This window comes from Rutidosis leptorrhynchoides, chromosome 10, assembly GCF_046630445.1.
Source record: "Rutidosis leptorrhynchoides isolate AG116_Rl617_1_P2 chromosome 10, CSIRO_AGI_Rlap_v1, whole genome shotgun sequence".
NCBI classification, from domain to species: Eukaryota; Viridiplantae; Streptophyta; class Magnoliopsida; order Asterales; family Asteraceae; genus Rutidosis; species Rutidosis leptorrhynchoides.
In genome coordinates this window covers 348346243-348490421 of record NC_092342.1, presented here as the reverse complement: position 1 = coordinate 348490421, position 144179 = coordinate 348346243, and positions in this window count along the sequence as shown.

Sequence of the window (144179 nt, the reverse complement as noted above, 5' to 3'; positions counted from 1 at the left end):
GTGTCGACTAAAAGTTTATTATTTTCATCTTTTATTAACTTGTCAATTTTTGTACAAAGTTAATTAATATGTTTTCTAACTCTTAACACTTAACAATTGTTGATTAATGATAACGTGTTATAATTCAGTAGGCTTATAACTACCTTTAGTGGTTATGTTATAATTCGGTAGGCTTATAACTACCTTTAGTGGTTTGATTCTTGATGTTATAATTCAGTAGGCTTATAACTACCTTTAGTGGTTTGATTCTTGATGTTATAATTCAGTAGGCTTATAACTACCTTTAGTGATTTGATTCTTGATTTAGAATACTAATAATGAAGTGTAAGAACAAAGATGATAATGGAGAGAAAGAAAGAAACACTTTGTAAGTGTGAGAAATGGTGCAAGTTTAATGCTTGCATTCATGAGTATTTATAGCCTAAAATCTCAATATAAAAATACATACTTTGTGTACCAAAATTGACTATATGTATACACCAAAATTGACTATCCATATCTATATTATTATTATTATTATAACACTCCCCCTTGGATAGCAATTTTATTTTGTTGAAGATCAACTATAAATTACTGCCTCGTTAAAAACCTTGCTAAAGAAAACCCAGTGGGAAAAAACTTTAGCTAAGGGAAAAAGAGTGCAGCATGGAGTTGACTCCCCCTCAAGTAGACATCGCTTCAGCTGTTACATCTTTTGAACATGTCTCATGCCAATGTTATGAACGTGTGTTCTGAAAATAGCAGTTGGAAGTGCTTTCGTGAAAAGATCAGCAGAGTTTTTGCTAGATTGCACATATCTCATTTCAATCTGGTTGTCCTTAATGAGATTTTGAGTGTATGAGAAGAATCTAGGTGGTATGTGTTTTGTTCGGTCACTTTTGATATACCCTTCTTTCATCTGTGCTATGCAAGCTGCATTATCTTCATAGATAGTTGTTGGACTTTTATCGCGTTCTAGTCCACAAGAATCAGTAATGAGTTGTGTCATTGATCTCAACCAAAAACATTCTCGAGTAGCTTCATGTAATGCAATCACTTCGGCATGATTTGACGATGTAGCAACAAGTGTTTGTTTTTGAGAACGCCATGATATTGCAGTACCTCCATTTAGGAATACATATCCAGTTTGAGATTTAGCTTTATGTGGATCAGATAAATAACCTGCATCTGCATAACCAACCAAATCTTGTTTTGATTCGTTAGAATAAAATAATCCTAAATCAGTAGTTCCTCGAAGGTATCGAAATATGTGTTTGATCCCATTCCAGTGTCTTTTGGTAGGAGCAGAGCTGAACCTTGCCAACAAATTAACTGCAAAAGAAATGTCAGGTCTTGTACAATTTGTAAGATACATAAGAGCTCCAATTGCACTAAGATATGGTACTTCTGGTCCAAGAATGTCTTCTTGATCTTCACATGGACGAAATGGATCAGCTTCAACATTGAGTGATCTAACAACCATAGGAGTACTTAATGGTTTTGCCTTGTCCATATTGAAACGTTTCAAAATCTTTTCAGTATATGTTGTTTGATGTACAAGTAAACCATTAGGCATATGCTCAATTTGTAAACCAAGGCAATACTTGGTTTTTCCGAGATCTTTCATTTCAAATTCTTTCTTTAGAAGTTGAATGGCTTCATGGATCTCTTTATTTGTACCTATGATGTTAAGATCATCAACATAAACAGCTATGATCACATATCCGGAAAATGTCGCCTTCCACGAACCAGGAGTTACAGATTAGTAAAAATTACTTTTGAGCTCATTTAATCTGTACCTCATCACCCTGAAGTTACAGATTAAATGTTTGGTGTTTGAGCTCATTTATTACTTCTGATACCAATCTGTAACGTCCTCCCAATAGGGTCTGGAAGAAACGTTACTAATATCAAATAAACCAACATATTATAATACGAGAACAATACTAAATGAGAAAATTTAACTTTATTGAGTACGCAGCGGAAAATGAAATGTCGTTACAATAATGGAAATAACGATAAAGTAATTGTTCATATGCAGAAGTAATAAATGCGATATCTCTTGATCCTAAGTCCAAGTAGCATCACATAAGTAGTAGATAAGAAAGCTTGAATCAAACAGCACCTGAGACAAAACATGCTAAAGTGTCAACCAAAAAGGTTGAGTGAAGTTCATAGGTTTAACAAAAGTAGTTATCGTTGTTTTTAGACCACAAGATTTAGTTGTAAAGTTGATCTCCCGCAGGATCAAAAAGTAGATCTCGCAGATCCAAAAGTTATGCCAGTGCGTGATATTTAGACTAAACGTTCAAGTTTGCCCCATGACAAGTTGTGTCTGTCCTTGTCGGTTTAAATTTCATTATCAAGTAATACAAAGACTGAGTCAAATGTATCGGGGACGTTACTCCCGATAGGCCTACCCCCAATAATTAAGCATGCTGCAGCAATTAAAAATATCACTGTAGGGACTTAGTCGGACATAGCCGGGTATAGCATAGTTTTAACAGTTGGTACTGATATTTAGACTAGACTTTCAAGTTTACCCCGTGTCAAGTTATCGTTTATACTTGTCGGTTGGGGGCTTGCTGGTCATAGCCCAACATATCACAGTTTAATAGTTAATACGTGTAAAATAGTTATAAAAGTTGTGCATGTATTCTCACCCCAAAAGTTATAAAACAGTTATGAAACAGTAAAAAGTGGGGCTATGAATTCACCTTAGTAAGTAGAGAGAGTTATTCCTCGGAATAGAGAGTTGAACGAGTGAGCAGGAAAGTCAACCTATTGACATTTAAGAGTAGTTAAGTGTTTTGCCCATGTTTAAGTTTAAGTATGTGTTTAAGTATAGTTTGTTTTACTAAGTTTCTATTCCTAGTAAGTTACTATTTTTATAAAGTTTCTATTTTTAGAAAGTTTCTCATTTTACTAAGTTTCTATGACTAGAGAGTTTCTACTTTTATGAGTGTTTCCATTTTAGGATACTTGCCGTATTAGATAAGCTTCCAATCACCCCTTTCCCTTCGAATGGCTAATTTAGATCTAGGGGCTTGAGCCATAGGACCCTTTAAATCGGAAATCCAAACCCTCTGCCTAGAATCTCGTAGAAACCATTCGTCAAGAAAGTTCGAAGATCTATACATCTCTAATACATATCCCAAAATGTTTTTGTGCTACAATATAATTAGTAGGTTATAGGTGCTAGTAATAGTAATAGTGTATACATGTTAAGTACTAGTATAAGTAGTATTAGGGTTTCATTAATTAGGGTTAGTTAATTAAAGTAGTAATTAATAACTAGGGTTTAGTAATTAATGTCCTAGGGTTTCATAAATGTTTAGAGTTTAATTAATTAGGGTTTAAGAATTATAGTTTAGGTGTAATTAGGGTTTAAGGTTTTAATATGTATATGTATATATAATTCGTATATATATGTATATATATATATATATATAAATATTTTTTTTTACATGTATATATGTATATATAAATCTAGGTGTGTTTATGTATATACTTATGAATAACAAGTTTATAATATGAATATGAATTATCAAAGATCAAAGTTTATGTAAATAGTTTAGGGTTTATGTTATACCTTTGAAGATTCAAGATAATTAACAAAGAAAAGATGAACACGATGAAGATGGAAGATCAAAGCCTTGAAAATCTTGAAGAACTCCTTGAAGATTCTTGAAGAACACGAAGAACAAGCTTGAAGATCCGAATACCACAAGAGAGGGAGAGGGAGAGATTGTTTTTGAGAGAGGATTTTGGTGTGATTTGTGAATGAGAAACTAGGTGTTTATATAGTGCAAGTATTAGAGTGTTAGTCAACATAAGGATGTTCTAATTAATGATATTAAATCGTTTGTAGGGACTTAGTCGGACATAGCCGGGTATAGCATAGTTTTAATAGTTGGTACTGATATTTAGACTAGACTTTCAAGTTTACCCCGTGTCAAGTTATCGTTTATACTTGTCGGTTGGGGGCTTGCTGGTCATAGCCCAACATATCACAGTTTAATAGTAGATACGTGTAAGTACTGATATTTAGACTAGACTTTCAAGTTTACCCCGTAACAAGTTATCGTTTATACTTATCGGTTGGGGGCTAGCTGGTCATAGCCCAACATATCACAGTTTAATAGTTAATACGTGTAAAACAGTTATAAAAGTTGTGCATGTATTCTCACCCCAAAAGTTATAAAACAGTTATGAAACAGTAAAAAAATGTTGATGATGTTGGTGTTTTGGTGGTCATAGCATAACCAGATTGGTTATGTGATCATAGGGTACAAAATAGTAAAAAGTTACAGCACTCAAATGATACCAATCTGTAACGTCCTCCCAATAGGGTCTGGAAGAAACGTTACTAATATCAAATAAACCAACATATTATAATACGAGAACAATACTAAATGAGAAAATTTAACTTTATTGAGTACGCAGCGGAAAATGAAATGTCGTTACAATAATGGAAATAACGATAAAGTAATTGTTCATATGCAGAAGTAATAAATGCGATATCTCTTGATCCTAAATCCAAGTAGCATCACATAAGTAGTAGATAAGAAAGCTTGAATCAAACAGCACCTGAGACAAAACATGCTAAAGTGTCAACCAAAATGGTTGAGTGAAGTTCATAGGTTTAACAAAAGTAGTTATCGTTGTTTTTAGACCACAAGATTTAGTTGTAAAGTTGATCTCCCGCAGGATCAAAAAGTAGATCTCGCAGATCCAAAAGTTATGCCAGTGCGTGATATTTAGACTAAACGTTCAAGTTTGCCCCATGACAAGTTAGTTCTACTTGTCGGTTTAATTTCATTATCAAGCAATACAAAGATAACATCAAATGTATCGGGGACGTTACTCCCGATAGGGTCGACACTGTCACCTACTTATCATTTATGTTATATTAAATTTATGTTTAATGTTTATATACTTGTTATAATTCAGTAGGCTTATAACTACCTTTAGTGGTTTGATTCTTGATGTTATAATTCAGTAGGCTTATAACTACCTTTAGTGGTTTGATTCTTGATGTTATAATTCAGTAGGCTTATAACTACCTTTAGTGATTTGATTCTTGATTTAGAATACTAATAATGAAGTGTAAGAACAAAGATGATAATGGAGAGAAAGAAAGAAACACTTTGTAAGTGTGAGAAATGGTGCAAGTTTAATGATTGCATTCATGAGTATTTATAGCCTAAAATCTCAATATAAAAATACATACTTTGTGTACCAAAATTGACTATATGTATACACCAAAATTGACTATCCATATCTATATTATTATTATTATTATAACACTCCCCCTTGGATAGCAATTTTATTTTGTTGAAGATCAACTATAAATTACTGCCTCGTTAAAAACCTTGCTAAAGAAAACCCAGTGGGAAAAAACTTTAGCTAAGGGAAAAAGAGTGCAGCATGGAGTTGACTCCCCCTCAAGTAGACATCGCTTCAGCTGTTACATCTTTTGAACATGTCTCATGCCAATGTTATGAACGTGTGTTCTGAAAATAGCAGTTGGAAGTGCTTTCGTGAAAAGATCAGCAGAGTTTTTGCTAGATTGCACATATCTCATTTCAATCTGGTTGTCCTTAATGAGATTTTGAGTGTATGAGAAGAATCTAGGTGGTATGTGTTTTGTTCGGTCACTTTTGATATACCCTTCTTTCATCTGTGCTATGCAAGCTGCATTATCTTCATAGATAGTTGTTGGACTTTTATCGCGTTCTAGTCCACAAGAATCAGTAATGAGTTGTGTCATTGATCTCAACCAAAAACATTCTCGAGTAGCTTCATGTAATGCAATCACTTCAGCATGATTTGACGATGTAGCAACAAGTGTTTGTTTTTGAGAACGCCATGATATTGCAGTACCTCCATTTAGGAATACATATCCAGTTTGAGATTTAGCTTTATGTGGATCAGATAAATAACCTGCATCTGCATAACCAACCAAATCTTGTTTTGATTCGTTAGAATAAAATAATTCTAAATCAGTAGTTCCTCGAAGGTATCGAAATATGTGTTTGATCCCATTCCAGTGTCTTTTGGTAGGAGCAGAGCTGAACCTTGCCAACAAATTAACTGCAAAAGAAATGTCAGGTCTTGTACAATTTGTAAGATACATAAGAGCTCCAATTGCACTAAGATATGGTACTTCTGGTCCAAGAATGTCTTCTTGATCTTCACATGGACGAAATGGATCAGCTTCAACATTGAGTGATCTAACAACCATAGGAGTACTTAATTGTTTTGCCTTGTCCATATTGAAACGTTTCAAAATCTTTTCAGTATATGTTGTTTGATGTACAAGTAAACCATTAGGCATATGCTCAATTTGTAAACCAAGGCAATACTTGGTTTTTCCGAGATCTTTCATTTCAAATTCTTTCTTTAGAAGTTGAATGGCTTCATGGATCTCTTTATTTGTACCTATGATGTTAAGATCATCAACATAAACAGCTATGATCACATATCCGGATGTTGTTTTCTTAATGAAAACACAAGGGCAAGTAAGATTATTTGTATACCCTTTGCTTATCAAGTAATCACTTAATCGGTTATACCACATACGTCCCGATTGTTTTAACCCATATAAAGATCTTTGTAATTTAATCGAATACATTTCTTTGGGTTTTGCATTTGATGCTTCTGGTACCTTAAATCCTTCAGGTATCTTCATATATATATCACTATCAAGTGATCCATATAGATAAGCAGTCACAACATCCATGAGATGCATTTCTAAATTTTTAGAAACTGCCAGACTGATTAAGTACCTAAAAGTAATTGCATCCATAACAGGAGAATAAGTTTCTTCATAATCAATTCCCGGTCTTTGAGAAAAACCTTGAGCTACAAGTCTAGCTTTATACCTTGTAACTTCATTTTTCTCATTTCTTTTTCGGACAAAAATCCATCTGTATCCTACAGGTTTCACATCTTTAGGAGTGAGAATGATGGATCCGAAAACTTTTCTTTTATTGAGTGATTCTAATTCAGCTCGTATTGCTTCTTTCCATTGAGCCCAATCATGTCTATTTTGACATTCAACCATAGATGTTGGTTCTGGATCATCATCATTATTCATGATGTCATATGCAACATTAAATGAAAATTTCTCATCAAGATTTTTCATTTCATTTCGGTTCCATAATATTTTTGAATATGCATAATTGATTGCAATTTCTGTATTGACATCATCAATCTCCTCTGCAGTAGGAGTACTGATTTTTGGTTCTTCTTGAACACTTTCTTTTACTTCATTATCAGCTGATTTTCTTTTTCGAGGATTTTTATCCTTTGAACCGATTGGTCTTCCACGTTTCTGACGTGGCAAAGATTCATGAGTGACGTTATTGCCAGCTTTTGGAATTTCAATTCGAGCTGGAGTATTTACTGCTGGTATATATGATTTTGTCACCGTTTTTGTATCTGTAAATGCATCAGGCAATTGATTTGCAAGTTCTTGTATATGCATTATCTTTTGAACTTCTGTCTCGCATTCTTTTGTGCGAGGATCAAGATACTTTAATTGAGGTTCACACCATGAAACATCATTTTCTTTATTTTTCATTTCTCCCCCTAATCTAGGGAACAATGTTTCATTAAAATGACAATCAGCAAAACGTGCTGTAAAAACGTCACCTGTCATAGGTTCAATATACCTTAATATTGAAGATGTTTCATATCCAACATATATTCCCAACCTCCTTTGAGGACCCATTTTTGTACGTTGTGGTGTCGCAATTGGAACATACACTGCACAACCAAATGTTCTAAGATGGGAAATATTTGGCTCTTGACCAAAAGCAAGTTGTAGGGGGGAATATTTATGACTTGCACTTGGTCTGATGCGAATCAATGCAGCAGCATGTAAAATTGCATGACCCCATATAGATACAGGGAGTTTTGTTCTCATTATCAATGGTCTAGCGATTAACTGTAAACGTTTAATCAATGACTCGGCTAAACCATTTTGTGTATGCACATGAGCAACAGAATGTTCAACAACAATTCCTATAGACATGCAATATTCATTAAATGCTTGAGATGTAAATTCACCAGCATTATCAAGTCTCACCCTTTTAATGGTGTAATCAGGAAAATGAGCTCTCAATTTAATAATTTGGGCAAGAAATTTTGCAAATGCCACATTACGGCTTGATAACAGACAAACATGAGACCATCTGCTAGATGCGTCTATTAGAACCATGAAATATCTAAATGGTCCACATGGTGGATGAATTGGTCCACATATATCACCTTGAATTCTTTCAAGAAACATTGGTGATTCTTTCTCAACCTTAAGTGGTGAGGGTCTAGTTATCAATTTTCCAAGAGAGCAAGATGTACATGGAACCATTGTATCATGATGGATTTTTCTATCCTTTAGTGGATGTCCATGAGTACATTCAATAATCCTTTTCATCATTGTTGATCCTGGATGGCCTAATCTGTTATGCCATAAATTTAATACACCAGGATCAATATATTTTTCGTTAACTACCATATGTATTTCTGGTACATTTATATGTGTATAATGTAATCCAGAACTAAGTCTTGGCAGTTTTTCAACCACATGACTCTTGTCAGTGATACTTAAATATTTCTCATTTTCTGTTGTCACTGACTGATAATCATACCCGTTAAGGTATATGTCGGAGAAACTCAATAAATTTCTGCTTGACTTGGGAGAAAATAAGGCATCATTTATTAAAAATTTTGTACCATTTGGTAGTATGAAATTTGCCTTTCCTATCCCTTTTATCAAGTTAGCAGGTCCTGATATTGTATGTATAGTTCCTTCCATTGGTTTTAGATCAATAAAATATTTCTCGGATTTAAGTATAGTGTGTGTAGTTCCACTGTCTGCTATACAGAGATCTCCACCACTTGATTGATGTTGTATTCCAGCAAAATTCATATTGAACTTCATATATAAGAAATAAATAGTGAGTACATTAATATTACACAATATTTTAAACGCAAATAGATAGTACTGAAACATTTAGCAAACATAATGACAAAGACAGACGATATTAAATCGTTTATTTTTCAAAAGACACACAACTTAAACATTCAAGAAATCTTCATATAAATCAGATGGTTTCTCAGTGACTGTTGGATCAATATTATCCACAAAATTTACTTCCTTTTCTTTACCTTTCAGCGAATCCTGATACATCTTAACAAGATGTTTAGATGTTCGGCAAGTATTAGCCCAGTGGCCCATTCTACCACATCTGTAGCAAGATTCTTCAGAATTTTTAGAAGAATTTTCTTCAACATCTTGTTTAATGGGCTTGTTTTGTGGTTGATATTTATATTTTCGTGGATTACTATTTCTTTGACCACCACGGCCACGACCACGACCACGTCCACGCCCATTACCATTACCATAAGGATGGTTTCTACCATAGTTATGGCTTTTGGCATGATGATGGTGATGGTTATTATAACCACGACCTTGCCCGCGTCCTTGTCCCTGTTTATAATTATTTGCAGTATTTGCTTCAGGGATTGCAAGTGTACCAGTAGGACGGGATTGCTGATTTTTCATTAATAGCTCATCATTTTGCTCTGCAACTAAGAGATATGAATTAAGTTCAGGATATGTTTTGAACTTTAGCATTCTCAAATTTCTTTGCACTGTGATGTTTGCAGCATTCATTGTGGAGAAAGTTTTCTCCATCATGTCTGCATCACTAATTTCATGTCCACAGAATTTAAGTTGTGAACATGTATTATACAGAGCTGAGCTGTATTCATTTACTTTCTTAAAGTCTTGGAACCTTAATGTTCTCCATTGTTCCATTGCAGCTGGAAGTAAAATTTCTCTTTGATTATTGAATCTGCTTTTGAGACCTTCCCATAAAACATGGGGATCTTCTACAGTCACATAATTATTTTGTAAGCATTCATCAATATGTTGATGAATAAAGCAACATGCCGTAGCTTGTTCTTTTTCAGAACAAGTGTTGTTTTCATTTATGGTTTCAAGAATGCCCATTGATTTAAGATGCATTTTTACTTTTATAACCCATGGCATGTAGTTGTTTCCAGTTGATTCTAAAGGAGTAAATTTAAGCTTTTCCAGATTCGACATTTTCTATTATCAAAAATTAAAACAAACATCATGATAAATTAGAGTCAATTTATATTCATAAGTATATAAACATTAAACATAAATTTAATATAACATAAATGATAAGTAGGTGACAGTGTCGACCATGTGTAAGCAATCATAAATAAATGTTATATAACAAAAATATAAATATTAGTAAACATAAATGAAAATTTGGCGACAGTGTCGACCATATATTTTTTCAGGTGGTATAACCGACCTATATCATTCTGGTGGTATAACCGACCATATATCATTTTGGTGGTATAACCGACCATATATCATTTTGGTGGTATAACCGACCATATATCATTTTGGTGGCAGAGCCAACCATATTTAGTATTAAGATTATCGTGCTGATAACGTGTTATAATTCAGTAGGCTTATAACTACCTTTAGTGGTTTGATTCTTGATGTTATAATTCAGTAGGCTTATAACTACCTTTAGTGGTTTGATTCTTGATGTTATAATTCAGTAGGCTTATAACTACCTTTAGTGATTTGATTCTTGATTTAGAATACTAATAATGAAGTGTAAGAACAAAGATGATAATGGAGAGAAAGAAAGAAACACTTTGTAAGTGTGAGAAATGGTGCAAGTTTAATGCTTGCATTCATGAGTATTTATAGCCTAAAATCTCAATATAAAAATACATACTTTGTGTACCAAAATTGACTATATGTATACACCAAAATTGACTATCCATATCTATATTATTATTATTATTATAACATTGATTACTTTAAAATCAAACCCATAAATCTAAACATGCCATGACTATTTCTTCCAGTTATGCAATCACTCGCCTTAACTTTTGACGTAGTCACGATTGATTTCCTGAATTCAAGGAATTAAAAGAAATCTTCGTAATCTATAAGATTTGATTATCCGGTAATTAAGGAATTTGAGATTTTCTTTGATTAAATGCGGTGGATTGTCTCGATTGTTGTGTTTGGAATTTTTCTATAAATTAGCTTCTTCCGTTTCATTATCTTCACCACTTCTATACTTTCTTCCTCATTTCAAACTTCCAAAAGATTAAGAAAATGCTTAATCCAGTTCTGATCCTGGTTATTATATTGACCATATTTGCAGTCATTCTTCTTTTTCTTTTACCGCCAGAGGAATCTGTTTAATTCTACTATGCTCTTGGGGTTATAGTGTTTTTAATTATCCCGTGTCTTTATATTGCTATACGTATTGATATACACGGTTTGTAATTTCGGAGTCGTTATCGGGCTTTATATTTTCCCTTATATGTCGGAGCTTTATGCTTTTGTTTCTTCTTCCCGACTTCAAGTCAAGCGAGTAATGGTCCAGAATTCATAGGTATGAAGTTTCGAATGATCATAATATATAAAGTAGAAAGGAAAGGTAATAGCATGATTTGATTTGTCATATTACCAGAATATCCGGAAAAGACCGAATCATCAAGAAAAATATTTTCTTGATATGTTTAGAGGTTAAACAGAATGTAAGAGTCGTGTAACATGGCAAATGATGATTATAAAATCTATGAATCATCATCTTCCATTAAAAACTTAGCATGACTTACTGTAATATAATCACGTTGGCCTGACGTCATTATATTATACTAACTCATGCTTCAATTGCCAACACTTCTTCAAAGCATTTATAATTTAAACTCGAATTTTACAGAATATAGAAACTAAAACAGTTTCCTTTATAAAGATATCGCAAAGAGATACTTAATTGCGGACATGAATCATTATGAAGATATCTTCCGAAATATAGAGGATATTTATGATGATATTTTGGAATTTCTAAGTTCGAAAGTTGATGAAGAAAATTTTTCCGCAAGCTTTTAACATGACTTTGGAGCAAGATATTCTCTAAAGATTTCACCGGATCCAGAATTACCTGGATTCTTTGAATATAGGGTTTGGCCCTTGTGTTTGTCCTTGGTCTCCTCCATGGTTAGCTCAATCCGTTTTTCAGTTCCAAATTTTCTTTTGAGCTTTTCCAACGTACCATTCTTTATTATCAAACTGTTGGCCCTTAAGACCATCTACAATTTTTCTGTTTCCTCTGCATTTAATGCAGCCATATTTGAATCATCGGTTATCAATCCGGGATGGTTTCAAGAAATTTCTTTTTTAGATGATTAAACGCTGATTGCGATTGTCAAGATTCAAAGGATGTTTTCAAGAATTTTGAATTTGAAGTGTTTAAGCGTAAGATGCATCCATCAATGGATCTAACGGTTGAAGAAGAAATGTTGTGATTTTCAAAAGTAAGGAATGGTAAGTTCGGTGGTTTGATATGATAATTCATCATAGAATACGAATGAATATAATTCATGAATGTAGTGATCTTTAGGAAGATAACACTTGCTAAAGCTTTACTTAAGTTCCGATATGTCAAAATCAGAGTATGTAACTGAATTTGTATGAAAATGGTTGTTCTTTGGTGAACATATACATATATCATGTGAATGTAAGTAGTGTAGTTAACAACTGCTGAATCAGAATGGAAGAATGTACAATGTAACATATTTATATGAGATATGAATATCTCTCGGGTTTTACCTACCCATTAAAATATTTTTTTACAATTAACAGTTTGTACAAAAAAAAAAGATATACGTTCATATATGTATTCTTCAGATGTAATCATGGTTTTAATGAGTTAATATAATATTAAACTCATTTGATTTGATGTTGAAACGAGAATATATAATCTCTAAAACCTTAGAGATTTCATAATTATCGTGAAATATTTCGCTAATGAAGTTATGAATCAATACTTCATCGTTCATTGTTATTGATATACTTCGGTATATGATGTTGGTGCTCGTGGAATTCTTGTGAAATTCATAAGGCACTAATGATGTTTTCTAGAAAGTTTCGAGTACATCGAAAATTAAAGTATACAATCAATCATGTATTTGAGTAATACACTTGGTTTATTACGAAATGGAGTTTATTGTGTTGAAGCAATGATTAACGATTGTTAAGTTATTAACAAAAGATGTACATCATAGCATATTGTGATATGAATTAACCATGTAGTACATACTAGTTAAGATTCACACGTAATAGCTTAGTACGAAAAGATTTATTATTGTTCCAATCCATATATATAAAGTATACATATGTAATTCTTCAGGAAGAATGAGTCAATACATCTTAACTCATTTTTACTAATATTCCTTGGTATCTATGGGGCGTATGATGTTGATGTTTGAGGTACTGAGTGTGATGTTGAGGCGTGGAATGTGGATGTTGTCGTTGGTGAAGCTGGTGATGTTGGTGGTGATGCCGATGGTACTGGTGGCACTGGTTATGCTGCTGGTGCTGCTGCTGGTGTTCGTAGGTTTCGCACCATATTCTCCAGAGCCACTACTCGAGCGCGAAGCTCGTTGACTTCTTCTATTATTCCGGGATGATTGGCGGTTCGGACAAGTGGATGAATAAGATCTAAAATTTTAGATATTATATATTCGTGACTGGATATCCTGGAAATGAGGGTGAAAATAGTGTTCCGAACGGGTTCGCCAGTAAGTGCTTCAGGTTCTTCACCAAGAGGTGAATTCGGTTGGTGGAAGGGATCACCTTCTTCTTGTCTCCATTGATTAAGTTTACTACGAACCCATCCCCAATTCATCTAAAATAGATGATGGCTGATTGGTTGGTTCATTCCGGTTACGTTGCCATTGGAGCTCGAAGAGTTCGAGGAATCCATATTATGTGTTTGGAATTAGGTTTTTTGATATGAGATTAGTGTTGAATACTGGATGATATATTCGTCTCCTCGAATACGTGTATATAGCAAAAAGATTTCCGTAATTTACGGAGGGAATTTAGGAAAAGTGTTTAGACAAAATCTATTGGGATAGATACGATAAGATATAATAAGATATGATGTGTCTATACTTTAATAATGGCAGTAGGACGTGTCGAGATCATAAAGTGATAAGTATGTAATCTAATAATCTTTTGATTAAAGACTTTCAATTCGTATACTGTGATAACCCAGTGAAATTTTTTGATTCGCAAACCGATGCATAAAGGCATAAGGCATATAGGTACGTGATATAACAGAAAGTTATATACGTTTGAATGTGAGTAGTAACAATTATAAGAGTTTCAAAATCATGGATAATATTTCATGTAATACATATGTAATACACATAACCATGATAGATGACTTATGAATGTCAAGAATTTCTGAAATCATTGTGTCGCATTTAGATGCGGTGGTGTAATTGGATAGTACTCAGGAAAGTGAGCAGAGTTCTTAGAATAGCTCGGCATTCTAAGATAAGTAAAGTTTCTAAAGTATAGTGTAGCATTTAACAGTTAAAGGCAACAATTAAAGGCACTATGGTCAAGGAAATTTGTAGTCCTACATTAGGAAAGAGACTTTGATTAGAATCTTTAAGTCAAGTTTGGTAAAGCATGATTGTTAAGATTATAAGGCAATCCTAAGTGCTTTAAGTCTAAGGAAAGGTTATAGTTTCCTAGATTGCTAAGGCACCCTAGCTTGCAAGTAAGGCACACATAAAAATGCAATCCTGGTTCTCTATAACAGCCTGGTTATGCTCTGATACCAATCTGTAACGTCCTCCCAATAGGGTAACTTGACAGATTGGTATCAGAGCATAACCAGGCTGTTATAGAGAACCAGGATTGCAATTTTATGTGTGCCTTACTTGCTAGCTAGGGTGCCTTAGCAATCTAGGAAACTATAACCTTTCCTGCCTTACACTTAAAGCACTTAGGATTGCCTTATAATCTTAACAATCATGCTTTACCAAACTTGACTTAAAGATTCTAATCAAAGTCTCTTTCCTAATGTAGGACTACAACTTTTCTTGCCCATAGTGCCTTTAATTGTTGCCTTTAACTGTTAAATGCTACACTATACTTTATAAACTTTACTTATCTTAGAATGACGAGCTAATCTAAGAACTCTGCTCACTTTCCTGAGTACTATCCAATTACACCACCGCATCTAAATGCGACACAATGATTTCAGAAATTCTTGACATTCATAAGTCATCTATCATGGTTATGTGTATTACATATGTATTACATGAAATATTATCCATGATTTTGAAACTCTTATAATTGTTACTACTCACACACAAACGTATATAACTCCCTGTTATATCACGTACCTATATGCCTTATGCCTTTATGCATCGGTTTATGAATCGAAAAATGTCATTGGGTTATCACAGTATACGAATTGAAAGTCTTTAATCAAAAGATTATTAGATTACATACTTATCACTTTATGATCTCGACACGTCATACTGCCATTATTAAAGTATAGACACATCATATCTTATTATATCTTATCGTATCTATCCCAATAGATTTTGTCTAACACTTTTCCTAAATTCCCTCCGTAAATTACGGAAATCTTTTTGCTATATACACGTATTCGAGGAGACGAATATATCATCCAGTATTCAACACTAATATCATATCAAAAACCCTAATTCCAAACACATAATATGGATTCCTCGAACTCTTCGAGCTCCAATGGCAGCGTAACCGGAATGAACCAACCAATCAGCCATCATCTATTTTGGATGAATTGGGGATGGGTTCGTAGTAAACTTAATCAATGGAGACAAGAAGAAGGTGATCCCTTCCACCAACCGAATTCACCTCTTGGTGAAGAACCTGAAGCACTTACTGGCGAACCCGTTCGGAACACTATTTTCACCCTCATTTCCAGGATATCCAGTCACGAATATATAATATCTAAAATTTTAGATCTTATTCATCCACTTGTCCGAACCGCCAATCATCCCGGAATAATAGAAGAAGTCAACGAGCTTCGCGCTCGAGTAGTGGCTCTGGAGAATATGGTGCGAAACCTACGAACACCAGCAGCAGCACCAGCAGCATAACCAGTACCACCAGTACCATCAGCATCACCACCAACATCACCACCAACATCACCAGCTTCACCAACGACAACATCCGCATTCCACGCCTCAACATCGCACTCAGTACCTCAAACATCAACATCATACGCCCCATAGATACCAAGGAATATTATTAATAATTAGTTAAGATGTATTGACTCATTCTTCCTGAAGAATTACATATGTATACTTTATATATATGGATTGGAACAATAATAAATCTTTTCGTACTAAGCTATTACGTGTGAATCTTAACTAGTATGTCCTACATGGTTAATTCATATCACAATATGCTATGATGTACATCTTTTGTTAATAACTTAACAATCGTTAATCATTACTTCAATACAATAAACTCCATTTCGTAATAAACCAAGTGTATTACTCAAATATATGATTGATTGTATACTTTAATTTTCGATGTACTCGAAACTTTCTAGAAAATATCATTAGTGCCTTACGAATTTCACAAGAATTCCAAGAGCACCAACATCATATACCAAAGTATATCAATAACAATGAACGATGAAGTATTAATTCATAACTTCATTAGCGAAATATTTCACGACAATTATGAAATCTCTAAGGTTTTGGAGATTATTTATTCTCGTTTCAACAGCAAATCAAATGAGTTTAATATTATATTAGCTCATTAAAACCATGATTACATCTGAAGAATACATATATGAACGTATATCTTCTCTTTTGTACAAACTGTTAATTGTAAAAAATATTTTAACGGGTAGGTAAAACCCGAGAGATATTCATATCTCATATAAATATGTTACATTGTACATTCTTCCATTCTGATTCAGCAGTTGTTAACTATACTACTTACATTCACATGATATATGTATATGTTCACCAAAGAAAAACCATTTTCATACAAATTCAGTTACATACTCTGATTTTGACATATCGAAACTTAAGTAAAGCTTTAGCAAGTGTTATCTTCCTAAAGATCACTACATTCATGAATTATATTCATTCGTATTCTATGATGAATTATCAAATCAAACCACCGAACTTACCATTCCTTACTTTTGAAAATCACAACATTTCTTCGTCAACCGTTAGATCCATTGATGGATGCATCTTACGCTTAAACACTTCAAATTTAAAATTCTTGAAAACATCCTTTGAATCTTGACGATCGCAATCAGCGTTTAATCATCTAAAAATGAAATTTCTTGAAACCATTTCAGATTGATAACCGATGATTCAAATATGGCTGCATTAAATGCAGAGGAAACAGAAAAATTGTAGATGGTCTTAAGGGCCAACAGTTTGATAATAAAGAATGGTACGTTGGAAAAGCTCAAAAGAAAATTTGGAACTGAAAAACGGATTGAGCTAACCATGGAGGAGACCAAGGACAAACACAAGGGTCAAACCCTATATTCAAAGAATCCAGGTAATTTTGGATCCGGTGAAATCTTTAGAGAATATCTTGCTCCGAAGTCATGTTAAAAGCTTGCGGAAAATTTTTCTTCATCAACTTTCGAACTTAGAAATTCCAAAATATCATCATAAATATCCTCTATATTTCGAAAGATATCTTCATAACGATTCATGTCCGCAATTAAGTATCTCTTTGCGATATCTTTATAAAGGAAACTGTTTTAGTTTCTATATTCTGTAAAATTCGAGTTTAAATTATAAATGCTTTGAAGAAGTGTTGGGAATTGAAGCATGAGTTAGTATAATATAATGACGTCAGGCCAACGTGATTATATTACAGTAAGTCATGCTAAGTTTTTAATGGAAGATGATGATTCATAGATTTTATAATCATCATTTTCCATATTACACGACTCTTACATTCTATTTAACCTCTAAACATATCAAGAAAATATTTTTCTTGATGATTCGGTCTTTTCCGGATATTCTGGTAATATGACAAATCAAATCGTGCTATTACCTTTCCTTTCTACTTTATATATTATGATCATTCGAAACTTCATACCTATGAATTCTGGACCATTACTCGCTTGACTTGAAGTCGGGAAGAAGAAACAAAAGCATAAAGCTCCGACATATAAGGGAAAATATAAAGCCCGATAACGACTCCGAAATTACAAACCGTGTATATCAATGCGTATAGCAATATAAAGACACGGGATAATTAAAAACACTATAACCCCAAGAGCATAGTAGAAGTAAACAGATTCCTCTGGCGGTAAAAGAAAAAGAAGAATGACTGCATAGATGGTCAATATAATAACCAGGATCAGAACTGGATTAAGCATTTTCTTAATCTTTTGAAAGTTTGAATTGAGAAAGAAAGTATAGAAGTGGTGAAGATAATGAAACGAAAGAAGCTAATTTATAGCAAAATTCCAAACACATCAATCGAGGCAAATCACCGCATTTAATCAAACAAATCTCAAAATTTCGTAAATACCGGAGAATCAAATCTTATAGATTACGAAGATTTCCTTTAATTCCTTGAATTCCGGAAATCAATCGTGACTACGTCAAAAGTTAAGGCGAACATTTAATTTTCTCATTTCACTCTTTTATGATAGCTTCATTTATACTCTTCCTATAAACGAATCGTTTTATCCATATTATTCAATAGTGATAAAACTTTATTTTTCAACTTATATTCATCATTAAAATATTCTTGTTGTAAACAATGAAGATCTCTATCAAATTTCATGACTGTGATTTTCACGAACTCCTCTTTGTTTGTCTGCCCTAATATTGTGGCATAAAATGCTCAAGGTTTTAAATGAGCTCAGTAATTTATCACGTAGTCATGGTGAATTTGATATCAGTAATTTCTTGATGACTATCCATAAAACTTGCGAGTGATTGCATAACTATTAAAACGACAACATCCGCATTCCACGCCTCAACATCGCACTCAGTACCTCAAACATCAACATCATACGCCCCATAGATACCAAGGAATATTATTAATAATGAGTTAAGATGTATTGACTCATTCTTCCTGAAGAATTACATATGTATACTTTATATATATGGATTGGAACAATAATAAATCTTTTCGTACTAAGCTATTACGTGTGAATCTTAACTAGTATGTACTACATGGTTAATTCATATCACAATATGCTATGATGTACATCTTTTGTTAATAACTTAACAATCGTTAATCATTGCTTCAATACAATAAACTCCATTTCGTAATAAACCAAGTGTATTACTCAAATATATGATTGATTGTATACTTTAATTTTCGATGTACTCGAAACTTTCTAGAAAATATCATTAGTGCCTTATGAATTTCACAAGAATTCCAAGAGCACCAACATCATATACCGAAGTATATCAATAACAATGAACGATGAAGTATTAATTCATAACTTCATTAGCGAAATATTTCACGACAATTATGAAATCTCTAAGGTTTTGGAGATTATTTATTCTCGTTTCAACAGCAAATCAAATGAGTTTAATATTATATTAGCTCATTAAAACCATGATTACATCTGAAGAATACATATATGAACGTATATCTTCTCTTTTGTACAAACTGTTAATTGTAAAAAATATTTTAACGGGTAGGTAAAACCCGAGAGATATTCATATCTCATATAAATATGTTACATTGTACATTCTTCCATTCTGATTCAGCAGTTGTTAACTATACTACTTACATTCACATGATATATGTATATGTTCACCAAAGAAAAACCATTTTCATACAAATTCAGTTACATACTCTGATTTTGACATATCGAAACTTAAGTAAAGCTTTAGCAAGTGTTATCTTCCTAAAGATCACTACATTCATGAATTATATTCATTCGTATTCTATGATGAATTATCAAATCAAACCACCGAACTTACCATTCCTTACTTTTGAAAATCACAACATTTCTTCGTCAACCGTTAGATCCATTGATGGATGCATCTTACGCTTAAACACTTCAAATTTAAAATTCTTGAAAACATCCTTTGAATCTTGACGATCGCAATCAGCGTTTAATCATCTAAAAATGAAATTTCTTGAAACCATTTCGGATTGATAACCGATGATTCAAATATGGCTGCATTAAATGCAGAGGAAACAGAAAAATTGTAGATGGTCTTAAGGGCCAACAGTTTGATAATAAAGAATGGTACGTTGGAAAAGTCAAAAGAAAATTTAGAACTGAAAAACGGATTGAGCTAACCATGGAGGAGACCAAGGACAAACACAAGGGTCAAACCCTATATTCAAAGAATCCAGGTAATTTTGGATCCGGTGAAATCTTTAGAGAATATATTGCTCCGAAGTCATGTTAAAAGCTTGCGGAAAATTTTTCTTCATCAACTTTCGAACTTAGAAATTCCAAAATATCATCATAAATATCCTCTATATTTCGAAAGATATCTTCATAACGATTCATGTCCGCAATTAAGTATCTCTTTGCGATATCTTTATAAAGGAAACTGTTTTAGTTTCTATATTCTGTAAAATTCGAGTTTAAATTATAAATGCTTTGAAGAAGTGTTGGGAATTGAAGCATGAGTTAGTATAATATAATGACGTCAGGCCAACGTGATTATATTACAGTAAGTCATGCTAAGTTTTTAATGGAAGATGATGATTCATAGATTTTATAATCATCATTTTCCATGTTACACGACTCTTACATTCTATTTAACCTCTAAATATATCAAGAACATATTTTTCTTGATGATTCGGTCTTTTCCGGATATTCTGGTAATATGACAAATCAAATCGTGCTATTACATTTCCTTTCTACTTTATATATTATGATCATTCGAAACTTCATACCTATGAATTCTGGATCATTACTCGCTTGACTTGAAGTCGGGAAGAAGAAACAAAAGCATAAAGCTCCGACATATAAGGGAAAATATAAAGCCCGATAACGACTCCGAAATTACAAACCGTGTATATCAATGCGTATAGCAATATAAAGACACGGGATAATTAAAAACACTATAACCCCAAGAGCATAGTAGAAGTAAACAGATTCCTCTGGCGGTAAAAGAAAAAGAAGAATGACTGCATAGATGGTCAATATAATAACCAGGATCAGAACTGGATTAAGCATTTTCTTAATCTTTTGAAAGTTTGAATTGAGAAAGAAAGTATAGAAGTGGTGAAGATAATGAAACGAAAGAAGCTAATTTATAGCAAAATTCCAAACACATCAATCGAGGCAAATCACCGCATTTAATCAAACAAATCTCAAAATTTCGTAAATACCGGAGAATCAAATCTTATAGATTACGAAGATTTCCTTTAATTCCTTGAATTTCGGAAATCAATCGTGACTACGTCAAAAGTTAAGGCGAACATTTAATTTTCTCATTTCACTCTTTTATGATAGCTTCATTTATACTCTTCCTATAAACGAATCGTTTTATCCATATTATTCAATAGTGATAAAACTTTATTTTTCAACTTATATTCATCATTAAAATATTCTTGTTGTAAACAATGAAGATCTCTATCAAATTTCATGACTGTGATTTTCACGAACTCCTCTTTGTTTGTCTGCCCTAATATTGTGACATAAAATGCTCAAGGTTTTAAATGAGCTCAGTACTATTCATAACACATTTCATGTATCCAATTTACTGAAATGACTTGTATAACATCATCATTTTGAATGATATTCGCATTAATGATAAAATGCACTTCGTTGAATAACCTATAGAAATCATGGAAGGAGAGGTCAAACAAACGCGTAAAAGCAATATACCTATCGTTAAAGTCCGTTGGAATTCGCGTAGAGGCCCCGAATATACCTGGGAACGCAAAGACCATATGAAACGGAAATATCCCCATCTCTTCTCAACTGCTGATGCAAACGAGGAAACTACCTAAAAACTTCGGGACGAAGTTTTCAATAACGGGGAGGTACTATAACGACCCTCATTTTTTCCATTCTATATTTTTCCAATATTAAAAGCCCAAACAATATAATTAAAACTTAATGATTAAACTTTAATCAACAATTGTTAAGTGTTAAGAGTTAGAAAACATATTAATTAACTTTGTACAAAAATTGACAAGTTAATAAAAGATGAAAATAATAAACTGTTAGTCGACACTCACTGTTAGTCGACACTCACTGCTAATTAAAATTTATGCATTTATGTAATATTATAACTAATAACCTATAAGTAATAAATAAAAAGTGACATTTATATAAATAATAAAACAATTGGGAACTAAATATATACAAGTCATGAATTAGTAAAAAGAAAATAATACTTATCATGTAGTAAATGTAAAAATAATAATAATAATAATAATAGTAATAATAATGAGACTAAAAAAATCTTACATCCTTATGTTGACTAAAAATAAAGTGTAAACTAGTACATCCTTATGTTGACTAATTATAAACTAGTACCACCTATTGTTGACTAAAAATTATAAAACAAAATAAAATCATTAATTAGAACATCCTTATGTTGACTAACACTCTAATACTTGCACTATATAAACACCTAGTTTCTCATTCACAAATCACACCAAAATCCTCTCTCAAAAACAATCTCTCCCTCTCCCTCTCTTGTGGTATTCGGATCTTCAAGCTTGTTCTTCGTGTTCTTCAAGAATCTTCAAGGAGTTCTTCAATATTTTCAAGGCTTTGATCTTCCATCTTCATCGTGTTCATCTTTTCTTTGTTAATTATCTTGAATCTTCAAAGGTATAACATAAACCCTAAACTATTTACATAAACTTTGATCTTTGATAATTCATATTCATATTATAAACTTGTTATTCATAAGTATATACATAAACACACCTAGATTTATATATACATATATACATGTAAAAAAAATATTTATATATATATATATATATATATATATATATATACATATATATACGAATTATATATACATATACATATTAAAACCTTAAACCCTAATTACACCTAAACTATAATTCTTAAACCCTAATTAATTAAACTCTAAACATTTATGAAACCCTAGGACATTAATTACTAAACCCTAGTTATTAATTACTACTTTAATTAACTAACCCTAATTAATGAAACCCTAATACTACTTATACTAGTACTTAACATGTATACACTATTACTATTACTAGCACCTATAACCTACTAATTATATTGTAGCACAAAAACATTTTGGGATATGTATTAGAGATGTATAGATCTTCGAACTTTCTTGACGAATGGTTTCTACGAGATTCTAGGCAGAGGGTTTGGATTTCCGATTTAAAGGGTCCTATGGCTCAAGCCCCTAGATCTAAATTAGCCATTCGAAGGGAAAGGGGTGATTGGAAGCTTATCTAATACGGCAAGTATCCTAAAATGGAAACACTCATAAAAGTAGAAACTCTCTAGTCATAGAAACTTAGTAAAATAAGAAACTTTCTAAAAATAGAAACTTTATAAAAATAGTAACTTACTAGGAATAGAAACTTAGTAAAACAAACTATACTTAAACACATACTTAAACTTAAACATGGGCAAAACACTTAACTACTCTTAAATGTCAATAGGTTGACTTTCCTGCTCACTCGTTCAACTCTCTATTCCGAGGAATAACTCTCTCTACTTACTAAGGTGAATTCATAGCCCCACTCTTTATTGCTAGCAAACTTATTTAACTTATTTGGGGTGAGACACATGCTGCTTTTACTATTTACAATTTAGACACAAGTACCAACTGCTAAAACTATGCTATACCCGGCTACGTCCGACTAAGTCCCTACAGTGATATTTTTAAGTGCTGCGGCATGCTTATTTATTGGGGGTAGGCCTATCGGGAGTAACGTCCCCGATACATTTGACTCAGTCTTTGTATTACTTGATAATGAAATTTAAACCGACAAGGACAGACACAACTTGTCATGGGGCAAACTTGAACGTTTAGTCTAAATATCACGCACTGGCATAACTTTTGGATCTGCGAGATCTACTTTTTGATCCTGCGGGAGATCAACTTTACAACTAAATCTTGTGGTCTAAAAACAACGATAACTACTTTTGTTAAACCTATGAACTTCACTCAACCTTTTTGGTTGACACTTTAGCATGTTTTGTCTCAGGTGCTGTTTGATTCAAGCTTTCTTATCTACTACTTATGTGATGCTACTTGGACTTAGGATCAAGAGATATCGCATTTATTACTTCTGCATATGAACAATTACTTTATCGTTATTTCCATTATTGTAACGACATTTCATTTTCCGCTGCGTACTCAATAAAGTTAAATTTTCTCATTTAGTATTGTTCTCGTATTATAATATGTTGGTTTATTTGATATTAGTAACGTTTCTTCCAGACCCTATTGGGAGGACGTTACAAATCTGTAACGTCCTCCCAATAGGGTCTGGAAGAAACGTTACTAATATCAAATAAACCAACATATTATAATACGAGAACAATACTAAATGAGAAAATTTAACTTTATTGAGTACGCAGCGGAAAATGAAATGTCGTTACAATAATGGAAATAACGATAAAGTAATTGTTCATATGCAGAAGTAATAAATGCGATATCTCTTGATCCTAAATCCAAGTAGCATCACATAAGTAGTAGATAAGAAAGCTTGAATCAAACAGCACCTGAGACAAAACATGCTAAAGTGTCAACCAAAATGGTTGAGTGAAGTTCATAGGTTTAACAAAAGTAGTTATCGTTGTTTTTAGACCACAAGATTTAGTTGTAAAGTTGATCTCCCGCAGGATCAAAAAGTAGATCTCGCAGATCCAAAAGTTATGCCAGTGCGTGATATTTAGACTAAACGTTCAAGTTTGCCCCATGACAAGTTGTGTCTGTCCTTGTCGGTTTAAATTTCATTATCAAGTAATACAAAGACCGAGTCAAATGTATTGGGGACGTTACTCCCGATAGGCCTACCCCCAATAAATAAGCATGCCGCAGCACTTAAAAATATCACTGTAGGGACTTAGTCGGACATAGCCGGGTATAGCATAGTTTTAATAGTTGGTACTGATATTTAGACTAGACTTTCAAGTTTACCTCGTGTCAAGTTATCGTTTATACTTGTCGGTTGGGGGCTTGCTGGTCATAGCCCAACATATCACAGTTTAATAGTAGATACGTGTAAGTACTGATATTTAGACTAGACTTTCAAGTTTACCCCGTAACAATTTATCGTTTATACTTATCGGTTGGGGGCTAGCTGGTCATAGCCCAACATATCACAGTTTAATAGTTAATACGTGTAAAACAGTTATAAAAGTTGTGCATGTATTCTCACCCCAAAAGTTATAAAACAGTTATGAAACAGTAAAAAATGGGGCTATGAATTCACGTATATAAATATTGTAAAACAGTTATTAAAATATTGCATGTTAAAAATTTAAAAGCAAGCATGTGTCTCACCCCATAGTTTCAAAACAGTAATGAAATAGTAAAAAGTGGGGCTATGAAATTCACGTATATAAATATTGTAAAACAGTTATTAAAATATTGCATGTTAAAAATTTAAAAGCAAGCATGTGTCTCACCCCATAGTTTCAAAACAGTAATGAAATAGTAAAAAGTGGGGCTATGAAATTCACCTTAGTAAGTAGAGAGAGTTATTCCTCAGAATAGAGAGTTGAACGAGTGAGCAGGAAAGTCAACCTATTGACATTTAAGAGTAGTTAAGTGTTTTGCCCATGTTTAAGTTTAAGTATGTGTTTAAGTATAGTTTGTTTTACTAAGTTTCTATTCCTAGTAAGTTACTATTTTTATAAAGTTTCTATTTTTAGAAAGTTTCTTATTTTACTAAGTTTCTATGACTAGAGAGTTTCTACTTTTATGATTGTTTCCATTTTAGGATACTTGCCGTATTAGATAAGCTTCCAATCACCCCTTTCCCTTCGAATGGCTAATTTAGATCTAGGGGCTTGAGCCATAGGATCCTTTAAATCGGAAATCCAAACCCTCTGCCTAGAATCTCGTAGAAACCATTCGTCAAGAAAGTTCGAAGATCTATACATCTCTAATACATATCCCAAAATGTTTTTGTGCTACAATATAATTAGTAGGTTATAGGTGCTAGTAATAGTAATAGTGTATACATGTTAAGTACTAGTATAAGTAGTATTAGGGTTTCATTAATTAGGGTTAGTTAATTAAAGTAGTAATTAATAACTAGGGTTTAGTAATTAATGTCCTAGGGTTTCATAAATGTTTAGAGTTTAATTAATTAGGGTTTAAGAATTATAGTTTAGGTGTAATTAGGGTTTAAGGTTTTAATATGTATATGTATATATAATTCGTATATATATGTGTGTATATATATATATAAATATTTTTTTTTACATGTATATATGTATATATAAATCTAGGTGTGTTTATGTATATACTTATGAATAACAAGTTTATAATATGAATATGAATTATCAAAGATCAAAGTTTATGTAAATAGTTTAGGGTTTATGTTATACCTTTGAAGACTCAAGATAATTAACAAAGAAAAGATGAACACGATGAAGATGGAAGATCAAAGCCTTGAAAATCTTGAAGAACTCCTTGAAGATTCTTGAAGAACACGAAGAACAAGCTTGAAGATCCGAATATCACAAGAGAGGGAGAGGGAGAGATTGTTTTTGAGAGAGGATTTTGGTGTGATTTGTGAATGAGAAACTAGGTGTTTATATAGTGCAAGTATTAGAGTGTTAGTCAACATAAGGATGTTCTAATTAATGATTTTATTTTGTTTTATAATTTTTAGTCAACAATAGGTGGTACTAGTTTATAATTAGTCAACATAAGGATGTACTAGTTTACACTTTATTTTTAGTCAACATAAGGATGTAAGATTTTTTTAGTCTCATTATTATTACTATTATTATTATTATTATTATTATTATTTTTACATTTACTACATGATAAGTATTATTTTCTTTTTACTAATTCATGACTTGTATATATTTAGTTCCCAATTGTTTTATTATTTATATAAATGTCACTTTTTATTTATTACTTATAGGTTATTAGTTATAATATTACATAAATGCATAAATTTTAATTAGCAGTGAGTGTCGACTAAAAGTTTATTATTTTCATCTTTTATTAACTTGTCAATTTTTGTACAAAGTTAATTAATATGTTTTCTAACTCTTAACACTTAACAATTGTTGATTAAAGTTTAATCATTAAGTTTTAATTATATTGTTTGGGCTTTTAATATTGGAAAAATATAGAATGGAAAAATGAGGGTCGTTATAGTACCTCCCCGTTATTGAAAACTTCGTCCCGAAGTTTTTAGGTAGTTTCCTCGTTTGCATCAGCAGTTGAGAAGAGATGGGGATATTTCCGTTTCATATGGTCTTTGCGTTCCCAGGTATATTCGGGGCCTCTACACGAATTCCAATGGACTTTAACGATAGGTATATTGCTTTTACGCGTTTGTTTGACCTCTCCTTCCATGATTTCTATAGGTTATTCAACGAAGTGCATTTTATCATTAATGCGAATATCATTCAAAATGATGATGTTATACAAGTCATTTCAGTAAATTGGATACATGAAATGTGTTATGAATAGTACTGAGCTCATTTAAAACCTTGAGCATTTTATGCCACAATATTAGGGCAGACAAACAAAGAGGAGTTCGTGAAAATCACAGTCATGAAATTTGATAGAGATCTTCATTGTTTACAACAAGAATATTTTAATGATGAATATAAGTTGAAAAATAAAGTTTTATCACTATTGAATAATATGGATAAAACGATTCGTTTATAGGAAGAGTATAAATGAAGCTATCATAAAAGAGTGAAATGAGAAAATTAAATGTTCGCCTTAACTTTTGACGTAGTCACGATTGATTTCCGGAATTCAAGGAATTAAAGGAAATCTTCGTAATCTATAAGATTTGATTCTCCGGTATTTACGAAATTTTGAGATTTGTTTGATTAAATGCGGTGATTTGCCTCGATTGATGTGTTTGGAATTTTGCTATAAATTAGCTTCTTTCGTTTCATTATCTTCACCACTTCTATACTTTCTTTCTCAATTCAAACTTTCAAAAGATTAAGAAAATGCTTAATCCAGTTCTGATCCTGGTTATTATATTGACCATCTATGCAGTCATTCTTCTTTTTCTTTTACCGCCAGAGGAATCTGTTTACTTCTACTATGCTCTTGGGGTTATAGTGTTTTTAATTATCCCGTGTCTTTATATTGCTATACGCATTGATATACACGGTTTGTAATTTCGGAGTCGTTATCGGGCTTTATATTTTCCCTTATATGTCGGAGCTTTATGCTTTTGTTTCTTCTTCCCGACTTCAAGTCAAGCGAGTAATGGTCCAGAATTCATAGGTATGAAGTTTCGAATGATCATAATATATAAAGTAGAAAGGAAAGGTAATAGCACGATTTGATTTGTCATATTACCAGAATATCCGGAAAAGACCGAATCATCAAGAAAAATATTTTCTTGATATGTTTAGAGGTTAAATAGAATGTAAGAGTCGTGTAATATGGAAAATGATGATTATAAAATCTATGAATCATCATCTTCCATTAAAAACTTAGCATGACTTACTGTAATATAATCACGTTGGCCTGACGTCATTATATTATACTAACTCATGCTTCAATTCCCAACACTTCTTCAAAGCATTTATAATTTAAACTCGAATTTTACAGAATATAGAAACTAAAACAGTTTCCTTTATAAAGATATCGCAAAGAGATACTTAATTGCGGACATGAATCGTTATGAAGATATCTTTCGAAATATAGAGGATATTTATGATGATATTTTGGAATTTCTAAGTTCGAAAGTTGATGAAGAAAAATTTTCCGCAAGCTTTTAACATGACAAGTGTTCAAGTCCGACAGTACGCTGTTTCGGACCGGTGTACCCTGGGAACAGACGAAGAATTTGTTTAAGGGAATTGTGTCAAACACAAGCCCGGTTCAACCTTCAATTCGGTTAGATCGTTCTATCCTTTTGTTCTTATTATTACGTTTGTGATAACATGTATAATTGTTTCAGTTTTGTTATAATTTACATACAATCTTAAACAGACCCGTGTTCACGAAATCGATTATATTGTTCCTACGAAACTGAACTATTATAAACAACAGATTATTTGTGGGCCAAAAGGATTTAAAAGATAAACTGACTTGTAATTGAGATTAATTACGTTTATAAATCTGAACTATAATGATCTATCTTATAAATTGGATATAAAGCTTTAATAGATGTTATACGTGTACTGCTTAGATTATGCCCATGTTCTACGTGTAATGCTCAATTAAATTACATAAGAATTAATCAGATCTACGTGTATGACTTCTAAATTAAGAGCACATACATTTATCATTTATCATTTATTTATCTATATAATATAGCTTATGCACCGAATATTGTTACTTTGTATTAATTGACTCATCTTAATAAGTCCAATTAATTTATGGATATTGGTTGTATCCATGGTTGCCAAACTTAAGATTCAGTGCTAGTAATATGCTTTAGCTTATATACACATGGTCCGATGTTATATCTAGTGAGTCATGGTTGAAATTTATTTATCAAGACTTGTTCTTATATGTAACCATGGAACATGAATATGTGTAAATATTATTATTGATATGGATTATTTTATATTAACATATAAAGATAAAGATGATGATAGTGGGGCTATTTATAATTGTGCTAGTGTAGTTGTTGTGCTAGTTTAGTTGTTGAATATAGTTGCTAATTTTATAATTGCAAGTGTAGTTGTTGTGCTAGTGTAAATATTACTAATGGCTATATGCAGACACATGCTATTATTTTGTTAATTCATGTTAATAATTGGATTACCTAATAAGACATATTATTACCTAATAAGTATAATATTTAAGGATAATGACCTAATGGGAGTAGGTCACCTGTAAATTTAAACCATTAGTTGGTTTTATGTCTTATGTATTCAATATGCCTTAAGGATAATATAGTCCACAAAACTGAGTATTCACAACCAAATGGGTTGTTATACGCATGTTCATACACGAGTGAACATACATCGTTTATTTAGTATGAACTGTCCTTGATTAGATGAAAGACAAAATAGTGTGACTATAATAAGAAATCAAAACGACCTATAAAATTGGTATATGCATCATGATTTGTTATGATTGCGGACTTTGACTTTTGGAGCATGGACCATTGTTATGATTTATTTCTAACACACGTATTTAATTACGGAGTATTAATTTGCATGACATGAATTAAATATATTGGGATGTTGCTTATATGAACTAAGTGATACTTGTTAAAATTTGCATTTATTATATTACGTGAATTATAGTTTGTTTCAAATTTTCTATTTAATTCGGTGTTGAATCCAGATGCAGAAAAACTTGAGAAGTTCACTCGTGTGAACTTTAAACGTTGGCAGTAAAAGATATTCTTTTAGCTGACCACGTTGAACCTTGCGATGTTCTTGGTTAAACCGCTCCTAAAGTTAATGAAAGGGAAGATGATGCTCAAATTGTGAGCGCAATTAAAGTTTGGAATCATTTGAATTCCTTGTGCGTAACTATTTCTTGAATACATAAACATCTTATTTAGCTCTACAAATAAGTCCCAACAGAAAAGAAAACGAGAGTGAATTTGTTGAAAAATCTTGATTACATAAACCCTGAGCTACCTTGAGACTTGAATGGTTTGAATTTTCTAAGATGTCTAGCTTGTTATGTATCACTCATAAATAAATGGTTTTAGACGATAACGCATATGTTTATTAAAGTGTTATCTTTTATGTACTTCAGATTGTAACTTGTTTGCAGGTAATATAATTTGATTATCTTGCTGAAATATAACTCATTATTTGCTTATCTTATTTGAATTTTTAGTATGAATCTTGCTGAAATACATCATCAATTAAATGGTAAAGACCTATGCATTGTAGATAGTGGTAACATACACACTATGATCAAATCTAAGAAATATTTCATTGATTTAAATCAAATGAAGGAATTATAAATACTATATCAGGTCCTGCAAACTTGAAGGAACAGAAAAGGCAAAAATTCATATTACCAAATGGTACAAATTTTCTGATAAACAATGCATTGTTTTCTCAAAATCAAAGAGAAATTGATTGAGTTTCTCTGATATATATATCATAATGGATATGATTATCAGTAAATGATAACAGATAATGAGAAATATCTATGTAGCACCGAAAAGCGCATATGATGAAAAGCGCATATGATAAAAAGCGCATATGATGAAAAGCTATGATGAAAAGCGCAGCGCATATGATTAAAAGCGCATATAATGAAAAGTGCATATGATTAAAAGTGCATATGATAAAAAGCGCATATGATGAAAAGCGCATATGATGAAAAGCGCAGCGCATATGATTAAAAGTGCATATGATGAAAATTGCATATGATGAAAAACGCAGCACATATGATTAAAAGCGCATATGGTGAAAAGGATATATGATGAAAAGCGCATATGGTGATTAATAAAAAAGCACATACGGTGATTAATGAAAAGCACATATGGTGATTAATGAAAAAGCACATATGGTGATTAATGAAAAGCACATATGGTGATCAATGAAAAGCACATATGGTGATTAATGAAAAACACATTGAGAAAGAATCACCAATGTTTCTTGAAAGAATTCAAGGTGATATATATGGGGACATGCAAATTTACATGCTGCGATATTATTTCACATTAGATAAAGTGCAACTCATAAATATTCTCCCCTACAACTTGATTTTGGCAGAGAGCCAAATATTTCCCACCATTAGAACATTTGATTGTGCAATATATGTTCTAGTTGCACAACCATAACACACTAAAATGGGTCCTCAAAGGAGGATGGGGATATATATATTAAATATGAAACATCTTCAATTATAAGATATATTGAACCTATAACGGGTGATGTTTTTACAGCACGTTTTGCTGATTATCAATGTTCCCTAGATTAGGGGGAGAAATGAAAAATAAAGAAAAATATGTTTCATGGTGTGAACATAAATTAATGTATCTTGATCATCGCACAAAAGAATGCGAAAAGAAAGTTAAAAAATAATGCATATGCAAGAACTTGCAAATAAATTACTTGATGCATTTACAGATACAAAAAGAAGTGACTAAATCATATATACCAGCAGTAAATGCTTCAGCTAGAATTGAAATTCTAAAAGCTGGAAATGTCACTCATGAGTCTTTGCCACGCCTGAAACGTGGAAGACCAATTGGTTCCAAAGATAAAAATCCTCGAAAAGAAAAATCAGCTGATAATGAGGTAAAAGAAAGTGTTCAAGAAGAACCACAAATCAATATTCCTTCTGCAGAGGATATTGATAAATGTAAATACATAAATTGCAATAAATTATGCAATCATATGGAACCGAAATGGAATGACAAATATTGATGAGATTTTTTCATATAATGACATCATGAATAAAGATATGAGCTGGAACCAAAATCTGTCATTGAATATCAAAACAGACATGATTGAGCTCAATGGAAAGGAGCAATATGAGCTGAATTAGAATCGCTCAATAAAAGAAAAGTTTTCAGATTAATCGTTATCACTTTTAAAGATGTGAAACGTATGGGATGCAAATGAAAGATATCGGAAAAACCTAGTATTGCCTTGGTTTACAGATTGAACATATGCCTAATGGTTTACTTGCACATCAAAAAGCTTTTAAAACATTTTTAAAGACAAAACCATTGGTTGATATATCACTCAATATTGACACCGATCCATTTCATCCCCGTGAAGATCATGAAGATCTTTACGGATCAAAAGTTCCATATCTTAGTGCAATTGGGGTTATTATGTATTTTACAAATTGTACAAGGCCTGACATTTCTTTGCAGTTAATTTGTTGACAACGTTTAACTCAGCCCCTACCAAAAGACATTGGAATGAGATCAAACACATATTTTGATACCTTCAGGGAACTACCGATTTATAATTATTTTATTCTAACAACTCGAAACAAGATTTGTTTGGTTATACAGATGCAGATTATTTATCTGATTCACATAAAGCTAAATCTCAAACTGAATATGTATTCCTAAAATAGAGGCACCGCAATATCATGACGTTCTCAAAAACAAACACTTGTTGCAACATCATCAAATCATGCCAAAGTGATTGCATTACATGAAGCCACTCGGGAATGTTTTTTGGTTGAGATCAATGCCACAACTCATTACTGATTCTTGTGGACTAGAACGCGATAAAAGTCCAACAACTATCTATGAAGATAATGCAGCTTGCATAACACAGATAAAAGAAGGGTATATCAAAAGTGACCGAAGAAAACGCATACCTCCTAGATTCTTCTAATACACTCAAGATCTCATCAAGGACAACCAGTTTGAAATGAGATTTGTTCAATCCAGCAAAACTCTGCCGATCTTTTAACCAAAGCACTTCCAACTGCTGTTTTCAGAACACACGTTCACAATATTGGCATGAGGCATATTCAAAAGATGTGACGACTCAGTAATGTCTACTTGAGGGGGAGTCAACTCTATACTGCACTCTTTTTCCCTTGACTAAAGTTTTTATCCCACTGGGTTTTTCTTTAGCAAGGTTTTTAACGAGGCAGTACTAGTTGCTCTTTAATAAAATTGTCATCTAAGGGGGAGTGTTATAATATAATATAAATGTAAACAAAGTCAAATATAGATGACCAATTTTTAGTATAAATACTACATCAATGAAAGCTTGTAAATATACATTTTCTCAATATATCATTCTTTTCTCTCTCTATTCTTCTTTCTTTCATTCTTATAAGATTAGTATAAGTTAATAATAAGTATATAGACCATTAAAGGTAGTTATAATCTACTATATTTATAACGTGTTATAATTCAGTAGGCTTATAACTACCTTTAGTGGTTTGATTCTTGATGTTATAATTCAGTAGGCTTATAACTACCTTTAGTGGTTTGATTCTTGATGTTATAATTCAGTAGGCTTATAACTACCTTTAGTGATTTGATTCTTGATTTAGAATACTAATAATGAAGTGTAAGAACAAAGATGATAATGGAGAGAAAGAAAGAAACACTTTGTAAGTGTGAGAAATGGTGCAAGTTTAATGCTTGCATTCATGAGTATTTATAGCCTAAAATCTCAATATAAAAATACATACTTTGTGTATCAAAATTGACTATATGTATACACCAAAATTGACTATCCATATCTATATTATTATTATTATTATAACACTCCCCCTTGGATAGCAATTTTATTTTGTTGAAGATCAACTATAAATTACTGCCTCGTTAAAAACCTTGCTAAAGAAAACCCAGTGGGAAAAAACTTTAGCTAAGGGAAAAAGAGTGCAGCATGGAGTTGACTCCCCCTCAAGTAGACATCGCTTCAGCTGTTACATCTTTTGAACATGTCTCATGCCAATGTTATGAACGTGTGTTCTGAAAATAGCAGTTGGAAGTGCTTTCGTGAAAAGATCAGCAGAGTTTTTGCTAGATTGCACATATCTCATTTCAATCTGGTTGTCCTTAATGAGATTTTGAGTGTATGAGAAGAATCTAGGTGGTATGTGTTTTGTTCGGTCACTTTTGATATACCCTTCTTTCATCTGTGCTATGCAAGCTGCATTATCTTCATAGATAGTTGTTGGACTTTTATCGCGTTCTAGTCCACAAGAATCAGTAATGAGTTGTGTCATTGATCTCAACCAAAAACATTCTCGAGTAGCTTCATGTAATGCAATCACTTCGGCATGATTTGACGATGTAGCAACAAGTGTTTGTTTTTGAGAACGCCATGATATTGCAGTACCTCCATTTAGGAATACATATCCAGTTTGAGATTTAGCTTTATGTGGATCAGATAAATAACCTGCATCTGCATAACCAACCAAATCTTGTTTTGATTCGTTAGAATAAAATAATCCTAAATCAGTAGTTCCTCGAAGGTATCGAAATATGTGTTTGATCCCATTCCAGTGTCTTTTGGTAGGAGCAGAGCTGAACCTTGCCAACAAATTAACTGCAAAAGAAATGTCAGGTCTTGTACAATTTGTAAGATACATAAGAGCTCCAATTGCACTAAGATATGGTACTTCTGGTCCAAGAATGTCTTCTTGATCTTCACATGGACGAAATGGATCAGCTTCAACATTGAGTGATCTAACAACCATAGGAGTACTTAATGGTTTTGCCTTGTCCATATTGAAACGTTTCAAAATCTTTTCAGTATATGTTGTTTGATGTACAAGTAAACCATTAGGCATATGCTCAATTTGTAAACCAAGGCAATACTTGGTTTTTCCGAGATCTTTCATTTCAAATTCTTTCTTTAGAAGTTGAATGGCTTCATGGATCTCTTTATTTGTACCTATGATGTTAAGATCATCAACATAAACAGCTATGATCACATATCCGGATGTTGTTTTCTTAATGAAAACACAAGGGCAAGTAAGATTATTTGTATACCCTTTGCTTATCAAGTAATCACTTAATCGGTTATACCACATACGTCCCGATTGTTTTAACCCATATAAAGATCTTTGTAATTTAATCGAATACATTTCTTTGGGTTTTGCATTTGATGCTTCTGGTACCTTAAATCCTTCAGGTATCTTCATATATATATCACTATCAAGTGATCCATATAGATAAGCAGTCACAACATCCATGAGATGCATTTCTAAATTTTTAGAAACTGCCAGACTGATTAAGTACCTAAAAGTAATTGCATCCATAACAGGAGAATAAGTTTCTTCATAATCAATTCCCGGTCTTTGAGAAAAACCTTGAGCTACAAGTCTAGCTTTATACCTTGTAACTTCATTTTTCTCATTTCTTTTTCGGACAAAAATCCATCTGTATCCTACAGATTTCACATCTTTAGGAGTGAGAATGATGGATCCGAAAACTTTTCTTTTATTGAGTGATTCTAATTCAGCTCGTATTGCTTCTTTCCATTGAGCCCAATCATGTCTATTTTGACATTCAACCATAGATGTTGGTTCTGGATCATCATCATTATTCATGATGTCATATGCAACATTAAATGAAAATTTCTCATCAAGATTTTTCATTTCATTTCGGTTCCATAATATTTTTGAATATGCATAATTGATTGCAATTTCTGTATTGACATCATCAATCTCCTCTGCAGTAGGAGTACTGATTTGTGGTTCTTCTTGAACACTTTCTTTTACTTCATTATCAGCTGATTTTCTTTTTCGAGGATTTTTATCCTTTGAACCGATTGGTCTTCCACGTTTCTGACGTGGCAAAGATTCATGAGTGACGTTATTGCCAGCTTTTGGAATTTCAATTCGAGCTGGAGTATTTACTGCTGGTATATATGATTTTGTCACCGTTTTTGTATCTGTAAATGCATCAGGCAATTGATTTGCAAGTTCTTGTATATGCATTATCTTTTGAACTTCTGTCTCGCATTCTTTTGTGCGAGGATCAAGATACTTTAATTGAGGTTCACACCATGAAACATCATTTTCTTTATTTTTCATTTCTCCCCCTAATCTAGGGAACAATGTTTCATTAAAATGACAATCAGCAAAACGTGCTGTAAAAACGTCACCTGTCATAGGTTCAATATACCTTAATATTGAAGATGTTTCATATCCAACATATATTCCCAACCTCCTTTGAGGACCCATTTTTGTACGTTGTGGTGTCGCAATTGGAACATACACTGCACAACCAAATGTTCTAAGATGGGAAATATTTGGCTCTTGACCAAAAGCAAGTTGTAGGGGGGAATATTTATGACTTGCACTTGGTCTGATGCGAATCAATGCAGCAGCATGTAAAATTGCATGACCCCATATAGATACAGGGAGTTTTGTTCTCATTATCAATGGTCTAGCGATTAACTGTAAACGTTTAATCAATGACTCGGCTAAACCATTTTGTGTATGCACATGAGCAACAGAATGTTCAACAACAATTCCTATAGACATGCAATAGTCATTAAATGCTTGAGATGTAAATTCACCAGCATTATCAAGTCTCACCCTTTTAATGGTGTAATCAGGAAAATGAGCTCTCAATTTAATAATTTGGGCAAGAAATTTTGCAAATGCCACATTACGGCTTGATAACAGACAAACATGAGACCATCTGCTAGATGCGTCTATTAGAACCATGAAATATCTAAATGGTCCACATGGTGGATGAATTGGTCCACATATATCACCTTGAATTCTTTCAAGAAACATTGGTGATTCTTTCTCAACCTTAAGTGGTGAGGGTCTAGTTATCAATTTTCCAAGAGAGCAAGATGTACATGGAACCATTGTATCATGATGGATTTTTCTATCCTTTAGTGGATGTCCATGAGTACATTCAATAATCCTTTTCATCATTGTTGATCCTGGATGGCCTAATCTGTTATGCCATAAACTGAATACACCAGGATCAATATATTTTTCGTTAACTACCATATGTATTTCTGGTACATTTATATGTGTATAATGTAATCCAGAACTAAGTCTTGGCAGTTTTTCAACCACATGACTCTTGTCAGTGATACTTAAATATTTCTCATTTTCTGTTGTCACTGACTGATAATCATACCCGTTAAGGTATATGTCGGAGAAACTCAATAAATTTCTGCTTGACTTGGGAGAAAATAAGGCATCATTTATTAAAAATTTTGTACCATTTGGTAGTATGAAATTTGCCTTTCCTATCCCTTTTATCAAGTTAGCAGGTCCTGATATTGTATGTATAGTTCCTTCCGTTGGTTTTAGATCAATAAAATATTTCTCGGATTTAAGTATAGTGTGTGTAGTTCCACTGTCTGCTATACAGAGATCTCCACCACTTGATTGATGTTGTATTCCAGCAAAATTCATATTGAACTTCATATATAAGAAATAAATAGTGAGTACATTAATATTACACAATATTTTAAACGCAAATAGATAGTACTGAAACATTTAGCAAACATAATGACAAAGACAGACGATATTAAATCGTTTATTTTTCAAAAGACACACAACTTAAACATTCAAGAAATCTTCATATAAATCAGATGGTTTCTCAGTGACTGTTGGATCAATATTATCCACAAAATTTACTTCCTGAGTACTATCCAATTACACCACCGCATCTAAATGCGACACAATGATTTCAGAAATTCTTGACATTCATAAGTCATCTATCATGGTTATGTGTATTACATATGTATTACATGAAATATTATCCATGATTTTGAAACTCTTATAATTGTTACTACTCACACACAAACGTATATAACTCCCTGTTATATCACGTACCTATATGCCTTATGCCTTTATGCATCGGTTTATGAATCGAAAAATGTCATTGGGTTATCACAGTATACGAATTGAAAGTCTTTAATCAAAAGATTATTAGATTACATACTTATCACTTTATGATCTCGACACGTCATACTGCCATTATTAAAGTATAGACACATCATATCTTATTATATCTTATCGTATCTATCCCAATAGATTTTGTCTAACACTTTTCCTAAATTCCCTCCGTAAATTACGGAAATCTTTTTGCTATATACACGTATTCGAGGAGACGAATATATCATCCAGTATTCAACACTAATATCATATCAAAAACCCTAATTCCAAACACATAATATGGATTCCTCGAACTCTTCGAGCTCCAATGGCAGCGTAACCGGAATGAACCAACCAATCAGCCATCATCTATTTTGGATGAATTGGGGATGGGTTCGTAGTAAACTTAATCAATGGAGACAAGAAGAAGGTGATCCCTTCCACCAACCGAATTCACCTCTTGGTGAAGAACCTGAAGCACTTACTGGCGAACCCGTTCGGAACACTATTTTCACCCTCATTTCCAGGATATCCAGTCACGAATATATAATATCTAAAATTTTAGATCTTATTCATCCACTTGTCCGAACCGCCAATCATCCCGGAATAATAGAAGAAGTCAACGAGCTTCGCGCTCGAGTAGTGGCTCTGGAGAATATGGTGCGAAACCTACGAACACCAGCAGCATAACCAGTACCACCAGTACCATCAGCATCACCACCAACATCACCACCAACATCACCAGCTTCACCAACGACAACATCCGCATTCCACGCCTCAACATCGCACTCAGTACCTCAAACATCAACATCATACGCCCCATAGATACCAAGGAATATTATTAATAATTAGTTAAGATGTATTGACTCATTCTTCCTGAAGAATTACATATGTATACTTTATATATATGGATTGGAACAATAATAAATCTTTTCGTACTAAGCTATTACGTGTGAATCTTAACTAGTATGTACTACATGGTTAATTCATATCACAATATGCTATGATGTACATCTTTTGTTAATAACTTAACAATCGTTAATCATTACTTCAATACAATAAACTCCATTTCGTAATAAACCAAGTGTATTACTCAAATATATGATTGATTGTATACTTTAATTTTCGATGTACTCGAAACTTTCTAGAAAATTTCATTAGTGCCTTATGAATTTCACAAGAATTCCAAGAGCACCAACATCATATACCAAAGTATATCAATAACAATGAACGATGAAGTATTAATTCATAACTTCATTAGCGAAATATTTCACGACAATTATGAAATCTCTAAGGTTTTGGAGATTATTTATTCTCGTTTCAACAGCAAATCAAATGAGTTTAATATTATATTAGCTCATTAAAACCATGATTACATCTGAAGAATACATATATGAACGTATATCTTCTCTTTTGTACAAACTGTTAATTGTAAAAAATATTTTAACGGGTAGGTAAAACCCGAGAGATATTCATATCTCATATAAATATGTTACATTGTACATTCTTCCATTCTGATTCAGCAGTTGTTAACTATACTACTTACATTCACATGATATATGTATATGTTCACCAAAGAAAAACCATTTTCATACAAATTCAGTTACATACTCTGATTTTGACATATCGAAACTTAAGTAAAGCTTTAGCAAGTGTTATCTTCCTAAAGATCACTACATTCATGAATTATATTCATTCGTATTCTATGATGAATTATCAAATCAAACCACCGAACTTACCATTCCTTACTTTTGAAAATCACAACATTTCTTCGTCAACCGTTAGATCCATTGATGGATGCATCTTACGCTTAAACACTTCAAATTTAAAATTCTTGAAAACATCCTTTGAATCTTGACGATCGCAATCAGCGTTTAATCATCTAAAAATGAAATTTCTTGAAACCATTTCAGATTGATAACCGATGATTCAAATATGGCTGCATTAAATGCAGAGGAAACAGAAAAATTGTAGATGGTCTTAAGGGCCAACAGTTTGATAATAAAGAATGGTACGTTGGAAAAGCTCAAAAGAAAATTTGGAACTGAAAAACGGATTGAGCTAACCATGGAGGAGACCAAGGACAAACACAAGGGTCAAACCCTATATTCAAAGAATCCAGGTAATTTTGGATCCGGTGAAATCTTTAGAGAATATCTTGCTCCGAAGTCATGTTAAAAGCTTGCGGAAAATTTTTCTTCATCAACTTTCGAACTTAGAAATTCCAAAATATCATCATAAATATCCTCTATATTTCGAAAGATATCTTCATAACGATTCATGTCCGCAATTAAGTATCTCTTTGCGATATCTTTATAAAGGAAACTGTTTTAGTTTCTATATTCTGTAAAATTCGAGTTTAAATTATAAATGCTTTGAAGAAGTGTTGGGAATTGAAGCATGAGTTAGTATAATATAATGACGTCAGGCCAACGTGATTATATTACAGTAAGTCATGCTAAGTTTTTAATGGAAGATGATGATTCATAGATTTTATAATCATCATTTTCCATATTACACGACTCTTACATTCTATTTAACCTCTAAACATATCAAGAAAATATTTTTCTTGATGATTCGGTCTTTTCCGGATATTCTGGTAATATGACAAATCAAATCGTGCTATTACCTTTCCTTTCTACTTTATATATTATGATCATTCGAAACTTCATACCTATGAATTCTGGACCATTACTCGCTTGACTTGAAGTCGGGAAGAAGAAACAAAAGCATAAAGCTCCGACATATAAGGGAAAATATAAAGCCCGATAACGACTCCGAAATTACAAACCGTGTATATCAATGCGTATAGCAATATAAAGACACGGGATAATTAAAAACACTATAACCCCAAGAGCATAGTAGAAGTAAACAGATTCCTCTGGCGGTAAAAGAAAAAGAAGAATGACTGCATAGATGGTCAATATAATAACCAGGATCAGAACTGGATTAAGCATTTTCTTAATCTTTTGAAAGTTTGAATTGAGAAAGAAAGTATAGAAGTGGTGAAGATAATGAAACGAAAGAAGCTAATTTATAGCAAAATTCCAAACACATCAATCGAGGCAAATCACCGCATTTAATCAAACAAATCTCAAAATTTCGTAAATACCGGAGAATCAAATCTTATAGATTACGAAGATTTCCTTTAATTCCTTGAATTCCGGAAATCAATCGTGACTACGTCAAAAGTTAAGGCGAACATTTAATTTTCTCATTTCACTCTTTTATGATAGCTTCATTTATACTCTTCCTATAAACGAATCGTTTTATCCATATTATTCAATAGTGATAAAACTTTATTTTTCAACTTATATTCATCATTAAAATATTCTTGTTGTAAACAATGAAGATCTCTATCAAATTTCATGACTGTGATTTTCACGAACTCCTCTTTGTTTGTCTGCCCTAATATTGTGGCATAAAATGCTCAAGGTTTTAAATGAGCTCAGTACTATTCATAACACATTTCATGTATCCAATTTACTGAAATGACTTGTATAACATCATCATTTTGAATGATATTCGCATTAATGATAAAATGCACTTCGTTGAATAACCTATAGAAATCATGGAAGGAGAGGTCAAACAAACGCGTAAAAGCAATATACCTATCGTTAAAGTCCATTGGAATTCGTGTAGAGGCCCCGAATATACCTGGGAACGCAAAGACCATATGAAACGGAAATATCCCCATCTCTTCTCAACTGCTGATGCAAACGAGGAAACTACCTAAAAACTTCGGGACGAAGTTTTCAATAACGGGGAGGTACTATAACGACCCTCATTTTTCCATTCTATATTTTTCCAATATTAAAAGCCCAAACAATATAATTAAAACTTAATGATTAAACTTTAATCAACAATTGTTAAGTGTTAAGAGTTAGAAAACATATTAATTAACTTTGTACAAAAATTGACAAGTTAATAAAAGATGAAAATAATAAACTTTTAGTCGACACTCACTGCTAATTAAAATTTATGCATTTATGTAATATTATAACTAATAACCTATAAGTAATAAATAAAAAGTGACATTTATATAAATAATAAAACAATTGGGAACTAAATATATACAAGTCATGAATTAGTAAAAAGAAAATAATACTTATCATGTAGTAAATGTAAAAATAATAATAATAATAATAATAATAATAGTAATAATAATGAGACTAAAAAAATCTTACATCCTTATGTTGACTAAAAATAAAGTGTAAACTAGTACATCCTTATGTTGACTAATTATAAACTAGTACCACCTATTGTTGACTAAAAATTATAAAACAAAATAAAATCATTAATTAGAACATCCTTATGTTGACTAACACTCTAATACTTGCACTATATAAACACCTAGTTTCTCATTCACAAATCACACCAAAATCCTCTCTCAAAAACAATCTCTCCCTCTCCCTCTCTTGTGATATTCGGATCTTCAAGCTTGTTCTTCGTGTTCTTCAAGAATCTTCAAGGAGTTCTTCAAGATTTTCAAGGCTTTGATCTTCCATCTTCATCGTGTTCATCTTTTCTTTGTTAATTATCTTGAGTCTTCAAAGGTATAACATAAACCCTAAACTATTTACATAAACTTTGATCTTTGATAATTCATATTCATATTATAAACTTGTTATTCATAAGTATATACATAAACACACCTAGATTTATATATACATATATACATGTAAAAAAAAATATTTATATATATATATATACACATATATATACGAATTATATATACATATACATATTAAAACCTTAAACCCTAATTACACCTAAACTATAATTCTTAAACCCTAATTAATTAAACTCTAAACATTTATGAAACCCTAGGACATTAATTACTAAACCCTAGTTATTAATTACTACTTTAATTAACTAACCCTAATTAATGAAACCCTAATACTACTTATACTAGTACTTAACATGTATACACTATTACTATTACTAGCACCTATAACCTACTAATTATATTGTAGCACAAAAACATTTTGAGATATGTATTAGAGATGTATAGATCTTCGAACTTTCTTGACGAATGGTTTCTACGAGATTCTAGGCAGAGGGTTTGGATTTCCGATTTAAAGGATCCTATGGCTCAAGCCCCTAGATCTAAATTAGCCATTCGAAGGGAAAGGGGTGATTGGAAGCTTATCTAATACGGCAAGTATCCTAAAATGGAAACAATCATAAAAGTAGAAACTCTCTAGTCATAGAAACTTAGTAAAATAAGAAACTTTCTAAAAATAGAAACTTTATAAAAATAGTAACTTACTAGGAATAGAAACTTAGTAAAACAAACTATACTTAAACACATACTTAAACTTAAACATGGGCAAAACACTTAACTACTCTTAAATGTCAATAGGTTGACTTTCCTGCTCACTCGTTCAACTCTCTATTCTGAGGAATAACTCTCTCTACTTACTAAGGTGAATTTCATAGCCCCACTTTTTACTATTTCATTACTGTTTTGAAACTATGGGGTGAGACACATGCTTGCTTTTAAATTTTTAACATGCAATATTTTAATAACTGTTTTACAATATTTATATACGTGAATTTCATAGCCCCACTTTTTACTATTTCATTACTGTTTTGAAACTATGGGGTGAGACACATGCTTGCTTTTAAATTTTTAACATGCAATATTTTAATAACTGTTTTACAATATTTATATACGTGAATTCATAGCCCCACTTTTTACTGTTTCATAACTGTTTTATAACTTTTGGGGTGAGAATACATGCACAACTTTTATAACTATTTTACACGTCTTAACTATTAAACTGTGATACATTGGGCTATGACCAGCAAGCCCCCAACCGATAAGTATAAACAATAACTTGTTACGGGGTAAACTTGAAAGTCTAGTCTAAATATCAGTACTTACACGTATCAACTATTAAACTGTGATATGTTGGGCTATGACCAGCAAGCCCCCAACCGACAAGTATAAACGATAACTTGACACGGGGTAAACTTGAAAGTCTAGTCTAAATATCAGTACCAACTGTTAAAACTATGCTATACCCGGCTATGTGCTCTGATACCAATCTGTCACACCCCCAGTTAGGGCCTGGGTGAAATGTGACTTAATATCAAATCAACCAACATATTATAATATACGAGAACAATACTAAATGATAAAACAAACTTTATTGAGCACGCAGCGGAAAATGAAACGTAGTTACAATGATAGGAATAACAATAATGGAAATGTTCACATGCAGAAGTAATAAATGCGATATCTCTTGATCCTATGTCCAAGTAGCATCACATAAGCAGTAAGTATAAGAGCTTGAATCAAACAGCACCTGAGACAAAACATGCTAAAGTGTCAACCAAAAGGTTGAGTGAAGTTCATAGGTTTAACAAATAAGTTTGACCGTTTGTTTTAGACCACAAGATTTAATTTGTAAGGTTGATCTCCCGCAGGATCAAAAAGTTATGCCAGTGCGTGATATTTAGACTAAACGTTCAAGTTTGCCCCATGACAAGTTAGTTCTACTTGTCGGTTTAATTTCATTATCAAGCAATACAACGATAACATCAAATGTATCGGGGACGTTACTCCCGATAGGCCTACCCCCAATAACTAAGCATGCCGCAGCACCTAAAAATATCACTGTAGGGACTTAGTCGGACATAGCCGGGTATAGCATAGTTTTAACAGTTGGTACTGATATTTAGACTAGACTTTCAAGTTTACCCCGTGTCAAGTTATCGTTTATACTTGTCGGTTGGGGGCTTGCTGGTCATAGCCCAACATATCACAGTTTAATAGTTGATACGTGTAAGTACTGATATTTAGACTAGACTTTCAAGTTTACCCCGTAACAAGTTATTGTTTATACTTATCGGTTGGGGGCTTGCTGGTCATAGCCCAATATATCACAGTTTAATAGTTAATACGTGTAAAATAGTTATAAAAGTTGTGCATGTATTCTCACCCCAAAAGTTATAAAACAGTTATGAAACAGTAAAAAGTGGGGCTATGAATTCACGTATATAAATATTGTAAAACAGTTATTAAAATATTGCATGTTAAAAATTTAAAAGCAAGCATGTGTCTCACCCCATAGTTTCAAAACAGTAATGAAATAGTAAAAAGTGGGGCTATGAAATTCACGTATATAAATATTGTAAAACAGTTATTAAAATATTGCATGTTAAAAATTTAAAAGCAAGCATGTGTCTCACCCCATAGTTTCAAAACAGTAATGAAATAGTAAAAAGTGGGGCTATGAAATTCACGTATATAAATATTGTAAAACAGTTATTAAAATATTGCATGTTAAAAATTTAAAAGCAAGCATGTGTCTCACCCCATAGTTTCAAAACAGTAATGAAATAGTAAAAAGTGGGGCTATGAAATTCACCTTAGTAAGTAGAGAGAGAGTTATTCCTCGGAATAGAGAGTTGAACGAGTGAGCAGGAAAGTCAACCTATTGACATTTAAGAGTAGTTAAGTGTTTTGCCCATGTTGTGTTTAAGTATAGTTTGTTTTACTAAGTTTCTATTCCTAGTAAGTTACTATTTTTATAAAGTTTCTATTTTTAGAAAGTTTCTTATTTTACTAAGTTTCTATGACTAGAGAGTTTCTACTTTTATGAGTGTTTCCATTTTAGGATACTTGCTGTATTAGATAAGCTTCCAATCACCCCTTTCCCTTCGAATGGCTAATTTAGATCTAGGGGCTTGAGCCATAGGACCCTTTAAATCGGAAATCCAAACCCTCTGCCTAGAATCTCGTAGAAACCATTCGTCAAGAAAGTTCGAAGATCTATACATCTCTAATACATATCCCAAAATGTTTTTGTGCTACAATATAAGTAGTAGGTTATAGGTGCTAGTAATAGTAATAGTGTATACATGTTAAGTACTAGTATAAGTAGTTTTAAGGTTTTAATATGTATATGTATATATATATATATAATTCGTATATATATGTATATATATATAAAAATATATTTTTTTACATGTATATATGTATATATAAATCTAGGTGTGTTTATGTATATACTTATGAATAACAAGTTTATAATATGAATATGAATTAACAAAGATCAAAGTTTATGTAAATAGTTTAGGGTTTATGTTATACCTTTGAAGATTCAAGATAATTAACAAAAAAAATGAACACTATGAAGATGGAAGATCAAAGCCTTGAAAATCTTGAAGAACTCCTTGAAGATTCTTGAAGAATACGAAGAACAAGCTTGAAGATCCGAATATCACAAGAGAGGGAGAGGGAGAGATTGTTTTTGAGAGAGGATTTTGGTGTGATTTGTGAATGAGAAACTAGGTGTTTATATAGTGCAAGTATTAGAGTGTTAGTCAACATAAGGATGTTCTAATTAATGATTTTATTTTGTTTTATAATTTTTAGTCAACAATAGGTGGTACTAGTTTATAATTAGTCAACATAAGGATGTACTAGTTTACACTTTATTTTTAGTCAACATAAGGATGTAAGATTTTTTTAGTCTCATTATTATTACTATTACTATTATTATTATTTTTACATTTACTACATGATAAGTATTATTTTCTTTTTACTAATTCATGACTTGTATATATTTAGTTCCCAATTGTTTTATTATTTATATAAATGTCACTTTTTATTTATTACTTACAGGTTATTAGTTATAATATTACATAAATGCATAAATTTTAATTAGTAGCGAGTGTCGACTAACAGTTTATTATTTTCATCTTTTATTAACTTGTCAATTATTGCACAAAGTTAATTAATATGTTTTCTAACTCTTAACACTTAACAATTGTTGATTAAAGTTTGATCATTAAGTTTTAATTATATTGTTTGGGCAGTTAATATTGAAAAAATATAGAATGGAAAAATGAGGGTCGTTATAGTACCTCCCCGTTATTGAAAACTTCGTCCCGAAGTTTTTAGGTAGTTTTCTCGTTTGCATCAGCAGTTGAGAAGAGATGGGGATATTTCCGTTTCATATGGTCTTTGCGTTCCCAGGTATATTCGGGGCCTCTACGCGAATTCCACCGGACTTTAACGATAGGTATATTGCTTTTACGCGTTTGTTTGACCTCTCCTTCCATGATTTCTATAGGTTCTTCAACGAAGTGCATTTGCTCATCAATGCGGACATCATCCAGAGGAATAACGAGTGTGTCATCGGCAAGACACCGTTTAAGATTTGAGACATGAAACACATCATGTACTTGACTAAGTTCGGTTGGCAGTTCTAATCGGTATGCCACGGGACCGACTCTTTCAGTGATTGTGAATGGTCCAACATATCGTGGACTGAGTTTACTTCGCTTACCGAAGCGGACAACACCTTTCCAAGGGGATACTTTCAACATGACTTTATCTCCAACTTGGTATTCGATGTCTTTTCGTTTCTTATTGGCATAGCTTTTCTGTCGGCTACGGGCAGTTTCTAAACGTTGCTTGATTTGAACGATCTTTTCGGTAGTTTCGTGAATAATTTCAGGACCAGTTAAATGTCTGTCCTCAAGCTCATCCCAACACAAAGGGGATCTACACTTCCGTCCATATAAAGCTTTAAAAGGTGCAGCCTTAATGCTGGAGTGATAACTGTTATTATAAGAAAATTCAACCAAAGGTAGATGTCTATCCCATCCTTTGCCGAAATCGATTGCACAAGCACGTAGCATATCCTCCATAGTTTGAATGGTTCGTTCACTTTGACCATCGGTTTGCGGATGATAAGCTGTACTCATGTCGAGTTGAGTTCCAAGAGCAGATTGTAAAGTTTTCCAAAATCTAGAAACAAATCGACTATCGCGATCAGAAATGATCGAGATAGGAACACCATGACGTGAGACGATTTCTTTAATATAAAGCTGTGCTAATCTCTCCATCTTGTCGGTTTCCTTGATCGGTATGAAATGTGCAGATTTAGTAAGACGATCAACTACGACCCAAATAGTATCGTTACCGTTCGAAGTCTTAGGTAACTTAGTAACGAAGTCCATAGTGATACCTTCCCACTTCCACTGCGGAATGTCGGGTTGTGTCAACAGACCAGAAGGCTTTTGATGTTCGGCCTTGACTTTCAAACAAGTGAGACACTTACTAACATAAGTAGCAATATCGGCTTTCATGTTAGGCCACCAGTAGAATTCCTTCACATCGTGATACATCTTACTGGAACCGGGATGGATAGAATATCTAGTCTTATGTGCTTCATCCAAGACTAGTTCGCGAAGATTACCAAAACGAGGAACCCAGATTCTATTGCCAAAGTACCGTGTACCATTAGCTTTCACTTGAAGTTGGTTCTCAAAACCAATAGGTCCTTCACCTTCGATAAGTGTCGGTCTAATAGCTTCCAATTGAGCTTCACAGATTCGTGAAATAAGATTCGATTTGATTTTTAGGTTTAAAGCACGAACACGTTTAATATCGTCTTTTCGACTAAGGGCATCGGCAACTACATTCGCCTTGCCAGGATGATATTTCAGCTCACAATAATAATCGTTCAATGTCTCGAGCCATCGACTTTGCCTCATATTCAGCTGTTTTTGATCAAAGATGTGTCGAAGACTTTTATGGTCAGTGTACACCGTAAAGTGATTACCATAGAGATAATGTCTCCATATCTTTAATGCAAATACCACGGCACCTAACTCTAGGTCATGTGTGGTATAGTTTACTTCATGTTTCTTCAACTGTCTAGATGCATAGGCGATAACCTTTTCTCGTTGCATTAAAACACAACCAAAGCCATGCTTTGAGGCATCGCAGTAAACAACAAAGTCGTCGGTACCTTCAGGTAAAGAAAGAATCGGGGCTGTGGTCAACTTCTCCTTCAGAATCTTGAAAGCAGATTCCTGTTCTTCGGACCACTCAAATTTCTTCCCTTTTTGAGTCAGCTTTGTAAGAGGTTTGGCAATGAGAGAAAAATCTTTTATAAACCTTCGATAGTAACCGGCAAGTCCCAAAAATTGACGAATATGCTTTGCAGTCTTTGGTATCTCCCAGTTCTGAATAGCAGTAATCTTAGCTGGATCGACATGTATTCCGTTTCTATCAACAACATGTCCGAGAAATTGTACGGTTTTGAGCCAAAACTCGCACTTAGAAAATTTAGCATAAAGTTGTTCCTTTCGTAAGAGTTCAAGAATCATGCGCAAATGTTGCTCATGCTCTTTCTCATTCTTCGAATAGATCAAGATGTCGTCAATGAATACGATGACAAATTTTTCAAGATACGGTTTACAAACACGATTCATGAGGTCCATGAACACGGCAGGAGCATTAGTTAAACCAAAAGGCATGACACAGAATTCATAGTGCCCATAACGAGTGCGAAAAGCAGTCTTAGGAATATCGGATTCCTTGACCTTGAGTTGGTGATAACCGGATCTTAAATCAATCTTTGAATAAACACTTGACCCTTGAAGTTGGTCAAATAGATCATCAATACGTGGCAACGGATAACGGTTCTTGATAGTAAGCTTGTTAAGTTCGCGGTAATCAATGCACATCCTTAATGTACCATCCTTCTTTTTAACAAACAGAATAGGAGCTCCCCAAGGGGTGCTATTTCACCCAGGCCCTCAAGTAGACATTACTGAGTCGTCACATCTTTTGAATATGCCTCATGCCAATATTGTGAACGTGTGTTCTGAAAACAGCAGTTGGAAGTGCTTTGGTTAAAAGATCGGCAGAGTTTTGCTGGATTGAACAAATCTCATTTCAAACTGGTTGTCCTTGATGAGATCTTGAGTGTATTAGAAGAATCTAGGAGGTATGCGTTTTCTTCGGTCACTTTTGATATACCCTTCTTTTATCTGTGTTATGCAAGCTGCATTATCTTCATAGATAGTTGTTGGACTTTTATCGCGTTCTAGTCCACAAGAATCAGTAATGAGTTGTGGCATTGATCTCAACCAAAAAACATTCCCGAGTGGCTTCATGTAATGCAATCACTTTGGCATGATTTGATGATGTTGCAACAAGTGTTTGTTTTTGAGAACGTCATGATATTGCGGTGCCTCTATTTTAGGAATACATATTCAGTTTGAGATTTAGCTTTATGTGAATCAGATAAATAATCTGCATCTGTATAACCAAACAAATCTTGTTTCGAGTTGTTAGAATAAAATAATTATAAATCGGTAGTTCCCTGAAGGTATCAAAATATGTGTTTGATCTCATTCCAATGTCTTTTGGTAGGGGCTGAGTTAAACGTTGTCAACAAATTAACTGCAAAGAAATGTCAGGCCTTGTACAATTTGTAAAATACATAATAACCCCAATTGCACTAAGATATGGAACTTTTGATCCGTAAAGATCTTCATGATCTTCACGGGGATGAAATGGATCGGTGTCAATATTGAGTGATATATCAACCAATGGTTTTGTCTTTAAAAATGTTTTAAAAGCTTTTTGATGTGCAAGTAAACCATTAGGCATATGTTCAATCTGTAAACCAAGGCAATACTAGGTTTTTCCGATATCTTTCATTTGCATCCCATACGTTTCACATCTTTAAAAGTGATAACGATTAATCTGAAAACTTTTCTTTTATTGAGCGATTCTAATTCAGCTCATATTGCTCCTTTCCATTGAGCTCAATCATGTCTGTTTTGATATTCAATGACAGATTTTGGTTCCAGCTCATATCTTTATTCATGATGTCATTATATGAAAAAATCTCATCAATATTTGTCATTCCATTTCGGTTCCATATGATTGCATAATTTATTGCAATTTATGTATTTACATTTATCAATATCCTCTGCAGAAGGAATATTGATTTGTGGTTCTTCTTGAACACTTTCTTTTACCTCATTATCAGCTGATTTTTCTTTTCGAGGATTTTTATCTTTGGAACCAATTGGTCTTCCACGTTTCAGGCGTGGCAAAGACTCATGAGTGACATTTCCAGCTTTTAGAATTTCAATTCTAGCTGAAGCATTTACTGCTGGTATATATGATTTAGTCACTTCTTTTTGTATCTGTAAATGCATCAAGTAATTTATTTGCAAGTTCTTGCATATGCATTATTTTTTAACTTTCTTTTCGCATTCTTTTGTGCGATGATCAAGATACATTAATTTATGTTCACACCATGAAACATATTTTTCTTTATTTTTCATTTCTCCCCCTAATCTAGGGAACATTGATAATCAGCAAAACGTGCTGTAAAAACATCACCCGTTATAGGTTCAATATATCTTATAATTGAAGATGTTTCATATTTAATATATATATCCCCATCCTCCTTTGAGGACCCATTTTAGTGTGTTATGGTTGTGCAACTAGAACATATATTGCACAATCAAATGTTCTAATGGTGGGAAATATTTGGCTCTCTGCCAAAATCAAGTTGTAGGAGAGAATATTTATGAGTTGCACTTTATCTAATGTGAAATAATATCGCAGCATGTAAATTTGCATGTCCCCATATATATCACCTTGAATTCTTTCAAGAAACATTGGTGATTCTTTCTCAATGTGTTTTTCATTAATCACCATATGTGCTTTTCATTGATCACCATATGTGCTTTTCATTAATCACCATATGTGCTTTTTCATTAATCACCATATGTGCTTTTCATTAATCACCGTATGTGCTTTTTTATTAATCACCATATGCGCTTTTCATCATATATCCTTTTCACCATATGCGCTTTTAATCATATGTGCTGCGTTTTTCATCATATGCACTTTTCATCATATGCACTTTTAATCATATGCGCTGCGCTTTTCATCATATGCGCTTTTCATCATATGCGCTTTTTATCATATGCACTTTTAATCATATGCACTTTTCATTATATGCGCTTTTAATCATATGCGCTGCGCTTTTCATCATAGCTTTTCATCATATGCGCTTTTTATCATATGCGCTTTTCATCATATGCGCTTTTCGGTGCTACATAGATATTTCTCATTATCTGTTATCATTTACTGATAATCATATCCATTATGATATATATATCAGAGAAACTCAATCAATTTCTCTTTGATTTTGAGAAAACAATGCATTGTTTATCAGAAAATTTGTACCATTTGGTAATATGAATTTTTGCCTTTTCTGTTCCTTCAAGTTTGCAGGACCTGATATAGTATTTATAATTCCTTCATTTGATTTAAATCAATGAAATATTTCTTAGATTTGATCATAGTGTGTATGTTACCACTATCTACAATGCATAGGTCTTTACCATTTAATTGATGATGTATTTCAGCAAGATTCATACTAAAAATTCAAATAAGATAAGCAAATAATGAGTTATATTTCAGCAAGATAATCAAATTATATTACCTGCAAACAAGTTACAATCTGAAGTACATAAAAGATAACACTTTAATAAACATATGCGTTATCGTCTAAAACCATTTATTTATGAGTGATACATAACAAGCTAGACATCTTAGAAAATTCAAACCATTCAAGTCTCAAGGTAGCTCAGGGTTTATGTAATCAAGATTTTTCAACAAATTCACTCTCGTTTTCTTTTCTGTTGGGACTTATTTGTAGAGCTAAATAAGATGTTTATGTATTCAAGAAATAGTTACGCACAAGGAATTCAAATGATTCCAAACTTTAATTGCGCTCACAATTTGAGCATCATCTTCCCTTTCATTAACTTTGGGAGCGGTTTAACCAAGAACATCGCAAGGTTCAACGTGGTCAGCTAAAAGAATATCTTTTACTGCCAACGTTTAAAGTTCACACGAGTGAACTTCTCAAGTTTTTCTGCATCTGGATTCAACACCGAATTAAATAGAAAATTTGAAACAAACTATAATTCACGTAATATAATAAATGCAAATTTTAACAAGTATCACTTAGTTCATATAAGCAACATCCCAATATATTTAATTCATGTCATGCAAATTAATACTCCGTAATTAAATACGTGTGTTAGAAATAAATCATAACAATGGTCCATGCTCCAAAAGTCAAAGTCCGCAATCATAACAAATCATGATGCATATACCAATTTTATAGGTCGTTTTGATTTCTTATTATAGTCACACTATTTTGTCTTTCATCTAATCAAGGACAGTTCATACTAAATAAACGATGTATGTTCACTCGTGTATGAACATGCGTATAACAACCCATTTGGTTGTGAATACTCAGTTTTGTGGACTATATTATCCTTAAGGCATATTGAATACATAAGACATAAAACCAACTAATGGTTTAAATTTACAGGTGACCTACTCCCATTAGGTCATTATCCTTAAATATTATACTTATTAGGTAATAATATGTCTTATTAGGTAATCCAATTATTAACATGAATTAACAAAATAATAGCATGTGTCTGCATATAGCCATTAGTAATATTTACACTAGCACAACAACTACACTTGCAATTATAAAATTAGCAACTATATTCAACAACTAAACTAGCACAACAACTACACTAGCACAATTATAAATAGCCCCACTATCATCATCTTTATCTTTATATGTTAATATAAAATAATCCATATCAATAATAATATTTACACATATTCATGTTCCATGGTTACATATAAGAACAAGTCTTGATAAATAAATTTCAACCATGACTCACTAGATATAACATCGGACCATGTGTATATAAGCTAAAGCATATTACTAGCACTGAATCTTAAGTTTGGCAACCATGGATACAACCAATATCCATAAATTAATTGGACTTATTAAGATGAGTCAATTAATACAAAGTAACAATATTCGGTGCATAAGCTATATTATATAGATAAATAAATGATAAATGATAAATGTATGTGCTCTTAATTTAGAAGTCATACACGTAGATCTGATTAATTCTTATGTAATTTAATTGAGCATTACACGTAGAACATGGGCATAATCTAAGCAGTACACGTATAACATCTATTAAAGCTTTATATCCAATTTATAAGATAGATCATTATAGTTCAGATTTATAAACGTAATTAATCTCAATTACAAGTCAGTTTATCTTTTAAATCCTTTTGGCCCACAAATAATCTGTTGTTTATAATAGTTCAGTTTCGTAGGAACAATATAATCGATTTCGTGAACACGGGTCTGTTTAAGATTGTATGTAAATTATAACAAAACTGAAACAATTATACATATTATCACAAACGTAATAATAAGAACAAAAGGATAGAACGATCTAACCGAATTGAAGGTTGAACCGGGCTTGTGTTTGACACAATTCCCTTAAACAAATTCTTCGTCTGTTCCCAGGGTACACCGGTCCGAAACAGCGTACTGTCGGACTTGAACACTTGTCTTGATTAGTGACTTGTACTTGCTTAGATAAACCTTGATTATACGGAGCACTTCGTGCTGATAACGTGTAGGGGGGAATCGTGCTACTTATACTAGTATGTATACGAGAACTTTATTGAGCACGCAGCGGAAAATGAAACGTAGTTACAATGATAGGAATAACAATAATGGAAATGTTCACATGCAGAAGTAATAAATGCGATATCTCTTGATCCTATGTCCAAGTAGCATCACATAAGCAGTAAGTATAAGAGCTTGAATCAAACAGCACCTGAGACAAAACATGCTAAAGTGTCAACCAAAAGGTTGAGTGAAGTTCATAGGTTTAACAAATAAGTTTGACCGTTTGTTTTAGACCACAAGATTTAATTTGTAAGGTTGATCTCCCGCAGGATCAAAAAGTAGATCTCGCAGATCCAAAAGTTATGCCAGTGCGTGATATTTAGACTAAACATTCAAGTTTGCCCCATGACAAGTTGTGTCTGTCCTTGTCGGTTTAATTTCATTATCAAGTAATACAAAGACTTAGTCAAATGTATCGGGGACGTTACTCCCGATAGGCCTACCCCCAATAAATAAGCATGCCGCAGCACTTAAAAATATCACTGTAGGGACTTAGTCGGACATAGCCGGGTATAGCATAGTTTTAACAGTTGGTACTGATATTTAGACTAGACTTTCAAGTTTACCCCGTGTCAAGTTATCGTTTATACTTGTCGGTTGGGGGCTTGCTGGTCATAGCCCAACATATCACAGTTTAATAGTAGATACGTGTAAGTACTGATATTTAGACTAGACTTTCAAGTTTACCCCGTAACAAGTTATCGTTTATACTTATCGGTTGGGGGCTTGCTGGTCATAGTCCAACATATCGCAGTTTAATAGTTAATACGTGTAAAACAGTTATAAAAGTTGTGCATGTATTCTCACCCCAAAAGTTATAAAACAGTTATGAAACAGTAAAAAGTGGAGCTATGAATTCACGTATATAAATATTGTAAAACAATTATTAAAATATTGCATGTTAAAAATTTAAAAGCAAGCATGTGTCTCACCCCATAGTTTAAAAACAGTAATGAAATAGTAAAAAGTGGGGCTATGAAATTCACGTATATAAATATTGTAAAACAGTTATTAAAATATTGCATGTTAAAAATTTAAAAGCAAGCATGTGTCTCACCCCATAGTTTCAAAACAGTAATGAAATAGTAAAAAGTGGGGCTATGAAATTCACCTTAGTAAGTAGAGAGAGAGTTATTCCTCGGAATAGAGAGTTGAACGAGTGAGCAGGAAAGTCAACCTATTGACATTTAAGAGTAGTTAAGTGTTTTGCCCATGTTGTGTTTAAGTATAGTTTGTTTTACTAAGTTTCTATTCCTAGTAAGTTACTATTTTTATAAAGTTTCTATTTTTAGAAAGTTTCTTATTTTACTAAGTTTCTATGACTAGAGAGTTTCTACTTTTATGAGTGTTTCCATTTTAGGATACTTGCTGTATTAGATAAGCTTCCAATCACCCCTTTCCCTTCGAATGGCTAATTTAGATCTAGGGGCTTGAGCCATAGGACCCTTTAAATCGGAAATCCAAACCCTCTGCCTAGAATCTCGTAGAAACCATTCGTCAAGAAAGTTCGAAGATCTATACATCTCTAATACATATCCCAAAATGTTTTTGTGCTACAATATAAGTAGTAGGTTATAGGTGCTAGTAATAGTAATAGTGTATACATGTTAAGTACTAGTATAAGTAGTTTTAAGGTTTTAATATGTATATGTATATATATATATATAATTCGTATATATATGTATATATATATAAAAATATATTTTTTTACATGTATATATGTATATATAAATCTAGGTGTGTTTATGTATATACTTATGAATAACAAGTTTATAATATGAATATGAATTAACAAAGATCAAAGTTTATGTAAATAGTTTAGGGTTTATGTTATACCTTTGAAGATTCAAGATAATTAACAAAAAAAATGAACACTATGAAGATGGAAGATCAAAGCCTTGAAAATCTTGAAGAACTCCTTGAAGATTCTTGAAGAATACGAAGAACAAGCTTGAAGATCCGAATATCACAAGAGAGGGAGAGGGAGAGATTGTTTTTGAGAGAGGATTTTGGTGTGATTTGTGAATGAGAAACTAGGTGTTTATATAGTGCAAGTATTAGAGTGTTAGTCAACATAAGGATGTTCTAATTAATGATTTTATTTTGTTTTATAATTTTTAGTCAACAATAGGTGGTACTAGTTTATAATTAGTCAACATAAGGATGTACTAGTTTACACTTTATTTTTAGTCAACATAAGGATGTAAGATTTTTTTAGTCTCATTATTATTACTATTACTATTATTATTATTTTTACATTTACTACATGATAAGTATTATTTTCTTTTTACTAATTCATGACTTGTATATATTTAGTTCCCAATTGTTTTATTATTTATATAAATGTCACTTTTTATTTATTACTTACAGGTTATTAGTTATAATATTACATAAATGCATAAATTTTAATTAGTAGCGAGTGTCGACTAACAGTTTATTATTTTCATCTTTTATTAACTTGTCAATTATTGCACAAAGTTAATTAATATGTTTTCTAACTCTTAACACTTAACAATTGTTGATTAAAGTTTGATCATTAAGTTTTAATTATATTGTTTGGGCAGTTAATATTGAAAAAATATAGAATGGAAAAATGAGGGTCGTTATAGTACCTCCCCGTTATTGAAAACTTCGTCCCGAAGTTTTTAGGTAGTTTTCTCGTTTGCATCAGCAGTTGAGAAGAGATGGGGATATTTCCGTTTCATATGGTCTTTGCGTTCCCAGGTATATTCGGGGCCTCTACGCGAATTCCACCGGACTTTAACGATAGGTATATTGCTTTTACGCGTTTGTTTGACCTCTCCTTCCATGATTTCTATAGGTTCTTCAACGAAGTGCATTTGCTCATCAATGCGGACATCATCCAGAGGAATAACGAGTGTGTCATCGGCAAGACACCGTTTAAGATTTGAGACATGAAACACATCATGTACTTGACTAAGTTCGGTTGGCAGTTCTAATCGGTATGCCACGGGACCGACTCTTTCAGTGATTGTGAATGGTCCAACATATCGTGGACTGAGTTTACTTCGCTTACCGAAGCGGACAACACCTTTCCAAGGGGATACTTTCAACATGACTTTATCTCCAACTTGGTATTCGATGTCTTTTCGTTTCTTATTGGCATAGCTTTTCTGTCGGCTACGGGCAGTTTCTAAACGTTGCTTGATTTGAACGATCTTTTCGGTAGTTTCGTGAATAATTTCAGGACCAGTTAAATGTCTGTCCTCAAGCTCATCCCAACACAAAGGGGATCTACACTTCCGTCCATATAAAGCTTTAAAAGGTGCAGCCTTAATGCTGGAGTGATAACTGTTATTATAAGAAAATTCAACCAAAGGTAGATGTCTATCCCATCCTTTGCCGAAATCGATTGCACAAGCACGTAGCATATCCTCCATAGTTTGAATGGTTCGTTCACTTTGACCATCGGTTTGCGGATGATAAGCTGTACTCATGTCGAGTTGAGTTCCAAGAGCAGATTGTAAAGTTTTCCAAAATCTAGAAACAAATCGACTATCGCGATCAGAAATGATCGAGATAGGAACACCATGACGTGAGACGATTTCTTTAATATAAAGCTGTGCTAATCTCTCCATCTTGTCGGTTTCCTTGATCGGTATGAAATGTGCAGATTTAGTAAGACGATCAACTACGACCCAAATAGTATCGTTACCGTTCGAAGTCTTAGGTAACTTAGTAACGAAGTCCATAGTGATACCTTCCCACTTCCACTGCGGAATGTCGGGTTGTGTCAACAGACCAGAAGGCTTTTGATGTTCGGCCTTGACTTTCAAACAAGTGAGACACTTACTAACATAAGTAGCAATATCGGCTTTCATGTTAGGCCACCAGTAGAATTCCTTCACATCGTGATACATCTTACTGGAACCGGGATGGATAGAATATCTAGTCTTATGTGCTTCATCCAAGACTAGTTCGCGAAGATTACCAAAACGAGGAACCCAGATTCTATTGCCAAAGTACCGTGTACCATTAGCTTTCACTTGAAGTTGGTTCTCAAAACCAATAGGTCCTTCACCTTCGATAAGTGTCGGTCTAATAGCTTCCAATTGAGCTTCACAGATTCGTGAAATAAGATTCGATTTGATTTTTAGGTTTAAAGCACGAACACGTTTAATATCGTCTTTTCGACTAAGGGCATCGGCAACTACATTCGCCTTGCCAGGATGATATTTCAGCTCACAATAATAATCGTTCAATGTCTCGAGCCATCGACTTTGCCTCATATTCAGCTGTTTTTGATCAAAGATGTGTCGAAGACTTTTATGGTCAGTGTACACCGTAAAGTGATTACCATAGAGATAATGTCTCCATATCTTTAATGCAAATACCACGGCACCTAACTCTAGGTCATGTGTGGTATAGTTTACTTCATGTTTCTTCAACTGTCTAGATGCATAGGCGATAACCTTTTCTCGTTGCATTAAAACACAACCAAAGCCATGCTTTGAGGCATCGCAGTAAACAACAAAGTCGTCGGTACCTTCAGGTAAAGAAAGAATCGGGGCTGTGGTCAACTTCTCCTTCAGAATCTTGAAAGCAGATTCCTGTTCTTCGGACCACTCAAATTTCTTCCCTTTTTGAGTCAGCTTTGTAAGAGGTTTGGCAATGAGAGAAAAATCTTTTATAAACCTTCGATAGTAACCGGCAAGTCCCAAAAATTGACGAATATGCTTTGCAGTCTTTGGTATCTCCCAGTTCTGAATAGCAGTAATCTTAGCTGGATCGACATGTATTCCGTTTCTATCAACAACATGTCCGAGAAATTGTACGGTTTTGAGCCAAAACTCGCACTTAGAAAATTTAGCATAAAGTTGTTCCTTTCGTAAGAGTTCAAGAATCATGCGCAAATGTTGCTCATGCTCTTTCTCATTCTTCGAATAGATCAAGATGTCGTCAATGAATACGATGACAAATTTGTCAAGATACGGTTTACAAACACGATTCATGAGGTCCATGAACACGGCAGGAGCATTAGTTAAACCAAAAGGCATGACACAGAATTCATAGTGCCCATAACGAGTGCGAAAAGCAGTCTTAGGAATATCGGATTCCTTGACCTTGAGTTGGTGATAACCGGATCTTAAATCAATCTTTGAATAAACACTTGACCCTTGAAGTTGGTCAAATAGATCATCAATACGTGGCAACGGATAACGGTTCTTGATAGTAAGCTTGTTAAGTTCGCGGTAATCAATGCACATCCTTAATGTACCATCCTTCTTTTTAACAAACAGAATAGGAGCTCCCCAAGGGGACGAGCTTGGACGAATGAAACCTTTATCCAATAGTTCTTGGAGTTGGTTGGATAATTCCTTCATTTCGGAAGGTGCTAAACGGTATGGTGCTTTAGCAACAGGAGCAGCACCAGGAGTTAAATCAATTTGGAATTCAACTTGTCGAGGAGGTGGAATACCCGGAAGATCTTCGGGAAACACATCGGGAAAGTCTTTAACTACTGGTACATCTTCAATTCGCTTCTCTTTCGATTCAATCAGATTAACGTGGGCTAGAATAGCTGGATAACCTTTCATAAGGTATTTGCGGGTTTTAATACAGGAGATAATATTGAGATTGGAACCACTCTTTTCACCTTGGATAATAAGAGTCTCTCCATTTCCTAATGGAACATGAACGGTTTTATCGTAACACATGATCGCAGCTCTTAATGGACGTAACCAATCCATTCCAACTACGACATCGAAACTTCCTAGCTCGACCGGCAAAAGGTCTATCTTAAATTCTTTGCTGGCTAAGATTAGGTTGCAGTTTTTATAAATTTTATCAACTTTCATGATCTTTCCATTGGCTACTTCTACTAATCGTTTAGTTTCTAAGGGTTGAGGCTTTTCAGTAAATAGGGTACAAAATTCATTAGATACGTAACTTCGGTCGGCACCAGTATCGAATAAAATAGTTGCGTAGCAATTATTGACGAGATACGTACCCGTGATGACCTCATCTTCATCTCGGGCTTCAGCAGCAGTAATAACAAATGCTCGACCCTTTGCAGCAGTAGTATTGGCTCCAGTAGCAGGATTATCTCTCTTCTTAGGGCAATTTGGACTAATGTGTCCCTTTTCCCCACAAGTATAACAAGTAGGAGGAGCTTTGGCAGGAACAATAGATTTATTCTTTGGAGGAGTCCTACACGTCTTAGCTACGTGTCCCACTTTCTTACACAACGAACAAGTGGCAGTGCACTGCCCCGGGTGATGCCTTTCACAACGAACACAAAAAGGATAAGTGCCCTTATAATTCGTCCTTGTACTATCCATAAGCTTTTTACTAACATTCTGAGTTGAACCTTGAGACGGCTCAAACTTCCTCTTACCATCATTACCCTTGGTTTCAACTTGCTTATTGGCTGACGCCCTTCTTCTCTTGGCCAACATGAGATTTTGTGCCATGAGAATCACAGCATCCAAAGTAACCTTCTCAGCAGCAATAACATTCCCTTGAACATCCTCGGGAAGACCTTCAATATACCGCTCAATTCTTCTAGCTTCAGTAGGAAACATTTCAGGACATAGAGTAGAAAGCTCCAGATAACGATTGGTATAATTCTCAATGTCAGTACCCTTGACCCTGAGTTCCCAGAACTCAGCTTCAAGCTTCTGAACTTGACTCCTTGGGCAGAATTTGTTGACCATCATACTTTTGAGTTCGTCCCATGGAATTGCATTAGCATTATCAATTCCTACGGACTTGGCATAAGCAGTCCACCAAGTTAAAGCATTACCACCCAACGAGCTAGTGGCATACTTTACTCGATCATCATCACCACAGTTGCAAATACGGAAAATAGATTCCATCTTTTCGAACCAACGAACTAGTTCGACAGCTTCTTCGTTTCCCTTAAAAGCGGGAGGGTGACAGTTTGTAAAGTCCTTGTAGGAACAAGGTTTTGGTTGAGTATTAGCATGATTAGCTTGGGCGTTGCCATGGGCAGCAGCGAGTAACTGTTGGAATTGCTCAGTAGTTAACACAACGTTGTTAACGGTAGGTGCAGCTGAACGAACCATGATGTCACTACATAAAAGTGAACATATGTTTGATAAGTTTAACAAGTTATAAGTTTGAGTAATCACAAGTATGAATAAACTAAAGTATTGATATCGCATGATATTAATAAAACACTTTATATTATTAGAACGAGGCATTAAATAAGCCTTTATTACACGATTCGGAAATAGAAATTGTTTAAGGCACAGCCTTTACATAGATGGAAAATAGGAAAAATAACTAGGAAATATTAAGATTGAAGTAGTCTTCATATTTCGTCTCCAACCTTCTTCATAAACTCCTCAACTTTCTCATTTTTCGTCTTTTGTTTCTCATAGAGATACTCGAAGTTGTCATAAAGGTTGGTAACACGACTGTTTACGGCATTAGTGTTGTACTCTCTTATGGCAAGTTGTTCGTCGACTCGACCTTTCTCCATTTTCATTCGGACATCAACATCCTCCTTGAGGTAAGCAAGTGATTGCTTTCCCCAGCGAGTGTTGCGTTCTTCCTCGCACTTTAGCATCAGCAACTCCTTTCTTAGCTCGACGTTTTCTTTCATAAGTTTCTTCATTCGACGATCCACTCTTTCCATGTGGCGAAGTAGACCTTCAATGTTTCTCTCGGTATCGTTTCGTAATCTCATGATTTCATACTTAGGACCATCATAAAAAGGAGATCGGGCTCTCTTCCTTGATGGACCAACTTCTTCATGCTGTTTTCCCTTATCTTGGGTTCTCGGAGTTGGGTAGTATTGAGGAGACCCATGTGAATCTAAAATAGTATTCGGGCTATAATTCAGCGGTGGTGAAGCAGGACTATAAAGAGGACTTCGAACTGGTCTCGAAGTTAAAGAGTGTCCAACACCTACTTCGGTGGTAGGGTTGTGAGTTGCTTTGTTGGGCTTGTTAAAGCTTGAGCTTGACATCCTATCATTAGGAAAGAGACCTTGATTAGAATCTTTGAGTCAAGTTTATTAAAGCATAATTGTTAAGATTATACGACAATCCTAAGTGCTTTAAGTCTAAGGCAGGAAAGGTTATAGTTTCCTAGATTGCTAAGGCACCCTAGCTAACAAGTAAGGCACACATAAAAATGCAATCCTGGTTCTCTATAACAGCCTGGTTTGCTCTGATACCAATCTGTCACACCCCCAGTTAGGGCCTGGGTGAAATGTGACTTAATATCAAATCAACCAACATATTATAATATACGAGAACAATACTAAATGATAAAACAAACTTTATTGAGCACGCAGCGGAAAATGAAACGTAGTTACAATGATAGGAATAACAATAATGGAAATGTTCACATGCAGAAGTAATAAATGCGATATCTCTTGATCCTATGTCCAAGTAGCATCACATAAGCAGTAAGTATAAGAGCTTGAATCAAACAGCACCTGAGACAAAACATGCTAAAGTGTCAACCAAAAGGTTGAGTGAAGTTCATAGGTTTAACAAATAAGTTTGACCGTTTGTTTTAGACCACAAGATTTAATTTGTAAGGTTGATCTCCCGCAGGATCAAAAAGTAGATCTCGCAGATCCAAAAGTTATGCCAGTGCGTGATATTTAGACTAAACATTCAAGTTTGCCCCATGACAAGTTGTGTCTGTCCTTGTCGGTTTAATTTCATTATCAAGTAATACAAAGACTTAGTCAAATGTATCGGGGACGTTACTCCCGATAGGCCTACCCCCAATAAATAAGCATGCCGCAGCACTTAAAAATATCACTGTAGGGACTTAGTCGGACATAGCCGGGTATAGCATAGTTTTAACAGTTGGTACTGATATTTAGACTAGACTTTCAAGTTTACCCCGTGTCAAGTTATCGTTTATACTTGTCGGTTGGGGGCTTGCTGGTCATAGCCCAACATATCACAGTTTAATAGTAGATACGTGTAAGTACTGATATTTAGACTAGACTTTCAAGTTTACCCCGTAACAAGTTATCGTTTATACTTATCGGTTGGGGGCTTGCTGGTCATAGTCCAACATATCGCAGTTTAATAGTTAATACGTGTAAAACAGTTATAAAAGTTGTGCATGTATTCTCACCCCAAAAGTTATAAAACAGTTATGAAACAGTAAAAAGTGGAGCTATGAATTCACGTATATAAATATTGTAAAACAATTATTAAAATATTGCATGTTAAAAATTTAAAAGCAAGCATGTGTCTCACCCCATAGTTTAAAAACAGTAATGAAATAGTAAAAAGTGGGGCTATGAAATTCACGTATATAAATATTGTAAAACAGTTATTAAAATATTGCATGTTAAAAATTTAAAAGCAAGCATGTGTCTCACCCCATAGTTTCAAAACAGTAATGAAATAGTAAAAAGTGGGGCTATGAAATTCACCTTAGTAAGTAGAGAGAGAGTTATTCCTCGGAATAGAGAGTTGAACGAGTGAGCAGGAAAGTCAACCTATTGACATTTAAGAGTAGTTAAGTGTTTTGCCCATGTTGTGTTTAAGTATAGTTTGTTTTACTAAGTTTCTATTCCTAGTAAGTTACTATTTTTATAAAGTTTCTATTTTTAGAAAGTTTCTTATTTTACTAAGTTTCTATGACTAGAGAGTTTCTACTTTTATGAGTGTTTCCATTTTAGGATACTTGCTGTATTAGATAAGCTTCCAATCACCCCTTTCCCTTCGAATGGCTAATTTAGATCTAGGGGCTTGAGCCATAGGACCCTTTAAATCGGAAATCCAAACCCTCTGCCTAGAATCTCGTAGAAACCATTCGTCAAGAAAGTTCGAAGATCTATACATCTCTAATACATATCCCAAAATGTTTTTGTGCTACAATATAAGTAGTAGGTTATAGGTGCTAGTAATAGTAATAGTGTATACATGTTAAGTACTAGTATAAGTAGTTTTAAGGTTTTAATATGTATATGTATATATATATATATAATTCGTATATATATGTATATATATATAAAAATATATTTTTTTACATGTATATATGTATATATAAATCTAGGTGTGTTTATGTATATACTTATGAATAACAAGTTTATAATATGAATATGAATTAACAAAGATCAAAGTTTATGTAAATAGTTTAGGGTTTATGTTATACCTTTGAAGATTCAAGATAATTAACAAAAAAAATTAACACTATGAAGATGGAAGATCAAAGCCTTGAAAATCTTGAAGAACTCCTTGAAGATTCTTGAAGAATACGAAGAACAAGCTTGAAGATCCGAATATCACAAGAGAGGGAGAGGGAGAGATTGTTTTTGAGAGAGGATTTTGGTGTGATTTGTGAATGAGAAACTAGGTGTTTATATAGTGCAAGTATTAGAGTGTTAGTCAACATAAGGATGTTCTAATTAATGATTTTATTTTGTTTTATAATTTTTAGTCAACAATAGGTGGTACTAGTTTATAATTAGTCAACATAAGGATGTACTAGTTTACACTTTATTTTTAGTCAACATAAGGATGTAAGATTTTTTTAGTCTCATTATTATTACTATTACTATTATTATTATTTTTACATTTACTACATGATAAGTATTATTTTCTTTTTACTAATTCATGACTTGTATATATTTAGTTCCCAATTGTTTTATTATTTATATAAATGTCACTTTTTATTTATTACTTACAGGTTATTAGTTATAATATTACATAAATGCATAAATTTTAATTAGTAGCGAGTGTCGACTAACAGTTTATTATTTTCATCTTTTATTAACTTGTCAATTATTGCACAAAGTTAATTAATATGTTTTCTAACTCTTAACACTTAACAATTGTTGATTAAAGTTTGATCATTAAGTTTTAATTATATTGTTTGGGCAGTTAATATTGAAAAAATATAGAATGGAAAAATGAGGGTCGTTATAGTTCACTGTAGGGACTTAGTCGGACATAGCCGGGTATAGCATAGTTTTAACAGTTGGTACTTGTGTCTAAATTGTAAATAGTAAAAGCAGCATGTGTCTCACCCCAAAAAGTTAAATAAGTTTGCTAGCAATAAAGAGTGGGGCTATGAATTCACCTTAGTAAGTAGAGAGAGTTATTCCTCGGAATAGAGAGTTGAACGAGTGAGCAGGAAAGTCAACCTATTGACATTTAAGAGTAGTTAAGTGTTTTGCCCATGTTTAAGTTTAAGTATGTGTTTAAGTATAGTTTGTTTTACTAAGTTTCTATTCCTAGTAAGTTACTATTTTTATAAAGTTTCTATTTTTAGAAAGTTTCTTATTTTACTAAGTTTCTATGACTAGAGAGTTTCTACTTTTATGAGTGTTTCCATTTTAGGATACTTGCCGTATTAGATAAGCTTCCAATCACCCCTTTCCCTTCGAATGGCTAATTTAGATCTAGGGGCTTGAGCCATAGGACCCTTTAAATCGGAAATCCAAACCCTCTGCCTAGAATCTCGTAGAAACCATTCGTCAAGAAAGTTCGAAGATCTATACATCTCTAATACATATCCCAAAATGTTTTTGTGCTACAATATAATTAGTAGGTTATAGGTGCTAGTAATAGTAATAGTGTATACATGTTAAGTACTAGTATAAGTAGTATTAGGGTTTCATTAATTAGGGTTAGTGGCACGATTCACACGTATGTGGTATAACAATAGCCCCCAACCGATAAGTATAAACGATAACTTGTTACGGGGTAAACTTGAAAGTCTAGTCTAAATATCAGTACTTACACGTATCTACTATTAAACTGTGATATGTTGGGCTATGACCAGCAAGCCCCCAACCGACAAGTATAAACGATAACTTGACACGGGGTAAACTTGAAAGTCTAGTCTAAATATCAGTACCAACTATTAAAACTATGCTATACCCGGCTATGTCCGACTAAGTCCCTACAGTGATATTTTTAAGTGCTGCGGCATGCTTATTTATTGGGGGTAGGCCTATCGGGAGTAACGTCCCCAATACATTTGACTCGGTCTTTGTATTACTTGATAATGAAATTTAAACCGACAAGGACAGACACAACTTGTCATGGGGCAAACTTGAACGTTTAGTCTAAATATCACGCACTGGCATAACTTTTGGATCTGCGAGATCTACTTTTTGATCCTGCGGGAGATCAACCTTACAAATTAAATCTTGTGGTCTAAAACAAACGGTCAAACTTATTTGTTAAACCTATGAACTTCACTCAACCAATGCAAGCATTAAACTTGCACCATTTCTCACACTTACAAAGTGTTTCTTTCTTTCTCTCCATTATCATCTTTGTTCTTACACTTCATTATTAGTATTCTAAATCAAGATTCAATTCACTAAAGGTAGTTATAAGCCTACTGAATTATAACATCAAGAATCAAACCACTAAAGGTAGTTATAAGCCTACTGAATTATAACATCAAGAATCAAACCACTAAAGGTAGTTATAAGCCTACTGAATTATAACACGTTATCAGCACGATAATCTTAATACTAAATATGGTTGGCTCTGCCACCAAAATGATATATGGTCGGTTATACCACCAAAATGATATATGGTCGGTTATACCACCAAAATGATATATGGTCGGTTATACCACCAAAATGATATATGGTCGGTTATACCACCAGAATGATATAGGTCGGTTATACCACCTGAAAAAATATATGGTCGACACTGTCGCCAAATTTTCATTTATGTTTACTAATATTTATATTTTTGTTATATAACATTTATTTATGATTGCTTACACATGGTCGACACTGTCACCTACTTATCATTTATGTTATATTAAATTTATGTTTAATGTTTATATACTTATGAATATAAATTGACTCTAATTTATCATGATGTTTGTTTTAATTTTTGATAATAGAAAATGTCGAATCTGGAAAAGCTTAAATTTACTCCTTTAGAATCAACTGGAAACAACTACATGCCATGGGTTATAAAAGTAAAAATGCATCTTAAATCAATGGGCATTCTTGAAACCATAAATGAAAACAACACTTGTTCTGAAAAAGAACAAGCTACGGCATGTTGCTTTATTCATCAACATATTGATGAATGCTTACAAAATAATTATGTGACTGTAGAAGATCCCCATATTTTATGGAAAGGTCTCAAAAGCAGATTCAATAATCAAAGAGAAATTTTACTTCCAGCTGCAATGGAACAATGGAGAACATTAAGGTTCCAAGACTTTAAGAAAGTAAATGAATACAGCTCAGCTCTGTATAATACATGTTCACAACTTAAATTCTGTGGACATGAAATTAGTGATGCAGACATGATGGAGAAAACTTTCTCCACAATGAATGCTGCAAACATCACAGTGCAAAGAAATTTGAGAATGCTAAAGTTCAAAACATATCCTGAACTTAATTCATATCTCTTAGTTGCAGAACAAAATGATGAGTTATTAATGAAAAATCAGCAATCCCGTCCTACTGGTACACTTGCAATCCCTGAAGCAAATACTGCAAATAATTATAAACAGGGACAAGGACGCGGGCAAGGTCGTGGTTATAATAACCATCACCATCATCATGCCAAAAGCCATAACTATGGTAGAAACCATCCTTATGGTAATGGTAATGGGCGTGGACGTGGTCGTGGTCGTGGCCGTGGTGGTCAAAGAAATAGTAATCCACGAAAATATAAATATCAACCACAAAACAAGCCCATTAAACAAGATGTTGAAGAAAATTCTTCTAAAAATTCTGAAGAATCTTGCTACAGATGTGGTAGAATGGGCCACTGGGCTAATACTTGCCGAACATCTAAACATCTTGTTAAGATGTATCAGGATTCGCTGAAAGGTAAAGAAAAGGAAGTAAATTTTGTGGATAATATTGATCCAACAGTCACTGAGAAACCATCTGATTTATATGAAGATTTCTTGAATGTTTAAGTTGTGTGTCTTTTGAAAAATAAACGATTTAATATCGTCTGTCTTTGTCATTATGTTTGCTAAATGTTTCAGTACTATCTATTTGCGTTTAAAATATTGTGTAATATTAATGTACTCACTATTTATTTCTTATATATGAAGTTCAATATGAATTTTGCTGGAATACAACATCAATCAAGTGGTGGAGATCTCTGTATAGCAGACAGTGGAACTACACACACTATACTTAAATCCGAGAAATATTTTATTGATCTAAAACCAACGGAAGGAACTATACATACAATATCAGGACCTGCTAACTTGATAAAAGGGATAGGAAAGGCAAACTTCATACTACCAAATGGTACAAAATTTTTAATAAATGATGCCTTATTTTCTCCCAAGTCAAGCAGAAATTTATTGAGTTTCTCCGACATATACCTTAACGGGTATGATTATCAGTCAGTGACAACAGAAAATGAGAAATATTTAAGTATCACTGACAAGAGTCATGTGGTTGAAAAACTGCCAAGACTTAGTTCTGGATTACATTATACACATATAAATGTACCAGAAATACATATGGTAGTTAACGAAAAATATATTGATCCTGGTGTATTAAGTTTATGGCATAACAGATTAGGCCATCCAGGATCAACAATGATGAAAAGGATTATTGAATGTACTCATGGACATCCACTAAAGGATAGAAAAATCCATCATGATACAATGGTTCCATGTACATCTTGCTCTCTTGGAAAATTGATAACTAGACCCTCACCACTTAAGGTTGAGAAAGAATCACCAATGTTTCTTGAAAGAATTCAAGGTGATATATGTGGACCAATTCATCCACCATGTGGACCATTTAGATATTTCATGGTTCTAATAGACGCATCTAGCAGATGGTCTCATGTTTGTCTGTTATCAAGCCGTAATGTGGCATTTGCAAAATTTCTTGCCCAAATTATTAAATTGAGAGCTCATTTTCCTGATTACACCATTAAAAGGGTGAGACTTGATAATGCTGGTGAATTTACATCTCAAGCATTTAATGACTATTGCATGTCTATAGGAATTGTTGTTGAACATTCTGTTGCTCATGTGCATACACAAAATGGTTTAGCCGAGTCATTGATTAAACGTTTACAGTTAATCGCTAGACCATTGATAATGAGAACAAAACTCCCTGTATCTATATGGGGTCATGCAATTTTACATGCTGCTGCATTGATTCGCATCAGACCAAGTGCAAGTCATAAATATTCCCCCCTACAACTTGCTTTTGGTCAAGAGCCAAATATTTCCCATCTTAGAACATTTGGTTGTGCAGTGTATGTTCCAATTGCGACACCACAACGTACAAAAATGGGTCCTCAAAGGAGGTTGGGAATATATGTTGGATATGAAACATCTTCAATATTAAGGTATATTGAACCTATGACAGGTGACGTTTTTACAGCACGTTTTGCTGATTGTCATTTTAATGAAACATTGTTCCCTAGATTAGGGGGAGAAATGAAAAATAAAGAAAATGATGTTTCATGGTGTGAACCTCAATTAAAGTATCTTGATCCTCGCACAAAAGAATGCGAGACAGAAGTTCAAAAGATAATGCATATACAAGAACTTGCAAATCAATTGCCTGATGCATTTACAGATACAAAAACGGTGACAAAATCATATATACCAGCAGTAAATACTCCAGCTCGAATTGAAATTCCAAAAGCTGGCAATAACGTCACTCATGAATCTTTGCCACGTCAGAAACGTGGAAGACCAATCGGTTCAAAGGATAAAAATCCTCGAAAAAGAAAATCAGCTGATAATGAAGTAAAAGAAAGTGTTCAAGAAGAACCACAAATCAGTACTCCTACTGCAGAGGAGATTGATGATGTCAATACAGAAATTGCAATCAATTATGCATATTCAAAAATATTATGGAACCGAAATGAAATGAAAAATCTTGATGAGAAATTTTCATTTAATGTTGCATATGACATCATGAATAATGATGATGATCCAGAACCAACATCTATGGTTGAATGTCAAAATAGACATGATTGGGCTCAATGGAAAGAAGCAATACGAGCTGAATTAGAATCACTCAATAAAAGAAAAGTTTTCGGATCCATCATTCTCACTCCTAAAGATGTGAAACCTGTAGGATACAGATGGATTTTTGTCCGAAAAAGAAATGAGAAAAATGAAGTTACAAGGTATAAAGCTAGACTTGTAGCTCAAGGTTTTTCTCAAAGACCGGGAATTGATTATGAAGAAACTTATTCTCCTGTTATGGATGCAATTACTTTTAGGTACTTAATCAGTCTGGCAGTTTCTAAAAATTTAGAAATGCATCTCATGGATGTTGTGACTGCTTATCTATATGGATCACTTGATAGTGATATATATATGAAGATACCTGAAGGATTTAAGGTACCAGAAGCATCAAATGCAAAACCCAAAGAAATGTATTCGATTAAATTACAAAGATCTTTATATGGGTTAAAACAATCGGGACGTATGTGGTATAACCGATTAAGTGATTACTTGATAAGCAAAGGGTATACAAATAATCTTACTTGCCCTTGTGTTTTCATTAAGAAAACAACATCCGGATATGTGATCATAGCTGTTTATATTGATGATCTTAACATCATAGGTACAAATAAAGAGATCCATGAAGCCATTCAACTTCTAAAGAAAGAATTTGAAATGAAAGATCTCGGAAAAACCAAGTATTGCCTTGGTTTACAAATTGAGCATATGCCTAATGGTTTACTTGTACATCAAACAACATATACTGAAAAGATTTTGAAACGTTTCAATATGGACAAGGCAAAACCATTAAGTACTCCTATGGTTGTTAGATCACTCAATGTTGAAGCTGATCCATTTCGTCCATGTGAAGATCAAGAAGACATTCTTGGACCAGAAGTGCCATATCTTAGTGCAATTGGAGCTCTTATGTATCTTACAAATTGTACAAGACCTGACATTTCTTTTGCAGTTAATTTGTTAGCAAGGTTCAGCTCTGCTCCTACCAAAAGACACTGGAATGGGATCAAACACATATTTCGATACCTTCGAGGAACTACTGATTTAGGATTATTTTATTCTAACGAATCAAAACAAGATTTGGTTGGTTATGCAGATGCAGGTTATTTATCTGATCCACATAAAGCTAAATCTCAAACTGGATATGTATTCCTAAATGGAGGTACTGCAATATCATGGCGTTCTCAAAAACAAACACTTGTTGCTACATCGTCAAATCATGCCGAAGTGATTGCATTACATGAAGCTACTCGAGAATGTTTTTGGTTGAGATCAATGACACAACTCATTACTGATTCTTGTGGACTAGAACGCGATAAAAGTCCAACAACTATCTATGAAGATAATGCAGCTTGCATAGCACAGATGAAAGAAGGGTATATCAAAAGTGACCGAACAAAACACATACCACCTAGATTCTTCTCATACACTCAAAATCTCATTAAGGACAACCAGATTGAAATGAGATATGTGCAATCTAGCAAAAACTCTGCTGATCTTTTCACGAAAGCACTTCCAACTGCTATTTTCAGAACACACGTTCATAACATTGGCATGAGACATGTTCAAAAGATGTAACAGCTGAAGCGATGTCTACTTGAGGGGGAGTCAACTCCATGCTGCACTCTTTTTCCCTTAGCTAAAGTTTTTTCCCACTGGGTTTTCTTTAGCAAGGTTTTTAACGAGGCAGTAATTTATAGTTGATCTTCAACAAAATAAAATTGCTATCCAAGGGGGAGTGTTATAATAATAATAATAATATAGATATGGATAGTCAATTTTGGTGTATACATATAGTCAATTTTGGTACACAAAGTATGTATTTTTATATTGAGATTTTAGGCTATAAATACTCATGAATGCAAGCATTAAACTTGCACCATTTCTCACACTTACAAAGTGTTTCTTTCTTTCTCTCCATTATCATCTTTGTTCTTACACTTCATTATTAGTATTCTAAATCAAGAATCAAATCACTAAAGGTAGTTATAAGCCTACTGAATTATAACATCAAGAATCAAACCACTAAAGGTAGTTATAAGCCTACTGAATTATAACATCAAGAATCAAACCACTAAAGGTAGTTATAAGCCTACTGAATTATAACACGTTATCAGCACGATAATCTTAATACTAAATATGGTTGGCTCTGCCACCAAAATGATATATGGTCGGTTATACCACCAAAATGATATATGGTCGGTTATACCACCAAAATGATATATGGTCGGTTATACCACCAGAATGATATAGGTCGGTTATACCACCTGAAAAAATATATGGTCGACACTGTCGCCAAATTTTCATTTATGTTTACTAATATTTATATTTTTGTTATATAACATTTATTTATGATTGCTTACACATGGTCGACACTGTCACCTACTTATCATTTATGTTATATTAAATTTATGTTTAATGTTTATATACTTATGAATATAAATTGACTCTAATTTATCATGATGTTTGTTTTAATTTTTGATAATAGAAAATGTCGAATCTGGAAAAGCTTAAATTTACTCCTTTAGAATCAACTGGAAACAACTACATGCCATGGGTTATAAAAGTAAAAATGCATCTTAAATCAATGGGCATTCTTGAAACCATAAATGAAAACAACACTTGTTCTGAAAAAGAACAAGCTACGGCATGTTGCTTTATTCATCAACATATTGATGAATGCTTACAAAATAATTATGTGACTGTAGAAGATCCCCATGTTTTATGGGAAGGTCTCAAAAGCAGATTCAATAATCAAAGAGAAATTTTACTTCCAGCTGCAATGGAACAATGGAGAACATTAAGGTTCCAAGACTTTAAGAAAGTAAATGAATACAGCTCAGCTCTGTATAATACATGTTCACAACTTAAATTCTGTGGACATGAAATTAGTGATGCAGACATGATGGAGAAAACTTTCTCCACAATGAATGCTGCAAACATCACAGTGCAAAGAAATTTGAGAATGCTAAAGTTCAAAACATATCCTGAACTTAATTCATATCTCTTAGTTGCAGAGCAAAATGATGAGCTATTAATGAAAAATCAGCAATCCCGTCCTACTGGTACACTTGCAATCCCTGAAGCAAATACTGCAAATAATTATAAACAGGGACAAGGACGCGGGCAAGGTCGTGGTTATAATAACCATCACCATCATCATGCCAAAAGCCATAACTATGGTAGAAACCATCCTTATGGTAATGGTAATGGGCGTGGACGTGGTCGTGGTCGTGGCCGTGGTGGTCAAAGAAATAGTAATCCACGAAAATATAAATATCAACCACAAAACAAGCCCATTAAACAAGATGTTGAAGAAAATTCTTCTAAAAATTCTGAAGAATCTTGCTACAGATGTGGTAGAATGGGCCACTGGGCTAATACTTGCCGAACATCTAAACATCTTGTTAAGATGTATCAGGATTCGCTGAAAGGTAAAGAAAAGGAAGTAAATTTTGTGGATAATATTGATCCAACAGTCACTGAGAAACCATCTGATTTATATGAAGATTTCTTGAATGTTTAAGTTGTGTGTCTTTTGAAAAATAAACGATTTAATATCGTCTGTCTTTGTCATTATGTTTGCTAAATGTTTCAGTACTATCTATTTGCGTTTAAAATATTGTGTAATATTAATGTACTCACTATTTATTTCTTATATATGAAGTTCAATATGAATTTTGCTAGAATACAACATCAATCAAGTGGTGGAGATCTCTGTATAGCAGACAGTGGAACTACACACACTATACTTAAATCCGAGAAATATTTTATTGATCTAAAACCAACGGAAGGAACTATACATACAATATCAGGACCTGCTAACTTGATAAAAGGGATAGGAAAGGCAAATTTCATACTACCAAATGGTACAAAATTTTTAATAAATGATGCCTTATTTTCTCCCAAGTCAAGCAGAAATTTATTGAGTTTCTCCGACATATACCTTAACGGGTATGATTATCAGTCAGTGACAACAGAAAATGAGAAATATTTAAGTATCACTGACAAGAGTCATGTGGTTGAAAAACTGCCAAGACTTAGTTCTGGATTACATTATACACATATAAATGTACCAGAAATACATATGGTAGTTAACGAAAAATATATTGATCCTGGTGTATTAAGTTTATGGCATAACAGATTAGGCCATCCAGGATCAACAATGATGAAAAGGATTATTGAATGTACTCATGGACATCCACTAAAGGATAGAAAAATCCATCATGATACAATGGTTCCATGTACATCTTGCTCTCTTGGAAAATTGATAACTAGACCCTCACCACTTAAGGTTGAGAAAGAATCACCAATGTTTCTTGAAAGAATTCAAGGTGATATATGTGGACCAATTCATCCACCATGTGGACCATTTAGATATTTCATGGTTCTAATAGACGCATCTAGCAGATGGTCTCATGTTTGTCTGTTATCAAGCCGTAATGTGGCATTTGCAAAATTTCTTGCCCAAATTATTAAATTGAGAGCTCATTTTCCTGATTACACCATTAAAAGGGTGAGACTTGATAATGCTGGTGAATTTACATCTCAAGCATTTAATGACTATTGCATGTCTATAGGAATTGTTGTTGAACATTCTGTTGCTCATGTGCATACACAAAATGGTTTAGCCGAGTCATTGATTAAACGTTTACAGTTAATCGCTAGACCATTGATAATGAGAACAAAACTCCCTGTATCTATATGGGGTCATGCAATTTTACATGCTGCTGCATTGATTCGCATCAGACCAAGTGCAAGTCATAAATATTCCCCCCTACAACTTGCTTTTGGTCAAGAGCCAAATATTTCCCATCTTAGAACATTTGGTTGTGCAGTGTATGTTCCAATTGCGACACCACAACGTACAAAAATGGGTCCTCAAAGGAGGTTGGGAATATATGTTGGATATGAAACATCTTCAATATTAAGGTATATTGAACCTATGACAGGTGACGTTTTTACAGCACGTTTTGCTGATTGTCATTTTAATGAAACATTGTTCCCTAGATTAGGGGGAGAAATGAAAAATAAAGAAAATGATGTTTCATGGTGTGAACCTCAATTAAAGTATCTTGATCCTCGCACAAAAGAATGCGAGACAGAAGTTCAAAAGATAATGCATATACAAGAACTTGCAAATCAATTGCCTGATGCATTTACAGATACAAAAACGGTGACAAAATCATATATACCAGCAGTAAATACTCCAGCTCGAATTGAAATTCCAAAAGCTGGCAATAACGTCACTCATGAATCTTTGCCACGTCAGAAACGTGGAAGACCAATCGGTTCAAAGGATAAAAATCCTCGAAAAAGAAAATCAGCTGATAATGAAGTAAAAGAAAGTGTTCAAGAAGAACCAAAAATCAGTACTCCTACTGCAGAGGAGATTGATGATGTCAATACAGAAATTGCAATCAATTATGCATATTCAAAAATATTATGGAACCGAAATGAAATGAAAAATCTTGATGAGAAATTTTCATTTAATGTTGCATATGACATCATGAATAATGATGATGATCCAGAACCAACATCTATGGTTGAATGTCAAAATAGACATGATTGGGCTCAATGGAAAGAAGCAATACGAGCTGAATTAGAATCACTCAATAAAAGAAAAGTTTTCGGATCCATCATTCTCACTCCTAAAGATGTGAAACCTGTAGGATACAGATGGATTTTTGTCCGAAAAAGAAATGAGAAAAATGAAGTTACAAGGTATAAAGCTAGACTTGTAGCTCAAGGTTTTTCTCAAAGACCGGGAATTGATTATGAAGAAACTTATTCTCCTGTTATGGATGCAATTACTTTTAGGTACTTAATCAGTCTGGCAGTTTCTAAAAATTTAGAAATGCATCTCATGGATGTTGTGACTGCTTATCTATATGGATCACTTGATAGTGATATATATATGAAGATACCTGAAGGATTTAAGGTACCAGAAGCATCAAATGCAAAACCCAAAGAAATGTATTCGATTAAATTACAAAGATCTTTATATGGGTTAAAACAATCGGGACGTATGTGGTATAACCGATTAAGTGATTACTTGATAAGCAAAGGGTATACAAATAATCTTACTTGCCCTTGTGTTTTCATTAAGAAAACAACATCCGGATATGTGATCATAGCTGTTTATGTTGATGATCTTAACATCATAGGTACAAATAAAGAGATCCATGAAGCCATTCAACTTCTAAAGAAAGAATTTGAAATGAAAGATCTCGGAAAAACCAAGTATTGCCTTGGTTTACAAATTGAGCATATGCCTAATGGTTTACTTGTACATCAAACAACATATACTGAAAAGATTTTGAAACGTTTCAATATGGACAAGGCAAAACCATTAAGTACTCCTATGGTTGTTAGATCACTCAATGTTGAAGCTGATCCATTTCGTCCATGTGAAGATCAAGAAGACATTCTTGGACCAGAAGTACCATATCTTAGTGCAATTGGAGCTCTTATGTATCTTACAAATTGTACAAGACCTGACATTTCTTTTGCAGTTAATTTGTTGGCAAGGTTCAGCTCTGCTCCTACCAAAAGACACTGGAATGGGATCAAACACATATTTCGATACCTTCGAGGAACTACTGATTTAGAATTATTTTATTCTAACGAATCAAAACAAGATTTGGTTGGTTATGCAGATGCAGGTTATTTATCTGATCCACATAAAGCTAAATCTCAAACTGGATATGTATTCCTAAATGGAGGTACTGCAATATCATGGCGTTCTCAAAAACAAACACTTGTTGCTACATTGTCAAATCATGCTGAAGTGATTGCATTACATGAAGCTACTCGAGAATGTTTTTGGTTGAGATCAATGACACAACTCATTACTGATTCTTGTGGACTAGAACGCGATAAAAGTCCAACAACTATCTATGAAGATAATGCAGCTTGCATAGCACAGATGAAAGAAGGGTATATCAAAAGTGACCGAACAAAACACATACCACCTAGATTCTTCTCATACACTCAAAATCTCATTAAGGACAACCAGATTGAAATGAGATATGTGCAATCTAGCAAAAACTCTGCTGATCTTTTCACGAAAGCACTTCCAACTGCTATTTTCAGAACACACGTTCATAACATTGGCATGAGACATGTTCAAAAGATGTAACAGCTGAAGCGATGTCTACTTGAGGGGGAGTCAACTCCATGCTGCACTCTTTTTCCCTTAGCTAAAGTTTTTTCCCACTGGGTTTTCTTTAGCAAGGTTTTTAACGAGGCAGTAATTTATAGTTGATCTTCAACAAAATAAAATTGCTATCCAAGGGGGAGTGTTATAATAATAATAATAATATAGATATGGATAGTCAATTTTGGTGTATACATATAGTCAATTTTGGTACACAAAGTATGTATTTTTATATTGAGATTTTAGGCTATAAATACTCATGAATGCAAGCATTAAACTTGCACCATTTCTCACACTTACAAAGTGTTTCTTTCTTTCTCTCCATTATCATCTTTGTTCTTACACTTCATTATTAGTATTCTAAATCAAGAATCAAATCACTAAAGGTAGTTATAAGCCTACTGAATTATAACATCAAGAATCAAACCACTAAAGGTAGTTATAAGCCTACTGAATTATAACATCAAGAATCAAACCACTAAAGGTAGTTATAAGCCTACTGAATTATAACAAAGTGTGAACGTGGTTATAATAATGGAAATAACGATAAAGTAATTGTTCATATGTTGGGCTATGACCAGTGGTTTGATTACTCCTGGTTTATTTGTACATTTCACGATAGAGTTAATCACTTTATTAAATGATTAAAATAAGCCTTGAACCAGGGATTCATTTTATTTAATATTTCATTTCTTTACGTGATATATTTTGAAACTATAGTTGAACTCATAGGTTTAACAATTGCACTAATTATAAACGAACTGCAATTCCTATTTCATTACTTTTGAACTCCTGAAGTTACAGCTATGATGAGGTACTGCAATATCAGTAATTTGTACTGGTACACTTGCAATCCCTGAAGCAAATACTGCAAATAATTATAAACAGGGACAAGGACGCGGGCAAGGTCGTGGTTATAATAACCATCACCATCATCATGCCAAAAGCCATAACTATGGTAGAAACCATCCTTATGGTAATGGTAATGGGCGTGGACGTGCTCGTGGTCGTGGCCGTGGTGGTCAAAGAAATAGTAATCCACGAAAATATAAATATCAACCACAAAACAAGCCCATTAAACAAGATGTTGAAGAAAATTCTTCTAAAAATTCTGAAGAATCTTGCTACAGATGTGGTAGAATGGGCCACTGGGCTAATACTTGCCGAACATCTAAACATCTTGTTAAGATGTATCAGGATTCGCTGAAAGGTAAAGAAAAGGAAGTAAATTTTGTGGATAATATTGATCCAACAGTCACTGAGAAACCATCTGATTTATATGAAGATTTCTTGAATGTTTAAGTTGTGTGTCTTTTGAAAAATAAACGATTTAATATCGTCTGTCTTTGTCATTATGTTTGCTAAATGTTTCAGTACTATCTATTTGCGTTTAAAATATTGTGTAATATTAATGTACTCACTATTTATTTCTTATATATGAAGTTCAATATGAATTTTGCTGGAATACAACATCAATCAAGTGGTGGAGATCTCTGTATAGCAGACAGTGGAACTACACACACTATACTTAAATCCGAGAAATATTTTATTGATCTAAAACCAACGGAAGGAACTATACATACAATATCAGGACCTGCTAACTTGATAAAAGGTATAGGAAAGGCAAATTTCATACTACCAAATGGTACAAAATTTTTAATAAATGATGCCTTATTTTCTCCCAAGTCAAGCAGAAATTTATTGAGTTTCTCCGACATATACCTTAACGGGTATGATTATCAGTCAGTGACAACAGAAAATGAGAAATATTTAAGTATCACTGACAAGAGTCATGTGGTTGAAAAACTGCCAAGACTTAGTTCTGGATTACATTATACACATATAAATGTACCAGAAATACATATGGTAGTTAACGAAAAATATATTGATCCTGGTGTATTCAGTTTATGGCATAACAGATTAGGCCATCCAGGATCAACAATGATGAAAAGGATTATTGAATGTACTCATGGACATCCACTAAAGGATAGAAAAATCCATCATGATACAATGGTTCCATGTACATCTTGCTCTCTTGGAAAATTGATAACTAGACCCTCACCACTTAAGGTTGAGAAAGAATCACCAATGTTTCTTGAAAGAATTCAAGGTGATATATGTGGACCAATTCATCCACCATGTGGACCATTTAGATATTTCATGGTTCTAATAGACGCATCTAGCAGATGGTCTCATGTTTGTCTGTTATCAAGCCGTAATGTGGCATTTGCAAAATTTCTTGCCCAAATTATTAAATTGAGAGCTCATTTTCCTGATTACACCATTAAAAGGGTGAGACTTGATAATGCTGGTGAATTTACATCTCAAGCATTTAATGACTATTGCATGTCTATAGGAATTGTTGTTGAACATTCTGTTGCTCATGTGCATACACAAAATGGTTTAGCCGAGTCATTGATTAAACGTTTACAGTTAATCGCTAGACCATTGATAATGAGAACAAAACTCCCTGTATCTATATGGGGTCATGCAATTTTACATGCTGCTGCATTGATTCGCATCAGACCAAGTGCAAGTCATAAATATTCCCCCCTACAACTTGCTTTTGGTCAAGAGCCAAATATTTCCCATCTTAGAACATTTGGTTGTGCAGTGTATGTTCCAATTGCGACACCACAACGTACAAAAATGGGTCCTCAAAGGAGGTTGGGAATATATGTTGGATATGAAACATCTTCAATATTAAGGTATATTGAACCTATGACAGGTGACGTTTTTACAGCACGTTTTGCTGATTGTCATTTTAATGAAACATTGTTCCCTAGATTAGGGGGAGAAATGAAAAATAAAGAAAATGATGTTTCATGGTGTGAACCTCAATTAAAGTATCTTGATCCTCGCACAAAAGAATGCGAGACAGAAGTTCAAAAGATAATGCATATACAAGAACTTGCAAATCAATTGCCTGATGCATTTACAGATACAAAAACGGTGACAAAATCATATATACCAGCAGTAAATACTCCAGCTCGAATTGAAATTCCAAAAGCTGGCAATAACGTCACTCATGAATCTTTGCCACGTCAGAAACGTGGAAGACCAATCGGTTCAAAGGATAAAAATCCTCGAAAAAGAAAATCAGCTGATAATGAAGTAAAAGAAAGTGTTCAAGAAGAACCACAAATCAGTACTCCTACTGCAGAGGAGATTGATGATGTCAATACAGAAATTGCAATCAATTATGCATATTCAAAAATATTATGGAACCGAAATGAAATGAAAAATCTTGATGAGAAATTTTCATTTAATGTTGCATATGACATCATGAATAATGATGATGATCCAGAACCAACATCTATGGTTGAATGTCAAAATAGACATGATTGGGCTCAATGGAAAGAAGCAATACGAGCTGAATTAGAATCACTCAATAAAAGAAAAGTTTTCGGATCCATCATTCTCACTCCTAAAGATGTGAAACCTGTAGGATACAGATGGATTTTTGTCCGAAAAAGAAATGAGAAAAATGAAGTTACAAGGTATAAAGCTAGACTTGTAGCTCAAGGTTTTTCTCAAAGACCGGGAATTGATTATGAAGAAACTTATTCTCCTGTTATGGATGCAATTACTTTTAGGTACTTAATCAGTCTGGCAGTTTCTAAAAATTTAGAAATGCATCTCATGGATGTTGTGACTGCTTATCTATATGGATCACTTGATAGTGATATATATATATGAAGATACCTGAAGGATTTAAGGTACCAGAAGCATCAAAAAATGATAGCTAGGGTGCTGTAGGGAAAGCTTGAATCAAACAGCACCTGAGACAAAACATCAAGTGGCATAACTTACAAAGTGTTTAAGTGGCTCTCACACTTACAAAGTGTTTCTTTCTTTCTCTCCATTATCATCTTTGTTCTTACACTTCATTATTAGTATTCTAAATCAAGAATCAAATCACTAAAGGTAGTTATAAGCCTACTGAATTATAACATCAAGAATCAAACCACTAAAGGTAGTTATAAGCCTACTGAATTATAACATCAAGAATCAAACCACTAAAGGTAGTTATAAGCCTACTGAATTATAACACGTTATCAGCATGTATCCTAATACAAAACATGCTAAACGTTACTAATCTTACTATTTGTTATAATAAATTTCTAACCAGTAATAAATGCGATATCTCTTGATCCTAAATCCAAGTAGCATCACATAAGTAGTAGATAAGAAAGCTTGAATCAAACAGCACCTGAGACAAAACATGCTAAAGTGTCAACCAAAATGGTTGAGTGAAGTTCATAGGTTTAACAAAAGTAGTTATCGTTGTTTTTAGACCACAAGATTTAGTTGTAAAGTTGATCTCCCGCAGGATCAAAAAGTAGATCTCGCAGATCCAAAAGTTATGCCAGTGCGTGATATTTAGACTAAACGTTCAAGTTTGCCCCATGACAAGTTAGTTCTACTTGTCGGTTTAATTTCATTATCAAGCAATACAAAGATAACATCAAATGTATCGGGGACGTTACTCCCGATAGGCCTACCCCCAATAAATAAGCATGCCGCAGCACTTAAAAATATCACTGTAGGGACTTAGTCGGACATAGCCGGGTATAGCATAGTTTTAACAGTTGGTACTGATATTTAGACTAGACTTTCAAGTTTACCCCGTGTCAAGTTATCTTTTATACTTGTCGGTTGGGGGCTTGCTGGTCATAGCCCAACATATCACAGTTTAATAGTAGATACGTGTAAGTACTGATATTTAGACTAGACTTTCAAGTTTACCCCGTAACAAGTTATCGTTTATACTTATCGGTTGGGGGCTTGCTGGTCATAGCCCAATATATCACAGTTTAATAGTTAATACGTGTAAAATAGTTATAAAAGTTGTGCATGTATTCTCACCCCAAAAGTTATAAAACAGTTATGAAACAGTAAAGAGTGGGGCTATGAATTCACGTATATAAATATTGTAAAACAGTTATTAAAATATTGCATGTTAAAAATTTAAAAGCAACATATTATAATATACGAGAACAATACTAAATGATAAAACAAACTTTATTGAGCACGCAGCGGAAAATGAAACGTAGTTACAATGATAGGAATAACAATAATGGAAATGTTCACATGCAGAAGTAATAAATGCGATATCTCTTGATCCTATGTCCAAGTAGCATCACATAAGCAGTAAGTATAAGAGCTTGAATCAAACAGCACCTGAGACAAAACATGCTAAAGTGTCAACCAAAAGGTTGAGTGAAATTCATAGGTTTAACAAATAAGTTTGACCGTTTGTTTTAGACCACAAGATTTAATTTGTAAGGTTGATCTCCCGCAGGATCAAAAAGTAGATCTCGCAGATCCAAAAGTTATGCCAGTGCGTGATATTTAGACTAAACATTCAAGTTTGCCCCATGACAAGTTGTGTCTGTCCTTGTCGGTTTAATTTCATTATCAAGTAATACAAAGACTTAGTCAAATGTATCGGGGACGTTACTCCCGATAGGCCTACCCCCAATAAATAAGCATGCCGCAGCACTTAAAAATATCACTGTAGGGACTTAGTCGGACATAGCCGGGTATAGCATAGTTTTAGCAGTTGGTACTTGTGTCTAAATTGTAAATAGTAAAAGCAGCATGTGTCTCACCCCAAAAAGTTAAATAAGTTTGCTAGCAATAAAGAGTGGGGCTATGAATTCACGTATATAAATATTGTAAAACAGTTATTAAAATATTGCATGTTAAAAATTTAAAAGCAAGCATGTGTCTCACCCCATAGTTTCAAAACAGTAATGAAATAGTAAAAAGTGGGGCTATGAAATTCACGTATATAAATATTGTAAAACAATTATTAAAATATTGCATGTTAAAAATTTAAAAGCAAGCATGTGTCTCACCCCATAGTTTCAAAACAGTAATGAAATAGTAAAAAGTGGAGCTATGAAATTCACGTATATAAATATTGTAAAACAGTTATTAAAATATTGCATGTTAAAAATTTAAAAGCAAGCATGTGTCTCACCCCTTAGTTTCAAAACAGTAATGAAATAGTAAAAAGTGGGGCTATGAAATTCACGTATATAAATATTGTAAAACAGTTATTAAAATATTGCATGTTAAAAATTTAAAAGCAAGCATGTGTCTCACCCCTTAGTTTCAAATGATTAAACAGTGAGACACATCTTTTTCATATGTGATATCGCATTATCATTTAATAAATGATAATAGATGCGACATTTCATTAAATGAAAACAACACTTGTTCTGAAAAAGAACCATAAATGATAACAGATAAGTACTATCATTTAATATTTTAATACTTACTGCAGTCACAACTTTTGGATAATTTAACTTTATTGAGTACGCAGCGGAAGATGAAATGTCGTTACAATAATGGAAATAACGATAAAGTAATTGTTCATATGCAGAAGTAATAAATGCGATATCTCTTGATCCTAAGTCCAAGTAGCATCACATAAGTAGTAGATAAGAAAGCTTGAATCAAACAGCACCTGAGACAAAACATGCTAAAGTGTCAACCAAAAAGGTTGAGTGAAGTTCATAGGTTTAACAAAAGTAGTTATCGTTGTTTTTAGACCACAAGATTTAGTTGTAAAGTTGATCTCCCGCAGGATCAAAAAGTTATGCCAAAGCGTGATATTTAGACTAAACGTTCAAGTTTGCCCCATGACAAGTTGTGTCTGTCCTTGTCGGTTTAAATTTCATTATCAAGTAATACAAAGACCGAGTCAAATGTATCGGGGACGTTACTCCCGATAGGCCTACCCCCAATAAATAAGCATGCCGCAGCACTTAAAAATATCACTGTAGGGATTCATTTCTCTCCATTATCGTTGTTTTAATAAAATCAGATTTAATAAATAAGCATGACTATAAAAGTACTACACTGGTTAGAGAACATTGTTCAAGCTCTTATACTTACTGCTTATGTGATGCTACTTGGACATAGGATCAAGAGATATCGCATTGTTAAGATTATAAGGCAATCCTAAGTGCTTTAAGTGTAAGGCAGGAAAGGTTATAGTTTCCTAGATTGCTAAGGCACCCTAGCTAGCAAGTAAGGCACACATAAAATTGCAATCCTGGTTCTCTATAACAGCCTGGTTATGCTCTGATACCAATCGTTAAAGTCCGAATTTTGGGGGTAGACACAAGTACCAACTTTGAACAATCATGCTTTACCAAACTTGACTTAAAGATTCTAATCAAAGTCTCTTTCCTAATGTAGGACTACAACTTTTCTTGACCATAGTGCCTTTAATTGTTGCCTTTAACTGTTAAATGCTACACTATACTTTATAAACTTTACTTATCTTAGAATGACGAGCTAATCTAAGAACTCTGCTCACTTTCCTGAGTACTATCCAATTACACCACCGCATCTAAATGCGACACAATGATTTCAGAAATTCTTGACATTCATAAGTCATCTATCATGGTTATGTGTATTACATATGTATTACATGAAATATTATCCATGATTTTGAAACTCTTATAATTGTTACTACTCACACACAAACGTATATAACTCCCTGTTATATCACGTACCTATATGCCTTATGCCTTTATGCATCGGTTTATGAATCGAAAAATGTCATTGGGTTATCACAGTATACGAATTGAAAGTCTTTAATCAAAAGATTATTAGATTACATACTTATCACTTTATGATCTCGACACGTCATACTGCCATTATTAAAGTATAGACACATCATATCTTATTATATCTTATCGTATCTATCCCAATAGATTTTGTCTAACACTTTTCCTAAATTCCCTCCGTAAATTACGGAAATCTTTTTGCTATATACACGTATTCGAGGAGACGAATATATCATCCAGTATTCAACACTAATATCATATCAAAAACCCTAATTCCAAACACATAATATGGATTCCTCGAACTCTTCGAGCTCCAATGGCAGCGTAACCGGAATGAACCAACCAATCAGCCATCATCTATTTTGGATGAATTGGGGATGGGTTCGTAGTAAACTTAATCAATGGAGACAAGAAGAAGGTGATCCCTTCCACCAACCGAATTCACCTCTTGGTGAAGAACCTGAAGCACTTACTGGCGAACCCGTTCGGAACACTATTTTCACCCTCATTTCCAGGATATCCAGTCACGAATATATAATATCTAAAATTTTAGATCTTATTCATCCACTTGTCCGAACCGCCAATCATCCCGGAATAATAGAAGAAGTCAACGAGCTTCGCGCTCGAGTAGTGGCTCTGGAGAATATGGTGCGAAACCTACGAACACCAGCAGCAGCACCAGTAGCATAACCAGTACCACCAGTACCATCAGCATCACCACCAACATCACCACCAACATCACCAGCTTCACCAACGACAACATCCGCATTCCACGCCTCAACATCGCACTCAGTACCTCAAACATCAACATCATACGCCCCATAGATACCAAGGAATATTATTAATAATTAGTTAAGATGTATTGACTCATTCTTCCTGAAGAATTACATATGTATACTTTATATATATGGATTGGAACAATAATAAATCTTTTCGTACTAAGCTATTACGTGTGAATCTTAACTAGTATGTACTACATGGTTAATTCATATCACAATATGCTATGATGTACATCTTTTGTTAATAACTTAACAATCGTTAATCATTACTTCAATACAATAAACTCCATTTCGTAATAAACCAAGTGTATTACTCAAATATATGATTGATTGTATACTTTAATTTTCGATGTACTCGAAACTTTCTAGAAAATATCATTAGTGCCTTATGAATTTCACAAGAATTCCAAGAGCACCAACATCATATACCAAAGTATATCAATAACAATGAACGATGAAGTATTAATTCATAACTTCATTAGCGAAATATTTCACGACAATTATGAAATCTCTAAGGTTTTGGAGATTATTTATTCTCGTTTCAACAGCAAATCAAATGAGTTTAATATTATATTAGCTCATTAAAACCATGATTACATCTGAAGAATACATATATGAACGTATATCTTCTCTTTTGTACAAACTGTTAATTGTAAAAAATATTTTAACGGGTAGGTAAAACCCGAGAGATATTCATATCTCATATAAATATGTTACATTGTACATTCTTCCATTCTGATTCAGCAGTTGTTAACTATACTACTTACATTCACATGATATATGTATATGTTCACCAAAGAAAAACCATTTTCATACAAATTCAGTTACATACTCTGATTTTGACATATCGAAACTTAAGTAAAGCTTTAGCAAGTGTTATCTTCCTAAAGATCACTACATTCATGAATTATATTCATTCGTATTCTATGATGAATTATCAAATCAAACCACCGAACTTACCATTCCTTACTTTTGAAAATCACAACATTTCTTCGTCAACCGTTAGATCCATTGATGGATGCATCTTACGCTTAAACACTTCAAATTTAAAATTCTTGAAAACATCCTTTGAATCTTGACGATCGCAATCAGCGTTTAATCATCTAAAAATGAAATTTCTTGAAACCATTTCAGATTGATAACCGATGATTCAAATATGGCTGCATTAAATGCAGAGGAAACAGAAAAATTGTAGATGGTCTTAAGGGCCAACAGTTTGATAATAAAGAATGGTACGTTGGAAAAGCTCAAAAGAAAATTTGGAACTGAAAAACGGATTGAGCTAACCATGGAGGAGACCAAGGACAAACACAAGGGTCAAACCCTATATTCAAAGAATCCAGGTAATTTTGGATCCGGTGAAATCTTTAGAGAATATCTTGCTCCGAAGTCATGTTAAAAGCTTGCGGAAAATTTTTCTTCATCAACTTTCGAACTTAGAAATTCCAAAATATCATCATAAATATCCTCTATATTTCGAAAGATATCTTCATAACGATTCATGTCCGCAATTAAGTATCTCTTTGCGATATCTTTATAAAGGAAACTGTTTTAGTTTCTATATTCTGTAAAATTCGAGTTTAAATTATAAATGCTTTGAAGAAGTGTTGGGAATTGAAGCATGAGTTAGTATAATATAATGACGTCAGGCCAATGTGATTATATTACAGTAAGTCATGCTAAGTTTTTAATGGAAGATGATGATTCATAGATTTTATAATCATCATTTTCCATATTACACGACTCTTACATTCTATTTAACCTCTAAACATATCAAGAAAATATTTTTCTTGATGATTCGGTCTTTTCCGGATATTCTGGTAATATGACAAATCAAATCGTGCTATTACCTTTCCTTTCTACTTTATATATTATGATCATTCGAAACTTCATACCTATGAATTCTGGACCATTACTCGCTTGACTTGAAGTCGGGAAGAAGAAACAAAAGCATAAAGCTCCGACATATAAGGGAAAATATAAAGCCCGATAACGACTCCGAAATTACAAACCGTGTATATCAATGCGTATAGCAATATAAAGACACGGGATAATTAAAAACACTATAACCCCAAGAGCATAGTAGAAGTAAACAGATTCCTCTGGCGGTAAAAGAAAAAGAAGAATGACTGCATAGATGGTCAATATAATAACCAGGATCAGAACTGGATTAAGCATTTTCTTAATCTTTTGAAAGTTTGAATTGAGAAAGAAAGTATAGAAGTGGTGAAGATAATGAAACGAAAGAAGCTAATTTATAGCAAAATTCCAAACACATCAATCGAGGCAAATCACCGCATTTAATCAAACAAATCTCAAAATTTCGTAAATACCGGAGAATCAAATCTTATAGATTACGAAGATTTCCTTTAATTCCTTGAATTCCGGAAATCAATCGTGACTACGTCAAAAGTTAAGGCGAACATTTAATTTTCTCATTTCACTCTTTTATGATAGCTTCATTTATACTCTTCCTATAAACGAATCGTTTTATCCATATTATTCAATAGTGATAAAACTTTATTTTTCAACTTATATTCATCATTAAAATATTCTTGTTGTAAACAATGAAGATCTCTATCAAATTTCATGACTGTGATTTTCACGAACTCCTCTTTGTTTGTCTGCCCTAATATTGTGGCATAAAATGCTCAAGGTTTTAAATGAGCTCAGTACTATTCATAACACATTTCATGTATCCAATTTACTGAAATGACTTGTATAACATCATCATTTTGAATGATATTCGCATTAATGATAAAATGCACTTCGTTGAATAACCTATAGAAATCATGGAAGGAGAGGTCAAACAAACGCGTAAAAGCAATATACCTATCGTTAAAGTCCATTGGAATTCGTGTAGAGGCCCCGAATATACCTGGGAACGCAAAGACCATATGAAACGGAAATATCCCCATCTCTTCTCAACTGCTGATGCAAACGAGGAAACTACCTAAAAACTTCGGGACGAAGTTTTCAATAACGGGGAGGTACTATAACGACCCTCATTTTTCCATTCTATATTTTTCCAATATTAAAAGCCCAAACAATATAATTAAAACTTAATGATTAAACTTTAATCAACAATTGTTAAGTGTTAAGAGTTAGAAAACATATTAATTAACTTTGTACAAAAATTGACAAGTTAATAAAAGATGAAAATAATAAACTTTTAGTCGACACTCACTGCTAATTAAAATTTATGCATTTATGTAATATTATAACTAATAACCTATAAGTAATAAATAAAAAGTGACATTTATATAAATAATAAAACAATTGGGAACTAAATATATACAAGTCATGAATTAGTAAAAAGAAAATAATACTTATCATGTAGTAAATGTAAAAATAATAATAATAATAATAATAATAATAGTAATAATAATGAGACTAAAAAAATCTTACATCCTTATGTTGACTAAAAATAAAGTGTAAACTAGTACATCCTTATGTTGACTAATTATAAACTAGTACCACCTATTGTTGACTAAAAATTATAAAACAAAATAAAATCATTAATTAGAACATCCTTATGTTGACTAACACTCTAATACTTGCACTATATAAACACCTAGTTTCTCATTCACAAATCACACCAAAATCCTCTCTCAAAAACAATCTCTCCCTCTCCCTCTCTTGTGATATTCGGATCTTCAAGCTTGTTCTTCGTGTTCTTCAAGAATCTTCAAGGAGTTCTTCAAGATTTTCAAGGCTTTGATCTTCCATCTTCATCGTGTTCATCTTTTCTTTGTTAATTATCTTGAGTCTTCAAAGGTATAACATAAACCCTAAACTATTTACATAAACTTTGATCTTTGATAATTCATATTCATATTATAAACTTGTTATTCATAAGTATATACATAAACACACCTAGATTTATATATACATATATACATGTAAAAAAAAATATTTATATATATATATATACACATATATATACGAATTATATATACATATACATATTAAAACCTTAAACCCTAATTACACCTAAACTATAATTCTTAAACCCTAATTAATTAAACTCTAAACATTTATGAAACCCTAGGACATTAATTACTAAACCCTAGTTATTAATTACTACTTTAATTAACTAACCCTAATTAATGAAACCCTAATACTACTTATACTAGTACTTAACATGTATACACTATTACTATTACTAGCACCTATAACCTACTAATTATATTGTAGCACAAAAACATTTTGGGATATGTATTAGAGATGTATAGATCTTCGAACTTTCTTGACGAATGGTTTCTACGAGATTCTAGGCAGAGGGTTTGGATTTCCGATTTAAAGGATCCTATGGCTCAAGCCCCTAGATCTAAATTAGCCATTCGAAGGGAAAGGGGTGATTGGAAGCTTATCTAATACGGCAAGTATCCTAAAATGGAAACAATCATAAAAGTAGAAACTCTCTAGTCATAGAAACTTAGTAAAATAAGAAACTTTCTAAAAATAGAAACTTTATAAAAATAGTAACTTACTAGGAATAGAAACTTAGTAAAACAAACTATACTTAAACACATACTTAAACTTAAACATGGGCAAAACACTTAACTACTCTTAAATGTCAATAGGTTGACTTTCCTGCTCACTCGTTCAACTCTCTATTCTGAGGAATAACTCTCTCTACTTACTAAGGTGAATTTCATAGCCCCACTTTTTACTATTTCATTACTGTTTTGAAACTATGGGGTGAGACACATGCTTGCTTTTAAATTTTTAACATGCAATATTTTAATAACTGTTTTACAATATTTATATACGTGAATTTCATAGCCCCACTTTTTACTATTTCATTACTGTTTTTAAACTATGGGGTGAGACACATGCTTGCTTTTAAATTTTTAACATGCAATATTTTAATAATTGTTTTACAATATTTATATACGTGAATTCATAGCTCCACTTTTTACTGTTTCATAACTGTTTTATAACTTTTGGGGTGAGAATACATGCACAACTTTTATAACTGTTTTACACGTATTAACTATTAAACTGCGATATGTTGGACTATGACCAGCAAGCCCCCAACCGATAAGTATAAACGATAACTTGTTACGGGGTAAACTTGAAAGTCTAGTCTGAATATCAGTACTTACACGTATCTACTATTAAACTGTGATATGTTGGGCTATGACCAGCAAGCCCCCAACCGACAAGTATAAACGATAACTTGACACGGGGTAAACTTGAAAGTCTAGTCTAAATATCAGTACCAACTGTTAAAACTATGCTATACCCGGCTATGTCCGACTAAGTCCCTACAGTGATATTTTTAAGTGCTGCGGCATGCTTATTTATTGGGGGTAGGCCTATCGGGAGTAACGTCCCCGATACATTTGATGTTATCTTTGTATTGCTTGATAATGAAATTAAACCGACAAGTAGAACTAACTTGTCATGGGGCAAACTTGAACGTTTAGTCTAAATATCACGCACTGGCATAACTTTTGGATCTGCGAGATCTACTTTTTGATCCTGCGGGAGATCAACTTTACAACTAAATCTTGTGGTCTAAAAACAACGATAACTACTTTTGTTAAACCTATGAACTTCACTCAACCATTTTGGTTGACACTTTAGCATGTTTTGTCTCAGGTGCTGTTTGATTCAAGCTTTCTTATCTACTACTTATGTGATGCTACTTGGATTTAGGATCAAGAGATATCGCATTTATTACTTCTGCATATGAACAATTACTTTATCGTTATTTCCATTATTGTAACGACATTTCATTTTCCGCTGCGTACTCAATAAAGTTAAATTTTCTCATTTAGTATTGTTCTCGTATTATAATATGTTGGTTTATTTGATATTAGTAACGTTTCTTCCAGACCCTATTGGGAGGACGTTACAGATTGGTATCAGAGCCACTGATGAAATCTGATTTTTTTTAATACAAAAGTTGTTCAAAGTTTGTTATAATTCAGTAGGCTTATAACTACCTTTAGTGGTTTGATTCTTGATGTTATAATTCAGTAGGCTTATAACTACCTTTAGTGGTTTGATTCTTGATGTTATAATTCAGTAGGCTTATAACTACCTTTAGTGATTTGATTCTTGATTTAGAATACTAATAATGAAGTGTAAGAACAAAGATGATAATGGAGAGAAAGAAAGAAACACTTTGTAAGTGTGAGAAATGGTGCAAGTTTAATGCTTGCATTCATGAGTATTTATAGCCTAAAATCTCAATATAAAAATACATACTTTGTGTACCAAAATTGACTATATGTATACACCAAAATTGACTATCCATATCTATATTATTATTATTATTATAACACTCCCCCTTGGATAGCAATTTTATTTTGTTGAAGATCAACTATAAATTACTGCCTCGTTAAAAACCTTGCTAAAGAAAACCCAGTGGGAAAAAACTTTAGCTAAGGGAAAAAGAGTGCAGCATGGAGTTGACTCCCCCTCAAGTAGACATCGCTTCAGCTGTTACATCTTTTGAACATGTCTCATGCCAATGTTATGAACGTGTGTTCTGAAAATAGCAGTTGGAAGTGCTTTCGTGAAAAGATCAGCAGAGTTTTTGCTAGATTGCACATATCTCATTTCAATCTGGTTGTCCTTAATGAGATTTTGAGTGTATGAGAAGAATCTAGGTGGTATGTGTTTTGTTCGGTCACTTTTGATATACCCTTCTTTCATCTGTGCTATGCAAGCTGCATTATCTTCATAGATAGTTGTTGGACTTTTATCGCGTTCTAGTCCACAAGAATCAGTAATGAGTTGTGTCATTGATCTCAACCAAAAACATTCTCGAGTAGCTTCATGTAATGCAATCACTTCGGCATGATTTGACGATGTAGCAACAAGTGTTTGTTTTTGAGAACGCCATGATATTGCAGTACCTCCATTTAGGAATACATATCCAGTTTGAGATTTAGCTTTATGTGGATCAGATAAATAACCTGCATCTGCATAACCAACCAAATCTTGTTTTGATTCGTTAGAATAAAATAATCCTAAATCAGTAGTTCCTCGAAGGTATCGAAATATGTGTTGTTTGATGTACAAGTAAACTGCAACCTCAAGTAAACCAGCACGAGAACTATAGTGTTAGGCATGCTTATTTATTGGGGGTAGGCCTATCGGGAGTAACGTCCCCGATACATTTGATGTTATCTTTGTATTGCTTGATAATGAAATTAAACCGACAAGTAGAACTAACTTGTCATGGGGCAAACTTGAACGTTTAGTCTAAATATCACGCACTGGCATAACTTTTGGATCTGCGAGATCTACTTTTTGATCCTGCGGGAGATCAACTTTACAACTAAATCTTGTGGTCTAAAAACAACGATAACTACTTTTGTTAAACCTATGAACTTCACTCAACCATTTTGAAATTTCATAGCCCCACTTTTTACTATTTCATTACTGTTTTGAAACTATGGGGTGAGACACATGCTTGCTTTTAAATTTTTAACATGCAATATTTTAATAACTGTTTTACAATATTTATATACGTGAATTCATAGCCCCATTTTTTACTGTTTCATAACTGTTTTATAACTTTTGGGGTGAGAATACATGCACAACTTTTATAACTGTTTTACACGTATTAACTATTAAACTGTGATATGTTGGGCTATGACCAGCTAGCCCCCAACCGATAAGTATAAACGATAACTTGTTACGGGGTAAACTTGAAAGTCTAGTCTAAATATCAGTACTTACACGTATCTACTATTAAACTGTGATATGTTGGGCTATGACCAGCAAGCCCCCAACCGACAAGTATAAACGATAACTTGACACGGGGTAAACTTGAAAGTCTAGTCTAAATATCAGTACCAACTATTAAAACTATGCTATACCCGGCTATGTCCGACTAAGTCCCTACAGTGATATTTTTAAGTGCTGCGGCATGCTTATTTATTGGGGGTAGGCCTATCGGGAGTAACGTCCCCGATACATTTGACTCAGTCTTTGTATTACTTGATAATGAAATTTAAACCGACAAGGACAGACACAACTTGTCATGGGGCAAACTTGAACGTTTAGTCTAAATATCACGCACTGGCATAACTTTTGGATCTGCGAGATCTACTTTTTGATCCTGCGGGAGATCAACTTTACAACTAAATCTTGTGGTCTAAAAACAACGATAACTACTTTTGTTAAACCTATGAACTTCACTCAACCTTTTTGGTTGACACTTTAGCATGTTTTGTCTCAGGTGCTGTTTGATTCAAGCTTTCTTATCTACTACTTATGTGATGCTACTTGGACTTAGGATCAAGAGATATCGCATTTATTACTTCTGCATATGAACAATTACTTTATCGTTATTTCCATTATTGTAACGACATTTCATTTTCCGCTGCGTACTCAATAAAGTTAAATTTTCTCATTTAGTATTGTTCTCGTATTATAATATGTTGGTTTATTTGATATTAGTAACGTTTCTTCCAGACCCTATTGGGAGGACGTTGGTGTATACATATAGTCAATTTTGGTACACAAAGTATGTATTTTTATATTGAGATTTTAGGCTATAAATACTCATGAATGCAAGCATTAAACTTGCACCATTTCTCACACTTACAAAGTGTTTCTTTCTTTCTCTCCATTATCATCTTTGTTCTTACACTTCATTATTAGTATTCTAAATCAAGAATCAAATCACTAAAGGTAGTTATAAGCCTACTGAATTATAACATCAAGAATCAAACCACTAAAGGTAGTTATAAGCCTACTGAATTATAACATCAAGAATCAAACCACTAAAGGTAGTTATAAGCCTACTGAATTATAACACGTTATCAGCACGATTCCATTGTATTCCTAAATGGAGGTACTGCAATATCATGGCGTTCTCAAAAACAAACACTTGTTGCTACATCGTCAAATCATGCCGAAGTGATTGCATTACATGAAGCTACTCGAGAATGTTTTTGGTTGAGATCAATGACACAACTCATTACTGATTCTTGTGGACTAGAACGCGATAAAAGTCCAACAACTATCTATGAAGATAATGCAGCTTGCATAGCACAGATGAAAGAAGGGTATATCAAAAGTGACCGAACAAAACACATACCACCTAGATTCTTCTCATACACTCAAAATCTCATTAAGGACAACCAGATTGAAATGAGATATGTGCAATCTAGCAAAAACTCTGCTGATCTTTTCACGAAAGCACTTCCAACTGCTATTTTCAGAACACACGTTCATAACATTGGCATGAGACATGTTCAAATGATGTAACAGCTGAAGCGATGTCTACTTTAGGGGGAGTCAACTCCATGCTGCACTCTTTTTCCCTTAGCTAAAGTTTTTTTCCCACTGGGTTTTCTTTAGCAAGGTTTTTAACGAGGCAGTAATTTATAGTTGATCTTCAACAAAATAAAATTGCTATCCAAGGGGGAGTGTTATAATAATAATAATAATATAGATATGGATAGTCAATTTTGGTGTATACATATAGTCAATTTTGGTACACAAAGTATGTATTTTTTTTTTTTTTTTTTCGCGGTAATCAATGCACACTTGGTACTACATATTAGTGGTATCATAAAAATATAGGGCCTGGGTGAAATGTGACTTAATATCAAATCAACCAACATATTATAATATACGAGAACAATACTAAATGATAAAACAAACTTTATTGAGCACGCAGCGGAAAATGAAACGTAGTTACAATGATAGGAATAACAATAATGGAAATGTTCACATGCAGAAGTAATAAATGCGATATCTCTTGATCCTATGTCCAAGTAGCATCACATAAGTAGTAAGTATAAGAGCTTGAATCAAACAGCACCTGAGACAAAACATGCTAAAGTGTCAACCAAAAGGTTGAGTGAAGTTCATAGGTTTAACAAATAAGTTTGACCGTTTGTTTTAGACCACAAGATTTAATTTGTAAGGTTGATCTCCCGCAGGATCAAAAAGTAGATCTCGCAGATCCAAAAGTTATGCCAGTGCGTGATATTTAGACTAAACGTTCAAGTTTGCCCCATGACAAGTTGTGTCTGTCCTTGTCGGTTTAAATTTCATTATCAAGTAATAAAAAGACTGAGTCAAATGTATCGGGGACGTTACTCCCGATAGGCCTACCCCCAATAAATAAGCATGCCGCAGCACTTAAAAATATCACTGTAGGGACTTAGTCGGACATAGCCGGGTATAGCATAGTTTTAGCAGTTGGTACTTGTGTCTAAATTGTAAATAGTAAAAGCAGCATGTGTCTCACCCCAAATAAGTTAAATAAGTTTGCTAGCAATAAAGAGTGGGGCTATGAATTCACCTTAGTAAGTAGAGAGAGAGTTATTCCTCGGAATAAAGAGTTGAACGAGTGAGCAGGAAAGTCAACCTATTGACATTTAAGAGTAGTTAAGTGTTTTGCCCATGTTTAAGTTTAAGTATGTGTTTAAGTATAGTTTGTTTTACTAAGTTTCTATTCCTAGTAAGTTACTATTTTTATAATGTTTCCATTTTTAGAAAGTTTCTTATTTTACTAAGTTTCTATGACTATAGAGTTTCTACTTTTATGAGTGTTTTTCATTTTAGGATACTTGCCGTATTAGATAAGCTTCCAATCACCCCTTTCCCTTCGAATGGCTAATTTAGATCTAGGGGCTTGAGCCATAGGACCCTTTAAATCGGAAGTCCAAACCCTCTGCCTAGAATCTCGTAGAAACCATTCGTCAAGAAAGTTCGAAGATCTATACATCTCTAATACATATCCCAAAATGTTTTTGTGCTACAATATAATTAGTAGGTTATAGGTGCTAGTAATAGTAATAGTGTATACATGTTAAGTACTAGTATAAGTAGTATTAGGGTTTCATTAATTAGGGTTAGTTAATTACAGTAGTAATTAATAACTAGGGTTTAGTAATTAATGTCCTAGGGTTTCATAAATGTTTAGAGTTTAATTAATTAGGGTTTAAGAATTATAGTTTAGGTGTAATTAGGGTTTAAGGTTTTAATATGTATATGTATATATAATTCGTATATATATGTATATATATAAATATTTTTTTTTTTTACATGTATATATGTATATATAAATCTAGGTGTGTTTATGTATATACTTATGAATAACAAGTTTATAATATGAATATGAATTATCAAAGATCAAAGTTTATGTAAATAGTTTAGGGTTTATGTTATACCTTTGAAGATTCAAGATAATTAACAAAGAAAAGATGAACACGATGAAGATGGAAGATCAAAGCCTTGAAAATCTTGAAGAACTCCTTGAAGATTCTTGAAGAACACGAAGAACAAGCTTGAAGATCCGAATACCACATGAGAGGGAGAGGGAGAGATTGTTTTTGAGAGAGGATTTTGGTGTGATTTGTGAATGAGAAACTAGGTGTTTATATAGTGCAAGTATTAGAGTGTTAGTCAACATAAGGATGTTCTAATTAATGATTTTATTTTGTTTTATAATTTTTAGTCAACAATAGGTGGTACTAGTTTATAATTAGTCAACATAAGGATGTACTAGTTTACACTTTATTTTTAGTCAACATAAGGATGTAAGATTTTTTTAGTCTCATTATTATTACTATTATTATTATTATTATTATTATTATTATTTTTACATTTACTACATGATAAGTATTATTTTCTTTTTACTAATTCATGACTTGTATATATTTAGTTCCCAATTGTTTTATTATTTATATAAATGTCACTTTTTATTTATTACTTATAGGTTATTAGTTATAATATTACATAAATGCATAAATTTTAATTAGCAGTGAGTGTCGACTAACAGTTTATTATTTTCATCTTTTATTAACTTGTCAATTTTTGTACAAAGTTAATTAATATGTTTTCTAACTCTTAACACTTAACAATTGTTGATTAAAGTTTAATCATTAAGTTTTAATTATATTGTTTGGGCTTTTAATATTGGAAAAATATAGAATGGAAAAAATGAGGGTCGTTATAGTACCTCCCCGTTATTGAAAACTTCGTCCCGAAGTTTTTAGGTAGTTTCCTCGTTTGCATCAGCAGTTGAGAAGAGATGGGGATATTTCAGTTTCATATGGTCTTTGCGTTCCCAGGTATATTCGGGGCCTCTACGCGAATTCCAACGGACTTTAACGATAGGTATATTGCTTTTACGCGTTTGTTTGACCTCTCCTTCCATGATTTCTATAGGTTATTCAACGAAGTGCATTTTATCATTAATGCGAATATCATTCAAAATGATGATGTTATACAAGTCATTTCAGTAAATTAGATACATGAAATGTGTTATGAATAGTACTGAGCTCATTTAAAACCTTGAGCATTTTATGCCACAATATTAGGGCAGACAAACAAAGAGGAGTTCGTGAAAATCACAGTCATGAAATTTGATAGAGATCTTCATTGTTTACAACAAAAATATTTTAATGATGAATATAAGTTGAAAAATAAAGTTTTATCACTATTGAATAATATGGATAAAACGATTCGTTTATAGGAAGAGTATAAATGAAGCTATCATAAAAGAGTGAAATGAGAAAATTAAATGTTCGCCTTAACTTTTGACGTAGTCACGATTGATTTCCGGAATTCAAGGAATTAAAGGAAATCTTCGTAATCTATAAGATTTGATTCTCCGGTATTTACGAAATTTTGAGATTTGTTTGATTAAATGCGGTGATTTGCCTCGATTGATGTGTTTGGAATTTTGCTATAAATTAGCTTCTTTCGTTTCATTATCTTCACCACTTCTATACTTTCTTTCTCAATTCAAACTTCCAAAAGATTAAGAAAATGCTTAATCCAGTTCTGATCCTGGTTATTATATTGACCATCTATGCAGTCATTCTTCTTTTTCTTTTACCGCCAGAGGAATCTGTTTACTTCTACTATGCTCTTGGGGTTATAGTGTTTTTAATTATCCCGTGTCTTTATATTGCTATACGCATTGATATACACGGTTTGTAATTTCGGAGTCGTTATCGGGCTTTATATTTTCCCTTATATGTCGGAGCTTTATGCTTTTGTTTCTTCTTCCCGACTTCAAGTCAAGCGAGTAATGGTCCAGAATTCATAGGTATGAAGTTTCGAATGATCATAATATATAAAGTAGAAAGGAAATGTAATAGCACGATTTGATTTGTCATATTACCAGAATATCCGGAAAAGACCGAATCATCAAGAAAAATATGTTCTTGATATATTTAGAGGTTAAATAGAATGTAAGAGTCGTGTAACATGGAAAATGATGATTATAAAATCTATGAATCATCATCTTCCATTAAAAACTTAGCATGACTTACTGTAATATAATCACGTTGGCCTGACGTCATTATATTATACTAATTCATGCTTCAATTCCCAACACTTCTTCAAAGCATTTATAATTTAAACTCGAATTTTACAGAATATAGAAACTAAAACAGTTTCCTTTATAAAGATATCGCAAAGAGATACTTAATTGCGGACATGAATCGTTATGAAGATAACTTTCGAAATATAGAGGATATTTATGATGATATTTTGGAATTTCTAAGTTCGAAAGTTGATGAAGAAAAATTTTCCGCAAGCTTTTAACATGACTTCGGAGCAAGATATTCTCTAAAGATTTCACCGGATCCAAAATTACCTGGATTCTTTGAATATAGGGTTTGACCCTTGTGTTTGTCCTTGGTCTCCTCCATGGTTAGCTCAATCCGTTTTTCAGTTCCAAATTTTCTTTTGAGCTTTTCCAACGTACCATTCTTTATTATCAAACTGTTGGCCCTTAAGACCATCTACAATTTTTCTGTTTCCTCTGCATTTAATGCAGCCATATTTGAATCATCAATCCGAAATGGTTTCAAGAAATTTCATTTTTAGATGATTAAACGCTGATTGCGATCGTCAAGATTCAAAGGATGTTTTCAAGAATTTTAAATTTGAAGTGTTTAAGCGTAAGATGCATCCATCAATGGATCTAACGGTTGACGAAGAAATGTTGTGATTTTCAAAAGTAAGGAATGGTAAGTTCGGTGGTTTGATTTGATAATTCATCATAGAATACGAATGAATATAATTCATGAATGTAGTGATCTTTAGGAAGATAACACTTGCTAAAGCTTTACTTAAGTTTCGATATGTCAAAATCAGAGTATGTAACTGAATTTGTATGAAAATGGTTTTTCTTTGGTGAACATATACATATATCATGTGAATGTAAGTAGTATAGTTAACAACTGCTGAATCAGAATGGAAGAATGTACAATGTAACATATTTATATGAGATATGAATATCTCTCGGGTTTTACCTACCCGTTAAAATATTTTTTACAATTAACAGTTTGTACAAAAGAGAAGATATACGTTCATATATGTATTCTTCAGATGTAATCATGGTTTTAATGAGCTAATATAATATTAAACTCATTTGATTTGCTGTTGAAACGAGAATAAATAATCTCCAAAACCTTAGAGATTTCATAATTGTCGTGAAATATTTCGCTAATGAAGTTATGAATTAATACTTCATCGTTCATTGTTATTGATATACTTCGGTATATGATGTTGGTGCTCTTGGAATTCTTGTGAAATTCATAAGGCACTAATGATATTTTCTAGAAAGTTTCGAGTACATCAAAAATTAAAGTATACAATCAATCATATATTTGAGTAATACACTTGGTTTATTACGAAATGGAGTTTATTGTATTGAAGCAATGATTAACGATTGTTAAGTTATTAACAAAAGATGTACATCATAGCATATTGTGATATGAATTAACCATGTAGTACATACTAGTTAAGATTCACACGTAATAGCTTAGTACGAAAAGATTTATTATTGTTCCAATCCATATATATAAAGTATACATATGTAATTCTTCAGGAAGAATGAGTCAATACATCTTAACTCATTATTAATAATATTCCTTGGTATCTATGGGGCGTATGATGTTGATGTTTGAGGTACTGAGTGCGATGTTGAGGCGTGGAATGCGGATGTTGTCGTTGGTGAAGCTGGTGATGTTGGTGGTGATGCTGATGGTACTGGTGGTACTGGTTATGCTGCTGGTGCTGCTGCTGGTGTTCGTAGGTTTCGCACCATATTCTCCAGAGCCACTACTCGAGCGCGAAGCTCGTTGACTTCTTCTATTATTCCGGGATGATTGGCGGTTCGGACAAGTGGATGAATAAGATCTAAAATTTTAGATATTATATATTCGTGACTGGATATCCTGGAAATGAGGGTGAAAATAGTGTTCCGAACGGGTTCGCCAGTAAGTGCTTCAGGTTCTTCACCAAGAGGTGAATTCGGTTGGTGGAAGGGATCACCTTCTTCTTGTCTCCATTGATTAAGTTTACTACGAACCCATCCCCAATTCATCCAAAATAGATGATGGCTGATTGGTTGGTTCATTCCGGTTACGCTGTCATTGGAGCTCGAAGAGTTCGAGGAATCCATATTATGTGTTTGGAATTAGGGTTTTTGATATGAGATTAGTGTTGAATACTGGATGATATATTCGTCTCCTTGAATACGTGTATATAGCAAAAAGATTTCCGTAATTTACGGAGGGAATTTAGGAAAAGTGTTAGACAAAATCTATTGGGATAGATACGATAAGATATAATAAGATATGACGTGTCTATACTTTAATAATGGCAGTATGACGTGTCGAGATCATAAAGTGATAAGTATGTAATCTAATAATCTTTTGATTAAAGACTTTCAATTCGTATACTGTGATAACCCAATGACATTTTTCGATTCATAAACCGATGCATAAAGGCATAAGGCATATAGGTACGTGATATAACAGGGAGTTATATACGTTTGTGTGTGAGTAGTAACAATTATAAGAGTTTCAAAATCATGGATAATATTTCATGTAATACATATGTAATACACATAACCATGATAGATGACTTATGAATGTCAAGAATTTCTGAAATCATTGTGTCGCATTTAGATGCGGTGGTGTAATTGGATAGTACTCAGGAAAGTGAGCAGAGTTCTTAGATTAGCTCGTCATTCTAAGATAAGTAAAGTTTATAAAGTATAGTGTAGCATTTAACAGTTAAAGGCAACAATTAAAGGCACTATGGTCAAGAAAAGTTGTAGTCCTACATTAGGAAAGAGACTTTGATTAGAATCTTTAAGTCAAGTTTGGTAAAGCATGATTGTTAAGATTATAAGGCAATCCTAACCGATTAAGTGATTCTTGATTTAGAATATTAGTATTCTAAAAAGCTTATAACTACCTTTAGTGGTTTGATTCTTGATGTTATAATTCAGTAGGCTTATAACTACCTTTAGTGGTTTGATTCTTGATGTTATAATTCAGTAGGCTTATAACTACCTTTAGTGATTTGATTCTTGATTTAGAATACTAATAATGAAGTGTAAGAACAAAGATGATAATGGAGAGAAAGAAAGAAACACTTTGTAAGTGTGAGAAATGGTGCAAGTTTAATGCTTGCATTCATGAGTATTTATAGCCTAAAATCTCAATATAAAAATACATACTTTGTGTACCAAAATTGACTATATGTATACACCAAAATTGACTATCCATATCTATATTATTATTATTATTATAACACTCCCCCTTGGATAGCAATTTTATTTTGTTGAAGATCAACTATAAATTACTGCCTCGTTAAAAACCTTGCTAAAGAAAACCCAGTGGGAAAAAACTTTAGCTAAGGGAAAAAGAGTGCAGCATGGAGTTGACTCCCCCTCAAGTAGACATCGCTTCAGCTGTTACATCTTTTGAACATGTCTCATGCCAATGTTATGAACGTGTGTTCTGAAAATAGCAGTTGGAAGTGCTTTCGTGAAAAGATCAGCAGAGTTTTTGCTAGATTGCACATATCTCATTTCAATCTGGTTGTCCTTAATGAGATTTTGAGTGTATGAGAAGAATCTAGGTGGTATGTGTTTTGTTCGGTCACTTTTGATATACCCTTCTTTCATCTGTGCTATGCAAGCTGCATTATCTTCATAGATAGTTGTTGGACTTTTATCGCGTTCTAGTCCACAAGAATCAGTAATGAGTTGTGTCATTGATCTCAACCAAAAACATTCTCGAGTAGCTTCATGTAATGCAATCACTTCAGCATGATTTGACGATGTAGCAACAAGTGTTTGTTTTTGAGAACGCCATGATATTGCAGTACCTCCATTTAGGAATACATATCCAGTTTGAGATTTAGCTTTATGTGGATCAGATAAATAACCTGCATCTGCATAACCAACCAAATCTTGTTTTGATTCGTTAGAATAAAATAATTCTAAATCAGTAGTTCCTCGAAGGTATCGAAATATGTGTTTGATCCCATTCCAGTGTCTTTTGGTAGGAGCAGAGCTGAACCTTGCCAACAAATTAACTGCAAAAGAAATGTCAGGTCTTGTACAATTTGTAAGATACATAAGAGCTCCAATTGCACTAAGATATGGTACTTCTGGTCCAAGAATGTCTTCTTGATCTTCACATGGACGAAATGGATCAGCTTCAACATTGAGTGATCTAACAACCATAGGAGTACTTAATGGTTTTGCCTTGTCCATATTGAAACGTTTCAAAATCTTTTCAGTATATGTTGTTTGATGTACAAGTAAACCATTAGGCATATGCTCAATTTGTAAACCAAGGCAATACTTGGTTTTTCCGAGATCTTTCATTTCAAATTCTTTCTTTAGAAGTTGAATGGCTTCATGGATCTCTTTATTTGTACCTATGATGTTAAGATCATCAACATAAACAGCTATGATCACATATCCGGATGTTGTTTTCTTAATGAAAACACAAGGGCAAGTAAGATTATTTGTATACCCTTTGCTTATCAAGTAATCACTTAATCGGTTATACCACATACGTCCCGATTGTTTTAACCCATATAAAGATCTTTGTAATTTAATCGAATACATTTCTTTGGGTTTTGCATTTGATGCTTCTGGTACCTTAAATCCTTCAGGTATCTTCATATATATATCACTATCAAGTGATCCATATAGATAAGCAGTCACAACATCCATGAGATGCATTTCTAAATTTTTAGAAACTGCCAGACTGATTAAGTACCTAAAAGTAATTGCATCCATAACAGGAGAATAAGTTTCTTCATAATCAATTCCCGGTCTTTGAGAAAAACCTTGAGCTACAAGTCTAGCTTTATACCTTGTAACTTCATTTTTCTCATTTCTTTTTCGGACAAAAATCCATCTGTATCCTACAGGTTTCACATCTTTAGGAGTGAGAATGATGGATCCGAAAACTTTTCTTTTATTGAGTGATTCTAATTCAGCTCGTATTGCTTCTTTCCATTGAGCCCAATCATGTCTATTTTGACATTCAACCATAGATGTTGGTTCTGGATCATCATCATTATTCATGATGTCATATGCAACATTAAATGAAAATTTCTCATCAAGATTTTTCATTTCATTTCGGTTCCATAATATTTTTGAATATGCATAATTGATTGCAATTTCTGTATTGACATCATCAATCTCCTCTGCAGTAGGAGTACTGATTTTTGGTTCTTCTTGAACACTTTCTTTTACTTCATTATCAGCTGATTTTCTTTTTCGAGGATTTTTATCCTTTGAACCGATTGGTCTTCCACGTTTCTGACGTGGCAAAGATTCATGAGTGACGTTATTGCCAGCTTTTGGAATTTCAATTCGAGCTGGAGTATTTACTGCTGGTATATATGATTTTGTCACCGTTTTTGTATCTGTAAATGCATCAGGCAATTGATTTGCAAGTTCTTGTATATGCATTATCTTTTGAACTTCTGTCTCGCATTCTTTTGTGCGAGGATCAAGATACTTTAATTGAGGTTCACACCATGAAACATCATTTTCTTTATTTTTCATTTCTCCCCCTAATCTAGGGAACAATGTTTCATTAAAATGACAATCAGCAAAACGTGCTGTAAAAACGTCACCTGTCATAGGTTCAATATACCTTAATATTGAAGATGTTTCATATCCAACATATATTCCCAACCTCCTTTGAGGACCCATTTTTGTACGTTGTGGTGTCGCAATTGGAACATACACTGCACAACCAAATGTTCTAAGATGGGAAATATTTGGCTCTTGACCAAAAGCAAGTTGTAGGGGGGAATATTTATGACTTGCACTTGGTCTGATGCGAATCAATGCAGCAGCATGTAAAATTGCATGACCCCATATAGATACAGGGAGTTTTGTTCTCATTATCAATGGTCTAGCGATTAACTGTAAACGTTTAATCAATGACTCGGCTAAACCATTTTGTGTATGCACATGAGCAACAGAATGTTCAACAACAATTCCTATAGACATGCAATAGTCATTAAATGCTTGAGATGTAAATTCACCAGCATTATCAAGTCTCACCCTTTTAATGGTGTAATCAGGAAAATGAGCTCTCAATTTAATAATTTGGGCAAGAAATTTTGCAAATGCCACATTACGGCTTGATAACAGACAAACATGAGACCATCTGCTAGATGCGTCTATTAGAACCATGAAATATCTAAATGGTCCACATGGTGGATGAATTGGTCCACATATATCACCTTGAATTCTTTCAAGAAACATTGGTGATTCTTTCTCAACCTTAAGTGGTGAGGGTCTAGTTATCAATTTTCCAAGAGAGCAAGATGTACATGGAACCATTGTATCATGATGGATTTTTCTATCCTTTAGTGGATGTCCATGAGTACATTCAATAATCCTTTTCATCATTGTTGATCCTGGATGGCCTAATCTGTTATGCCATAAACTTAATACACCAGGATCAATATATTTTTCGTTAACTACCATATGTATTTCTGGTACATTTATATGTGTATAATGTAATCCAGAACTAAGTCTTGGCAGTTTTTCAACCACATGACTCTTGTCAGTGATACTTAAATATTTCTCATTTTCTGTTGTCACTGACTGATAATCATACCCGTTAAGGTATATGTCGGAGAAACTCAATAAATTTCTGCTTGACTTGGGAGAAAATAAGGCATCATTTATTAAAAATTTTGTACCATTTGGTAGTATGAAATTTGCCTTTCCTATCCCTTTTATCAAGTTAGCAGGTCCTGATATTGTATGTATAGTTCCTTCCGTTGGTTTTAGATCAATAAAATATTTCTCGGATTTAAGTATAGTGTGTGTAGTTCCACTGTCTGCTATACAGAGATCTCCACCACTTGATTGATGTTGTATTCCAGCAAAATTCATATTGAACTTCATATATAAGAAATAAATAGTGAGTACATTAATATTACACAATATTTTAAACGCAAATAGATAGTACTGAAACATTTAGCAAACATAATGACAAAGACAGACGATATTAAATCGTTTATTTTTCAAAAGACACACAACTTAAACATTCAAGAAATCTTCATATAAATCAGATGGTTTCTCAGTGACTGTTGGATCAATATTATCCACAAAATTTACTTCCTTTTCTTTACCTTTCAGCGAATCCTGATACATCTTAACAAGATGTTTAGATGTTCGGCAAGTATTAGCCCAGTGGCCCATTCTACCACATCTGTAGCAAGATTCTTCAGAATTTTTAGAAGAATTTTCTTCAACATCTTGTTTAATGGGCTTGTTTTGTGGTTGATATTTATATTTTCGTGGATTACTATTTCTTTGACCACCACGGCCACGACCACGACCACGTCCACGCCCATTACCATTACCATAAGGATGGTTTCTACCATAGTTATGGCTTTTGGCATGATGATGGTGATGGTTATTATAACCACGACCTTGCCCGCGTCCTTGTCCCTGTTTATAATTATTTGCAGTATTTGCTTCAGGGATTGCAAGTGTACCAGTAGGACGGGATTGCTGATTTTTCATTAATAGCTCATCATTTTGCTCTGCAACTAAGAGATATGAATTAAGTTCAGGATATGTTTTGAACTTTAGCATTCTCAAATTTCTTTGCACTGTGATGTTTGCAGCATTCATTGTGGAGAAAGTTTTCTCCATCATGTCTGCATCACTAATTTCATGTCCACAGAATTTAAGTTGTGAACATGTATTATACAGAGCTGAGCTGTATTCATTTACTTTCTTAAAGTCTTGGAACCTTAATGTTCTCCATTGTTCCATTGCAGCTGGAAGTAAAATTTCTCTTTGATTATTGAATCTGCTTTTGAGACCTTCCCATAAAACATGGGGATCTTCTACAGTCACATAATTATTTTGTAAGCATTCATCAATATGTTGATGAATAAAGCAACATGCCGTAGCTTGTTCTTTTTCAGAACAAGTGTTGTTTTCATTTATGGTTTCAAGAATGCCCATTGATTTAAGATGCATTTTTACTTTTATAACCCATGGCATGTAGTTGTTTCCAGTTGATTCTAAAGGAGTAAATTTAAGCTTTTCCAGATTCGACATTTTCTATTATCAAAAATTAAAACAAACATCATGATAAATTAGAGTCAATTTATATTCATAAGTATATAAACATTAAACATAAATTTAATATAACATAAATGATAAGTAGGTGACAGTGTCGACCATGTGTAAGCAATCATAAATAAATGTTATATAACAAAAATATAAATATTAGTAAACATAAATGAAAATTTGGCGACAGTGTCGACCATATATTTTTTCAGGTGGTATAACCGACCTATATCATTCTGGTGGTATAACCGACCATATATCATTTTGGTGGTATAACCGACCATATATCATTTTGGTGGTATAACCGACCATATATCATTTTGGTGGCAGAGCCAACCATATTTAGTATTAAGATTATCGTGCTGATAACGTGTAATAATGAGGGTCTGGAAGAAAATCGGTTTAATTCCTGAAGAAAATTTTCTCATTTTTAGTTTTAATTAAGTACTTTCTCTTATGATATGGGAGTGGGACTAATAGTTGTGGTGCTACTGCTGGCGTTGACTACATGGAGATTTCTGAATTTGTTGTGGTTTAAACCCAAAAAGATAGAAAAATTGTTAAGAGCTCAAGGTTTGAAAGGCAGCCGGTACAAGTTCATGTTTGGTGATATGAAAGAGATGGCACAAATGACACGCCAAGCCAGATCTAAACCCATCGGTCTCGATGATGATATCGTGGTTCGGGTTTCGCCTTTCGTTCATAAAACTGTTGAAGCTTATGGTACGTATAGTACCACAATTACTTTTAATTATACGTAATTAATTACTTTATAAGGTTCATTATATATTATATATCTATATCTAAAATGTTATAATAATAATAATAATATAGATATGGATAGTCAATTTTGGTGTATACATATAGTCAATTTTGGTACACAAAGTATGTATTTTTATATTGAGATTTTAGGCTATAAATACTCATGAATGCAAGCATTAAACTTGCACCATTTCTCACACTTACAAAGTGTTTCTTTCTTTCTCTCCATTATCATCTTTGTTCTTACACTTCATTATTAGTATTCTAAATCAAGAATCAAATCACTAAAGGTAGTTATAAGCCTACTGAATTATAACATCAAGAATCAAACCATATCTATATATCAGTACTTTCTTGGGAACATTTTGGTGGTATAACTTGCACTTTTTACAATCTGTAACATCCTCCAGATAGGGTCTGGAAGAAACGTCACTAATATCTAATAAACCAACATATTATAATATACGAGAACAATACTACATGATAAAATCAAACTTTATTGAGAGTACGCAGCGGAAAATGAAATGTCGTTACAAGAATTGAAATTACAATAAAGTAATTGTTCATATGCAAGAATAATAAATGCGATATCTCTTGATCCTAAGTCCAAGTAGCATCACATAAGTAGTAGATAAGAAAGCTTGAATCAAACAGCAACTGAGACAAAACATGCTAAAGTGTCAACCAAAAAGGTTGAGTGAAGTTCATAGGTTTAACAAAAGTAGTTATCGTTGTTTTAGACCACAAGATTTAGTTTGTAACATTGATCTCCCGCAGGATCAAAAAGTAGATCTCGCAGATCCAAAAGTTATGCCAGTGCGTGATATTTAGACTAAACGTTCAAGTTTGTCCCATGACAAGTTGTGTCTGTCCTTGTCGGTTTAAATTTCATTATCAAGTAATACAAAGACTGAGTCAAATGTATCGGGGACGTTACTCCCGATAGGCCTACCCCCAATAAATAAGCATGCCGCAGCACTTAAAAATATCACTGTAGGGACTTAGTCGGACATAGCCGGGTATAGCATAGTTTTAATAGTTGGTACTGATATTTAGACTAGACTTTCAAGTTTACCTCGTGTCAAGTTATCGTTTATACTTGTCGGTTGGGGGCTTGCTGGTCATAGCCCAACATATCACAGTTTAATAGTAGATACGTGTAAGTACTGATATTTAGACTAGACTTTCAAGTTTACCCCGTAACAATTTATCGTTTATACTTATCGGTTGGGGGCTAGCTGGTCATAGCCCAACATATCACAGTTTAATAGTTAATACGTGTAAAACAGTTATAAAAGTTGTGCATGTATTCTCACCCCAAAAGTTATAAAACAGTTATGAAACAGTAAAAAATGGGGCTATGAATTCACGTATATAAATATTGTAAAACAGTTATTAAAATATTGCATGTTAAAAATTTAAAAGCAAGCATGTGTCTCACCCCATAGTTTCAAAACAGTAATGAAATAGTAAAAAGTGGGGCTATGAAATTCACCTTAGTAACTAGAGAGAGAGTTATTCCTCGGAATAAAGAGTTGAACGAGTGAGCAGGAAAGTCAACCTATTGACATTTAAGAGTAGTTAAGTGTTTTGCCCATGTTTAAGTTTAAGTATGTGTTTAAGTATAGGTTGTTTTACTAAGTTTCTATTCCTAGTAAGTTACTATTTTTATAAAGTTTCCATTTTTAGAAAGTTTCTTATTTTACTAAGTTTCTATGACTAGAGAGTTTCTACTTTTATGAGTGTTTTTCATTTTAGGATACTTGCCGTATTAGATAAGCTTCCAATCACCCCTTTCCCTTCGAATGGCTAATTTAGATCTAGGGGCTTGAGCCATAGGACCCTTTAAATCGGAAATCCAAACCCTCTGCCTAGAATCTCGTAGAAACCATTCGTCAAGAAAGTTCGAAGATCTATACATCTCTAATACATATCCCAAAATGTTTTTGTGCTACAATATAAGTAGTAGGTTATAGGTGCTAGTAATAGTAATAGTGTATACATGTTAAGTACTAGTATAAGTAGTATTAGGGTTTAAGGTTTTAATATGTATATGTATATATAATTCGTATATATATGTATATATATATATAAAAATATATTTTTTCTACATGTATATATGTATATATAAATCTTGGTGTGTTTATGTATATACTTATGAATAACAAGTTTATAATATGAATATGAATTAACAAAGATCAAAGTTTATGTAAATATTTTAGGGTTTATGTTATACCTTTGAAGATTCAAGATAATTAACAAAGAAAAGATGAACACGATGAAGATGGAAGATTAAAGCCTTGAAAATCTTAAAGAACTCCTTGAAGATTCTTGAAGAACACGAAGAACAAGCTTGAAGATCCGAATATCACAAGAGAGGGATAGGGAGAGATTGTTTTTGAGAGAGGATTTTGGTGTGATTTGTGAATGAGAAACTGGGTGTTTATATAGTGCAAGTATTAGAGTGTTAGTCAACATAAGGATGTTCTAATTAATAATTTTATTTTATTTTATAATTTTTAGTCAACAATAGGTGGTACTAGTTTATAATTAGTCAACATAAGGATGTACTAGTTTACACTTTATTTTTAGTCAACATAAGGATGTAAGATTTTTTTAGTCTCATTATTATTACTATTATTATTATTATTTTTACATTTACTACATGATAAGTATTATTTTCTTTTTACTAATTCATGACTTGTATATATTTAGTTCCCAATTGTTTTATTATTTATATAAATGTCACTTTTTATTTATTACTTATAGGTTATTAGTTATAATATTACATAAATGCATAAATTTTAATTAGCAATGAGTGTCGACTAACAGTTTATTATTTTCATCTTTTATTAACTTGTCAATATTTGCACAAAGTTAATTAATATGTTTTCTAACTCTTAACACTTAACAATTGTTGATTAAAGTTTAATCATTAAGTTTTAATTATATTGTTTGGGCATTTAATATTGGAAAAATATAGAATGGAAAAATGAGGGTCGTTATAGTACCTCCCCGTTATTAGAAACTTCGTCCCGAAGTTTTAGGTAAAGCTCTCGTTTGCATCAGCAGTTGAGAAGAGATAGAGGTATTTCCGTATCATTTGGTCTTCGTATTCCCATGTATGTTAGGGGCGGCTACGCGAATCACAACGGATTTTAATAGAGTTTGATTTTCACGTTCCCTAGTACAATCGGGGCCCTTTCGTGAATTCCAATGAGTGTTAACAATAAGTATATTGTTTTGTTTACACGTTTGATCTCATGATCCTTAACCTTATTAGGTCGTTTACAAAGTACATTAAGTGCGGAGATTTTCCAAGGAATAACAAGAGTGTCGTTTGACTAGTTTTCCTTTAAAAGGAAAGATGATGTTATATCAGCATGAAATGTATCGTTGAGCTCATTAAGATTTTGAGTGTTTATGCCGCAATAGTAGGGCAGATAAAATAGAGTAGAGTACGTAAAGATTTCAGTTACGTAGTTTGATGTATGGCTGGTGCTTGTTAGGGATAGTACCAGCTTCAAGTTGCGAAAAGTAACCATGATACCTTTAGTTTTCAAGAGATGTTTAATAGATAAATGAGACATTAGTTGAGGATTCATTGACCTCAGGATAATACGAGTGATTAAATGAAAGACATCGTTCAGTATACATGAGAACTTGTCTTTAGAAATAGTTTCAGAATGTAGCTTCAAGATTTATGATTTCAGCTTCATGTCGAATCATAGATCTAGACTTGACTAGAATAACATCTAGTTGTAATCCAAGAAGGAAGAAATGTGTAGAGTATCTTCATAAATGCTTAAGGTAACTCCTTCAGAGTTAGAAAAGTGTTTTCGCACCAATGGCGGGTCAGTCTATTATTTACTTATGAGTTTAAACGCGGATTCGAATAAAGGTGAATCATTGTTTATAAGATATTGTTTCTATCATGAAGGAACCTCTGCTTCCTTATTCAAAAGATCGTAGTACTGATGTTTACGAGGATGTTGTGGTTTAGCCGTGAGATACCGAAAGTAGGAGCTTCTTAATGATTAGCATAGAAATGAAGAGATGACGTACGTAAAGAGGTAAGTCTCGTTCTTACACGGAGAATGAGAATAAAGGTGATCCAAACGCATTAGAGAGAAATACGAAAGTTTTAATAATGAGCAAAAGTAATTTTTGAAAAGTTGTGACATTCATTATAACAATATAAACGAAGCGGAGCTATTAGTAAGACTTGAGTTATGTACATCACGTACTATTTACGTGAAATAATTTGACCAATAAAAAAAAGAGTTGATTAAAAGAATGTTTAATTTGATAAAACAAAGGTAAATTGATAAAAATGCGAAAGTGTTTTTATAATTAGTGAAAGTAATTTTTAGAGAAGGTGACGAAATGATGTCCATAGTAAAACTAGGGTTTCGTAAAATTTGTAAAGTAATTTCGATTTAATCAAAGTGAAAATTTGTAGAAGCGAAAGTATTTATTTAATATGTACTAGTCAAAGTACATAAAGTTAAATTTATGTATAAGATTTTATAAATCGCATAAGTGAAAAATCAATTTTTTTTTTAAATTCCAAGATAGTTTGAAAATAAAGACTTGCGTAAGAAATCTTTGGAAAACAGGGTACTTGTATTTAAGAGTTTATCTGTTTAAGAAAAATTGATTGAAGATTTTAAAATTCCGGAGATAATTGTGTAATAATTGTTTCGAGGTAGTGAAAACTAATGAATTGGCTTTTATCAGGGCGTGAGTCTTTGGACTCGGAATATTAGCGTTGAAGTAAGAAGGATGATAATGTGATTATCATTAATTGAGTAAATCCCTCGGATTTAGAGTTATGTATGAAGGAACATCAAATAGGATTTGCAAACTTTGAATCGTTCGAGTGATAGTGAGAGTTCGAGATTTCGGCATAAATAATCTGGCAGTCGCAGAGACAAGTATAAACAAATGCTATAGCAGTGACTATCAACTATGTAATGATCGTCTGAATTTAGCCTTAGTTGGTCTGAGAGGAGGATACGTTAAAGTATGATGGAATCATTTCAGTTGTTACAGCAGTATGTGATGAGGTTAGCTCCAGCCACAACTTGAGATAGTGTATTTCACCTTTGATTTTCGAGTTGACAATGATCGATTATTGTTTGAGTATGATACCATTACTTGCATGGTGCCAAGTAGTCTATTATAACTAGATGCACGAGTGCAAAAGTTTCTTGACTATAATAGTCAAAACGATACACGTATGGAGGTTCCCTTCTTCAAAAGGTTATGCATATGAGATATTCGTCATCTCGACATAGATAATGTAATATTGGACATGTTGTTTGTAATATCGACGTTTGAGGGTTCAAATGGGTTTTTGAATGTCATATATAAATTTACACCAAAAGTGTATTAATAGAGAGGATTTGGATATAACAAGTGATAATTAAGTATCAATGATCAGGAGGTATTCATTTAGGATAATGAACGTAAAATCTCAAGGTTCGATTGTTCACATCCTTTGTGGTATATGAAAGATTGTTAAATGAGTATCAGATAGATTTTCGTATATCTACAAATATTGAGATGATCATTTTTCACCCTTAATGCCCTTGCATTTGGGTTTTTGAACAGATAGTTTGAGAATTTTTTTCCTTGATTCACTTTTTATTCCATATGTCATGATATTGGAATAACTCTATGAATTACTGGAATATAATCACATTGGACACCGTCATTATATTTCACTAATTCATATTTTCATTTCAATATCACTCCATAAGGTCAGGATATGTGATCAATGATGATTTCTAATATGGTGTGTTAAGGATAGCAGTAATCTTAGCTGGATCGATAACATGTCAGTTTTAAGCCAAAACTTGCACTTGGAAAGGTTTGCGTAGAGTTGTTCTTTTTCTTAAGAGTTCAAGAATGAATTTGTAAATGTTGCTCATGTTCTTTCTCACTCTTGGAGCAGATCAAAATGTTTTCCATGAAAAGACTCACGCCCTGATAAAAGCCAATTCATTAGTTTTCACTACCTTGAAACAATTATTACACAATTATCTCCGGAATTTTAAAATCTTCAATCAATTTTTCTTAAACAGATAAACTCTTAAATACAAGTACCCTGTTTTCCAAAGATTTCTTACGCAAGTCTTTATTTTCAAACTATCTTGGAATTTAAAAAAAAAATTGATTTTTCACTTATGCGATTTATAAAATCTTATACATAAATTTAACTTTATGTACTTTGACTAGTACATATTAAATAAATACTTTCGCTTCTACAAATTTTCACTTTGATTAAATCGAAATTACTTTACAAATTTTACGAAACCCTAGTTTTACTATGGACATCATTTCGTCACCTTCTCTAAAAATTACTTTCACTAATTATAAAAACACTTTCGCATTTTTATCAATTTACCTTTGTTTTATCAAATTAAACATTCTTTTAATCAACTCTTTTTTTTATTGGTCAAATTATTTCACGTAAATAGTACGTGATGTACATAACTCAAGTCTTACTAATAGCTCCGCTTCGTTTATATTGTTATAATGAATGTCACAACTTTTCAAAAATTACTTTTGCTCATTATTAAAACTTTCGTATTTCTCTCTAATGCGTTTGGATCACCTTTATTCTCATTCTCCGTGTAAGAACGAGACTTACCTCTTTACGTACGTCATCTCTTCATTTCTATGCTAATCATTAAGAAGCTCCTACTTTCGGTATCTCACGGCTAAACCACAACATCCTCGTAAACATCAGTACTACGATCTTTTGAATAAGGAAGCAGAGGTTCCTTCATGATAGAAACAATATCTTATAAACAATGATTCACCTTTATTCGAATCCGCGTTTAAACTCATAAGTAAATAATAGACTGACCCGCCATTGGTGCGAAAACACTTTTCTAACTCTGAAGGAGTTACCTTAAGCATTTATGAAGATACTCTACACATTTCTTCCTTCTTGGATTACAACTAGATGTTATTCTAGTCAAGTCTAGATCTATGATTCGACATGAAGCTGAAATCATAAATCTTGAAGCTACATTCTGAAACTATTTCTAAAGACAAGTTCTCATGTATACTGAACGATGTCTTTCATTTAATCACTCGTATTATCCTGAGGTCAATGAATCCTCAACTAATGTCTCATTTATCTATTAAACATCTCTTGAAAACTAAAGGTATCATGGTTACTTTTCGCAACTTGAAGCTGGTACTATCCCTAACAAGCACCAGCCATACATCAAACTACGTAACTGAAATCTTTACGTACTCTACTCTATTTTATCTGCCCTACTATTGCGGCATAAACACTCAAAATCTTAATGAGCTCAACGATACATTTCATGCTGATATAACATCATCTTTCCTTTTAAAGGAAAACTAGTCAAACGACACTCTTGTTATTCCTTGGAAAATCTCCGCACTTAATGTACTTTGTAAACGACCTAATAAGGTTAAGGATCATGAGATCAAACGTGTAAACAAAACAATATACTTATTGTTAACACTCATTGGAATTCACGAAAGGGCCCCGATTGTACTAGGGAACGTGAAAATCAAACTCTATTAAAATCCGTTGTGATTCGCGTAGCAGCCCCTAACATACATGGGAATACGAAGACCAAATGATACGGAAATACCTCTATCTCTTCTCAACTGCTGATGCAAACGAGAGCTTTACCTAAAACTTCGGGACGAAGTTTCTAATAACGGGGAGGTACTATAACGACCCTCATTTTTCCATTCTATATTTTTCCAATATTAAATGCCCAAACAATATAATTAAAACTTAATGATTAAACTTTAATCAACAATTGTTAAGTGTTAAGAGTTAGAAAACATATTAATTAACTTTGTGCAAATATTGACAAGTTAATAAAAGATGAAAATAATAAACTGTTAGTCGACACTCATTGCTAATTAAAATTTATGCATTTATGTAATATTATAACTAATAACCTATAAGTAATAAATAAAAAGTGACATTTATATAAATAATAAAACAATTGGGAACTAAATATATACAAGTCATGAATTAGTAAAAAGAAAATAATACTTATCATGTAGTAAATGTAAAAATAATAATAATAATAGTAATAATAATGAGACTAAAAAAATCTTACATCCTTATGTTGACTAAAAATAAAGTGTAAACTAGTACATCCTTATGTTGACTAATTATAAACTAGTACCACCTATTGTTGACTAAAAATTATAAAATAAAATAAAATTATTAATTAGAACATCCTTATGTTGACTAACACTCTAATACTTGCACTATATAAACACCCAGTTTCTCATTCACAAATCACACCAAAATCCTCTCTCAAAAACAATCTCTCCCTATCCCTCTCTTGTGATATTCGGATCTTCAAGCTTGTTCTTCGTGTTCTTCAAGAATCTTCAAGGAGTTCTTTAAGATTTTCAAGGCTTTAATCTTCCATCTTCATCGTGTTCATCTTTTCTTTGTTAATTATCTTGAATCTTCAAAGGTATAACATAAACCCTAAAATATTTACATAAACTTTGATCTTTGTTAATTCATATTCATATTATAAACTTGTTATTCATAAGTATATACATAAACACACCAAGATTTATATATACATATATACATGTAGAAAAAATATATTTTTATATATATATATACATATATATACGAATTATATATACATATACATATTAAAACCTTAAACCCTAATACTACTTATACTAGTACTTAACATGTATACACTATTACTATTACTAGCACCTATAACCTACTACTTATATTGTAGCACAAAAACATTTTGGGATATGTATTAGAGATGTATAGATCTTCGAACTTTCTTGACGAATGGTTTCTACGAGATTCTAGGCAGAGGGTTTGGATTTCCGATTTAAAGGGTCCTATGGCTCAAGCCCCTAGATCTAAATTAGCCATTCGAAGGGAAAGGGGTGATTGGAAGCTTATCTAATACAGCAAGTATCCTAAAATGAAAAACACTCATAAAAGTAGAAACTCTCTAGTCATAGAAACTTAGTAAAATAAGAAACTTTCTAAAAATGGAAACTTTATAAAAATAGTAACTTACTAGGAATAGAAACTTAGTAAAACAACCTATACTTAAACACATACTTAAACTTAAACATGGGCAAAACACTTAACTACTCTTAAATGTCAATAGGTTGACTTTCCTGCTCACTCGTTCAACTCTTTATTCCGAGGAATAACTCTCTCTCTAGTTACTAAGGTGAATTTCATAGCCCCACTTTTTACTATTTCATTACTGTTTTGAAACTATGGGGTGAGACACATGCTTGCTTTTAAATTTTTAACATGCAATATTTTAATAACTGTTTTACAATATTTATATACGTGAATTTCATAGCCCCACTTTTTACTATTTCATTACTGTTTTGAAACTATGGGGTGAGACACATGCTTGCTTTTAAATTTTTAACATGCAATATTTTAATAACTGTTTTACAATATTTATATACGTGAATTTCATAGCCCCACTTTTTACTATTTCATTACTGTTTTGAAACTATGGGGTGAGACACATGCTTGCTTTTAAATTTTTAACATGCAATATTTTAATAACTGTTTTACAATATTTATATACGTGAATTCATAGCCCCATTTTTTACTGTTTCATAACTGTTTTATAACTTTTGGGGTGAGAATACATGCACAACTTTTATAACTGTTTTACACGTATTAACTATTAAACTGTGATATGTTGGGCTATGACCAGCTAGCCCCCAACCGATAAGTATAAACGATAAATTGTTACGGGGTAAACTTGAAAGTCTAGTCTAAATATCAGTACTTACACGTATCTACTATTAAACTGTGATATGTTGGGCTATGACCAGCAAGCCCCCAACCGACAAGTATAAACGATAACTTGACACGAGGTAAACTTGAAAGTCTAGTCTAAATATCAGTACCAACTATTAAAACTATGCTATACCCGGCTATGTCCGACTAAGTCCCTACAGTGATATTTTTAAGTGCTGCGGCATGCTTATTTATTGGGGGTAGGCCTATCGGGAGTAACGTCCCCAATACATTTGACTCGGTCTTTGTATTACTTGATAATGAAATTTAAACCGACAAGGACAGACACAACTTGTCATGGGGCAAACTTGAACGTTTAGTCTAAATATCACGCACTGGCATAACTTTTGGATCTGCGAGATCTACTTTTTGATCCTGCGGGAGATCAACGTTACAAAATAAATCTTGTGGTCTAAAACAACGATAACTACTTTTGTTAAACCTATGAACTTCACTCAACCTTTTTGGTTGACACTTTAGCATGTTTTGTCTCAGTTGCTGTTTGATTCAAGCTTTCTTATCTACTACTTATGTGATGCTACTTGGACTTAGGATCAAGAGATATCGCATTTATTATTCTTGCATATGAACAATTACTTTATTGTAATTTCAATTCTTGTAACGACATTTCATTTTCCGCTGCGTACTCTCAATAAAGTTTGATTTTATCATGTAGTATTGTTCTCGTATATTATAATATGTTGGTTTATTAGAAATTACAATAATTTCTATTAGTAACTTAGTAAACCACTAAAGTAAATGGTTGACACTTTATGAGAAAATTTAACTTTATTGAGTACGCAGCGGAAAATGAAATGTCGTTACAATAATGGAAATAACGATAAAGTAATTGTTCATATGCAGAAGTAATAAATGCGATATCTCTTGATCCTAAATCCAAGTAGCATCACATAAGTAGTAGATAAGAAAGCTTGAATCAAACAGCACCTGAGACAAAACATGCTAAAGTGTCAACCAAAATGGTTGAGTGAAGTTCATAGGTTTAACAAAAGTAGTTATCGTTGTTTTTAGACCACAAGATTTAGTTGTAAAGTTGATCTCCCGCAGGATCAAAAAGTAGATCTCGCAGATCCAAAAGTTATGCCAGTGCGTGATATTTAGACTAAACGTTCAAGTTTGCCCCATGACAAGTTAGTTCTACTTGTCGGTTTAATTTCATTATCAAGCAATACAAAGATAACATCAAATGTATCGGGGACGTTACTCCCGATAGGCCTACCCCCAATAACTAAGCATGCCGCAGCACCTAAAAATATCACTGTAGGGACTTAGTCGGACATAGCCGGGTATAGCATAGTTTTAGTTGGTACTTGTGTCTAAATTGTAAATAGTAAAAGCAGCATGTGTCTCACCCCAATAAGTATAAAAAGTAAATTGAGCTCAAGTAAAGTGGGGCTATAAAAATCACGTATATAAATATTGTAAAACAGTTATTAAAATATTGCATGTTAAAAATTTAAAAGCAAGCATGTGTCTCACCCCATAGTTTCAAAACAGTAATGAAATAGTAAAAAGTGGGGCTATGAAATTCACCTTAGTAAGTAGAGAGAGTTATTCCTCAGAATAGAGAGTTGAACGAGTGAGCAGGAAAGTCAACCTATTGACATTTAAGAGTAGTTAAGTGTTTTGCCCATGTTTAAGTTTAAGTATGTGTTTAAGTATAGTTTGTTTTACTAAGTTTCTATTCCTAGTAAGTTACTATTTTTATAAAGTTTCTATTTTTAGAAAGTTTCTTATTTTACTAAGTTTCTATGACTAGAGAGTTTCTACTTTTATGATTGTTTCCATTTTAGGATACTTGCCGTATTAGATAAGCTTCCAATCACCCCTTTCCCTTCGAATGGCTAATTTAGATCTAGGGGCTTGAGCCATAGGATCCTTTAAATCGGAAATCCAAACCCTCTGCCTAGAATCTCGTAGAAACCATTCGTCAAGAAAGTTCGAAGATCTATACATCTCTAATACATATCCCAAAATGTTTTTGTGCTACAATATAATTAGTAGGTTATAGGTGCTAGTAATAGTAATAGTGTATACATGTTAAGTACTAGTATAAGTAGTATTAGGGTTTCATTAATTAGGGTTAGTTAATTAAAGTAGTAATTAATAACTAGGGTTTAGTAATTAATGTCCTAGGGTTTCATAAATGTTTAGAGTTTAATTAATTAGGGTTTAAGAATTATAGTTTAGGTGTAATTAGGGTTTAAGGTTTTAATATGTATATGTATATATAATTCGTATATATATGTGTATATATATATATATAAATATTTTTTTTTACATGTATATATGTATATATAAATCTAGGTGTGTTTATGTATATACTTATGAATAACAAGTTTATAATATGAATATGAATTATCAAAGATCAAAGTTTATGTAAATAGTTTAGGGTTTATGTTATACCTTTGAAGACTCAAGATAATTAACAAAGAAAAGATGAACACGATGAAGATGGAAGATCAAAGCCTTGAAAATCTTGAAGAACTCCTTGAAGATTCTTGAAGAACACGAAGAACAAGCTTGAAGATCCGAATATCACAAGAGAGGGAGAGGGAGAGATTGTTTTTGAGAGAGGATTTTGGTGTGATTTGTGAATGAGAAACTAGGTGTTTATATAGTGCAAGTATTAGAGTGTTAGTCAACATAAGGATGTTCTAATTAATGATTTTATTTTGTTTTATAATTTTTAGTCAACAATAGGTGGTACTAGTTTATAATTAGTCAACATAAGGATGTACTAGTTTACACTTTATTTTTAGTCAACATAAGGATGTAAGATTTTTTTAGTCTCATTATTATTACTATTATTATTATTATTATTATTATTATTTTTACATTTACTACATGATAAGTATTATTTTCTTTTTACTAATTCATGACTTGTATATATTTAGTTCCCAATTGTTTTATTATTTATATAAATGTCACTTTTTATTTATTACTTATAGGTTATTAGTTATAATATTACATAAATGCATAAATTTTAATTAGCAGTGAGTGTCGACTAAAAGTTTATTATTTTCATCTTTTATTAACTTGTCAATTTTTGTACAAAGTTAATTAATATGTTTTCTAACTCTTAACACTTAACAATTGTTGATTAAAGTTTAATCATTAAGTTTTAATTATATTGTTTGGGCTTTTAATATTGGAAAAATATAGAATGGAAAAATGAGGGTCGTTATAGTACCTCCCCGTTATTGAAAACTTCGTCCCGAAGTTTTTAGGTAGTTTCCTCGTTTGCATCAGCAGTTGAGAAGAGATGGGGATATTTCCGTTTCATATGGTCTTTGCGTTCCCAGGTATATTCGGGGCCTCTACACGAATTCCAATGGACTTTAACGATAGGTATATTGCTTTTACGCGTTTGTTTGACCTCTCCTTCCATGATTTCTATAGGTTATTCAACGAAGTGCATTTTATCATTAATGCGAATATCATTCAAAATGATGATGTTATACAAGTCATTTCAGTAAATTGGATACATGAAATGTGTTATGAATAGTACTGAGCTCATTTAAAACCTTGAGCATTTTATGCCACAATATTAGGGCAGACAAACAAAGAGGAGTTCGTGAAAATCACAGTCATGAAATTTGATAGAGATCTTCATTGTTTACAACAAGAATATTTTAATGATGAATATAAGTTGAAAAATAAAGTTTTATCACTATTGAATAATATGGATAAAACGATTCGTTTATAGGAAGAGTATAAATGAAGCTATCATAAAAGAGTGAAATGAGAAAATTAAATGTTCGCCTTAACTTTTGACGTAGTCACGATTGATTTCCGGAATTCAAGGAATTAAAGGAAATCTTCGTAATCTATAAGATTTGATTCTCCGGTATTTACGAAATTTTGAGATTTGTTTGATTAAATGCGGTGATTTGCCTCGATTGATGTGTTTGGAATTTTGCTATAAATTAGCTTCTTTCGTTTCATTATCTTCACCACTTCTATACTTTCTTTCTCAATTCAAACTTTCAAAAGATTAAGAAAATGCTTAATCCAGTTCTGATCCTGGTTATTATATTGACCATCTATGCAGTCATTCTTCTTTTTCTTTTACCGCCAGAGGAATCTGTTTACTTCTACTATGCTCTTGGGGTTATAGTGTTTTTAATTATCCCGTGTCTTTATATTGCTATACGCATTGATATACACGGTTTGTAATTTCGGAGTCGTTATCGGGCTTTATATTTTCCCTTATATGTCGGAGCTTTATGCTTTTGTTTCTTCTTCCCGACTTCAAGTCAAGCGAGTAATGGTCCAGAATTCATAGGTATGAAGTTTCGAATGATCATAATATATAAAGTAGAAAGGAAAGGTAATAGCACGATTTGATTTGTCATATTACCAGAATATCCGGAAAAGACCGAATCATCAAGAAAAATATTTTCTTGATATGTTTAGAGGTTAAATAGAATGTAAGAGTCGTGTAATATGGAAAATGATGATTATAAAATCTATGAATCATCATCTTCCATTAAAAACTTAGCATGACTTACTGTAATATAATCACGTTGGCCTGACGTCATTATATTATACTAACTCATGCTTCAATTCCCAACACTTCTTCAAAGCATTTATAATTTAAACTCGAATTTTACAGAATATAGAAACTAAAACAGTTTCCTTTATAAAGATATCGCAAAGAGATACTTAATTGCGGACATGAATCGTTATGAAGATATCTTTCGAAATATAGAGGATATTTATGATGATATTTTGGAATTTCTAAGTTCGAAAGTTGATGAAGAAAAATTTTCCGCAAGCTTTTAACATGACTTCGGAGCAAGATATTCTCTAAAGATTTCACCGGATCCAAAATTACCTGGATTCTTTGAATATAGGGTTTGACCCTTGTGTTTGTCCTTGGTCTCCTCCATGGTTAGCTCAATCCGTTTTTCAGTTCCAAATTTTCTTTTGAGCTTTTCCAACGTACCATTCTTTATTATCAAACTGTTGGCCCTTAAGACCATCTACAATTTTTCTGTTTCCTCTGCATTTAATGCAGCCATATTTGAATCATCGGTTATCAATCTGAAATGGTTTCAAGAAATTTCATTTTTAGATGATTAAACGCTGATTGCGATCGTCAAGATTCAAAGGATGTTTTCAAGAATTTTAAATTTGAAGTGTTTAAGCGTAAGATGCATCCATCAATGGATCTAACGGTTGACGAAGAAATGTTGTGATTTTCAAAAGTAAGGAATGGTAAGTTCGGTGGTTTGATTTGATAATTCATCATAGAATACGAATGAATATAATTCATGAATGTAGTGATCTTTAGGAAGATAACACTTGCTAAAGCTTTACTTAAGTTTCGATATGTCAAAATCAGAGTATGTAACTGAATTTGTATGAAAATGGTTTTTCTTTGGTGAACATATACATATATCATGTGAATGTAAGTAGTATAGTTAACAACTGCTGAATCAGAATGGAAGAATGTACAATGTAACATATTTATATGAGATATGAATATCTCTCGGGTTTTACCTACCCGTTAAAATATTTTTTACAATTAACAGTTTGTACAAAAGAGAAGATATACGTTCATATATGTATTCTTCAGATGTAATCATGGTTTTAATGAGCTAATATAATATTAAACTCATTTGATTTGCTGTTGAAACGAGAATAAATAATCTCCAAAACCTTAGAGATTTCATAATTGTCGTGAAATATTTCGCTAATGAAGTTATGAATTAATACTTCATCGTTCATTGTTATTGATATACTTTGGTATATGATGTTGGTGCTCTTGGAATTCTTGTGAAATTCATAAGGCACTAATGATATTTTCTAGAAAGTTTCGAGTACATCGAAAATTAAAGTATACAATCAATCATATATTTGAGTAATACACTTGGTTTATTACGAAATGGAGTTTATTGTATTGAAGTAATGATTAACGATTGTTAAGTTATTAACAAAAGATGTACATCATAGCATATTGTGATATGAATTAACCATGTAGTACATACTAGTTAAGATTCACACGTAATAGCTTAGTACGAAAAGATTTATTATTGTTCCAATCCATATATATAAAGTATACATATGTAATTCTTCAGGAAGAATGAGTCAATACATCTTAACTAATTATTAATAATATTCCTTGGTATCTATGGGGCGTATGATGTTGATGTTTGAGGTACTGAGTGCGATGTTGAGGCGTGGAATGCGGATGTTGTCGTTGGTGAAGCTGGTGATGTTGGTGGTGATGTTGGTGGTGATGCTGATGGTACTGGTGGTACTGGTTATGCTGCTGGTGCTGCTGCTGGTGTTCGTAGGTTTCGCACCATATTCTCCAGAGCCACTACTCGAGCGCGAAGCTCGTTGACTTCTTCTATTATTCCGGGATGATTGGCGGTTCGGACAAGTGGATGAATAAGATCTAAAATTTTAGATATTATATATTCGTGACTGGATATCCTGGATTGCAATTTTATGTGTGCCTTACTTGCTATTAAGTATTATAATACGTAACGTCCTATTGAGGGTGAAATTGACTATCCATATCTATATTACGTTATCAGCACGATAATCTTAATACTAAATATGGTTGGCTCTGCCACCAAAATGATATATGGTCGGTTATACCACCAAAATGATATATGGTCGGTTATACCACCAAAATGATATATGGTCGGTTATACCACCAAAATGATATATGGTCGGTTATACCACCAGAATGATATAGGTCGGTTATACCACCTGAAAAAATATATGGTCGACACTGTCGCCAAATTTTCATTTATGTTTACTAATATTTATATTTTTGTTATATAACATTTATTTATGATTGCTTACACATGGTCGACACTGTCACCTACTTATCATTTATGTTATATTAAATTTATGTTTAATGTTTATATACTTATGAATATAAATTGACTCTAATTTATCATGATGTTTGTTTTAATTTTTGATAAAAGAAAATGTCGAATCTGGAAAAGCTTAAATTTACTCCTTTAGAATCAACTGGAAACAACTACATGCCATGGGTTATAAAAGTAAAAATGCATCTTAAATCAATGGGCATTCTTGAAACCATAAATGAAAACAACACTTGTTCTGAAAAAGAACAAGCTACGGCATGTTGCTTTATTCATCAACATATTGATGAATGCTTACAAAATAATTATGTGACTGTAGAAGATCCCCATGTTTTATGGGAAGGTCTCAAAAGCAGATTCAATAATCAAAGAGAAATTTTACTTCCAGCTGCAATGGAACAATGGAGAACATTAAGGTTCCAAGACTTTAAGAAAGTAAATGAATACAGCTCAGCTATGTATAATACATGTTCACAACTTAAATTCTGTGGACATGAAATTAGTGATGCAGACATGATGGAGAAAACTTTCTCCACAATGAATGCTGCAAACATCACAGTGCAAAGAAATTTGAGAATGCTAAAGTTCAAAACATATCCTGAACTTAATTCATATCTCTTAGTTGCAGAGCAAAATGATGAGCTATTAATGAAAAATCAGCAATCCCGTCCTACTGGTACACTTGCAATCCCTGAAGCAAATACTGCAAATAATTATAAACAGGGACAAGGACGCGGGCAAGGTCGTGGTTATAATAACCATCACCATCATCATGCCAAAAGCCATAACTATGGTAGAAACCATCCTTATGGTAATGGTAATGGGCGTGGACGTGGTCGTGGTCGTGGCCGTGGTGGTCAAAGAAATAGTAATCTACGAAAATATAAATATCAACCACAAAACAAGCCCATTAAACAAGATGTTGAAGAAAATTCTTCTAAAAATTCTGAAGAATCTTGCTACAGATGTGGTAGAATGGGCCACTGGGCTAATACTTGCCGAACATCTAAACATCTTGTTAAGATGTATCAGGATTCACTGAAAGGTAAAGAAAAGGAAGTAAATTTTGTGGATAATATTGATCCAACAGTCACTGAGAAACCATCTGATTTATATGAAGATTTCTTGAATGTTTAAGTTGTGTGTCTTTTGAAAAATAAACGATTTAATATCGTCTGTCTTTGTCATTATGTTTGCTAAATGTTTCAGTACTATCTATTTGCGTTTAAAATATTGTGTAATATTAATGTACTCACTATTTATTTCTTATATATGAAGTTCAATATGAATTTTGCTGGAATACAACATCAATCAAGTGGTGGAGATCTCTGTATAGCAGACAGTGGAACTACACACACTATACTTAAATCCGAGAAATATTTTATTGATCTAAAACCAACGGAAGGAACTATACATACAATATCAGGACCTGCTAACTTGATAAAAGGGATAGGAAAGGCAAATTTCATACTACCAAATGGTACAAAATTTTTAATAAATGATGCCTTATTTTCTCCCAAGTCAAGCAGAAATTTATTGAGTTTCTCCGACATATACCTTAACGGGTATGATTATCAGTCAGTGACAACAGAAAATGAGAAATATTTAAGTATCACTGACAAGAGTCATGTGGTTGAAAAACTGCCAAGACTTAGTTCTGGATTACATTATACACATATAAATGTACCAGAAATACATATGGTAGTTAACGAAAAATATATTGATCCTGGTGTATTCAGTTTATGGCATAACAGATTAGGCCATCCAGGATCAACAATGATGAAAAGGATTATTGAATGTACTCATGGACATCCACTAAAGGATAGAAAAATCCATCATGATACAATGGTTCCATGTACATCTTGCTCTCTTGGAAAATTGATAACTAGACCCTCACCACTTAAGGTTGAGAAAGAATCACCAATGTTTCTTGAAAGAATTCAAGGTGATATATGTGGACCAATTCATCCACCATGTGGACCATTTAGATATTTCATGGTTCTAATAGACGCATCTAGCAGATGGTCTCATGTTTGTCTGTTATCAAGCCGTAATGTGGCATTTGCAAAATTTCTTGCCCAAATTATTAAATTGAGAGCTCATTTTCCTGATTACACCATTAAAAGGGTGAGACTTGATAATGCTGGTGAATTTACATCTCAAGCATTTAATGACTATTGCATGTCTATAGGAATTGTTGTTGAACATTCTGTTGCTCATGTGCATACACAAAATGGTTTAGCCGAGTCATTGATTAAACGTTTACAGTTAATCGCTAGACCATTGATAATGAGAACAAAACTCCCTGTATCTATATGGGGTCATGCAATTTTACATGCTGCTGCATTGATTCGCATCAGACCAAGTGCAAGTCATAAATATTCCCCCCTACAACTTGCTTTTGGTCAAGAGCCAAATATTTCCCATCTTAGAACATTTGGTTGTGCAGTGTATGTTCCAATTGCGACACCACAACGTACAAAAATGGGTCCTCAAAGGAGGTTGGGAATATATGTTGGATATGAAACATCTTCAATATTAAGGTATATTGAACCTATGACAGGTGACGTTTTTACAGCACGTTTTGCTGATTGTCATTTTAATGAAACATTGTTCCCTAGATTAGGGGGAGAAATGAAAAATAAAGAAAATGATGTTTCATGGTGTGAACCTCAATTAAAGTATCTTGATCCTCGCACAAAAGAATGCGAGACAGAAGTTCAAAAGATAATGCATATACAAGAACTTGCAAATCAATTGCCTGATGCATTTACAGATACAAAAACGGTGACAAAATCATATATACCAGCAGTAAATACTCCAGCTCGAATTGAAATTCCAAAAGCTGGCAATAACGTCACTCATGAATCTTTGCCACGTCAGAAACGTGGAAGACCAATCGGTTCAAAGGATAAAAATCCTCTGATAATGAAGTAAAAGAAAGTGTTCAAGAAGAACCACAAATCAGTACTCCTACTGCAGAGGAGATTGATGATGTCAATACAGAAATTGCAATCAATTATGCATATTCAAAAATATTATGGAACCGAAATGAAATGAAAAATCTTGATGAGAAATTTTCATTTAATGTTGCATATGACATCATGAATAATGATGATGATCCAGAACCAACATCTATGGTTGAATGTCAAAATAGACATGATTGGGCTCAATGGAAAGAAGCAATACGAGCTGAATTAGAATCACTCAATAAAAGAAAAGTTTTCGGATCCATCATTCTCACTCCTAAAGATGTGAAACCTGTAGGATACAGATGGATTTTTGTCCGAAAAAGAAATGAGAAAAATGAAGTTACAAGGTATAAAGCTAGACTTGTAGCTCAAGGTTTTTCTCAAAGACCGGGAATTGATTATGAAGAAACTTATTCTCCTGTTATGGATGCAATTACTTTTAGGTACTTAATCAGTCTGGCAGTTTCTAAAAATTTAGAAATGCATCTCATGGATGTTGTGACTGCTTATCTATATGGATCACTTGATAGTGATATATATATGAAGATACCTGAAGGATTTAAGGTACCAGAAGCATCAAATGCAAAACCCAAAGAAATGTATTCGATTAAATTACAAAGATCTTTATATGGGTTAAAACAATCGGGACGTATGTGGTATAACCGATTAAGTGATTACTTGATAAGCAAAGGGTATACAAATAATCTTACTTGCCCTTGTGTTTTCATTAAGAAAACAACATCCGGATATGTGATCATAGCTGTTTATGTTGATGATCTTAACATCATAGGTACAAATAAAGAGATCCATGAAGCCATTCAACTTCTAAAGAAAGAATTTGAAATGAAAGATCTCGGAAAAACCAAGTATTGCCTTGGTTTACAAATTGAGCATATGCCTAATGGTTTACTTGTACATCAAACAACATATACTGAAAAGATTTTGAAACGTTTCAATATGGACAAGGCAAAACCATTAAGTACTCCTATGGTTGTTAGATCACTCAATGTTGAAGCTGATCCATTTCGTCCATGTGAAGATCAAGAAGACATTCTTGGACCAGAAGTACCATATCTTAGTGCAATTGGAGCTCTTATGTATCTTACAAATTGTACAAGACCTGACATTTCTTTTGCAGTTAATTTGTTGGCAAGGTTCAGCTCTGCTCCTACCAAAAGACACTGGAATGGGATCAAACACATATTTCGATACCTTCGAGGAACTACTGATTTAGGATTATTTTATTCTAACGAATCAAAACAAGATTTGGTTGGTTATGCAGATGCAGGTTATTTATCTGATCCACATAAAGCTAAATCTCAAACTGGATATGTATTCCTAAATGGAGGTACTGCAATATCATGGCGTTCTCAAAAACAAACACTTGTTGCTACATCGTCAAATCATGCCGAAGTGATTGCATTACATGAAGCTACTCGAGAATGTTTTTGGTTGAGATCAATGACACAACTCATTACTGATTCTTGTGGACTAGAACGCGATAAAAGTCCAACAACTATCTATGAAGATAATGCAGCTTGCATAGCACAGATGAAAGAAGGGTATATCAAAAGTGACCGAACAAAACACATACCACCTAGATTCTTCTCATACACTCAAAATCTCATTAAGGACAACCAGATTGAAATGAGATATGTGCAATCTAGCAAAAACTCTGCTGATCTTTTCACGAAAGCACTTCCAACTGCTATTTTCAGAACACACGTTCATAACATTGGCATGAGACATGTTCAAAAGATGTAACAGCTGAAGCGATGTCTACTTGAGGGGGAGTCAACTCCATGCTGCACTCTTTTTCCCTTAGCTAAAGTTTTTTCCCACTGGGTTTTCTTTAGCAAGGTTTTTAACGAGGCAGTAATTTATAGTTGATCTTCAACAAAATAAAATTGCTATCCAAGGGGGAGTGTTATAATAATAATAATAATATAGATATGGATAGTCAATTTTGGTGTATACATATAGTCAATTTTGGTACACAAAGTATGTATTTTTATATTGAGATTTTAGGCTATAAATACTCATGAATGCAAGCATTAAACTTGCACCATTTCTCACACTTACAAAGTGTTTCTTTCTTTCTCTCCATTATCATCTTTGTTCTTACACTTCATTATTAGTATTCTAAATCAAGAATCAAACCACTAAAGGTAGTTATAAGCCTACTGAATTATAACATCAAGAATCAAACCACTAAAGGTAGTTATAAGCCTACTGAATTATAACACGTTATCAGCACGACTGTAGGGACTTAGTCGGACATAGCCGGGTATAGCATAGTTTTAGCAGTTGGTACTTGTGTCTAAATTGTAAATAGTAAAAGCAGCATGTGTCTCACCCCCAGTTAGGGCCTGGGTGAAATGTGACTTAATATCAAATCAACCAACATATTATAATATACGAGAACAATACTAAATGATAAAACAAACTTTATTGAGCACGCAGCGGAAAATGAAACGTAGTTACAATGATAGGAATAACAATAATGGAAATGTTCACATGCAGAAGTAATAAATGCGATATCTCTTGATCCTATGTCCAAGTAGCATCACATAAGCAGTAAGTATAAGAGCTTGAATCAAACAGCACCTGAGACAAAACATGCTAAAGTGTCAACCAAAAGGTTGAGTGAAATTCATAGGTTTAACAAATAAGTTTGACCGTTTGTTTTAGACCACAAGATTTAATTTGTAAGGTTGATCTCCCGCAGGATCAAAAAGTTATGCCAGTGCGTGATATTTAAACTAAACGTTCAAGTTTGCCCCATGACAAGTTGTGTCTGTCCTTGTCGGTTTAAATTTCATTATCAAGTAATACAAAGACTGAGTCAAATGTATCGGGGACGTTACTCCCGATAGGCCTACCCCCAATAAATAAGCATGCCGCAGCACTTAAAAATATCACTGTAGGGACTTAGTCGGACATAGCCGGGTATAGCATAGTTTTAGCAGTTGGTACTTGTGTCTAAATTGTAAATAGTAAAAGCAGCATGTGTCTCACCCCAAATAAATTAAATAAGTTTGCTAGCAATAAAGAGTGGGGCTATGAATTCACCTTAGTAAGTAGAGAGAGAGTTATTCCTCAGAATAGAGAGTTGAACGAGTGAGCAGGAAAGTCAACCTATTGACATTTAAGAGTAGTTAAGTGTTTTGCCCATGTTTAAGTTTAAGTATGTGTTTAAGTATAGTTTGTTTTACTAAGTTTCTATTCCTAGTAAGTTACTATTTTTATAAAGTTTCTATTTTTAGAAAGTTTCTTATTTTACTAAGTTTCTATGACTAGAGAGTTTCTACTTTTATGAGTGTTTCCATTTTAGGATACTTGCCGTATTAGATAAGCTTCCAATCACCCCTTTCCCTTCGAATGGCTAATTTAGATCTAGGGGCTTGAGCCATAGGACCCTTTAAATCGGAAGTCCAAACCCTCTGCCTAGAATCTCGTAGAAACCATTCGTCAAGAAAGTTCGAAGATCTATACATCTCTAATACATATCCCAAAATGTTCGTGTGCTACAATATAAGTAGTAGGTTATAGGTGCTAGTAATAGTAATAGTATATACATGTTAAGTACTAGTATAAGTAGTATTAGGGTTTAAGGTTTTAATATGTATATGTATATATAAAAATATATATATATTTTTTTTTTACATGTATATATGTATATATAAATCTAGGTGTGTTTATGGATAACAAGTTTATAATATGAATATGAATTAACAAAGATTAAAGTTTATGTAAATAGTTTAGGGTTTATGTTATACCTTTGAAGATTCAAGATAATTAACAAAGAAAAGATGAACACGATGAAGATGGAAGATCAAAGCCTTGAAAATCTTGAAGAACTCCTTGAAGATTCTTGAAGAACACGAAGAACAAGCTTGAAGATCCGAATACCACAAGAGAGGGAGAGGGAGAGATTGTTTTTGAGAGAGGATTTTGGTGTGATTTGTGAATGAGAAACTAGGAGTTTATATAGTGCAAGTATTAGAGTGTTAGTCAACATAAGGATGTTCTAATTAATGATTTTATTTTATTTTATAATTTTTAGTCAACAATAGGTGGTACTAGTTTATATATATATTATTTTAATTTTTAGTCAACATAAGGATGTAATTGTTTAAGATTCTTTAGTCTCATTATTATTACTATTATTACTATTATTATTTTTTACATTTACTACATGATAAGTATTATTTTCTTTTTACTAATTCATGACTTGTATATATTTAGTTCTCAATTGTTTTATTATTTATATAAATGTCAATTTTTATTTATTACTTATAGGTTATCAGTTATAATATTACATAAATGCATAAATTTTAATTAGCAGTGAGTGTCGACTAACAGTTTATTATTTTCATCTTTTATTAACTTGTCAATTATTGCACAAAGTTAATTAATATGTTTTCTAACTCTTAATACTTAACAATTGTTGATTAAAGTTTAATCATTAAGTTTTGATTATATTGTTTGGGCATTTAATATTGGAAAAATATAGAATGGAAAAATGAGGGTCGTTATAGTACCTCCCCGTTATTGAAAACTTCGTCCCGAAGTTTTTAGGTAGTTTTCTCGTTTGCATCAGCAGTTGAGAAGAGATGGGGATATTTCCGTTTCATATGGTCTTTGCGTTCCCAGGTATATTCGGGGCCTCTACGCGAATTCCACCGGACTTTAACGATAGGTATATTGCTTTTACGCGTTTGTTTGACCTCTCCTTCCATGATTTCTATAGGTTCTTCAACGAAGTGCATTTGCTCATCAATGCGGACATCATCCAGAGGAATAACGAGTGTGTCATCGGCAAGACACCGTTTAAGATTTGAGACATGAAACACATCATGTACTTGACTAAGTTCGGTTGGCAGTTCTAATCGGTATGCCACGGGACCGACTCTTTCAGTGATTGTGAATGGTCCAACATATCGTGGACTGAGTTTACTTCGCTTACCGAAGCGGACAACACCTTTCCAAGGGGATACTTTCAACATGACTTTATCTCCAACTTGGTATTCGATGTCTTTTCGTTTCTTATTGGCATAGCTTTTCTGTCGGCTACGGGCAGTTTCTAAACGTTGCTTGATTTGAACGATCTTTTCGGTAGTTTCGTGAATAATTTCAGGACCAGTTAAATGTCTGTCCTCAAGTTCATCCCAACACAAAGGAGATCTACACTTCCGTCCATATAAAGCTTCAAAAGGTGCAGCCTTAATGCTGGAGTGATAACTGTTATTATAAGAAAATTCAACCAAAGGTAGATGTCTATCCCATCCTTTGCCGAAATCGATTGCACAAGCACGTAGCATATCCTCCATAGTTTGAATGGTTCGTTCACTTTGACCATCGGTTTGCGGATGATAAGCTGTACTCATGTCGAGTTGAGTTCCAAGAGCAGATTGTAAAGTTTTCCAAAATCTAGAAACAAATCGACTATCGCGATCAGAAATGATCGAGATAGGAACACCATGACGTGAGACGATTTCTTTAATATAAAGCTGTGCTAATCTCTCCATCTTGTCGGTTTCCTTGATTGGTATCAGAGCAAACCAGGCTGTTATAGAGAACCAGGATTGCATTTTTATGTGTGCCTTACTTGTTAGCTAGGGTGCCTTAGCAATCTAGGAAACTATAACCTTTCCTGCCTTGGACTTAAAGCACTTAGGATTGTCGTATAATCTTAACAATTATGCTTTAATAAACTTGACTCAAAGATTCTAATCAAGGTCTCTTTCCTAATGATAGGATGTCAAGCTCAAGCGTTAACAAGTCCAACAAAGCAACTCACAACCCTACCACCGAAGTAGGTGTTGGACACTCTTCAACTTCGAGACCAGTTCGAAGTCCTCTTTATAGTCCTACTTCACCACCACTGAATTATAGCCCGAATACTATTTTAGATTCACATGGGTCTCCTCAATACTACCCAACTCCGAGAACCCAAGATAAGGGAAAACGGCATGAAGAAGTTGGTCCATCAAGGAAGAGAGCCCGATCTCCTTTTTATGATGGTCCTAAGTATGAAATCATGAGATTACGAAACGATACCGAGAGAAACATTGGAGGTCTACTTCGCCACATGGAAAGAGTGGATCGTCGAATGAAGAAACTTATGAAAGAAAACGTCGAGCTAAGAAAGGAGTTGCTGATGCTAAAGTGCGAGGAAGAACGAAACACTCGCTGGGGAAAGCAATCACTTGCTTACCTCAAGGAGGATGTTGATGTCCGAATGAAAATGGAGAAAGGTCGAGTCGACGAACAACTTGCCATAAGAGAGTACAACACTAATGCCTTAAACAGTCGTGTTACCAACCTTTATGACAACTTCGAGTATCTCTATGAGAAACAAAAGTCGAAAAATGAGAAAGTTGAGGAGTTTATGAAGAAGGTTGGAGACGAAATATGAAGACTACTTCAATCTTAATATTTCCTAGTTATTTTTCCTATTTTCCATCTATGTAAAGGCTGTGCCTTAAACAATTTCTATTTCCGAATCGTGTAATAAAGGCTTATTTAATGCCTCGTTCTAATAATATAAAGTGTTTTATTAATATCATGCGATATCAATACTTTAGTTTATTCATACTTGTGATTACTCAAACTTATAACTTGTTAAACTTATCAAACATATGTTCACTTTTATGTAGTGACATCATGGTTCGTTCAGCTGCACCTACCGTTAACAACGTTGTGTTAACTACTGAGCAATTCCAACAGTTACTCGCTGCTGCCCAAGGCAACGCCCAAGCTAATCATGCTAATACTCAACCAAAACCTTGTTCCTACAAGGACTTTACAAACTGTCACCCTCCCGCTTTTAAGGGAAACGAAGAAGCTGTCGAACTAGTTCGTTGGTTCGAAAAGATGGAATCTATTTTCCGTATTTGCAACTGTGGTGATGATGATCGAGTAAAGTATGCCACTAGCTCGTTGGGTGGTAATGCTTTAACTTGGTGGACTGCTTATGCCAAGTCCGTAGGAATTGATAATGCTAATGCAATTCCATGGGACGAACTCAAAAGTATGATGGTCAACAAATTCTGCCCAAGGAGTCAAGTTCAGAAGCTTGAAGCTGAGTTCTGGGAACTCAGGGTCAAGGGTACTGACATTGAGAATTATACCAATCGTTATCTGGAGCTTTCTACTCTATGTCCTGAAATGTTTCCTACTGAAGCTAGAAGAATTGAGCGGTATATTGAAGGTCTTCCCGAGGATGTTCAAGGGAATGTTATTGCTGCTGAGAAGGTTACTTTGGATGCTGTGATTCTCATGGCACAAAATCTCATGTTGGCCAAGAGAAGAAGGGCGTCGGCCAATAAGCAAGTTGAAACCAAGGGTAATGATGGTAAGAGGAAGTTTGAGCCGTCTCAAGGTTCAAATCAGAATGTTAGTAAAAAGCTTATGGATAGTACAAGTACGAATTATAAGGGCACTTATCCTTTTTGTGTTCGTTGTGAAAGGCATCACCCGGGGCAGTGCACTGCCACTTGTTCGTTGTGTAAGAAAGTGGGACACGTAGCTAAGACGTGTAGGACTCCTCCAAAGAATAAATCTATTGTTCCTGCCAAAGCTCCTCCTACTTGTTATACTTGTGGGGAAAAGGGACACATTAGTCCAAATTGCCCTAAGAAGAGAGATAATCCTGCTACTGGAGCCAATACTACTGCTGCAAAGGGTCGTGCATTTGTTATTACTGCTGCTGAAGCCCGAGATGAAGATGAGGTCATCACGGGTACGTATCTCGTCAATAATTGCTACGCAACTATTTTATTCGATACTGGTGCCGACCGAAGTTACGTATCTAATGAATTTTGTACCCTATTTACTGAAAAGCCTCAACCCTTAGAAACTAAACGATTAGTAGAAGTAGCCAATGGAAAGATCATGAAAGTTGATAAAATTTATAAAAACTGCAACCTAATCTTAGCCAGCAAAGAATTTAAGATAGACCTTTTGCCAGTCGAGCTAGGAAGTTTCGATGTCATAGTTGGAATGGATTGGTTACGTCCATTAAGAGCTGCGATCATGTGTTACGATAAAACCGTTCATGTTCCATTAGGAAATGGAGAGACTCTTATTATCCAAGGTGAAAAGAGTGGTTCCAATCTCAATATTATCTCCTGTATTAAAACCCGCAAATACCTTATGAAAGGTTATCCAGCTATTCTAGCCCACGTTAATCTGATTGAATCGAAAGAGAAGCGAATTGAAGATGTACCAGTAGTTAAAGACTTTCCCGATGTGTTTCCCGAAGATCTTCCGGGTATTCCACCTCCTCGACAAGTTGAATTCCAAATTGATTTAACTCCTGGTGCTGCTCCTGTTGCTAAAGCACCATACCGTTTAGCACCTTCCGAAATGAAGGAATTATCCAACCAACTCCAAGAACTATTGGATAAAGGTTTCATTCGTCCAAGCTCGTCCCCTTGGGGAGCTCCTATTCTGTTTGTTAAAAAGAAGGATGGTACATTAAGGATGTGCATTGATTACCGTGAACTTAACAAGCTTACTATCAAGAACCGTTATCCGTTGCCACGTATTGATGATCTATTTGACCAACTTCAAGGGTCAAGTGTTTATTCAAAGATTGATTTAAGATCCGGTTATCACCAACTCAAGGTCAAGGAATCCGATATTCCTAAGACTGCTTTTCGCACTCGTTATGGGCACTATGAATTCTGTGTCATGCCTTTTGGTTTAACTAATGCTCCTGCCGTGTTCATGGACCTCATGAATCGTGTTTGTAAACCGTATCTTGACAAATTTGTCATCGTATTCATTGACGACATCTTGATCTATTCGAAGAATGAGAAAGAGCATGAGCAACATTTGCGCATGATTCTTGAACTCTTACGAAAGGAACAACTTTATGCTAAATTTTCTAAGTGCGAGTTTTGGCTCAAAACCGTACAATTTCTCGGACATGTTGTTGATAGAAACGGAATACATGTCGATCCAGCTAAGATTACTGCTATTCAGAACTGGGAGATACCAAAGACTGCAAAGCATATTCGTCAATTTTTGGGACTTGCCGGTTACTATCGAAGGTTTATAAAAGATTTTTCTCTCATTGCCAAACCTCTTACAAAGCTGACTCAAAAAGGGAAGAAATTTGAGTGGTCCGAAGAACAGGAATCTGCTTTCAAGATTCTGAAGGAGAAGTTGACCACAGCCCCGATTCTTTCTTTACCTGAAGGTACCGACGACTTTGTTGTTTACTGCGATGCCTCAAAGCATGGCTTTGGTTGTGTTTTAATGCAACGAGAGAAGGTTATCGCCTATGCATCTAGACAGTTGAAGAAACATGAAGTAAACTATACCACACATGACCTAGAGTTAGGTGCCGTGGTATTTGCATTAAAGATATGGAGACATTATCTCTATGGTAATCACTTTACGGTGTACACTGACCATAAAAGTCTTCGACACATCTTTGATCAAAAACAGCTGAATATGAGGCAAAGTCGATGGCTCGAGACATTGAACGATTATTATTGTGAGCTGAAATATCATCCTGGCAAGGCGAATGTAGTTGCCGATGCCCTTAGTCGAAAAGACGATATTAAACGTGTTCGTGCTTTAAACCTAAAAATCAAATCGAATCTTATTTCACGAATCTGTGAAGCTCAATTGGAAGCTATTAGACCGACACTTATCGAAGGTGAAGGACCTATTGGTTTTGAGAACCAACTTCAAGTGAAAGCTAATGGTACACGGTACTTTGGCAATAGAATCTGGGTTCCTCGTTTTGGTAATCTTCGCGAACTAGTCTTGGATGAAGCACATAAGACTAGATATTCTATCCATCCCGGTTCCAGTAAGATGTATCACGATGTGAAGGAATTCTACTGGTGGCCTAACATGAAAGGCGATATTGCTACTAATGTTAGTAAGTGTCTCACTTGTTTGAAAGTCAAGGCCGAACATCAAAAGCCTTCTGGTCTGTTGACACAACCCGACATTCCGCAGTGGAAGTGGGAAGGTATCACTATGGACTTCGTTACTAAGTTACCTAAGACTTCGAACGGTAACGATACTATTTGGGTCGTAGTTGATCGTCTTATATCAAATCAACCAACATATTATAATATACGAGAACAATACTAAATGATAAAACAAACTTTATTGAGCACGCAGCGGAAAATGAAACGTAGTTACAATGATAGGAATAACAATAATGGAAATGTTCACATGCAGAAGTAATAAATGCGATATCTCTTGATCCTATGTCCAAGTAGCATCACATAAGCAGTAAGTATAAGAGCTTGAATCAAACAGCACCTGAGACAAAACATGCTAAAGTGTCAACCAAAAGGTTGAGTGAAGTTCATAGGTTTAACAAATAAGTTTGACCGTTTGTTTTAGACCACAAGATTTAATTTGTAAGGTTGATCTCCCGCAGGATCAAAAAGTTATGCCAGTGCGTGATATTTAGACTAAACGTTCAAGTTTGCCCCATGACAAGTTAGTTCTACTTGTCGGTTTAATTTCATTATCAAGCAATACAACGATAACATCAAATGTATCGGGGACGTTACTCCCGATAGGCCTACCCCCAATAACTAAGCATGCCGCAGCACCTAAAAATATCACTGTAGGGACTTAGTCGGACATAGCCGGGTATAGCATAGTTTTAACAGTTGGTACTGATATTTAGACTAGACTTTCAAGTTTACCCCGTGTCAAGTTATCGTTTATACTTGTCGGTTGGGGGCTTGCTGGTCATAGCCCAACATATCACAGTTTAATAGTTGATACGTGTAAGTACTGATATTTAGACTAGACTTTCAAGTTTACCCCGTAACAAGTTATTGTTTATACTTATCGGTTGGGGGCTTGCTGGTCATAGCCCAATATATCACAGTTTAATAGTTAATACGTGTAAAATAGTTATAAAAGTTGTGCATGTATTCTCACCCCAAAAGTTATAAAACAGTTATGAAACAGTAAAAAGTGGGGCTATGAATTCACGTATATAAATATTGTAAAACAGTTATTAAAATATTGCATGTTAAAAATTTAAAAGCAAGCATGTGTCTCACCCCATAGTTTCAAAACAGTAATGAAATAGTAAAAAGTGGGGCTATGAAATTCACCTTAGTAACTAGAGAGAGAGTTATTCCTCGGAATAAAGAGTTGAACGAGTGAGCAGGAAAGTCAACCTATTGACATTTAAGAGTAGTTAAGTGTTTTGCCCATGTTTAAGTTTAAGTATGTGTTTAAGTATAGGTTGTTTTACTAAGTTTCTATTCCTAGTAAGTTACTATTTTTATAAAGTTTCCATTTTTAGAAAGTTTCTTATTTTACTAAGTTTCTATGACTAGAGAGTTTCTACTTTTATGAGTGTTTTTCATTTTAGGATACTTGCCGTATTAGATAAGCTTCCAATCACCCCTTTCCCTTCGAATGGCTAATTTAGATCTAGGGGCTTGAGCCATAGGACCCTTTAAATCGGAAATCCAAACCCTCTGCCTAGAATCTCGTAGAAACCATTCGTCAAGAAAGTTCGAAGATCTATACATCTCTAATACATATCCCAAAATGTTTTTGTGCTACAATATAAGTAGTAGGTTATAGGTGCTAGTAATAGTAATAGTGTATACATGTTAAGTACTAGTATAAGTAGTATTAGGGTTTAAGGTTTTAATATGTATATGTATATATAATTCGTATATATATGTATATATATATATAAAAATATATTTTTTCTACATGTATATATGTATATATAAATCTTGGTGTGTTTATGTATATACTTATGAATAACAAGTTTATAATATGAATATGAATTAACAAAGATCAAAGTTTATGTAAATATTTTAGGGTTTATGTTATACCTTTGAAGATTCAAGATAATTAACAAAGAAAAGATGAACACGATGAAGATGGAAGATTAAAGCCTTGAAAATCTTAAAGAACTCCTTGAAGATTCTTGAAGAACACGAAGAACAAGCTTGAAGATCCGAATATCACAAGAGAGGGATAGGGAGAGATTGTTTTTGAGAGAGGATTTTGGTGTGATTTGTGAATGAGAAACTGGGTGTTTATATAGTGCAAGTATTAGAGTGTTAGTCAACATAAGGATGTTCTAATTAATAATTTTATTTTATTTTATAATTTTTAGTCAACAATAGGTGGTACTAGTTTATAATTAGTCAACATAAGGATGTACTAGTTTACACTTTATTTTTAGTCAACATAAGGATGTAAGATTTTTTTAGTCTCATTATTATTACTATTATTATTATTATTTTTACATTTACTACATGATAAGTATTATTTTCTTTTTACTAATTCATGACTTGTATATATTTAGTTCCCAATTGTTTTATTATTTATATAAATGTCACTTTTTATTTATTACTTATAGGTTATTAGTTATAATATTACATAAATGCATAAATTTTAATTAGCAATGAGTGTCGACTAACAGTTTATTATTTTCATCTTTTATTAACTTGTCAATATTTGCACAAAGTTAATTAATATGTTTTCTAACTCTTAACACTTAACAATTGTTGATTAAAGTTTAATCATTAAGTTTTAATTATATTGTTTGGGCATTTAATATTGGAAAAATATAGAATGGAAAAATGAGGGTCGTTATAGTACCTCCCCGTTATTGAAAACTTCGTCCCGAAGTTTTTAGGTAGTTTTCTCGTTTGCATCAGCAGTTGAGAAGAGATGGGGATATTTCCGTTTCATATGGTCTTTGCGTTCCCAGGTATATTCGGGGCCTCTACGCGAATTCCACCGGACTTTAACGATAGGTATATTGCTTTTACGCGTTTGTTTGACCTCTCCTTCCATGATTTCTATAGGTTCTTCAACGAAGTGCATTTGCTCATCAATGCGGACATCATCCAGAGGAATAACGAGTGTGTCATCGGCAAGACACCGTTTAAGATTTGAGACATGAAACACATCATGTACTTGACTAAGTTCGGTTGGCAGTTCTAATCGGTATGCCACGGGACCGACTCTTTCAGTGATTGTGAATGGTCCAACATATCGTGGACTGAGTTTACTTCGCTTACCGAAGCGGACAACACCTTTCCAAGGGGATACTTTCAACATGACTTTATCTCCAACTTGGTATTCGATGTCTTTTCGTTTCTTATTGGCATAGCTTTTCTGTCGGCTACGGGCAGTTTCTAAACGTTGCTTGATTTGAACGATCTTTTCGGTAGTTTCGTGAATAATTTCAGGACCAGTTAAATGTCTGTCCTCAAGCTCATCCCAACACAAAGGGGATCTACACTTCCGTCCATATAAAGCTTTAAAAGGTGCAGCCTTAATGCTGGAGTGATAACTGTTATTATAAGAAAATTCAACCAAAGGTAGATGTCTATCCCATCCTTTGCCGAAATCGATTGCACAAGCACGTAGCATATCCTCCATAGTTTGAATGGTTCGTTCACTTTGACCATCGGTTTGCGGATGATAAGCTGTACTCATGTCGAGTTGAGTTCCAAGAGCAGATTGTAAAGTTTTCCAAAATCTAGAAACAAATCGACTATCGCGATCAGAAATGATCGAGATAGGAACACCATGACGTGAGACGATTTCTTTAATATAAAGCTGTGCTAATCTCTCCATCTTGTCGGTTTCCTTGATCGGTATGAAATGTGCAGATTTAGTAAGACGATCAACTACGACCCAAATAGTATCGTTACCGTTCGAAGTCTTAGGTAACTTAGTAACGAAGTCCATAGTGATACCTTCCCACTTCCACTGCGGAATGTCGGGTTGTGTCAACAGACCAGAAGGCTTTTGATGTTCGGCCTTGACTTTCAAACAAGTGAGACACTTACTAACATAAGTAGCAATATCGGCTTTCATGTTAGGCCACCAGTAGAATTCCTTCACATCGTGATACATCTTACTGGAACCGGGATGGATAGAATATCTAGTCTTATGTGCTTCATCCAAGACTAGTTCGCGAAGATTACCAAAACGAGGAACCCAGATTCTATTGCCAAAGTACCGTGTACCATTAGCTTTCACTTGAAGTTGGTTCTCAAAACCAATAGGTCCTTCACCTTCGATAAGTGTCGGTCTAATAGCTTCCAATTGAGCTTCACAGATTCGTGAAATAAGATTCGATTTGATTTTTAGGTTTAAAGCACGAACACGTTTAATATCGTCTTTTCGACTAAGGGCATCGGCAACTACATTCGCCTTGCCAGGATGATATTTCAGCTCACAATAATAATCGTTCAATGTCTCGAGCCATCGACTTTGCCTCATATTCAGCTGTTTTTGATCAAAGATGTGTCGAAGACTTTTATGGTCAGTGTACACCGTAAAGTGATTACCATAGAGATAATGTCTCCATATCTTTAATGCAAATACCACGGCACCTAACCCTATTGGGAGGACGTTACAGATTGGCTTATAACTACCTTTAGTGGTTTGATTCTTGATTTAGAATACTAATAATGAAGTGTAAGAACAAAGATGATAATGGAGAGAAAGAAAGAAACACTTTGTAAGTGTGAGAAATGGTGCAAGTTTAATGCTTGCATTCATGAGTATTTATAGCCTAAAATCTCAATATAAAAATACATACTTTGTGTACCAAAATTGACTATATGTATACACCAAAATTGACTATCCATATCTATATTATTATTATTATTATAACACTCCCCCTTGGATAGCAATTTTATTTTGTTGAAGATCAACTATAAATTACTGCCTCGTTAAAAACCTTGCTAAAGAAAACCCAGTGGGAAAAACTTTAGCTAAGGGAAAAAGAGTGCAGCATGGAGTTGACTCCCCCTCAAGTAGACATCGCTTCGGTTGTTACATCTTTTGAACATGTCTCATGCCAATGTTATGAACGTGTGTTCTGAAAATAGCAGTTGGAAGTGCTTTCGTGAAAAGATCAGCAGAGTTTTTGCTGGATTGAACATATCTCATTTCAATCTCGTTGTCCTTAATGAGATTTTGAGTGTATGAGAAGAATCTAGGAGGTATGTGTTTGGTTCGGTCACTTTTGATATACCCTTCTTTCATCTGTGCTATGCAAGCTGCATTATCTTCATAGATAATTGTTGGACTTTTATCGCGTTCTAGTCCACAAGAATCAGTAATGATTTGTGTCATTGATCTCAACCAAAAACATTCCCGAGTAGCTTCATGTAATGCAATCACTTCGGCATGATTTGATGATGTAGCAACAAGTGTTTGTTTTTGAGAACGCCATGATATTGCAGTACCTCCATTTAGGAATACATATCCAGTTTGAGATTTAGCTTTATGTGGATCAGATAAATAACCTGCATCAGCATAACCAACCAAATCTTGTTTTGATTCGTTAGAATAAAATAATCCTAAATCAGTAGTTCCTCGAAGGTATCGAAATATGTGTTTGATCCCATTCCAGTGTCTTTTGGTAGGAGCAGAGCTGAACCTTGCCAACAAATTAACTGCAAAAGAAATGTCAGGTCTTGTACAATTTGTAAGATACATAAGAGCTCCAATTGCACTAAGATATGGTACTTCTGGTCCAAGAATATCTTCATGATCTTCACATGGACGAAATGGATCAGTTTCAACATTGAGTGATCTAACAACCATAGGAGTACTTAATGGTTTTGCCTTGTCCATATTGAAACGTTTCAAAATCTTTTCAGTATATGTTGTTTGATGTACAAGTAAACCATTAGGCATATGCTCAATTTGTAAACCAAGGCAATACTTGGTTTTTCCGAGATCTTTCATTTCAAATTCTTTCTTTAGAAGTTGAATGGCTTCATGGATCTCTTTATTTGTACCTATGATGTTAAGATCATCAACATAAACAGCTATGATCACATATCCGGATGTTGTTTTCTTAATGAAAACACAAGGGCAAGTAAGATTATTTGTATACCCTTTGCTTATCAAGTAATCACTTAATCGGTTATACCACATACGTCCCGATTGTTTTAACCCATATAAAGATCTTTGTAATTTAATCGAATACATTTCTTTGGGTTTTGCATTTGATGCTTCTGGTACCTTAAATCCTTCAGGTATCTTCATATATATATCACTATCAAGTGATCCATATAGATAAGCAGTCACAACATCCATGAGTGAGACACATGCTTGCTTTTAAATTTTTAACATGCAATATTTTAATAACTGTTTTACAATATTTATATACGTGAATTTCATAGCCCCACTTTTTACTATTTCATTACTGTTTTGAAACTATGGGGTGAGACACATGCTTGCTTTTAAATTTTTAACATGCAATATTTTAATAACTGTTTTACAATATTTATAT